Source organism: Anguilla rostrata, chromosome 1, assembly GCF_018555375.3.
Source record: "Anguilla rostrata isolate EN2019 chromosome 1, ASM1855537v3, whole genome shotgun sequence".
Taxonomy (NCBI): Eukaryota; Metazoa; Chordata; class Actinopteri; order Anguilliformes; family Anguillidae; genus Anguilla; species Anguilla rostrata.
Window position 1 is genome coordinate 72,877,191 of NC_057933.1, and position 144,179 is coordinate 73,021,369.

At 45.4% G+C, this 144,179-nt stretch overlaps 3 protein-coding genes and 1 long non-coding RNA gene across 7 annotated transcripts; 3 read left to right on the plus strand and 1 right to left on the minus strand.

Annotated features, from left to right (window-relative positions):
• Positions 1-8,306: 8,306 nt before the first annotated feature.
• Positions 8,307-28,385, minus strand: LOC135234349 (NXPE family member 3-like). The gene is made up of 8 exons (XM_064298859.1): positions 28,131-28,385; positions 20,397-20,461; positions 19,527-19,916; positions 15,974-16,395; positions 15,732-15,802; positions 15,280-15,483; positions 9,798-10,135; positions 8,307-8,893 (listed from the first exon to the last, which is right to left on the minus strand). The coding sequence occupies exons 1-8, from the start codon at positions 28,150-28,152 to the stop codon at positions 8,699-8,701; spliced, it is 1,707 nt and encodes a 568-aa protein (XP_064154929.1). The 5' UTR covers positions 28,153-28,385; the 3' UTR covers positions 8,307-8,698.
• A 1,227-nt stretch (positions 28,386-29,612) lies between these two features.
• Positions 29,613-41,699, plus strand: LOC135234384 (NXPE family member 3-like). The gene is made up of 8 exons (XM_064298948.1): positions 29,613-29,860; positions 34,276-34,340; positions 34,882-35,271; positions 35,797-36,218; positions 36,405-36,475; positions 36,692-36,895; positions 38,086-38,423; positions 41,000-41,699. The coding sequence occupies exons 1-8, from the start codon at positions 29,854-29,856 to the stop codon at positions 41,192-41,194; spliced, it is 1,692 nt and encodes a 563-aa protein (XP_064155018.1). The 5' UTR covers positions 29,613-29,853; the 3' UTR covers positions 41,195-41,699.
• A 1,092-nt stretch (positions 41,700-42,791) lies between these two features.
• On the plus strand, positions 42,792-89,086 carry megf8 (multiple EGF-like-domains 8). 4 transcript variants are annotated; one of them, XM_064298891.1, is made up of 44 exons: positions 42,792-43,579; positions 44,651-44,831; positions 45,354-45,517; positions 46,082-46,291; positions 46,739-46,919; positions 47,223-47,311; positions 47,496-47,709; positions 47,823-48,003; positions 48,183-48,328; positions 48,764-48,874; positions 49,537-49,688; positions 50,101-50,202; positions 50,293-50,440; positions 50,584-50,747; positions 51,099-51,302; positions 53,001-53,201; positions 53,299-53,544; positions 53,814-53,932; positions 54,032-54,163; positions 56,002-56,115; positions 56,272-56,355; positions 56,460-56,708; positions 57,103-57,287; positions 57,981-58,194; positions 58,674-58,914; positions 60,340-60,472; positions 67,712-67,962; positions 68,244-68,354; positions 68,680-68,798; positions 70,027-70,264; positions 70,375-70,546; positions 70,633-70,796; positions 71,395-71,530; positions 76,210-76,441; positions 77,168-77,294; positions 77,721-77,931; positions 80,185-80,399; positions 80,900-81,095; positions 81,421-81,589; positions 82,040-82,232; positions 83,269-83,439; positions 83,731-83,861; positions 84,173-84,305; positions 84,913-89,086. In XM_064298891.1, exons 2-44 carry the CDS (start codon positions 44,660-44,662, stop codon positions 86,401-86,403), a joined length of 8,616 nt encoding a protein of 2,871 aa, XP_064154961.1. In that variant the 5' UTR covers positions 42,792-43,579; positions 44,651-44,659; the 3' UTR covers positions 86,404-89,086. The 4 variants fall into 4 exon arrangements, with proteins under 4 accessions (XP_064154961.1, XP_064154951.1, XP_064154942.1 ...); XM_064298881.1 differs by having other exon boundaries at positions 42,792-43,575; positions 44,576-44,831; XM_064298872.1 differs by having other exon boundaries at positions 42,792-43,575.
• Positions 89,087-95,543: 6,457 nt separating this feature from the next.
• LOC135242015 (uncharacterized) lies at positions 95,544-111,588 on the plus strand. The gene is made up of 3 exons (XR_010326201.1): positions 95,544-95,806; positions 110,880-110,975; positions 111,422-111,588. It is a non-coding gene; the product is annotated as an uncharacterized LOC135242015 (long non-coding RNA).
• Positions 111,589-144,179: the final 32,591 nt, after the last annotated feature.

Here is a 144,179-nt window from a genome sequence, read left to right on the forward strand (position 1 = left end):
ACAGCCCTGGGCTCTGCCCGAGCCAGAGCCCTGTCTACTGCATCCTGTGTCCTGTGTACTCGCATACTGTGTTTTTTTGGGGGGGTTTTTTACTGCATAGTTAGTACATGATTTGCACTTTGTGGAAAATGCCCTCCAGGCTGTGGCCATTTTCCAACTGTACTGTCAAAGTGTCGTAAAATTGTTGCTTACGATGCCAATGTCTTAACAACAATGCCAACATTTTAGCAACAGCAGTTCCTCATTCTGTAAATATGGGGAGACAAAACAGGCTTGAGCGGTCCACACCTTCTGTGTTTTGTATATCCACAAACAGTAAAGTCAGCACCCTTATCACGGCAAGGGTCCAGCAAACAAAATCCATAGTAATTTTTAGTCCTGATAGAATGTTCATGGTTTACTAAGCAATTCTCTGGAGGAATTGTCATTGTTGACTGTTTCGCTGTTGCATTGTGTGCATAACTGTCTCTAGTTTCCATATACTATCTGGAACAAGATGAGCCCTCCTGCAGGGCTTTCTGACTAGTACTGGCCAAGCAGTCCCTCAGCGTAGCCAATGGGACCTGCTATGGGTAAGCAACTACTTGACATGGAGAGCATAATTTCTTCCTAGTACTCAGCCAGCCAATGGCAAGCTATTATAGTGACAAATGATAAGCTTTTTAGCCAGTGACATGACATTTATAATGGCGTATAGGTTTTTAGGCTTTCATAAAAGAACACGCATTGTTTCTCCTGTGTTCACAAACCGTAACCTTTTCAGTACACACACACAAGGTTACGTATTGGCAAAAACATAATAAAATTCTTGAGACTATACCTTAAAAGGTAAAAATAAATAAAGAGTAAGCCTGATTTTGAATAATAAATGTGGCTTGAGAAATCGCTCAGCGATTTGGTGGTTATCCCTCAGGGTTAACTTTTAGATCCCCTCGGTCCGCAATTGCGTCCCACCCTCCTCAACCGTGACAGAATGAGTCTGCCTAAACCGGACACAGCGGACCCTTCGGCGCTTGATTACCAACTAGCGGCGCATGGACAGGCAATCGCCGCACAGGGAGTCATGTTAGGCTCCCATGAGCAGATCCTTCATACCATTACTGAACAACAGAATTCTCATGCCAACATGTTAAAAGAAATACTGGCCCATTTACAGAAGCCAGCTCCACCCGTTGCGGTCCACCAAGCACCTCCAGCCCCGCCCCATGGGCAAATCACACACCGTGAACCCAAAATGCCGACACCTGGTCGGTATGGCAGGCATCCAGGAAAATGTAAAGGGTTTATCACCCAATGCAGCTTGGTGTTTGAATTGCAACCCTCCATGTTTTGCACCGAACGAGCCCGGGTAGCATACATAATATCACTTCTCTCAGATAGGGCTCTTTCATGGGCTACAGCTGTGTGGGAGAAGCAAACTCCTATCTGTTTGGACTCCACCCTTTTTGTGGCTGAAATGAGTAGAGTTACAACAGGGCTCAACCAGCGTAGCTGACTTCTCCATTCAATTCCGCACCTTAGCTGCTGAATCAGGTTGGAACAGGGAAGCCCTGACGGCAATTTTTATGCATGCCTTGTCAGAAAAAATTAAAGACGAATTAGCCACCCGCGACATTCCTGACACACTCGAGGAATTGATTTCATTAGCCATTCGGATTGATAACCGGATCCGTGAAAGCAACAGAGAGAGAGAGAGCACTCACTCCCGATCCATTTCGGGGCGGGGGTTTACCATCCCTCAGAGAACACCCGAATCATTTAGTATGTCCCTGGACCATGATGAACCCATGCAACTAGGGCGCACGCGGCTCTCTCAGGTAGAGAGAGACAGATGAATGAGCAGTGGGTCCTGTTTGTTTTGTGGGAAAGCGGGTCATTACATTCGGAGGTGTCCTGAAATAAAAAAGAAAGGAATTCAGGGAAAAAAGTAGACTCGTCAGAGCAGGGGGAAGCTCTGACGAGTCTGAATAATCCCCCCACGGCAGCCAATAACCGCACCTTTCTACCAGTGGAGTTATCATGGAGTAATATCAAATACAACCTCCCTGCGTTTTTAGATTCAGGGGCGGCTGGCTGTTTTATTGATGCGACCCTGGCCCAAAACCTTAGCATGCCTATATCTCCCCTCCCATATCCACTTAACATCACGGCATTGGATGGTCGACCGTTGGGTTTAGGGAGGGTTGAAAAAATCACAGGCCACATTAAAACTCGCATCGACACCCACTTTGAGAAGATGCAGTTCTTCATTATTGATTCACCTGAGTTACCACTCATCCTGGGACACCCATGGCTCTCTAAGCACAATCCTCATATTAATTGGAGTTCGGGGTCGGTGTTGAGTTGGGGTCCCAAGTGCGCGTCTCGTTGTGTTGAACCAGACTCGGTTCAACTCAGTCCGTTGTCCCTCAAGTTCCCTGTTACTATGAGCTCTTCCTCTCTCGAGTTCCCCAGTCCTATTTTGGAGGCCCCTCTTGTCTCTCCTGCTCCTGGAGGCTCCTTCCCTTCTGAACCCCACAGGATCTCGACTCCTGTGTCTTTCGAGTCCCCTGCCCCTTCTGGTACTATCTCTCTCGGGTCTACGGGTTCTCCCGCTCTCATCGGGGTCCCTGTGGAGTATACTGAACTTAGTGAAGTATTTAGTAAACAGAAGGCCTCCGTTCTACCTCCCCATAGGCCCTACGATTGCGCCATCAATCTTCTCCCGGGCACTACACCCCCTAGGGGCCGTTTGTTTTCTTTGTCGATACCTGAAACAGCCGCTATGAAGAGTTATATTGATGAGGCTCTAGCGGCTGGTTTCATTCGGCCCTCTACGTCCCCAGCGGGGGCTGGATTTTTCTTTGTGGGGAAGAAAGACGGGGGACTTAGACCCTGCATCGACTATAGAGGACTTAATAAAATCACGGTAAAAAAACGCTACCCCCTCCCCCTCATGGCCACGGCGTTTGAGAGCCTGCAGGGGGCGTCCATCTTTACCAAGTTGGACCTCAGAAATGCCTACAACTTGGTACGTATACGTGAGGGGGATGAGTGGAAGACGGCATTCAACACCCCTAGGGGGCACTATGAATATCTGGTCATGCCTTTCGGCCTTTTGAACTCTCCTTCGGTCTTTCAGGCGCTAGTAAATGACGCGCTCAGGGACATGCTGGAATTATTTGTTTACGTGTACCTGGATGACATCCTGATTTTTTCAAAAACCTATCAGGAGCATGTATCCCACGTCAAATTAGTACTGCACAGGTTGTTAGAACACAAACTCTATGTCAAGGCAGAGAAATGCGTGTTCCATGCCTCCACGGTCAGCTTTTTGGGGTACATCGTGTCACAGGGCAGTGTGCAGATGGACCCCAGCAAGGTCAAGGCAGTACTGGAGTGGCCTCGGCCTGACTCCATCAAACAGGTACAGCGGTTTCTGGGCTTCGCAAATTTTTACCGGCGCTTCATTAGGGGGTTCAGCTCTGTCGCTGCCCCACTCTCAGCCTTGACTAAGGATACCTCCCCCCGGTTCAGTTGGTCCCCGCAGGCTGAAAAGGCCTTCATGGAGCTGAAACGGAGGTTCACTACCGCGCTCATCCTCATTCACCCGGACCCCTCTCTGCCCTTCGTCATCGAGGTCGATGCTTCTGACGTAGGGGTTGGGGCGGTGTTATCCCAACGGTGTCCCCAGGACCAGAAACCTCACCCCTGCGCGTTCTTCTCACGGCGTCTCCTGCCCGCCGAGAGGAATTATGACGTTGGTAACAAGGAGCTCCTGGCGGTGAAGTTGGCCTTGGAAGAGTGGCGCCACTGGCTGGAGGGTGCTGAGTATCCACGCATTGTCTGGACGGACCACAAAAATCTGACTTACATCCAGGAGGCCAAACGTCTGAACCCTCGCCAAGCTCGGTGGGCCCTCTTTTTCAATAGGTTCAACTTCAACCTATCCTACCGTCCAGGTTAGAAGAATCTGAAGTCAGACACACTTTCCCGTCAGTTTGACCGTTCGGACAGGGACAGATCTCCGGAGCCCATTATACCAGTCACCCGCATCCTCGCCCCATTTACCTGGGGGGTCGAGGCAGTGGTTCGGGAGGCCCAGCAGCAGGAGCCTGACCCGGGAGGGGGGCCTCCAGGCCGTTGGTTCGTCCCTAATAGAGTGCGCTTGCAGGTTCTTCAGTGGGGTCACTCGTCCCGCCTTACAAACCATCCAGGGGTCCACCGCACTCTGGACTTTCTTAAGAGGAGGTTCTGGTGGCCCCGGATGGAGGGTGACGTGCGGGAGTTTGTGGCCGCTTGCACTGTTTGTGCCCGGAACAAGACATCGCAACGTCCCCCTGCTGGTCTCCTCCGGCCTCTGCCTATCCCTCATCGCCCCTGGTCACATGTAGCCCTGGACTTTATCACCGGGTTACCCCTGTCAGATGGTTCCACCGCCATCATGGTTATAGTGGATCGATTCTCAAAAGCGGCTCACTTCGTTCCCCTCCCTAAGCTTCCCTCGGCCCGAGAGACGGCCCAGCTTGTTGTCCAGCATGTCTTTCGCCTCCACGGTCTACCCCAAGACATCGTGTCTGACCGTGGTCCACAGTTCTCTTCTCGCTTCTGGAAGGCATTTTGCTCTCTAGTGGACTCTTCGGCCACTTTGTCGTCAGGGTTCCATCCTGAGACCAACGGTCAGACTGAGCGCACCAATCAGACGCTGGAGAGAACGCTTCGGTGTTTGGTCTCTTCAAACCCGACTACCTGGAGCAGTCAACTTATCTGGGCAGAGTACGCGTACAACACCCTGCTGAACGCTTCGACCGGTCTCTCTCCTTTTGAGTGCCAGTACGGATATCAGCCGCCATTGTTCCCAGAACAGGAGAAAGATACGGAGGTGCCCTCGGCCGCACGTTTCATCCAGCGGTGTCGCGCCACCTGGAGGCGGGTTCGGGCATCTCTTCAGCGTGCGACAGCGCGACAGAAGCTTTATGCTGATCGACGTCGATGTCCGGCTCCGTCCTATCGGGTCAGCCAGACGGTGTGGCTCTCCACGCGTGACCTCCCCTTGCGGGTTGAGTCCCGCAAATTAGCGCCGCGCTACATCGGTCCCTTCAAGATTATTCGGAGAATTAATCCGGTCACGGTCCGTCTCCTGCTTCCCCGGTCCATGAGGATTCACCCCACGTTCCATGTCTCGCGCCTCAAACCAGTCCTCTCCAGCACGCTGGCACCAGCTGAAAGGCCTCCGCCTCCCCCTAGGTTGGTCGGCGGTCAACCGGTCTACACTGTTCGGCGCATCCTGAACAGTTGTCGCGTGGGACGTGGGGTGCAGTACCTTGTGGACTGGGAGGGATACGGGCCGGAGGAACGCACCTGGGTCCCAGCTAGGGACATCTTGGACCCAGAGCTTATCCAGGAGTTCCGTCGGCGCCTCCCCGCGGGCTCAGCAGGAACGTCGGGTGCCGTCCCTTAGGGGAGGGGGTCCTGTGAGGTGGTGGCACCTCTCTCTCTGATTTCTGCGGGTTAATTGACCCTGACGAGGGGCAGGTGTGTGAGTACTATGGTGAGGTGATAGCACCTCACAGGTATTTGTCTGAGCTAATTGTCCCTGATGAGGGTCAGGTGTAGGAGGCCTATATGTAGCCCCTGATTTCTGGGGTTCAGCGCAGACTCATTGTTTGTCAGACTCTTAGTGTGTAGGGGTGTGAGAATCGGCAGAAGTTACCGTGTTGATCCTATCTGCCTGATTTGATCACCGTTTAGTTTCTTCTCGAGTTGGTTATCTCTCTGCGCTGTGGAGGACATTTTGCCCTCGTCTCTTTAGTTTTCTTTTTGTTTTCTACCCGCCAGGCTGTGAATATCCTTTTTCTTTTGTAAGTAACCCCACTCTGTTTTTCTAGTGGGGGTTTTCTTTTTGGGGCAGCTACGCTGCGGCGGTGTTTCATTTCTTTTAGTTTTTCTGAGCCCGCTGACAGAAGTTTCAGTGAGTGGAGAGAGCGATTACTTCGCTCTTTATTTACTTTTTCCCCTTCCCTTTCTATCGCTCAGCGATTTGGTGGTTATCCCTCAGGGTTAACTTTTAGATCCCCTCGGTCCGCAATTGCGTCCCACCCTCCTCAACCGCGACAATATATCCAGATGAAATACTTAATTCCATGTTTTTCGTTAATTCAGGCATATTCAAGCATACCATTAACACACTAGGCAGTAAATGAACATTTAGGTCCTTTAAATATGCAGCCTTCTTGATGGATCATATTCCATCAACAAACAAACACAGATGGCTTACTTTTATAGTGCATTTGTAAAACTGACCTATCAGTTTAGAGAATAGCTTTGAAATGGCTCATTGTCACCACTGACTGCATCAGAGTGTGAATTACACAGCTGGGGGACAATTTATGACACTCCCACAGTGTGGTTAGAACAGTCCGGTGGTATTTTTTGCATACTGCCCATACTAAAAAAGTATGCAGTTCTGTAGGCAGAAAACAGTACTCACAATGCTTAGTAGACAGTACATACTATGAGAACAGTAGTTAGGAGGCTGATTCGGACACAGCCCTGTCTACTGCATCCTGTGTCCTGTGTACTCGCATACTGTGTTTTTTGGGGGGGTTTTTTACTGCATAGTTAGTACATGATTTGCACTTTGTGGAAAATGCCCTCCAGGCTGTGGCCATTTTCCAACTGTACTGTCAAAGTGTCGTAAAATGTCCCGCCCTTGTTGTTTACGATGCCAATGTCTTAACAACAATGCCAACATTTTAGCAACAGCAGTTCCTCATTCTGTAAATATGGGGAGACAAAACAGGCTTGAGCAGTCCACACCTTCTGTGTTTTGTATATCCACAAACAGTAAAGTCAGCACCCTTATCACGGCAAGGGTCCAGCAAACAAAATCCATAGTAATTTTTAGTCCTGATAGAATGTTCATGGTTTACTAAGCAATTCTCTGGAGGAATTGTCATTGTTGACTGTTTCGCTGTTGCATTGTGTGCATAACTATCTCTAGTTTCCATATACTATCTGGAACAAGATGAGCCCTCCTGCAGGGCTTTCTGACTAGTACTGGCCAAGCAGTCCCTCAGCGTAGCCAATGGGACCTGCTACGGGTAAGCAACTACTTGACATGGAGAGCATAATTTCTTCCTAGTACTCAGCCAGCCAATGGCAAGCTATTATAGTGACAAATGATAAGCTTTTTAGCCAGTGACATGACATTTATAATGGCGTATAGGTTTTTAGGCTTTCATAAAAGAACACGCATTGTTTCTCCTGTGTTCACAAACCGTAACCTTTTCAGTACACACACACAAGGTTACGTATTGGCAAAAACATAATAAAATTCTTGAGACTATACCTTAAAAGGTAAAAATAAATAAAGAGTAAGCCTGATTTTGAATAATAAATGTGGCTTGAGAAATTGTAGGATCATGTGTTGGATCCTCCATCCCCCATGGGCTGTTTGACTAAAACTTCAATCAATGGACCTCAGCTAGATGGCTAATGTAGTTATTTTCTACTATCTTCCAGACCTTCTGCTGCTAGCAGTGGTAAGAGGAGAGTAAGTAGGGAATGGAGAGGGAGAGAGTTAGGGGGAGGGTGACAGGCTGGTGGAACGGGAGCTAATTTCAGCAACTCCATCCATGAGAATATTATATAAAATATATAGTATTTTAAAGACCCATAATATCATTTTGTTACTTTTAGAGTGTCCTGTGTCCTTTTAGAGTCTCCAAATGGCCTTTCTGGAAACTTGCCTAGGCATAGCTGAATGCTTATTTTTATAGGTAGTGTCATCAAATTTGAACCAGAATTTGTTCAGCATTGTGGCTGTGGCTGCATTGTGTGGAAACTTCCACTTCTGCCATGTTTGAACTTCTGTTACTGTGTTTCTGTAATATTCAGAGTAATTCTGACACGTGGAAATCAAACTCCCAAGAGGTACCCTTCATAAGAGACCAGGATTATGTCTGTGGCCAAAAGGGTTCAAGAGGGTTCAAAAGGGTTCAAGGGTTTTTTTTTTGGGGGGGGGGGGGGGCACATCATTTTCAAGTTTGTGTTAAAAAAGGGGGCACTACAGAAGGGAATAACATCCTGTAACATCCCATTTTGAAAATAATTATGCATACAAATTTTACACCTGAAAAGCTCTAAAACATCTGAAAAAAACCTCAAATGAAAACAAAGCTGATTTTCTGAAGTAGAATTTTTTTTTCTTGCTAGTGATCATCATAATGAACAATATATATATATATCCTCTCAGGCGGAGACTATTAAACCCTAAAAAATGAATGAATCTGAACCAATAACAAAATACTGTAAAAGTAAAAGTATTACAGATGCATGCAAAATCGAAAAAGTATATTTGCTGACTTCATCATTCCCTGCTGTTGGCCAAAGTTGTACAAATTGTTTTCTCCATTATCATAGATACATCCCAAGAATACACAGACTAATATCCCATCCCGAATAACAACCAACACCACAGCACATCTCATATATTTTTGATCCCTTTTTTTTCTTGCTTCAGTGTCCACTTGAAGTAATGCAACCATCTTAAACTGAAAGTTCAAGATGGTTGCATTCCAACAGGTTTTCTCGCCCCCTATAGACCAGTAATTATTTAATACAATAGCAACCTGAAGGTGAACCACTTGGTTAAAATAAACAAGAGCCTATGCTAACTGCTGGCCCTCACAACCAGGGCTCAAGGGGAAGTGGGCATTCAGACAGGGCAGATGAATGACATCAAAAGGTTGATCTCATTTTGAATAATAATTGCGTTGGGATGGATGTTTTCGGGACTGTAGTGGCAGGAGGTCATTTGCCAAACATCTATGAAGGCCACATTAATCCCCTGGAAGGTGGCCCTCAATATTGTGTCCAACTGTATGGAAAGCCAGTCACTGCCATACACAGTCTGTCAAAACAGGAGAAAGGTATTAATCAAATGCTGCACACAAATTCACTAATTATAGCACACATTTTTGAGCATAGTGTAGTGAATAGAAAATAGCCATACAGGTGAGAGACAGCAAAGCTACCACAGGTAGTGAACAAAAAATTGGAAATGCAAATTTAGTAAAAAAAGAAAAAAGGTTACTATTCAGTAACATAATCTACATTGCCTCAACATTGCATTTTAATGGCATATATGTGCCCCACACCATGACATAACCACCAGCATTGAGGGCTGAAACACTTTTGTGCTCACGTTTCTTGTTACTCACAGCTGATTGCTATAGTAAAGATAAAGGCATATGAATAGACCCTAAACTAATCATACAGAGGATACAGCAGTGGTGATTAGTGAGCTGAAAATAGACAGGGTGGAAAATTTCACTTGAAAATGATCAATGGTCTCAACCTGTTTTCTACCATTTTCCTTGATTAACAATACATTCATTAATTCACAAAATACTCAATACCGTCAGTCATAGTCATTCCCCAATGAGACTAATAAAGCTAGGAATATTATTATTTTTTTGCATCACAAAATTGTGCACAGTTTATCAACATTATTTAAAATTGTGGCTATATGATCTTCGCAAAAATACCAGAACAGGCTACTCATGGCAAAGATCGGCAATGGGCATTTTGTAAGTTTAAACAATCTTGAAGTGCAAGTGTTGTTAAACAGCATTTGTTGCAGGGTGCGCCTAAAGCTAGTAGTAGTTAACAAAATAATGTAGGTTTTCTGTTAGGCATATGCTTTTTTTAATGATTAAAACTTATTTGAACTAAATTTTATTTATTATTTTCCCTAACATGATATGAAGAAAGACACTGAATGGAAGTTTTCCACCCTGTCTCTAATTATATACCTTATAGCTGGTGTTGGCAGACTTGATGGCGACAATGGTGTCAGGTGCTCGCTTCAGCAGTGCGATAACAGCTTGGCGAATCCTTGCCACACGGCGGATGTAATATTTAAGCGGGAAACTAGTGAAGTGGGCCCAGATGGTGAAGACGATGACCTTGTGCGGACCGCCTGCAATACCGTCAATCTCATTGCTGATGTAGTGCAAGTCAGCTATTCGGGATATTTGGGAACGCAATGGTATGCCATGAGCCCTCCAGTGCAAGACTATGTTATTTTCTACATCCACTGCCACGAGAGGGCCTGCCTGTTCCGAAGAATGGAGGTTCATGTATCTCATGCCTGGGGAGAGGGGAAGATTCAAAGTGTATCAGAAAACCTTGTGGTAATAAGATCAAATTTCCATTCAGGGATAACACAGATGTATTCACTGAAGGTGCGCCAGAATAATTTCAGAAGTGCAGGGGCCAAATATTTTTACAGTGCCGTGAAAAGGTATTTGTCCCTTCCTGATTTTTCCTGTATGATTGCATATTTGTCACATTGAATGGTTTCATACCTTTAGACAAAATGTAATATAAGAGGATATATAAAGGTAATCTTAATAAACACAAACACATTGGAAGGTTATTATTTATTTTATGAAAAACACCTATATCACCCATGTGAAAAAGTAATTACCCCATAAAATTAATAATTGGTTGCACTACCTTTAGTAGCAATAACTGCAACCAAATGCTTACTGTAATTTGATGTCAGTCTTCGACATCACTGTGGAGGAATTTTACCCCACTCTTCTTTGCAGAGCTGCTTTAATTCAGACAAATTGGTAGGTGTTTGAGCATGAACTGGTCATTTCAGGTCCTGCCACAGCATTTGCATTGGGTTCAAGTCAGGACTTTGTCTGGGCTTCTCCAGAACTTTCATTTTGTTCCTTTTCGGCCATTCAGATGTTGACTTGCTTTTGTGCTTTGGATCATTGTCTTGCTTCATAACCCAATTACGCTTCAGCTTCAGCTCATGGACAGATGACTGGACATTCTCCTTAACAATTTTTTGGAACAGAGCAGAATTCTTGGTTCCTTTAATAATGGCAAGTCATCCAGCAAAGTATCCCCACAACATCACACCACCACCACCATGTTCGACTGGTATGATATTCTTACCGTGAAATGCTGTATTTGCTTCATGCCAGACATAATGGGACCCATTATCATCCAAAAAGTTTCTCATCTGTATTTCTCATATCATCGAAAGACTCATCTGTCCATAGAACAGTATCCCACAAGGCTTGGGGATCAACCAGGTGCTTTTTGCAAATGTGAGACGAGCATTAATGTTTCTCTTGGTTAGCAGTGGTTTCTGCCTTGCTACTCTCCCATGAATCACATTTTTTCCCAGTCTCTTTTTTATTGTGGAGCGATGAACACTGACCTTAGCTAAGGCTAGAGAGGCCTGCAGTTCTTTGGATGTTCTTCTGGGATATTTTGTGACTTCCTGGATGACTTGTCACTGCACCGTTGGAAAATGTTTGCCAAGCTGGCCACTCCAGGGAAGATTCACCATTGTTCCAAGTGTTCCACGTTTGGAGATAATGGTTCTTACTGTGATTTGTTGGAGTCCCAGAGGTGTAACCCCTTTCAGACTGATATATTTCAATGACCTTTATTCTTATTTCTTCTGGAATTTCCATTGATCATGGCATTGTGTGCTTATAGAAACTTGGTGGTGACTACTTCACTGTGATGGTAAGGTTCAATATAAGTGAGGTTTAAATTCATATAGTTTACGGATTAACTAATTTAACTAGGCTAAAATTGCTGCAGCTACCTTGCAAATGATACAATTTAGTTAGCTAGGCATTTCTGTCATCTACTGACATACAAACAATTATGTCTATCATGTACACAATGAAACCCGTTCAATTAAAAAATGATAAACACCTTAACTTGTGGTAAAATGACTGAATCCATGCCTGTGCGTTTCTTTGCGCTAGAACGTATCTGTGTGTGGATGTATGTGTATGAATGTTTTTCAACATTTCATCTTATGGTTCATACATTTATGCATTATTCTCAGTTGCTCATAAGAAACTCAGCATAAAAAATATATCTCAACAAAACCATGTTTTAAATCTACACAAATGCCAAGTTAATCATGCACACAAAGCACTGTCATTATGGAAAACGGTAGTCGTTTAAAACTTGCTAAGTCTAGGCCTGCCGTTAAACGTATTGACATCAAAATGAGGCCAAGTTACAAAAAAAGGTAACACTAAAAAATGTATCTCATAAAGGCTTTATACAGCATATATAATGCCTTCATGAACATGACATAATTGCATCATAGATCATACATAAACAAATGTCATGCTTCATAAAGGCCAACATAACACCTTATGTTGTGCAAAATGTAACATAACCAACACAATGTCATCTGGCTAATGGCTAAACGTAAAAGGTGACATAAAACATGCCTACTGTACATAGGGTGCAAGGCTAACTGTGACATAACTAATGATGTCACTTGAGGTCAAGAAACTATCCAAATCAACCCAAGGGAAGTTAGTCCTCTTGACTCTTGTTACAATGGCACTAAATCTCTCTTGTGTTAAAGTGTGGCAAAAATGATTTCCAAAGCAATACCTCAAAATTATGAATGCAAACTACAATAGGCACACACACTCACAAATACATGCACACTCACAAGCACACATACACACATGCATGCATACATACACACACACGTGCATGCATACACACATGCATGCACACACACGCAATGCATTTCTTTATGTATTAATCTATACCTATATATCTGTCCAAATATTTATTAATTAAGCTAAGTTTATTGTATGACTGTGTATAGTGCACAAAAAGTTAGACAGCTGGTCTTCATAAATCCCAATTTACAAATTACTCAGTATGTAAAATGATATAAGCTATGTAGCCTATATTTGTTGGTGAAACCAACTGAAGTCCCAGAGGGGTTTTGTATTTTAATTTTGTTTATTTTTCTATTTATATATTTATTTAAAGTAATAATCTCGAAGATTTTCATTAAAATAAATGTCTGTTTAAATAAATTGAGCCTATTATTATATTAATTATTATTATTATTATTATTATTATTATTATTAATAATAAAGAACTGGGTTCCCGGCATTCCCGGGAAAAAAATCACAAGCGGCGCATAGTTAGTGACGCGTTTTCCATCACCCATCAGTGGTTTGTCCGCCAGAGAGGGTAGGCGGAGCTAACGCAACAGGCTCGCTCTTCAACTCACTTGCGTGTGAGCGGCGTACTGTTTTTTCCGGTGTCTGCTAGCGTTACAATAACAGAGAAAGGGGGAGGGGGTGGTTATGGAACCCTAAAAAGTTTTTGTGTAACATGAGAGGTCATATTATTTGTTTATGTAGATTTCGTATTATATTTGTTAACAATGTAACGTTACTAAATTACATAGCTATTTGCACAGCTAACGCTAGTTACCAGACCATGTCAAGAAAGACAACATTACTTTAGACAACGTTGCGCACAGTATCCATCTCTCATATCAGGTAACGTTGCGTTAGCTAGCTAGCTAATAACACTAGCTAGCTAACGCAACGTTAAACGTTAAATAACACAATCGAATGTCAGCTAACAATTAGAATAAACGCTAGCTAACGCAACCGACCTCGCAAACCATCTCTCGAATGCAATGCTACCTTGTTGCAACGTTGCAGTGTAGCTAACTAAAGGCCAGTTCAGATCAATGATTCGCAAGGAGACTGGATGCAACTTGCAAAATTCCAAGACGTCTGATTATAAACGTTCTAAAACTGCACTTGGCGGTTAACCAAGGTGGGTCTTTTGAGACCCAAGGGCAGGCAACGGCTCTGCTACTAACCAGTTCACACCGCTGCAATTTTCTCTGCAACATTTTAAAACCGTTTCGTCTCGTCGCGAATCATTGATCTGAACTAGCCTTAACGTTACCGTTATTTACATTGCCATCAAGTTCATCAATATATTATAAAGATCGGAATAAAGCCGGGGTATAGGTGGAGCAGAGCCGGGTCTGATTTCTGTGTAAAGATGTCAAGCCGGAGAAAACGAAATAAAAGAATAGGGCAGTATGGATTAGCGTTGTCATTATTTTATTACGCTTCCTCAGCCTTGATGCCTTTTTTGATGAAATCTCATTTGTTCTTGTTTTATTCTTCTTGTTCTGATTGCTAATTTAACACCCAGCTCAGCTTTATTCTCGAACAGTTTAGCCAGCAAAACCAGAAACACCAGGTGTAACATTTTGCAAGGCAGTTGTTTCAAAAATATCACACAACAATCATTCACGAAAAAGACTTTATTGTGCACGAGATACATAATTGCACGAGCCACAGCGAATCCCGCGAATTCTTCTCTGCAGTGTAAATTAATGTTCATACCGGGCAAAAGGATAAAGAATGTTTGTGGAAATTGATCATCAGTAATTCTACCCCAGGTCTGCTACAGCATTTTAACCCGGCTCGGCAGTGTAAAGACAGTTTAAGTTAGCCTAATTTTAGACAACGAATGAGTATGTACATATCGTTACTTTTATAACAACCATTTTTTATTCAGTAAATAGTGTTATAGTTGGCGTGGCCCAGGTGCCAACTGACAGACGTCACACAGGCGACACTGGTTGGATCCAGAGGGTTGGATCCGGTTGGATCTATGGGAGGTGAGGTCCAAAAACACACCTGCAATTACCGCTTCTCGCCATTGGTACCGCCAAAGAGAATGAAACGGAAATCTCCGAGATTGTAACTTTAAATAATTCTTTATTCATATTATTATCACTCTTCTTGACTGTAGTTTGATTTGATCCGTATTTTATATTTATATATTTCTATTTCTCTTGATTTGTTGTTAACATAAAGACTAGCAGTTAAATCCAACATCATTTAATTGCTTAATAGCAATCGCAAATAAGTATAATTTAATTGCTACGATATGTTCGCCGTTACTAAGGGCAAGCTAAATAATATAGCCTTCTAGGCTGCATCCATTAGGGTTTGTTTAAAGAAATACCCCATATGCTAATTTATTTTTTACCAAATGAGAAGAATATGCTCTCATAGCACTGGTTAAAAAGTTGAGGTTGTCGATAAGGTTGTCATTAATGTCATTATAAACATCCAGGTGACATTATTTTTCACAAATCTGAACACTTCTTTTGCCGGACATATAGCATTTCCTTTTTCTGTTTGTCTCACTTCAGCTCAAACGAGAGATTTACTAGAGTGGTTCAGGTTACAGATAGCTTTTTGTACAATCATCCAGAGGATTTTCAATAAATCATTTTCAAATTGTTCATTTGCATGTCCTATCAATGTTTTAGAGAAATGGCTTACAGATGTGACTGTGTACTTATTTACAACTTCAAAATTTTAACTAAGCAGCAGTGTTAACCAACACACATTATTATCCTATAAAGAATAAGAGAGGAGGAAATCTTACTTGGCACAGAGCTTCCCAGAAAATGGTACCACTGTCTCATGGTGGAGTCTCCCATCATGAAAAGCTCTTTGTCTTTCAGACACTGGGTTATTTTGGGAGCATCAAAATGGCCTGCATTACAGACGAGGGAGGTCCACACATCCCTCATGTAGAACCCAGCTGGAACTGGTATTTGAAGCCCAGGTCTGCATTTTTCTGTTACACCTGAAACAAATACATGGAAGAGTACACCTCAAAGTATGAAATAACCAACACTATACCGAAATATGTTTACACAGCAATAGTTATGCTCAAATTAAGTTGATTGAAATGACTATTTTCAGTTATATTTTCAATTAGGCAATGACAACTATACACAAAATCTGCAGGGCTGAAACCAGAGTGCTCACATTCAAGATAGATTTACAGACAAAGCAATATCAGAAAATGAATCTATGAGAAAGCATACAGACCGACAGTTGTATTGGAGGGAAAGATTATAATTTTGCTGTTGTTTCCTTTGATCCACTTATTAGTATATTGCCTGTGAAAGGGAATATGCACATATAATTTATATTTGGGAATGACATTGAATTTTTAAGAGTGAAAATGCACAATTATTCAGAAATATTTACAATTAATCACCGAAATTGCACCTTCCTATTAAAATTATTTTGTATTGTACTCCCACCCTCAAACCCCCAATTTTTCTCACGTGTTCAGGAATTTTGCTTCTTCAGGCCGGAGGATGTTTCTGTAGCCTCCCATCTGATGGTAGACCAGGGCATCACAGGACAGAGATTTGGGCTTCTTGCACAGCCACACCTCCCCTGTTCCTGGGTCCGGATACTCACAGCAGCAGTTGCCCGTCTGCATGCGTTCCAGACCAGCCCCATCCCACTTTGGATTGCACTCCCTCGTTTCTTTAAAGTTTTTCCCATTGAGATCGGTCCCCATGAATACGCCTCCGAAATAGACGCGGTCTGAGTGATATTTCCGGCTGTGTTTCAGGACCTGCACAGCCTCGCTGGAGTGGATCAGACGTACAGCTACCCAAGCCTCCCCAGGCCATGGCAGTAGGAAGCAGATTGAGTAGGACCCGTTCTGAAGGTCTGTCACCTCCCCAAACACACTAGCCTGGACCAAAACCAAAAACAAAAAAGACAGCAGAACATGCAATGTAAAATGATATTGAGAAATATCTTTAACAGAAGCTCTCTAGATGTCATAATGCAACAAAAATGCAGAACATTCAGTGAAAGTGTTTGCTTGTCTCATGTATATGAAATGTTTTCACCGTAAATTATGCAGTAATGATTGTACAGATTGGAAATCATACTGAGAGAAACAGTGCTCACCATTTTCTTAACTAAATTGTACCTAGTGCTTTAATTACCTACAAGCTAGATAGTATCTATCTAACAATGTATCATGCCTGGTCTTGAAAACCCCCCAGAATTTCTACCTCTACTACATTACCTGGCAAGCTATTCTACACATTGACTGTTCTCTGCATGAAAAATGCTTCTTAATGTCTGTGTGGAATTGACCTTTTGCTCATTTCCATTTATACCCCCTCATTCTACTAACAGAACTCTACCCAAAGAATCTGTTGTTGTTCACTTTGTCAATCCCCCTTTTGAATTTAAAAGCCTCAATAAAATCACCCCTAAATCCAATTTTAACAAGCTTAAAGTTATTAAAGCATCTTAAGTCTTTCCTTCATACCAGGAATCAATTTGGTTGCCCTTCTTTAAACCTTTTCCAGAGCCTCTATATTTTTCCTGTAGTGCGGACCCCAGAACTTTTGGCCATATATCCCAGCATCCTGTTGCCCTTTTTCACTGCTACAGCACAGTGCCTAGAACCTGAATGACTTTGATCAACTATTACTCCAAAGTCTTTTTCAAATTGGGCACAGTCCAATTTTGTTCCTCCCATAAAGTAATCCTGCCTTATGTTTTTATTTTCCACATGGACACGTTTACATTTAGTTATACTGAATTTAATTTGTCAAGATTCTTCCCACTTTTGGATTTTGTTTAAATCTTCTTGGATTACATGAGTAGATTTCAAACTATTAGCTGGGCATCCCAGTTTTGTATCATTTGCAAATTTAAATAATGTACTTTCAATGTCCCTGTCATGGTCATTAATAAGAAATGAGGAGCAGTGGTCCCAGAACCGATCCTTGTGGGACTCCACTTCCCACAATGCCCTGTTCAGATAAGATCTTAGCCTATAACTCTGTGTTCTATGCTGTAGCAAGTTCTGAACCCACTCTGAAATACATCCTGTAATTCCTACTGTCTTCATTCTGCTAGCTAGTCTCTCATGTGTACCTTATCAAATGCTTTTTGGAAATCTAAGTATATAATATCATAAACCTTGTTATAGCCAAAACACTTGGTAGCTTCTTCAAAGAATACTAAAAGGTTTGTCAGGCATGACCTTGCTTTGCTGTCCTTTAGGATTAGGATGTTGTTATTTTAAAGAAACAATTCAATTTAGTCTCTAATGATAGATTCCAGTATTTTAAATGTGGTGCAAGTTAACCTAACAGGCCTTTAATTTCCTGGATCAGTACAGTCTCAGACCTGCCAACATTGGGAAAATATTTTGAGTACCGCAATGGTCAGTGTAATGCTTAGTTCACATGCTTTCGCACCACTTCACTTTGCACACGACAGTCTGCAAGAGACACACTCAGACACACACACACAAGCCTTTCTTCATAATTCTAGTTTTGACTGTAGAAGTGATCAGGCAAAATTGTATAATTTGACCTGATTCTAAAATATCACTTGCACTGCACTGGGCTATATTATGATATAATTGCAAGTCAAAAGTTCGAGTACAAGCTTGCTTAAACCTATTTTTTTCATGATTAATATTTCATTATATGATGTGTGTGCTTATACAAACTGATAACTATAAGTGAATTGCATTTAATTATTTAATAAAAATGGAAATAATTTATATTGTATATTGTAACATGTTTTCATTTTCAAGTATTTACAGAAACGTATGTTGTAATGTAAAAAAAACTTATGTTGCGATGTACAACACTCAGTTATGAATAAAACCAAGTTTCTGTTCATGATTTCCATTTTTATTTAATAATTAAATAATTGAATCAGCTTATATAGGCACATATCATATAGGCTAATGAAAAAAAGTATTCAATTGAAAAATTATCTAGGAATGTAGGCCTTCGTAACTAGAGGTTTAGCTAAATTTTTACATGAAGCTCCTCGGTGGCTAATCTCGAAATTATAAATGCAATGCGCAAAATGCATGTTGCGGACGTTTTGCGGGGCGGAGGTACGGCCATTGCTCCTGATATTTTGCTCCAACAGAGTGTGCTCGATTCAATGTTAGAACAGGGAGTCTCTGTGGCGTTTGAGTTACTGCAGCTAAATAATTCCATCAGTTATTCACACCGTAGCCGTCTGGTAACGAGGCTAACTCGTATGCGATCTACTACTACGGCTAACTATATACACAAATTTATCTCATTAGGATATACCTCTTGAAATGCATCATCACGTGGTTACCGAACATGTTTTAACGTTATATATGTTAACATTACGGTCACATTTTTGTGCTTGATTATTACTCTCTCACTTCTCATTTTACCTCAGCAATGCAGCGTTACGCCTCGGTGAATAATAAAGTACCGCTGTGTATCAGTGGATGTTGAGTGGGTCGGGGAGGGGTTACAGAACCACAAGCACAAGGTCGCATCTGGTCCAATCCGAGGGATGTACTTTAAATACCGAATAAATGTACGGTATTATTTTGTATTGATTGATTGTTTTCCGTAATCAAATTATATATATATATATATATATTTTTTTTTTTTTGTTGCGTAGTTTCAGTTGGCATTTCGTACATGCGTATTTTGACCAATAATTGCGTGGTTGGTACACAAAATGCGTGCAGGTTGGCAGGTCTGCAGTCCCCTTTCTTATATATTGGTATTACATTACCCTCCTTCCAGTTTTCTGGTATTTATTCAGTTTCTAAAGACCATCTAAAAATAGCTGCCAGTGGTTTAAAGATGATCTCACCTAACTCTTTGGCATGTTCCATCAGGGCCTGCTGCCTTATTTGTTTGTAGAGTGTCTAATTTATTCAGTGCGTCTTTATCCTCTATCTCAATATCTGCTAAGACATTCTGAGTACTAAATATGCCTTCTGGACCATTACTTTTTGCACCTTTGACTATACATGACAAGAACAAAGATTAATGAAATACAGAATACCTTCAGATTGGGTGAGTAAAGCTTGGCCTGGAAGAAGTCACCTCCATATGGCTTGGGGTTCTGGTGGAAATCTCTGGCCACCACTGTGACACACAATTCTTCCCCTACCTGGTAGCTCTTCTGCAGCCCAGGAATGTAAAAATATGAGCTGGATGGATCCGTGCTTGCGGACAGATCTTCAATTTGTTTGTCTGGACCAGGCCAGTGAAGCATGTCTAGGATCTTGTGCCACTCTTGTGGGGCGATACCAATATCAGCCATGGGCTTGGTCGTGAGAGGGGTGAGAAGGGTTGTGAGCAGGTCATCAGAATTCACATGGTTCTGATGTGAGGCAGGAGCCTGGACCAATATGTTGGACTGCCTGTCATTCTTCATATAAAACCATATGCCCTGTTATCATGATATAGGGATGGGTGAAAATGAAATTGTTATGTGGAAACAAGAAAATACAATGATAGACCAATTTTTAGAAACATTCTCTGGACCCATTAAAAGGGACTGGAATGTCTGAAATGAGAAGAATATGCTACGCTTGGGTCCAGGAATGTGTTCCTCTAAATATAAGGCCAGGATTAAATCACTAATCAAGTAAAATGAATGAAAACACACTGAGGCCAATGATTATTTAAAAGGCAAGTTTGCCACCCTGTCAATGTTCAGCTGACATGGGGATTTTGCCTGTATATTTAGCAGTGGTTCTCTGGACTTGACCTTGTTCGAGACCTTGTTTCTTGAAATCCTATTATTTATTTTGCAGTCAATTTTCTTAATTGCTTTTTTTGTTGTGTCTCACTGACTTGTGATCAATAATGGAATTATGGGAAATTACAGTTTTGTCCGTACATTAGTCGAAGTGCATCCAATACTTACCAGGAAAGACATAATCAGCATCAGAACTACAAACAAAAACTTCAGGTGTTCTGCATGTCTGTGGACTAAAATTACACACAGTTTAAATTGGATTATCATTCCATTGACCCCATTCCCTCATAATTATAGCTGGGTGTTTGTCACAGAACTCACAGGTGTCACAAATTCCGTGATTTTGCCTTTTTTTGGCAGTATAAGGTAGCACAGTGGTGCAGTGGGTAGCACTGTCGCCTCACAGCAAGAAGGTCCTGGGTTTGAATCCGGGCCTTTCTGTGTGGAGTTTCCATGTTCTCCCTGTGCCTGCATGTCATACTCCCACAGTCCAAAGACATGCAGGTAAGCTAATTGGGGACTCTAAATTGCCCATAGGTATGAGTGTATGTGCCCTGAGTGAATGGTGTGTGTGCCCTGCAATAGATTGGCATCCACGGTGTATTCCTGCCTCTCACCCAAGTTTGATATGAAAGTACAGCATACAAGATGGGGTCTGGGAGGCAAGATTCACGTGCTAGCCCGGATACCAAATCTTGTATGAGTGCCATGCTAAATGCTAGTAATATCCTAGTATGTGACAGAGCCTGGGAAATTCAATATAAAATTATGCAATTCGTCCACAGAACTCCTGTCATATGTAATAAAATTAACTCACAGTTCTCTGCAATGTGTCCTGCAAAGTGCAGGAACAAAAAGTGTACATTAGCACCTTTATTCTGGACATGTCCATTTATTGCCTCTTGCAGGGCCAAAATTAGAATGGAACTACAGCATATCCTGAATGTACTTCAGTGGACCCAGGGTACATTATTTTTGGGATGAGGGGGGACACAATTAGCCTGCCTCTAAAACAGGAAAACCTGGCAAAAAAACTACTTGGTGGCATAAATATATGTTGTTAAACTGGATCAAAAACTCCCTGCTCACATTAGATCTCTGGAACAGATAAGATTTTTTAAAATTCTCCCTCAAGAGAATATGGCCTCAGCTAAAGGAGGATAATTCTTTTCAAGCCCTTCCTCTTGAGGGAGGGGCAACATAGCTCAGGAGGTAAGACCGATTGTCTGGCAGTCGGAGGGTTGCCGGTTCAAACCCCGCCCTGGGCGTGTCGAAGTGTCCTTGAGCAAGACGCCTAACCTCTAACTGCTCTGGCGAATGAGAGGCATCAATTGTAAAGCGCTTTGGATAAAAGCGCTATATAAATGCAGTCCATTTAACATTCTTGAACGTGATAGTGTAGTGTTGTCCACCAGGGAGAGCTGTATATTTTCACATAGCCTAGTGAGATAGGCTTGGGCATGTACATCTGGGTACTGGCAACAATTTCTAGTGCCTAGGCAAGATGGAAAAAAAAAGATGAAAAATGGGATCATTTTTATTGCCAAACTGAAGAGGTACACTGTAAATACTGCAATGAGGTGTACAAGTACAACACTACTACAAGCTCGATGATGCACCACATGAGGAGCAAACAAAAATGTGATGAGCACAGAACTTAAATTCACTGAGCTGTGTTGATTACTACATTCCTTTTTTGTCAAAATTTAACCCTTGTTGTATGGGCATTGTAGTGCAGTCAGTCTTGTCCTGTATGCTGTCCATGCGTGTGATACTATTTCTGTTATAAAATAAATAAATAAAAATAATAAAAAAAACTTGACTCCCAAAAACTTTCATGAATGGCACATTTCCACTTCTTGTTTAAATGCCTTGTTTAAATGCCTGCCTGTCTCTCACTCTCTTACTAAAATAAAAGCAGGTGAAAACCACAATTCCCGCATCTCCTTGTCTGTCCATACCAGGGCTGGCATGGCGTCTGACATGATTTTCCCCTTTATTTTTTGTTCAGGGAATTTTTTTCTTTTGCAAAGAAATTTGTTCATATAAAGCTTGATAAATGAGGCCAAATATTTGCTTACCTTCTGGATTGCTACTGTTGCTACAGTTGTGCATGTTATTTAAAATAATTTCCCACTGCATAATATTTATTAATTAATGTAAAAAATTAATGTTTTTTTTCACTCTGCCGCTTTATTCAGTTTTCCGTGATTATCAAACCTTTGTCATGACTGCTCCATGACTTCATAGTCTATTTGCCAGCCTATAGAGCCCTATTGTGAACCCGGAAATGTTGAGTACCCCAAAGTTTTATGTTTAAAATGTGCAGTATGGGTCCCCAGCATTTAGAAACTGCCGGATGCTAACTTGCATATGTTGGGCAATTAGCATAATTAGCATAATTAGCATTAATTAGCATAATCATTACATTACATTATAGGCATTTAGCAGACGCTCTTATCACCTATATGGACAATATTTCAGCAACTGCTTGACCGATTTGAACAATATTGAAGTGGTTTTAGGGGTTATTGAGGATGCTGAATCCATTTCTGACTTTCAAAAAATTTTCTTTCAAAAAATTTTCAAAATTCAAAATGGCCATTTAAACCAGAAGTGGCCATATTTCAACTCCCGGTGGGCCGATTTTGATGAATTTTGAATCGATTTTTGAGGTTATTTATATACTTAATACATTGGACCTGCATTTCAAGCTGTTAAGTGATGTCTTATTATAATCACTATCAAAAGTTAGCAAAGTGAGTTATGCTAACATTAGCTAGCTAACAAGCTGACAATAGTTAACTAACTAGCTAGCTAATGAGCAAACATTAGCTAAACGTTAGCTAAGCTAGCTTGTTGCTAATGTGATATAGGAAAACCTAGTGAATTCTTCTCCAGATCCATAGTTAGCATTACTGTCTATCAAAAGTTGGCAAAGTGAATTATGCTAATATTAGCTAGCTAACAAGTTAACATTAGCTAACTAACTAGCTAGCTAATGAGCTAACATTAGCTAGCTATGCTAATCGCGATTAGCTTTTTGCCAGAAGAGGGGATGAAGCCGATTGAAGAAATCGAAGTCTTTGTCATCAACGCGCCACGTAAGACCCGGGATATAAGCCGTAACATGGCGAGGATCCATGATGAAAGCTGACACGTAAAGTAGTTCAAACTCAATCGAGCTTTATTGAGGAACATGCAATACGGAAATCAGACAGTTGTTCAGTTCGCTATACAATGCCGAACAGGGGAGAAGCCCCTCAAACTCCTCCTCAGTCTCGCCCACGGTGACACACAACAAACACAACCAAAGACAGCAAAACACAAGTCATACAACACAGACACATTTATAAGACAATAACTACGCTATTTACAACATTTACAAGGCAACAGTACTGCACAAACCCGATAAAGTGTCCCGTGCACGGTGCATGCTGGGAGCTGCTGGCCAATCCTGCCAGTACAGCCCCCAGATGCTACATTGCCCCCACCCGAGAGGCCTGTTGTCCCCGACGGCCCTTGAGTCCAGGACACAGTCCTCCAGGTGCCGCGGCAACCGCCGCCGCAGTCTTGGGAGTTCAGAAGAGCTGGTCCCGTGGGGTGAGTCAGGGGATGCCCGAGGCCCTCGGCCAAGGGAGTGGGCACCTCAGCCCCCATGGTCGCCGTCTCCGCCAATGGCCGGTAGGGGCCCAGCCGGTCGCGATGCAGCACTATGGCCTGGCCACAATCCTTCGTCCGCACCCGGTAGACCACATCAGACACTTTGTCCAGGACCTGGCACGGTCCCGCCCAGTGGCTGGAGAGCTTTGGCGACACTTCCTTCTTGCGGTGCGAGCTGTACACCTGACCAGACCTGGTCCCCTGGGGCGAAGTCCCGTCCCGACAGCGGGTGTCGTAGGCCCTCTTCTGCCGCACTCCGGAGTTGCCCTGGGCCCGGCGGGTGTAGTCGTGGACCACCTGTAGGCGATCCCTCAGTCTATGAAAGTAGTCCATTTCTTTTCCCCCGGCAATCTCGGGCGGGGCCCCGAACACCAAGTCCACCAGTGTCCCGATATCCCGCCCAAATATGAGGGCAGCAGGCGTGGACTGGCTGGACTCCTGGACAGCAGTCCAGTAGGACCACAGGACCAGGGGCAGGTGGCAGTCCCAGTCCCACTGGTGTTGGCTGGTGAGGATGGCGAGCTGGGTAGCCAGGGTGCGGTTGAACTGCTCCACCAGCCCATCGCTTTGAGGATGGAGCGGTGTCGTCCTGTGTCGTGTCTCGTCTTGTTCACCCCCAGCCGCTGGCAGACCTCACCGAAGACTTGGGACTCGAAGTTCCGCTCCTGATCACTGTGGAGCTCGGCAGGGACCCCAAAGCGGGCGAACATCTCCTCCACCAGCCTCTCCACTGTCGTGGTGGCGCTCTGATCCAGCACCGCATATGCCTCGAGCCACTTTGTGAAGTAGTCCATAGACACGAGGACATAGCATTTGCCGGAGTTGGTGACGGGGAAGGGCCAAAGGATGTCCACCCCTAATAGCTCCATCGGGGCCCCCACCAAGTACTGCTGCAGTAGTGCGTGGGAGTGCTGGGTTGGTCCCTTCTGGGTGGTGCAGGAGTCGCAGCAGTGCACGTGTAGCTCCACATCTCATTGACAGCCAGGCCAGTAGAACCACCCCCTGAGGTGGTGGAGGGTCTTGGCGTTCCTGTAGTGCCCCACCCCCAGCGAGCCATGGACGATCTGGAGAACCTGGGGACGGAGCATACGGGGCACCAATAGCTGCAGCAAGGTCGTTCCCCCGTCCGGGAGCCTGCCACCTCTGGTACGCAAACCCATCATGGAGCTTGAATTTGCCCCATTGAGAGTGGTAGGCCTTTATCTCGGGCCCCAGCGCTGACACCTCTGTCCACTCCTGTCCACTTGGGGTGCCGCCCCGTCTCCAGCCAGCCTCTCACCAGCGCCAAGGTCATGTCTGTCTCCTGCTGCTGCCTCAGTTGCTGTGTGGTCAACGGGAGCCACTCCTCCTAGTTGCTGGCGGTCTGGACGGCCGCCACCGTTAGTGTCATCTGGCCCCGTTCTTCTTGCCGCTGGCAGTAGCGGCACTCCAATGCCGCACAGGGGCGCCGGGAGAGAGCGTCTGCGTTGCCATGGTGTCGCCCCACCTGATACTGGATTTCAAAGTCATACCCTTGAAAGGCCTTCAGCCATCGAGCACTCAGGATGCTTAAAGTTCAGGAGCGAGGTAAGTGAGGCGTGGTCGGTGTGGATGAGGAAGTGGCTGCCATGCAAATACGGCCGGAAGTGCCGTAATGCCAGGACCACTGCCAGCAGCTTGCAGTGGGTGATGCAGTAGTTCTTTTCCGTCCGACTCAGAGCGTGACTGAAGTAGGCCACGGCACGCTCCCCATCTCCTCCCCGCTGGTAGAGGACAGCCCCGATCCCCACGTTGCTGGCGTCGCTGTCCACGATGCAGGACTGTTGGGCATCGGGGTAGGCCACGACTAGGGCTTCAGTGAGGGTCGCTTTGAGTCAGGTGAAGGCTGTAGCACAGGCATCGTTCCAGTCGAATGGTCGACCCTTGTCGGTCAGGCGGTGAAGTGGGCTGGCGATGGTGGTGAAGTCCCTGATGAAGCAGAGGTAGTATGACGCCAGGCCCAGGAAGCTTCGCAGCTCACTGATGTTAGCAGGGGTTGGCCAGTCTCGGACAGCAGCCGCCTTAGCTGGGTCAGCTTTCATCATGGATCCTCGCCACGTTACGGCTTATATCCCAGGTCTTACGTGGCGCGTTGATGACGAAGTCTTCGATTTCTTCAATCGGCTTCATCCCCTCTTCTGGCAAAAAGCTAATCACGATTAGCATAGCTAGCTAGCATTAGCTCATTAGCTAGCTAATTAGTTAGCCAATGTTAACTTGTTAGCTAGCTAATATTAGCATAACTCACTTTGCCAACTTTTGATAGTGATTATAATAAGACATCACTTAACAGCTTGAAATGCAGGTCCAATGTATTAAGCATATAAATAACCTCAAAAATCGACTCAAAAATTCATCAAAATTGGCCCACCGGGAGTTGAAATATGGCCACTTCTGGTTTAAATGGCCATTTTGAATTTTGAAAATCCTTTAATAACCCCTAAAACCACTTCGATATTGTTCAAATCGGTCAAGCAGTTGCTGAAATATTGTCCATATAGGTGATTATGCTAATTAATGCTAATTATGCTAATTTCCCAACATATGCAAGTTAGCATCCGGCAGTTTCTAAATGCTGGGGACCCATGCTGTACATTTCTAACATAAAACTTTGGGGTACTCAACATTTCCGGGTTCACATTGCTGGCAAGTAGACTATCAGCCAATATTTTCCATGAAAAACACCCAGCCGAATATGGAACATCTAGAGTGCCACAACGAATAAGAAATAAATGAAAGAATAAATAAATAAATGTGGAAATATAAAAATGAATAAATAATTTAAAAATAAATAAATAAAATAGGCAAATCTAAAAATAGTCTACATAAATAAATATGGAAATTAATATAAAATTATAAATTATGCGCAATTAAGTTATTATATTTTTTCTTAATTTATATTCTTTTCAAATATATTTATTCATTTATATCCATATATTTCTTAATTATCATATATAGTTTCACATTTATTTGTTTATTTCCCAATTTATTTCAGCTTTTCTTGATGAGCACCACCAGCACTAACTTGCTTTGGTCCACCCACTAAGTCCAACATTGCAGGCTTTCATTCTTTCTGAGCTACAGACAGCTTTTCTAAATATAAGCAAGTATGTTCATGCGTAACTCAGTTTCTCAAATATTGAATGAAACTGCAGACATTTTGTATACCCCCGCCAATGTTGTAGTCATGACATACAGAACTGCTCCATGTCACCGCTTCGGTAAATATCAGATTTGCTAATCTAAAGTAAATTGCTACCTAGCTAGCTTTTATTAGGTAGGCTACAAATAGGCTATAGCTCAATTATTTTTAGCTTACAGTATATTTTTGGATATTATTTACACCTACCGCTGGTGGTTGTAGAATGGCATTCAAACTGTCCACCATTTCTTTCAGCACTTGATGGTAAATTAAGCTATATGAAAGCTACAGGTATTAAGATTGCAGAGTACTCTCTCCCTGCCACACAATGTTACATCCATTTCTAGCCCACTACCTGCAAAAAGAATAATGTACAGCCTTATGACATATTTTTGCAGATATTGGTAAGCCATGAAAAACATAAATGCAATCAATTATACGTTTGTATCGCATGACATGGAACTGTGTTGCATTACCTTACTGTGTACTAACTGTTAAAGCATTTAAGACTGTTACATAGGTGTACCCCCCGCCATGTTAGTTTTTACCCCACCCACGGGGTTAAACATAACTTTTAACTCCCGGTCAGATTTCTAGTGAATAGTACGTCCCAGAAATTTCATTGTGGTGTGTAATCATAACCCAGGGATATAAGTTATTTGTATTGTATAAGTATTAATTTATCTCAAGTAATATTTTCAAAAGTGAGCCAAATACAATAACCATTAATTATTTCCCCACTCTCACATGTTTGTCTCTCGAGTGTACTTTACACTTTCTGTCAGTAGCCTACATGTTCCACTGTTTCTCGCTGATTGCAGTAATATGTTTTTTCATTTTAAACAATTATATACATACATACAGACATTGTTTAAACATTGCTCTTTGTTCTTAATTTTTTAACCTTGTTCTTATTATTCCTCAGAGTGAATTGCAGTTTTTAATAATAGCCAAGTGCCGGGCTGATAAACCTGACCATGATTTATAGGGACCATCTGTTAATACAAACTACAAAATAACTAACAGAATTCAAAAGAACCCATGCGTACACAAAATGAATAAAAACTTTGTGTACTTACTTCCCATTGCTTCAAGTTTCATTGGGCTTGATTTCCCTTTTTTCAACCTGTAAATTAAAAATTTTGGGGTTGCAGAAATAAACTAGCAAAGCAACATATTAATGCATTTCCTTAAGTGTCCCCATCAGTTTGGCTGTTAGGCTATATTATAAGCAGCAGCGGTGGTGATCTGAAAATTGATTGGTCAGAAAAAATGTCTTTGAACTGTTCATTGGTCTCAACCCATCGGCATGATGAGCAAACAATATGACAAATGAATTGGCAAAACAACTAGGCCTACACGCCCTGCTAATCTGCTTTCACATGATCAGTGGCCAGCTCAGCTTGGCCTCAAGCCTCTGGGTTGGATCCGGTTTACCTGCTCACCGCACCGCCTACACAAGCCACACATCCTTGGTTTCCTCATTGCAATGGGTTTTTCACAATTTTTTCCCCCGATTTTTCATATCTGCAATGCATGCAGAGATCGCTTGTGATGTGAGGAATGTTGGCCTAGCAACCCAGAAGACGGGAAACATGTGCGATAACAATTAGATTTTTATTTAGATCTTTGGCTGCGTTTCCCAGAGTCTCCTTAGAGCTACGCGCGTCGTAAGGTATACCTTAAGGTCTTCCTTTAGGTCTCGAGCTGTTTCCCAGCGTCTCATTAGCTAAGGTATACTTTATTATGAAATGTCTATGGTCCTGACAGAAATCAATATCAATCTCTCTCATCCGCGCTTCATAGTGGAGGTTACGATGGCATTGCTAGCTTGTTGGATAAACTAGTGTACTACCTTGCAAGATACTGTACTTCTATTCAGGATCTATGGCCACAGTGTCAAAGACACATAAATAAAAGTGCCATTGCTCAAACCATTTAAACATTGCTAGTAATGGCTTAAATTAATGAATTCAAATACAGCTTGTTAAGATTGCATGAACCCTTTGATTACTTTACTGTTCTCATCCTTGAGTAATGATAAGCATGTCTGGTTCTTCTGTAACCATTTATTTTGAACTTTTGTGAATAACCAATTTTTTGTTAGTGTTAGTTTCAGAGGCTCTCCAAAGTAATTTTACAGATTATTAATAATAATGCTAATGATAATTTGACTTTTTATAGTGAAAATTGTATTCTTGGCACAAACTCAAAGAAATAAAATATTGATTTAAAAAAAATATTGTCAGTCATTGATAACTTGCAATATTCACATTTATACTGCATATTGATAATTTTTACTTAGTATTATCTATGTAAATTGGATACAGACACGTTATAATTTTGGGGACTGGTGTTATTTAATTGAGAAAATTCTAAAAATGTATGAAAATAAATAAGGAAATAAATGACTAAATAATTGTGCAAAAAAATAAAAAGTATTAGTTCATTCAGTAAAACAGGATTTGCAATTTTGAGATGCGTAAAACACGTTTGAATTGTGTTTTTCATTTCCACTTGCGAAACACGTGTAACTCGCGAAGGCGTTTCTGCCTTTGGCTACATTCCACAAGCTACTCTAAATTCAACTGAGTGTGTTCATATCACCCAGTTAAAACCTTTAATTGGCGAGACACCTGAAAAATATTATTGGTTGTGCAGTTTCGTTCCAGTAACAAAGGAAAATAAGACAAGTGATTTGCTGGGAGTAGACCTTTTTTAAATTTTAATCTTATTTAATTTACTGCTGAAAAAGGAAATCAGTTTTGAGACTTGAAGCAAAGACGATTGAGACTTGAAGCAATGGGAAGTAAGTACACGCATTACGCATGGTTTCCTTTGAATTCCGTTTATGTTATTTTGAAGTTTGTGCAGACAGGTGGTCGCTAAAATTATGGTCAGGTTTATCAGCCTATCAATAGTCTATTAGTAAAAAGTAAAAAAAAAAAAAAAAAAATCTGCAATTCCCTCAGGAATAATAAGTCAAGTAATAAAAAATTAAGAACAAATAGCAATGTTTAAAATAATGTGTGCGTGTATCTATGTATGTATGCATGTATGTTAACATACATATTGTTATATGGGAAAACACAACATGGTGACACTAGGCTATGGAACACCGAGAGTGTCACAATGATAAAACAAATTAATTAAAGAATAAATAAATGTAGAAATATAAATTAAAAATAACAATCTAAAAATATATAAATAGCCCACATGTATGTAATTAATACAATATAAAAATATAAATGTATGTGGAATTGATTTACTAATTTATTTCCGTATATATTTCTATTTGCAAACATTTTTTTTTTTTTTGAATATATATTTAGGCTATTCATGTATATCCGTATGTTTTTTCTGCATTTGTCATATATCTTCACCTTTATTTATTCAGTTATTTCCGGATACATCTCCCTGTTTATTTCTGCTTTTATTGAAGAGCGTAGGTAAGCTGCTGATCAACTTGCTTTGGTCCTCCCATTATGACCGACATTCCAACATTCCATGTATTCAGAGCTACAGACAGCGTTTCTCAATGTGAGCAAGTATTGCAATGAAGACAGCTTCTCAAATATTGAAAGAAATAGTTTTGATGCCGGTGCCACTCTACCAGGCGCGCGGGAAGGTATTTTGAGTGAGGGTGCTGAGGCGCTGTCTCTATAATCCAGGCTACAGTATTTGACAGGGAAACAAATAAGCTCTATTTCTCTCTCCCTCCATTCTCTCAGTCTCTCACTCACTCGCGCTCGCTCGCTCACACACACAGTGGCACGCTATAACGGGCACTAGTTACTACTTATGAAGCACGCACACATACCCAGATAGCACATATACGTCTTCCCGATGTCGGCCCGATGTATAGAAGTTACGTCGACAAGATGTAGTATGGAGAGCGTTTGCTAATTGACGAGACGTCGCCGAGAGGTCGGCATTGCGCTCTACAGACTAGCCTCTGTTAACTACGACATTTTATTTATTTAGGTCGGATATTTCAGACAGCAAATATTTTACTATCCATGACCGATCTGAAATTTCACTTACCAAATGAACATGTAATAAACATCAAATTTGATGGGAATATAAGGAGGAGACAAAAATGAAAAACAATATGCTTGACCACCAAAAATGGGCTATAGTAGCTACCTGATTTTGTCTGTGGGTATAATGAAGAGACACGATTCAAGTTAATGACAAGTTTAATATCAGGCTGGATATGTTGAAGCCATCAAGCTCTTAAAATAACTCCAGCACAGAAAAGAGAGAACAAGGAACAGAGAAACAGAAATATATGAACATCGAGAGGGGGATTGCAGCGCTATCGTCAAAATTAGCAACAGTTTTAAACTGACAAAACGTCGTTAGATTTAAAGAACGGAATAGTTTCAAGGACATTTTAAGCTGTTAAACAAACTACATTGTTATAGCATTACGTGGGATAGTTTAATTATAATTACATTTTTATTAAAATTTCGTGACGTTGTCGCCTCAAATCGGTTGGTAATGGATCCCCTTATGCTAGCTAGCTAGCTAAAGTTGGCTAAGTAGTAATGAGCCGGCATCTGGGCTCTTCACCTGTGCTAATGTATATTAATGGCACACCCTGTCATGCCTTATTAGCTACTTTATTAAATGTCACAGAATTAACAAAATAGCTATTTTATGTCAATTTACTTCAAGTGCCAGTTTACCTGAAAAACAGTAACGTTACAACTCCTTTTGAATACGAAGAGAAAGTGACAGTTTGAAGAGTGAGCGTCTCTCCTTCTCGAGCTCTGGTTGTGGTCGCAAGCGAGCAACTGAGAGTGAGCGCCTCTCGAGCTCTGGTTGCGGTGGCGGCAAATTAATTCAAATGTGTTGGAATTTACAGTCAAGTGAGTTGTATTGGGAAAGGAGAGAGGTAAAGTTGTATTGGGAAAGTAGAGAGGTAAAGGGGAAAGCTACACATCAGAACTAGCGTTCTGACACGCGGTAATATAAACGGCTAGACGGTCAATCAAATGACACACACGCACGCACCTACATCGTTTGAGACATCAAAAAGTTCTAATAGGCCTATATATCGGTTACGCACACAAACACCTCTATTTCACAACACCAATAGCCTAAAACATGCCATTAACACAGGATTTTCAATACATTAAGAACAGTCTGCGCTGCGCACGTCAGCTGGTGCAATATCAGTAGCCTAATGTGAAATTGCCTTTCCTGCTAGATGTCATTTTTAAAGTCACTCAGCTCACAGCATTGCCAATTCCTTATGGAGGAATATTTAGGACAAAATTAAATAAATAAATACATCATGAAATAAATAAATGCATCATGAAATGTGAGCATAAATAAGTAAATACATCATGAAATAAATAAATACATAATGAAATGTGAGCAGAAATAATTAAATGTGGCACGAAATGTACGTATGTATTTAATTATTTCAATGACGCTACGTGCGACATGAAATAAGGCTTGAAATTAAAACCGCCACTTTTATTTATTTCAATCACACTACCCGTGCGACATGAAATAAGGCTTGTAGAGCATTAATGCATTAATGCTTGCGAAGCAAGCATTCTCACCGATTCTGAATGCAGGGCCTCGTGCTGGCTAAACTTTGTGGTTGCTTTACGCCAGTTACAAAAGCCTCCTACTATGAATGTCTTACTTGTCTTACTATCGTGATGTCTTAACCCCTTCTCGAATGGCAAATCCCTCCGTGAAGCGAATAAACTCCAGTGGTTACTCGAGGTATTGCAGTATAGTAACGCTTTTTCTGGTGCCTCTGGTGCCAAAAAGCAAATTTACCCATTGAAGCCCATTCAAATCTACGAATTCACCCTGGCCAAATTAAATGATTTTGGACGGAACTTTTTAGCTCTAAAATTTCTTCACACTGAACTAATTACTCTCCAGGCACCGATTTTTTTCTGAGTTCCACAGAAGAAGATATAAGATTTATTTCATTCCAATTTGGTCCGCATGGTTTTACGTCGCAGTGCGCGTAACTGCGAGCACACCCGCGCATGAACGAGAATGCCGCTGTGACCGACTCGTCTATGCAGAAAAGGGTTGATTTGGCAGTTGCCTGCACAGAACCGATATATCAGAATACGCACTATTAAACCATGACCTAGAATTACTTGGAGTCACCGCCTTTATTGTTTTGATGATATTGTTATTTTTATAAATTAATATTACTAATAATAATGTTACCTGCCATATGTGTCATGTGTTCATGGTGATGACTCGTGACAAATAAATGAATAATTAGTAATAAAGCTGGCATATGTGGCTCTTAAATTGATATTCTATTATGCTGATTTCACCATATTATAAAAAATATATATATAATGTTATTAGTTGTAGTATTTCTGACTTTAAATGATGATGGTGCTAATGACGAGTAATCACATTAAAAATAAATAGGCTAACATAAATAAAAAAAGAGCTATGTTTAATTTTCTCTTAAATTATGTTTCAAATGATGCTATGGTGCTGATTAAGGTGAACTGATGATGATGATAAACATGTAACTTACAAAGTTATATTGACTGTGTGAATATAGAATATAATACATAAGCCTAATTTATCAAGATTTAACCTCATTTTTGCATTTTGCCCTTTTGTTTATTAGTTCTTGGCTGCTGTGATAGACCGACCATCACGTCAGTGGCTGTTTTTTGTACAATACTGCTGTTTTTCAAGTTGCTTCGCTGTTCGCTTTTAATTGCTACTACTCACCGCTTTTCTAAGGATGCAAATGTTCATTTTTCAGTGGATTTGTCATCTCCTACCGAGAATTTCAGAATTTTAAAAAACATACAGACATAAAAAGCACGATTGATCAGTGATTGGGCTACATTCATCAGCATTAGGCAATGACATCTCTTGAATAATTTCCACCTTGTACTACTTTAATTATGACAGTACCAGAGTTCAAGATAGTAGGACGAACAACATTACAGTACAGCAAATAGAAAGGTAAACAATCCTGTAAACAATGAAAACAAGCCAATATTGCAGTAGATGACAAGCTCATAGTTTATTACTATACACATTGTTTATATTCATAGCCAAAAATATAAAGCACATTGCATGTTTCCATTTGAATAAAAAATAAAACATAATGTTGTGACACCTGCGAGTTCTGTGACAAACACCCAGCCATAATTATGAGGGGTGGGGTGGACAGAATGATAATCCCATTTAAACTGTGTGTAATTTTAGTCCACAGAGCAGCAGATCAGCTGAAGCTTTTGTTTTCAGTGCTGATGGTGATGATGTCTTTCCTGGTAAGTACTAGATTCACTCAGACTTCATTTGTTGATAAAACTGCATTTTAGTGCAATTCCATTTATGATCAAAAACTAGACAGACGTGAGCAAAGAAGGAAATTAAGAAAACTGACTGCAAATTCAATGAGTGAATTTCAAGAATCAACAACGGTCTAAAGTGCCACGACTAACTATCCAGACAAAATTCCCATAGCTATTGATAGGAAGAATCATTTAATTATCCAGTTTAACATTAAAACAGGAAACAAAGATGAATTCACATAAATTATAACATTTGAAAATTTTGGAGCTGAACATACACAGGGTGGAAAACTTTTAAACAATTATTGGTCTCAGTCTGTTTTCATTCATTTTCCTTGATTAACTATTATTTATTGAATCCTGGCCTTTTCTGGACCAAAGCTTTCCATGTTCTCCTCATTACAAACATTCATTTTCAATGGGTCCACAGAATATTTCTATAAATTGGTATGGCATTGTATTTTCTTGTTTCCACATAACAATTTCATTTTCACCCATCCTTGTATTGTGATAATAGGGCATACAGTTTTGGATGAAGAATGACAGGCAGTCCAACATATTGGTCCAGGCTCCTGCCTCACATCAGAACCATGTGAATTCTGATGACCTGCTCACGACCCTTCTCACCCCTCTCACGACCAAGCCCATGGCTGATATTGGTATTGCCCCACAAGAGTGGCACAAGGTCCTAGACATGCTTCACTGGCCTGGTCCAGACAAACAAATTGAAGATCTGTCCGCAAGCACGGATCCATCCAGCTCATATTTTTACATTCCTGGGCTGCAGAAGAGCTACCAGGTAGGGGAAGAACTGTGTGTCACAGTGGTGGCCAGGAATTTCCACCAGAACCCCAAACCATATGGAGGTGACTTCTTCCAGGCCAAGCTTTACTCCCCCAAACTGAAGGTATTCTGTATTTCATTAAAGGGGAATTGCACTTTATAACACTTCTGCTTCTCATGACTGATATTGTCCTTCTAATGAATGTGTCGCAATTAATTTTTCGATTAGTTATTTCATTTTAAATGTCTAACGTTAGAAAGAAAGACCTATTTTTTTTAGCGCAAGTCCACATAGTAGTATGGTTTCCGGTTTTTTCTTCTTCGTCAATTTCGTTTCGCGGCAAAATCGAGAAGAAGCGAACCAAAACATTCCGTTAACTTAGCGTTGAAATCGAACAAACTAACGTCCTTTTGTTTGATGCGATATCGGTGTAATAATGAGGTGCATTGTACCCGGTTGTTATAATGGCCCTGTTGCATAATTTACTATGAAAACATTTCATATACACAAGGCAAGCACTTTCACTGAATGTTCTGCATTTTTGTTGCGTTGTCTTCTAAGGAATTTCTTTTAAAGATATTTCTCTATATTTACATATATCTTGAATTTTCTGATGTTTTTTTTGTTGTGTGTGTGCGTGTGGTCCAGGCTAGCGTATTTGGGGAGGTGACAGACCACCAGAACGGGTCCTACTCAGTACGCTTCCTACTGCCATGGCCTGGGGAGGCTTGGGTAGCTGTACGTCTGTTCCACTCCAGCGAGGCTGTGCAGGTCCTGAAACACAGCCGGAAATATCACTCAGACCGCGTCTATTTCAGAGGCGTATTCATGGGGATCGATCTCAATGGGAAAAACTTTAGAGAAACGAGGGAGTGCAATCCAAAGTGGGATGGGGCTGGTCTGGAACGCATGCAGACGGGCAACTGCTGCTGTGAGTATCCGGACCCAGGAACAGGGGAGGTGTGGCTGTGCAAGAAGCCCAAATCTCTGTCTTGTGATGCTCTGGTCTACCATCAGATGGGAGGCTACAGGAACATCCTCCGACCTGAAGAAGCAAAATTCCTGGCCACGTGAGAAAAATTGGGGGTTTGAGGGTGGGGGTACAATATTAAATAGTTAAAACAAGAAGGTAGAATTTTGGTGAATACTTGTAAATACTGTAAATGTTTCTCTGTACAATTGTGAATTTTCACTCTTATATGTTCTATGCCATTTCCAGATATAAATTATATGTAGACTTCCCTTCCCTTCCACAGGAAATATACTAATCAGTGGATCAAAGGGAACGACAGCAGAATTATAATCCTTCCCTCCAATACAACTGTTGGTCTGTATGCTTTCTCATAGATTCATCTTTTGATATTTCTTTGTTTGCAAGTTTATCTTGCATGTGAGCGAGCCCCTAGGTTTTAGTCCTGCAGATGTGGTGCATAGTTGCATTGCCTAATTCAATTTATATTTGAAAATAGCCATTTCAATTGAATTGAACTATTGCTGTGCAAACATAGACTTTGAGGTGTACTCTTCCATGTATCTGTTTCAGGTGCAACAGAGAAATGCAGATCTGGGCTTCAAATACCAGTTCCAGCTGGGTTCTACATGAGGGATGTGTGGACCTCCCTCGTCTGTAATGCAGGCCATTTTGATGCTCCCAAAATAACACAGTGTCTGAAGGACAGAGAGCTTTTCATGATGGGAGACTCCACCATGAGACAGTGGTACCATTTTCTGGGAAACTCTGTGCCAAGTAAGATATCCTCCTCTCTTATTCTTTGTAGGATAATAATGTGTGTTGGTTAACACTGCTGCTTAGTTAACAAATGTATTTATACATGTTCAGTTTGTGGTCCCGACCAGATATATAATATAATGAGAAATTGATGGAAGAAATGTATCGGTGGTTTCTAATGAATTGAATGAATGCATGTTTGTGACTCCCCGATCTGACTTAGATTTTGAAGGAGTTTCCTCCTGTTGACAGCTGTTCCTGGGGAACCCCAGGTCCCACAGCTGCACTGTTTGCCAGCTAGGTAGCTAACCTCAACGTTGTGAGGGGCACTGAAACTGCTAGCAGCAAGCTGGTTTACTGTAGCTGAACTAATTTTTAATTATACTTAATGTCACTGGCTAGCTATTGTTCAGTATTTTTAATTTTTAATGTTTTAATTTCAAGTTAACAGCACAGATGTTTGCTAGCTCGTATACTGTTGTAAACATTCAAAGAATAGCTAGGTTGCTACTAGTTTAGCAGTATGCCAGTGTTGGCTAGCTAGCTATACTTCAGTTAGCAAAGAGCATGAAGGAGCACTATTTTCATTCATTCTAGGCTAAACTGAGCTGAAGTTAGCAAGCTGTAACCCTACATTAGTCAATTACATGACAACATGCCCAGGTATTTTAATTTTATGAACTTGCACGACCAGGTTGGGTTCTCTCTTCAGCCACTGCATGACTCTCATTACTAATACCGACATATGACAAACCGCTAAATTATCCAAGTGGATTTTTCCCATTTGTACTGTAGGCAAATACTATTTATATCATTAAATCAATGACGCAAAGTTGCTTGTGTACTACTGTGCTGGACCACAAGCGTGTCAGACCGTCTTTTGTGTTGGTTTCCTTCAATTATGTTTGTCTACTGAAAGTGAAGTCTACAAAAGACTTAAATGAACTCATTGTGCTGAACCTCCATAATGACTAAAATGAAGGAAGGAGCTGATTGTGCTAATCCTACTGAAACACTGAAATTAACAATATGAACTGAATGTGCTGAACCTACTGAAAGACTCAGATGAATGAAATGTACTGAAATATCCAAATTATATGAAAAAGTAAAAAAATATCCTACGGAAAGAGGAAGCACTTGCCAAATGTAGGGAAATGTGATGTTATTACCACAAAGTTGTCTGATACCCTCTCTTTCCCTGTCCACAGGCATGAGATATATGAATCTCCAATCTACTGAACAGGCAGGCCCTCTCTTGGCAGTGGATGTGACAAATAACATACTCTTGCACTGGAGGGCCCATGGCACACCATTGCGTTCTCGAACATCCCCAATGGCAAATTTGCACTACATCAGCAATGAGATTGACAGTATAGCAGGTGGTCCGCGCAAGGTCATCGTCTTCACCATCTGGGCGCACTTCACAACTTTCCCGCTGGAATTTTACACCCGCAGGGTGGCAAGGATTCGCCAAGCTGTTATTGCACTGCTGAAGCGCGCGCCTGACACGATTGTCGTCATCAAGTCTGCCAACACCGGCTCCACGGTATTGAGCAATAATAATTGGAGTCTGTTGGCTCTACTGTAGCCCAGTGGTGGTTGGTGAGCTGGAAAGAGGTGGCGTGGAAAGCTTCCCTTTTTGTAATTGGTCTCAACCCGTTTTCGTTCATTTATTTTTATTAGCAAGTGTGCCGATGATCTGAATAATCAATTGGAAATTTAAATATAAGACGCTGCGTTGTGAGTCTTAACAAGCAGCCATGCCGACCATCGGTTACATACATTTTTCTTCAGCTTGTGGTTGAACACTAATGGGATAATAATCTACGAATATAACATGATGTGGTTTCACTTAGGTTCAAGGTTTGAAGGCTTCAATCATTGATCAAAGAAAGGCATTACAGCAATCTTCTCGACCGAGCGGCGTATAAAACTAAACTAAACAGACTAAATGAGGAGAACTGCCTATATCTGACAGTATTGAGATTTTGTGAATAAATTGTTGTATTGTTAATCAAGGAAAATTATAGAAAACAGGCTGAGATCATTGATCTGTTTCAAGTGAAATTTTCCACCCTGTCTATTTTCAGCTCACCAACCACCACTGCTGTATCTTCACTATGATTTGTTTAGGGTCTATCTATATGCCTTTATCATTACTATAGCCAATCAGTTGTGAGTAACTACAGGTAGTGATATTATGAAACGTCATGACCCCCTCAGTATAAAGATCCAAAACTAATTGAGCATTCATATGGCATTCTGGAAAAATACTTGAGTTTGCGTCATGGGAGTTGCAGGTCTTGTAGACTCTGTGTTTGTAAACCCCAGCCACACCTCCGTTGAGGACACACGAGTGCTGCCAGCAAAATGTCAAGGGAAGAGGTGGTCAGAAATATTGAAACTAACATTTTTAGCAACATCAGTGATTCCATATAGATAGTAACAATAATTAGGTAGTGCTATAAAAAATCTTTAGACTGAGAGCACCCTTAGTGCGTGTGAATATTGTACGGTAGCTAGTCCGTAGTGTTCGGTGCAGGCAGTTTGTGTCTTTCCTCGTTTAGCTATTCTAAGCCCTGTTTCATGAAGCAGGATGACTGAGATAGCTGGATAAACTGCACTGAATAAAACTCGAAACTCTCCAAAATCTGGAATATGGACTGAAAAAGAGCTGTTCTGGGATTTACTCCACATAGTTATCCAGCTAACTCAGTAATCCTGCTTCCTGAAATACCACCCTGGACATTTAGTAAACACGGAATCTCGTGTGGAATAAGTAACATTAGCAGGACATAGGTCCACCATAGCTAGCTAATATACTTGTAAAGTGAATGACTTTTTAATGAAGTTATCTGTAGCCTTTTCAAAGTTGTTAGCAACTTTGTTGGCTTTGTTAATGATGTTGGCTACACGTAATGTTAGCTAGATCGTATGCACGCTGCATCAAAATCATTTCCCCTGAGTGAAATAAATGCAGATGAATTACCGAGCTAGCTAAGTTGCAACGATAAACAGTAATGGCAGTTCCCATAGCGGGGAAGATATCTTGGTGGAAGAACAGAATTTGGTACAAAAGCTACCCAACCTCGAGCACCTAGCAATGTAAGGTAACTAGCTAAAAGTAACGTTACTTACAGGTCCAACAGAAAACATAACATAATAACGAGAACAGGCAATTCAGCCCAACAATGCTTGCCATTTTCCTGACTAAATTAGTGTTCTGATTACCTACAGACTAGATAATATAACACTGTATCAAGCCTAGTATTGATACGGTGTTAGTAAACAGGCCAGCTCTGTGTCGCTTTTCATCCCCGTGGCGAACTTCAGCTTGACGCCACCGAAGAAAAGTGATTCCAGGGCTGTCTCTAATTTTTTATTTATTAGTCCTGTCGCTTGTCTTTTTTCTTTGTTGTATCTGGGCTTCTTTGCATTTGCCATTGCAGCAGCTGGCTAGCAATAAAAACACTTTGTTGGAATCTGATCCCAAACCACAGGCTCTGTAGCCATACTCACCCGTCCCCACAGAGAAAACAGCGCCATGCCCAGAAACATCCCAAACACATTTTAGAATAACAAATAAAGGTTAAAAAGTGCAAGAATTTGGCTAAAGCATGGAAAGATTGAGATTGCCAGTTCATCATAGATATGCTTTAGCATAGTTATTTAATAATATTTTCAAATAAAAAATCCTGCGTAGTACGCCTTTAAGTTTCAAAATTCCACATGCTGGCACACTATTCTGTGTCATTCTGTCCAAATGTGTTTGCCAAACAGAAAGTAACTCTACCATGCTTCAACCACCACACCAAAATAGGAGAAAAGTAATGTGCTCTCCTCAATATGGATTCTCAGAATGAAAATTGTACCTTACCAGCGGAACAAAGACATAAGAATGCCCTGTGCCCTACGACAGAGTTAGTCCTTTTGAAGGTTCCTTGGTAAGGTACATTTTTCACTAAATTTGCATTTCCATTATTTTTTCTCTACCTATGTTAACTCTGTTGTACCTCACCTGTAGGGTAATTTTCTGTTAATTTATGCTGCGCTTAAAATGTGTGCTGTATTCAGTGAAGTTGTGAGTAGCACTTGATTAATACCTCTCTCCTCTTTTGGCAGAATGTATTTGGCAGTGACTGGCTTGCCTTACAGTTGGACAGAATATTGAGGGCCACCTTCCAAGGGATTAATGTGGCCATCATAGACGTCTGGCAAATGACCTCCTGCCACTACAGTAAAGAAAATATACATCCCAACCCAACTGTCATTCGGAATGAGATTGATTTATTGCTGTCATTCATCTGTCCTGTCTGAATGCCCACTTCTGTTAGACTATAACAATTTAATGTAGAGCAAACTGTACCAACAGAACTGGACTTAGTTCCTCTGCGCTTGTTTCTTGTTAGAATTTGGTTTGCTGTGGATCTTTCTGTTTGAATTCTGTCCTGCCCCACAATCTGTAATTCTCCCCATTTGTTGAGAATGTTCAAGACGTATGTTTAGGAAAAGTCACAAAGGGGGAGCCCTATGGACTTTATGGTGACAGGTTTATCGATTTCCTGAAAGTGAAAACGGTCAAATTGACCGCTATGATGTTTCTACAGTTAACTACTTTTTAACTGGGCTACTGTAGTTATCTTGCAAACACTGTGTTTTTAAATTAATGATAGCTAAGCCTATAGATCATCTACGGACATTCAAACAATTAAAAGGTTTATTGTGTAAACAATAACCCGTTAAAAACAGCACAATCCATTAAAAAATATCAAACTTTCATTTATTTGTAATTCATGATAAAGGAAAATTTACTGAATCCAAACCTATGTGTCTGATTAATTGATTGATTTTTATTTTTTTATGTCTCCCATCATAAAAGTGCCCATCCCGCATAGGCTTATAAGACGCCATTATTTTCAGAAAAGCAAATCAAAGATATACACAATCCAAAAGGCACTCACTAAATTATAAATAGTACTAAATTGTAATAGTAACAACAACAATACAGGAAACAAAGTTATCTCATGAAAAAGATATGTCTCAATATGTCTTAGCTTATGCAGCCGGTTTCATTGAACTTGTTTAATGGCTGGAATGATCTCCTGGTTTTAACCTATATGTTCCACCGTAAATGCTTTGTTCTAAGGATGGAACATAATACAACACATGCTCCTGATCTTTTTCCTGAGGAAACTGGTTGCCAGTAAGTTTCTGTGAAAATTGAGTAACTTACTGGCAGCTGGTTTACTATGTTAAACCAGTGTAACATTTACAGTGTTAAATTATTGTTATTACTTTAATGTGAAATACAGTAACCATTACTTTACTACAAACACTGTATAACACTGGAATTGCAATTGCAAAACACAAAACTTTACTGTGAAATCAATGTAATGACCAAGGACCTAACAATGTTCAAACTCCGGGGTGAGAGGTGGCTGCATTAGCCACTGCACTAAAGACAAATTCACCTGTAGCAGAGCAGTTTAGGCAGCAGATCACTACCTCTACAGTTAACTGCTGGATTTTTACTACGATTACTGTAAATTACTGTACATCAACACTTCCAAGTAGCCCACTGTAATAAGTTTTGCAAAATGACATGAGGACAATGTAGTGATCTGTGAATAAAGTTATGTGCATTGTTATATCTGAAACATTGCAAAATGAGGTATTTATCTAATTGACACCAGGCCATTTCATTTCAAATAAGATTATCTTGCATGAAATAAATGAAAAGCTCAGTTAATGTGGCAATAACCGATTTATGGATTAAAAACAACAACAAAACGGCAATAAGGTTTTGGTATATGGTGTGGGAGGCGGGGCTTAATACTTTTGCCAATCAAAGTCAAAATATTCATTAATGAAGGATGCCACGTGGGGATTCCGTTGGACTGCTGCTTTCTTCTGGACTTTCTGTCTGGTCGTTATCACACGCAGTTCATGAGCAAATGTGTTCGTACCACAGAACTGTTGGATCGCACACGTTTCGTGATTGAGACCCAATGAGTCCTCTTGGGGACAATGGCCTGATCTGATCCCCACTCCAGCACAGTAGGTGGCACCTTACTTACACAATAGCTGCCATGAATCCCACCGAAGAAGAATACGATATACATAGTTGGATTTCTTACTGCTGTACTGGTGGGCTTAGATAGGAGGCAATGTCGTTTTTGCCGTGTTCTGAGGTTTGCCTGTTCACGCCTCCGCTTTGTGTTGGTAACCAGCAACAAGGGTAACACAACAAGGACCGTAAATTTGGACATAGCTAGCTCTGTAATGTTGATGGATAGTCATACCCTCAAATGGAAGAACAGCTGGTCTGGAAACATTAAAGATTAGAAAACATACTAAGATTACAATATAGTCGTGATACCAGTTGACATGCACACGCCATGCCATGTATTCGACCCGAGTTTCAAATTAATATCATGCAATTATCAATTTAATTGACTTTATATGGAACTATCTAGGTGGCAGCTAACGCTAGCCAGCTAGCTAATTCGTCAACAAGATCGTGCAGGCCGCGGAAACTCCTCGAGCTGGAGTACAAATTAACGGTTCAGTATATCGCGGATACAGGCTCTGGGGTCCACTGAAGCTTTGTAAAACGGTCTGGATTGTTCATGTCTGGAAAGCGGGATTGATATGCCACTGCTTGGTTAAAGACGTGGGCTATGAAGACACGGAAAATAGTGAGTATCACAGCATAATTAAATATTAGCTATTTGATGTATCTGGTCTGTATGCTAGCGTTAAGTATAGACCTATGTAAACGTTTGACTACCTATTTATTTTCAATGACTAGCTATGTTGTCCGACCTAAGGTTTTCAGAGGATAACGTTAGGGTCAGACGTGATTTACTTCTTGTTAAATTTGTGGTTAATTTAATCGAAGGGAGCATGGGTTACGTGGGTGGCAACGGTTATCTTGTACTTTTAAATGTAGTCTAACGGGAACAGCCAGCTAAGCTAACGGTTACTCGACCAGGATTTGCAATTCAACAATCCTATTCAGCAGCATCAACTTTACGTTATCCAACGTTAGGTCGCTTGCTAAGTCTACATTGATTCTAAATTCTACAGCGATGTCAACATTTTTTTGCTGACGATTACCAGTCTCCTATTATTTAATAACCTGCGAAAGACTCGTAAAAATATTGGATCAGTTGGCCGGCTGGCTACCTACCGAGGTTTGATAACGTTCACTGCTCAGATGTAGCTGAATAAATGGCCTTGGCTTTATGCTTTAAAAAAAAAAAAAAAACTTATTGTTGAAGAACCATGCGTATAGCCAACTAATCATATCCGAAATTGTCTATGTAGCTAATCACATTGAATAATTATAGGATTAATAACATTAGCTTAGTAACATGAGATGTGTATTTTACGTGTATCTGTAAGATTTACTAACTGTCTTAACGTCAGTGTTTATCTAATGTATCTGAATTCACTATCTACATTTATAAGATTGTCCAGCTAACTGCATCGATATATTTCGGGAAATTGACATCATCATTGTCTCGTGATTATTGCTTTTTAAATATCTGAATGAAAAACTATAACCAACGACCACCACTAATTTTCGTTGCATTGTTTCACATGATAATCAAAGTGAAAATAGTTCTCCTTCGTCTCATCTGGAATGTATTTGGTTCATAATTTGTTGAAATTTGTCGTATTTTCAATTCTCAGAAAGGTTCCAAGCTCGTGAGACGGAGACAGAGTGTGTGACTCCTTCACATCTCTCTCTCCCTCCTTCTCTGGCAGAGGAAAGAGATGGCGGCCTTCCTACCTGCCCTACTGATGCCACTGTTGTTAGCCTGGGTGCCTCAGAGCTGGGCAGGGGACTGTAAAGGCCACAGGCAGGTCCTGAGGGGGCCCCCTGGACATGTCACCGACGGAATGGGCAACTACTCTGTGAATGGGAATTGCGAGTGGCTTATCAAGGGTGAGACATTTCAGAACGCGGGACGAGGTTTTGTTCGAAGGTGAAAGGTTGGGTGGACTGTAGTCTCCAGTAGGCCATCACAGAGGTATACCAATGTTGCATTCTAATCTATGTCTACGTAAGATGGTTATAGCTGTAGATTTAGTACGAGAAGCCAAGAACAGAAAGGTGCTGAACTGGACAATGTTGGAGGATATGTCTAGCTGAAGTGCTTTTTCTCAGCCTAGTGACTTGCCAGTGTCCAGAATCAAATTTTTACCTTTCGTTGTGGGGCAATAAGGTGACTCATAATTGACCATAACATCACCCAGGAATGGATGGATGCAGCTGGGTGACCTCAGAGTGGCTATAAGTGGCTGCAGGCTATGTGTTTTTTAGGGCACCTGAAAAAGTTAGTTGGCACCCTGCCAAAAAGAGGGTGTTTGGGAGGGACAGGATTCTAGATATGATGGTGTTTCAAATAAAGGTTAGCCTCTTTTAGTGTTTTAACCTAATATCATTATCTCTTCCTTTCTTTCTCAGCCCCAAGCAGTAGTTACAGTATTGTCCTAAACTTCACCTTCATGGAGACAGAGTGCACATATGATTACCTGTTTGTGTATGATGGAGACTCCTACGACAGCCCCTTGCTGGCCAGTCTGACTGGTACCACACTGCCACAGCCCATAGAGGCCAAGTCTGGCAAGGTAAATGCCAACACTGCAAACATTCACAGTCTGTAAGACTCAACAGAAGCCAGGCCAGGGAAGATAATTACAAAATACTGCGCGCCCAAAAAAAATTCACTGAACTGTCTGATTGCATCTCACCTTTCAGGCGTCGGTACTGGCGTGGGCCTGTGTTGGTGCCAAAAATATCAAATTGAGAGACTGACCAACAGGATGTACTGGCTAGTGTTTTAGTGGGTTGGGGTCTAGTGGGGGTCTTGAATCTTTAAACGGCAAATGACCATTAAGTGATTAGTACTCTTTTATTTTAATATAATCAGTGCCAACGTCTGCCAAGATAACTCACCCTTGTAAAGTTTTCACTAGGCACCGGTACTATGTATAGTGCAGTCTTGACCTAGAAGATGTAGTTTGTGGTGCGGTTTGTCAGTAGGTAAATTACAGACCCCTACAAATAGAATTTTGTGCTAGCATTCCCTTTCTCATCTTCAGCAGTATAGAGTAGTAGAAAATGAAGTTTAGTGAATCTAGCATAAGGCCCTGCTCCCTGCCTCCCAAACGTAATCCCTGTCTCATCCCAAGATGCTGCTGCACCTCTTCAGCGATGCCAACTACAACCTTCTGGGCTTCAATGCCACCTACTCCTTCTCGGTGTGCCCCGGGGCCTGTGGGGGTCACGGCCGGTGCGACCATGCCTTGGCCCGCTGCCTGTGTCACCCAGGCTGGGGCGGCCGTGGCTGCGCCACCCCCCTGTGCTCCCAGGCTTGCGTCCTGCATGGCGTCTGTGACACGGTGAGAAATCCGGTGCTCGTGTGGCTCGGGCGGCGATAGAAGCCGTTCAGAGACTCGAGGGTTTGGCCTTTGCGCGCCATGTTCCCAGAGTGCCTCGTTTTTTTTGCGGTTGAATTCAGCCCCCGCTTGGATGTTCGATTAACCGAGTAGCTATAGTTGTCATTCATTTAGTTTCCCTTGTGGTTCAGTTTTGGCATAATGCCCACGGACACGTGGTCGGTTTACTCCAAAAGTCGAAAAGGGCTGGCTGTGCATGCTTATTTTACCATGTCAATCATCGGGCCCTTTTTAAAATTTTTAGTTTTTTTTTTTCGAAAAGGAAACAAATCAAACTGGAGAATAATGATATTGGAAGCAGTGTAATTTCAGCAGAATCCAATAAGGCCTGTTCAGCTAGTTTACTGTGAAGCGTCATTCACCCTGCTGATGCTGTTGCTGTGTCTTCAGACTGGGGAACGTTGTCTCTGCACCTCTGGCTTTGTGGGGCAGAGCTGCCAGCTGGGTCTCCGTGACGACAGTGGGGCGGGGCAGTGGTGGGAGGTGAGTGGGGGCGATGACCAGATGGCCCCTCGTACCGCTGCCGCAGGAGTGTACGTGCCGTCCACTGGCGCCATGTACATCTTTGGAGGTGAGGCTGGTTTCCTCATATGATCTCACCAGGCTAGTTTGTTTGGACATGTGTTCACTGTTGTGACAGGGTGTAATGCTCCAATGACTCCAGCTGATTTTGTGCATGTGTGTGAGCATGCTCGACTGACCGAGTTGATGTTACTTCTGGTAAAGGACCATTTAATGGGGTAGTACCTTCATCCTAGATCTTTGTCTTCATTGTTCTGACACGTTTTTCCTGGAAAAACCAGGATGCTCTGACTGAGTGTAAATCACAGATCTTTACCAATAATCTACTGGTGCACACGTTTTTGTGCCTCAGGATTTGATCTGAATAAAGCTCTCGGGGACCTGGTGAAATACAACTTCACAAACAACAAGTGGGAGAGAAGGTCGCATGCATACTGTCCAGTGAGTACTCTCAGTGCTTTTTTTGGGCATCACATCCACCTGTACCCCCCGGCGGTTTCTTTACATTACCATGCTGCTGCCTGGGCTTGAATGAGACCACCCCCCTCTGTTCTCTCTCTCTCTCTCTCCCTCTCTCCCTCTCCCCCTCCCCTTCCCCCTCCCCCCCGACCCCACCCTCCCTCAGGCGGCTCGTCACTCTCACACAGCTGTGGAATGGCAGGGGAACATGGTCATCTTTGGGGGAGAGCTCACCAACGGTTCCCTGGCCAGCGACGTCTGGATGTATCGCCCCCTGGAGGACGACTGGCAGCAGCTCGGCCAGTGGGACTCGCCGGGAGCTCCAAAACTGGCCAATCACGCAGCGGCCGTTGTGGATAACTACGTATATGTCTTTGGGGGTGTGTGGCACGTTTGGCATTCAGGCTTTCCAGAAAATATTGTATAAAAATTCTTAAATATTAAATGGGTGAAGAGAGTGATCAGCCCCTGTCCCCGTGCCTGTCTCCTGCAGGACGGACAGAAGAGGACATGTTCTCCTCGTCGCTGAGTCGCTTCAACTTGAGCGGTCGCGTGTGGGAGACGGTCCGGCCCTCGGGGGGGAAGCCGCCCGCTACGGCGGGACACTCCATGGTCTTTCACGCCCCGTCCCGAATGCTGCTGGTCTACGGGGGGCACCGCCCCACCACCGCCAGGTGAGGCTTGGAGGGGCTGTTTTCTGTAAGAAGCGACGTGCAGATGTAGTGGATTTGATGTGCTCTCCTTTTTCATGGAGAAACGCTCCTGGGTGAGCGGTGGTGGTGTTGCAGTGTGCAGGACCGGCCTTCTGTGCCCGTCACAGCAGACCCTTTGGTGACCGGCTGCCTCTTCCCAGGTTCAGCGTGCGCGTGAACGCCACCGACGCGTTCCACGTGGACCGCCGCTTCTGGACCTCCTTCCGGTCCCGGTTCCCAACCAGCGGGCCCAGAGAACGGGCCTTCCACTCGGCCACCATCATCGGGAACTACATGGTGGTGTACGGTGAGTATGGCCTGGGGGTGCTTGTGGCGTGTGTCACAGTCCTGGCCGTGTGTCTAATGGTCCTGAGGGTGTGTCTAATGGTGTCCTGGGGGTGTATCTAATGGTCCTGGGGGTGTGTCTAATGGTCCTGGGGGTGTGTCTCTCTGTCCTGGGGGCGTGTCTCATAGTCCTGGGGGCATGTCTTGCAGTTCTAGGGGTGTGCCTCACAACCCTGGAAGTATGTGTCATGGAAGTGTGAGGGCGTGTATATGTGTATAGTGGGTGGAGCTGTGCTGAGATGTTGTTAGTAGGAACTGCAGATAACATGGCCGGGCTGAGCTGTATTGCGTTTCTGCTCACACTAAAGTAGCCCGTCTGCCTTTTTGTTCTTCTTTTCCCTTCTCTTCTTCGTTGTCCTTTCACCTCCCTACACATCTCTCCACATCTCGCTGACAGGTGGGAATGTTCACATCCACTACCAGGAGGAGAAGTGTTACGATGAAGAGATCTTCTTCTATCACCTGGGCTGTCACCAGTGGGTCTCTGCAGGGGAGAGTCTTTTACACAGTGAGTTACAGCACCGGGCCCCTGTACATCAGAACAGGAGAATAAACCCTTTGACCAGTACTTTTTTAAAATTACTTTTTAAAATGTTATTTCAGAATTCAAAAGCCAGCGTCCTAGAACTCCATCGTGTTTGATTACCAGTAGTGATTGTTACATCTAGCATTACAACAGTTCAGAACATTCTAATCACATATTTGTGATAATGCACCTTCATGGGTTCAACAGTGCCGCCTTTACACAAACCTTAATATGCCATTACTGGTTGTGAGTCCACTTGTGGGCAGGACTGATGATTAATGGTTAACAATAAGAAAATGCTTATTGGAGCGGTTTGCTGCAGTGCCGGTGCTGCCTGAATGCCACTGAATGGGCTGAACTTTGTGATGCTGTTGATCAGTGGTTCCCAGCCCTGGTCCTGGAAATCCACCGTCCTTTAGGTTTTCTCTCCAACCCCGCTCCAAAGCACACCTCATTCGACGGCTAGAAGTCTCGCTGAGCTGCTAGATAGTAGAATCAGGTCTTCCTAATTAGGGGTGAATAAAGAAAAGCTCCCGGACTGTAGATCTCCAAGAACCGGGCTGAGAATGACTGCTGTAGATCACGGCCGATGTGGTCAGTGCTGTGTGGTCAGTGCTGTGCAGCTGCCTTTTCCTCCATTTTAGGAGGCGAAACCGTGAGAGGACGCTATTCCCACGTTGCCGCTGCGATGGAGGGGCGCGTGCTGCTTGTTGCCGGGGGTTACAGTGGCGTTGCCCGTGGAGACCTGGTTGCTTACAAGGTCCCGCTGTTTGTCAGCAGCGACCCTGGAGACAGGGTGAGTGAGTAATTGGGCTGAGGGGTGGAGGAGGGGAGGGAAGAGAAAGGAATAGGAAGTAATGGTGAGACGTGTGGTGTGGTGTATAGGGTAGCCCTGTACATGTGTGTCGTACTGTGTTACAGGATGCGGGATGCAGGGTAATGTGTGTAACAGTAGCACTGTGTTACAGGATGCAGGGTAATGTGTGTAACAGTAGCACTGTGTCACAGGATGCAGGGTAATGTGTGTAACAGTAGCACTGTGTCACAGGATGCAGGGTAATGTGTGTAACAGTAGCACTGTGTTACAGGATGCAGGGTAATGTGTGTAACAGTAGCACTGTGTTACAGGATGCAGGGTAATGTGTGTAACAGTAGCACTGTGTTACAGGATGCAGGGTAATGTGTGTAACAGTAGCACTGTGTTACAGGATGCAGTGTGTGCAGAGGCTCCAGATGAGAGCTGGTGTCTGAAGAACCCGGAGTGCAGCTGGTGTGAGGGGCGGTGCCGGGAATACCAGCCGGCCAATCCCGTAAGACATCCTGCCCCGCGGTTAGCCTAGCGCTCGTCGCGCACAAGGCGCTCGTCTGTGCTCTGACCGCAGTTCCCGCTCTCTCCGCAGTGCGGCAGCACCGGGTGTCTGGGCCTGGCCAGGTTCCTGTCGGACTGCCAGTCCTGTCTGGTGTTCAGCGGGGTGCCCCGCTCGCTCCCCCGAGCCCCCGGAGATTTCGGCTGGTGCGTGCAGAACGAGTCCTGCCTGCCCGTGTCAGGTGAGAGCGAGCGAGCGGGCGGGTTGTTGAGGTGTTGCTGTTTTGTGTGAAGGTGTGTGGGGATGGAAAGCGGAGAGGCCCGTATGTGGCCTGCACTCACTCCTCCTCCCCCCCCCTTCTCTCTCTCCGCTTTGGGCCCTCAGAGCAGAGTGCCTGCCGTGTGGACCAGATCTCAGGGGCGTACGGCTGGTGGGGGGAGCGCACCCGATTCCTCACCTCCCTCCACTCCTGTCGCACTGAGAACTATGTCCCGGGACTGCACCTGCTCACCTACCAGTACCCCCGCAACGTGTCCCAGCCCGACAAGGTACGAGCCCCCCTCACACGTTCACTGCACCCCTTTCTACTCTCAGTCCACTCTGCTCTCTCTCTCTCTGTCTAAGATAACACGAGTACAAACTCACCCGCTTCTCTACTGACTGGGTCTGCTTGCCTCTTCTCTCCCTTTCCCTTTCTCTTTGTCTTTCTCTGTCTCTCTCTCACTCTCTCCGTCTCTCTCATCCTCTTTCTTAAAATCTCTCTCTCCTTTTCTCTCACTCTCTCTCTGGCTCCCTCTTCCCTCTCTCTCAATTTCTTTTTTCTCTTTCTCCCCCCCCCCCCCCTTTCTCTCTCTCTCCCCCTCTCCCCCTTTTGCGCTCTCTCTTTTTCTCTCCCACAGGTCTCCATCTTGCGTAGCACCTCCATCACGCTGAGTCCCTCCACAGAGACCAACGTCACGCTGCAGTTCCGGGGGTTCATCCACCCCCTGTGGGGCGGGCCTCCCCCCGCGCCCCCTCCCCAGGAGACCGTCTCCATGTGGGCCCGGATACAGAGGCTGCACTTCATCGCCCGCATGGCAACGGCGCCCAACTCTCTGCAGCTGGTGAGGGCGCGGTGTGAGGGGAAAAAACCCTCCCTGTTAAAACACTTATTGCGTGCGTGCATGCGTGCGTGCGTGCGTGTGTGCGTGCGTGTGTTTGTGTATCTGTCTGCAGCTAATCTCGCATACTACTGGGCCGATCAGCCTAATACTTGTTGTGCATGCTGACAGCAGGCCAAGGACCAGAATATTTTGAAAATCGGTCAAAGACAAGTATTTTATTTGAATTAATTTACATCATTGTCCATTGAAATACATTGATCGCTAACTCCTCACTCCTCAACAACTGCTTCCGTTTGGAATGAAAGACCAGCGATGTAAAATGTCACTTTCACCCTTAAAATGCCAACAAAATAATCCGCCAACTAACGGGGTACGTTAATGTTTGAATCTGTGGTAATTATTTTGTTGCCATTTTCACATTGAAATTGATATTTTACATCGCTGGTCTTTTGGAATTGTTACCGTCCAGATAGTTCCTGTCCAGATTTGAAAGTGCCAGACTATAACATCTGCATTCACAGTTCAGTTGGGGAGAAGTATGTGAACCCATAGGTGGAGTTTCTAGTAACTGGTAGAACCTCTTTTAACTCCAATTACCTCCAGGCTTTGGCAATGGTTAGGAGGAATTTTAGGAATTCTAGCAGAAGAGATTTCTTCAGGTCATTTACTGTTAACCTGAGGCTGTTTTTGACCTGATTTGGCATTGCATGCTGCGCTCTTTCCATGATCTTTGCTGGGTGCCTAGGGAGAGTAGCAACAGTACAGAACATCCTCTGTTTGTAGACAGCTTGTCTTATTGTGGATTGATGAACACCCAGGCCTTTATAAATGCCAGTATCTGTCCGCAGCTAATCTCGCATACTACTGGGCCGATCAGCTTAATACTTGTTGTGCATGCTGACAGCAGGCCAAGGACCAGAATATTTTGAAAATCGATCAAGTATTTTATTTGAATTCATTTACATCATTGTCCATTGAAATACATTGATCGCTAACTCCTCACTCCTCAACAACTGCTTCCGTTTGGAATGAAAGACCAGCGATGTAAAATGTCACTTTCACCCTTAAAATGCCAACAAAATAATCCGCCAACTAACGGGGTACGTTAATGTTTGAATCTGTGGTAATTATTTTGTTGCCATTTTCACATTGAAATTGATATTTTACATCGCTGGTCTTTTGGAATTGTTACCGTCCAGATAGTTCCTGTCCAGATTTGAAAGTGCCAGACTATAACGTCATCACAGTTCAGTTGGGGAGAAGTATGTGAACCCATAGGTGGAGTTTCTAGTAACTGGTAGAACCTCTTTTAACTCCAATTACCTCCAGGCTTTGGCAATGGTTAGGAGGAATTTTAGGAATTCTAGCAGAAGAGATTTCTTCAGGTCATTTACTGTTAACCTGAGGCTGTTTTTGACCTGATTTGGCATTGCATGCTGCGCTCTTTCCATGATCTTTGCTGGGTGCCTAGGGAGAGTAGCAACAGTACAGAACATCCTCTGTTTGTAGACAGCTTGTCTTATTGTGGATTGATGAACACCCAGGCCTTTATAAATGCCTTCGTAGCCTTTTCCAGCTTTATGAATCCCTACAATTCTTCTTCTGTGGTCCACTGTTTTTTTTTTTTTTTTAAACAGTTTTTTTGTGGAATGGGCCAGTCAGTGTTCACTTGCTCACCCTGGCCCTCTTTGTGTTCAGTCGGTGGTGGGACACTGGGGGGCCCAGCAGGAGAAGACCAGCCGTCTGCTGGCCCGGCCGGGCGGGGGCAGGCTCTTCCAGAACCTGACCCGGGGGAACCGCTACCTGGTGCAGGCGGAGGGCTACCTCAACAACTCCGAATCGGGGCACACCTGCGAGATGGCCCTCACCTGGAACAGGACGTCCATACCTGGGGGAAGCGTAGGTGTCCCGCCCCGACCGTGTGCCGAATTTCCTCCTCCGGGCCGGCCCTGACTGTTCTGTCCCTGCCCCCCTCCCCCACCCCCACCTTCTGCAGGAGATCTCCTTCCTGTTCCTGGAGCCCTACCGATCGGGGTCGTGCTCAGAGTACCGCTCCTGCCTGGCCTGCCTGTCGGACCAGTCCTGCGGCTGGTGCCCGCCCCAGAACCGCTGCCTGGCCCGCGGGAACCCCGCGCTGGAGCCCTGCCTGGAGGCCCACGGCACGGAGGAGCGCCACCTGCTGCTGGCCCCCCAGCACTGCACCCTGTGTGAGGACTACAGGGACTGTGCTGCCTGCGCTCAGGTACCGGCATGCGTCACGTTGGACCATCTCACCGCCCGTCCAACAAGGAAGTAAACATGGACAGACAGAGCCACACCCACCTGAGGTTGCCGTAGTAACCGGGGAGGCAGGTGTCCCATGTGAATGGTATTACATTGTGACTACATGGCAGCACCATTTTGAGTACATTTTGTGTTAGCTGGGTTAGCCGTCATTGCACTGGGTTTCTGCTTTATCAGCCGGTTATAGATTGCTGACAGTGTCTATCTGATGTGCTCTTGCCGCCGCAGGACCCGTATTGTCAGTGGCAGATTAGCTCCAGCAAGAAGGGGGATTACCAGTGCAGTCGTCGCGGGAGACCGGGGGTGTCCATCCGCAGCCCTGAGGGCTGTCCCAAAGTCTGCAACCAGTGAGTCGCCATTTTGGCTCCTGCCCTCCCTCATGCTGACGGACCGGCCCGGTTTCCCGTCCGTCACTGCGTCTGCTCTCTCTCTCTCTCTGTGCGCAGGAGGACGACGTGCTCGGAGTGTCTGTCCAACTCCAGCCAGTGCGCGTGGTGCGAGTCCGCCCAGGCCTGCTTCTACTTCGCCGCCTACCTCACCAAGTACCCTTACGGGGAGTGCCGGGACTGGTACGACAGGTAAACCCTCCGCTGACCCCTGGCCTTCTTCACGGCAGACACCTGGAGACACCAGGGCTTGTGACGTCAGCCAGGCTTTGTTTTGCTACACGTTTCTCTCCTTCCTTCAGACCTGCCAACCTGCACGCATTTTGTGCACCAACCACGCAATTCTTGGTCAAAAAAAAAGTACGCAGCGGTACTTTATTATCCACCTAGGCGTAACGCTGCATTGCTGAGGTAAAATGGGAAGTGGGGCACAAAATGTGACTGTAATGTTAACATATAAAACGTTAAAACATGTTCGGTAACTTTTTACGAGATGATGCATTTCAAGGGGTATATCCTAATGAGATATATTTGTGTCTATAGTTAGCCGTAGTAGTAGCTCGCATACGATTTAGCCTCGTTACGAGACGTGATTAACTGATGGAGTAATTTAGCTGCAGTAACTCAAATGCTACGGAGACTGTGTTCAAACTTTGAATCGCACACGCTCTGTTTGAGCAAAGTGACCATTGCAAAGGTGTTTGACTATAGACTGCTAACGTAGCAAATAATTCCTATTATTGCAGCCAGTCACCCGACCAGCCTTGCAGTTGGAAAATAATCATAATGTCAGATGATGAGGATACTAACAAGGAGAGAGAGCATTGTACATATTTATTGATTTACTTCTGTTGCTGTCAATGCTGTTATTGTTATATATTGTTACATTTATCATTATGATTTTAATATTATAATTATTTTACATATTATATATGTATGCTTTGGCAATAATTATATTTGTATTCCATGCCAATAAAGCAACTTAAATTGAAAAATTGAAATTGGGAGCAGCAGACCTACTAAAAAGAAGCGAGTCCATGCCCCCCTGAAGTTCCTCGCAAAATATCAGGAGCAATGGCCGTGCCTCCGCCCCTCAAAACTTCCGCACCATGCATTTTGCACGTTGTGCAATTATGATTTTGACATTAGCCACCAAGGAGCTTCAGGTAATAATTTAGCTAAACCTCTAGTTACAAAAGCCTACATTCCTAGATAATTTTTCAATTGAATACTTTTTTTTTTCATTAGGCCTATATGATGTGTGCCTATATAAGCTGATTCAATTATTTCATTATTAAATAAAAATGGAAATCGTGAACAGAAACTTGGTTTTATTCATAATTGACTGTTTTACATCGCAACATAAGTTTCTGTAAATACTTGAAAATGAAAACATGTTACAATATACAAAATAAATTATTCCATTTTTATTAAATATTTGAATGCAATTCACTTATGGTTATCAGGTTGTATTAACACACACATCATATAATGAAATATTAATCATGAAAAAATTGTTTTAAGCAGGTGTACTCAAACTTTTGACTTGCAAGTATATCATAATATAGCCCAGTGCAGTGCAAGTGATATATTAGAATCAGGTCAAATGATACAATTTTGCCTGATCACTTCAACAGTCAAAACTAGAATTATGAAGAAAGGCTTGTGTGTGCGTGTGTGCGTGCAAAGTGAAGTGGTGCGAAAGCATGTGAACTAAGCGTTACACTGACTGTTGTGGTACTCAAAATATTTTCCTAAGGTTGGCAGGTCTGTTCCTTTGTCACCCTCTCTCTCTCTTTCTCTCTCTCCTGCTCTCTCTCTCCCTCCCTCTCCCTCCCTCTCTCACTCTCTTTCTCCCTCCCTCCCCCCTCTTCATCTCTCCCTCTCTCCCTCCCTCCCTCTTTCTCTCTCCCCCTCACCCTCTCTCTCTCTCTCTCTCTATCTCTCTCTCTCCCCCCCTCTCTCTCTCTCTCTCTCTCTCTCTCTCTCTCTCTTCCCTCTTTCCCTCTTTCCCTCTCTCTCTCTCTCAGTGTTCACTCGGTGCCGCAGTGTAAGCAGTGTTCAGCGCTGTCCTCGTGCTCAGACTGCCTGCAGACCTTCCAGTGCGGCTGGTGCGGGGACTACAGCAACCCCACCATCGGCAGGTGCGCCCTGAGGCCTGCTCTCGCTGCCCCTCGCGCACACTGATGCAGTATGGTCCTCTCCGAAGATAGTCTGCCATCACCTAACGTCCTGTTACGCGTACTCTCTCCCCTCTTCTCCCCTCCTCTCCTGCGCCTCTCTTCCCCACCCGCTCCCAGGTGTCAGCGAGGGGACTGGGCGGGGCTCAGAGACTCCGCCTTCCCTAACTGCAGCATGGCCGTGGCAGAAGCGCGCGCCTCCAGGTTGGTCTGCCCGTGTCACATGACCTAATGCAGTGTCTGTGGAGCGGACGTTGGGCGCAGGGCGGAGCGGCTGACCCGGCTCAAGCCTGTCCTTCCCTCCCCAGCCCCGAGCCGCAGACCCTGTCCCCGCCACGGGTGACGGAGATGGACATGGAGGTGGAGCACGTGGAGGGCGTGGTGGAGGGAGAGAAGGAGGCGGTGTGGTCCTACCCCTCCTGCCCGGACGTGGAGGAGTGCGTGCTGGGCCTCCACAGCTGCCACCCTTTCGCCTCCTGCGTGAACACGCCCACGTCGTACGAGTGCCACTGCGAGCGCGGCTACACCGGCGACGGCGTGCTGCACTGCAACCAGACGTGAGTTCACAGGCCCCGCCCCCGCCTCCTGTCGCCCCCCCGTGAGCACGTATGGATGGGGGCAGGTACATGCAGTCTAAACGCAGTCTAAAGGGCTGTACGCACTGCCGCGCCGTGTGCTGGGTTTTTTCCTGGCCTGAGAAGGCTCTTTGCTGCTCTTCATTAGGCTAGCGATGACGGTCACGCCTACATTGATCCCACATTGTTTGCATTGAACTACTACCTGTTTTTCCACTTTTTTTTTTGCTTTGGCACCTGCCAAAATTCACCTGTGCAGGAGAAACCCTGGTGTGTGAAGTCCTTCAGGCTGCCATTTTGTCTGTAGACCTTACGTTGTTTGTGAATCACGCCCCTGGCCTTGTTTCTATTTTAAATGAAAAGGTTTTTCTCGCAGGTGTTATAACGAGTGCCGCGAGGGCCAGTGCAGCGGCAGCCCCCGGTTCGAGTGCGAGTGCGCGCTGGGCTGGACCTCGGACCCCTCCACCATGGTGCTGAGCGGGGTGGAGTGCGACGTGGACTGCGGCTGCAACTTCCACAGCACCTGCGTCACGGCCCCGGGGCTGTGCGACCGCTGCCAAGGTGTGAGGGCCGATCCGGTTCCACCGCACTTCCTCCTTCCAAGCACAGTGATCAGGAACTGGTTTTCATGGTGACTCTGCACTTCGTGAATTAATTAGAGCAGTTGATTACACAGTTAACTCAGCTCACCCTGGTGTCTTGGGTCTCAATTAGGTGCTGAATTTAAGGTGAAAACAAAAAACCAGTAGACCCTGTAGCTCTCCAGGACCAGGGTTGGAGACCACTGCGCTACCCCTCAGATAGCGCCGGAGAGGCGGTTCACACCTGTACACATTTCCCAGAATGCCCTCTGAGAGAGACAGGCCCCCATACACCCAGAGAGTACCCAGGGGGCCCGAAACCAGAGTGTGCCCCACACACAAACACACACACACATACAAACTCTCTCTCTCTCTCTCTCTTCGCTCTTTCTCATCGCTCTCTTTATTTCTCTCTGTCTCTTACTCTCTCACTCGCTCTTTCTCGCTCTCTATTTCTCTCTTTATTTCTGTCTGTTCTTTCAATCACATCAATTTTTTTCTGTTGCCCAGTGTGTAATTAGGGACTTGTGATTGACACATGTATTTGAAAAGAGCAGCTTCGTGTTGTTGAGCCATTTTTGTTCCTGTTTTGTACTCTTTCACTGTCTTTCTGTGAATGAGTTTGGACAGCGGTCTTCGTTACCCCCACCCCTTGTTCCCCCCCCCCCCCCAGACTGGACGACGGGGCCGCACTGCGAGCAGTGTCGGCCGGGTAGTTTCGGCACGGCGGTGGCGGGGGGCGGGGGCTGCCTGCCCTGCCAGTGCAACGGGCACGGCGACCCCCTGAAGGGGTACTGCCACAACCAGACCGGCCTCTGCTACTGCACACACCACACACAGGGCCCGCACTGCGACACCTGCCTCCCCGGGTACTACGGCGACCCCAGGTGGGTGTGGCTTTGTTTGTTCATTTTTACTTCTTGGTAGGAGGGGTGGTGAGATGGTCCAACGTGACCCAGGAGTAGCTGGCTAAAATGGCGTTGTTTAACACTGCTCTGATTGGGATATTTTGGAGTATCGTTATCTAATGAAGATCACAAACTTGAGTTATGAATTGGTTACTTTCCTAAACTTGTTTTATAAAACCATGGTTTGTAGCGAGGGTTCTCAAGCCAGGCCGGGTTCCACACAGACTCAGGGTGTTTTGACGAAAAACAAAAGAAATCTGCTATTTTTATTCTTTGCAGATGAGTATATGAAAGCTTAAAGTGTGATGTGTGTAATTTTCTGCTCTGTAAGGCTGTGCTCCTGAAAGTCAAACGTTCCCCCGATGACCCTCCCGCTCTCTGCTGCACCCTATTGGCTGAGCTCCTGAAAGTTAAACGTTCTCCCCGCTCACTGCTGCGCCCTGTCCTGCCTTCCTCAGGAACAACGGCACCTGCTTCCGGCAGTGCCAGGGGCGCTCTGTCCTCCTGTCCTCGCCCGGGTCCGCGCCCCTGCCCCTCTCCTCTTCGCTGGGGTGGCGGGGGGGCGCGGGGGGGCAGGGCGGCCTGTCCCACTGCCTGTGGGTCCTGTCCGTGTCCGAAGAGCTGCAGACCTGTTCCCCCGAGCAGCTGTGCCCACCCGTGGCTCTGACCCTGCACCCGGACTCCTACACCGAGTGCACTGTGAGTACTGCCGCTTCTCACTCCGCCCCCTTCGCCATGTCAGCGGGACCCGCCCCTGCCCCCGTCGCCATGTCAGCGGGACACGCCCCTGCCCCCGTCGCCATGTCAGCGGGACCCGCCCCTGCCCCCGTCGCCATGTCAGCGGGACACGCCCCCGCCCCCGTCGCCATGTCAGCGGGACACGCCCTTGCCCCCGTCGCCATCAAACCCTACATGCCAGCCAGATCCCTCCGTTCTGCTAACTCAGGACGCCTAGCACCTCCCCCTCTTCGCACCTGCACTTCCAGAACACGCCTCCTGTCTGTTCTGGCCCCACGATGGTGGAATGACCTCCCTGTGGAGGTCAGAACAGCTGAGACTGTGACCCATTTCAAACGACGACTGAAGACACACCTCTTCAGGCTGCACCTCTCCCCATCCCTCCCTTCCCCCCTGTAAATGACTAAACTTAGGGTTGTAACTAGGCAGCTGTTTCATAGGTGACTTAGGCACATCAACTGTCTTAACGACTACTTGTATTTTTATTTATTTATATTTTTCCATAGATTGCGTTGTTGCCGTTCTCGTTGTTAGTGTTAATCAGTTTAACCATCAGGGCCCAAGTTGAACTATGCGGTTGTTCCCTGTACTTGGACCGGTACTTCTCTCTAGGGGTTTCGTCATACTTGTTCCTGGTTATGGTTATACACTTTGTTGTACGTCGCTCTGGATAAGAGCGTCTGCCAAATGCCTGTCATGTAATGTAATGTAATGTCAGCAGTACCCGCCCCCGCCCTCGTTGCCATGTCTGTTTGTTCCCTGGAAGCATTTCATCTGGCCTCTGAAGTTCGGATTTACTACCACGTATAATTAAAGAAAAACAGATGACAAAAAAGGCTATGCACCACGTGGCTGCGCTCACCGATAATTACCGATAATTGTCATTGCGCCTCATCGCCCAGCCCTAGCATTCTTCCGAGGAACCTGGCGCTCAAGTTCTGCTTGTTTTTGATTTCGGAATAAACTCCATTTCAGAGCCTGGTAGCATACCCAGGGTCTCTTTGTTTTAGCTGACAACTGTAAACAGGCTTAACCTGTATCACAAAGATGGTTACTTCAAAAGGTTAATGCAAAAATGAGCCTGTAGCAGTAAAGCATGGCCTGGTTAGCCATGCAGCATTCCCCCGATTTAAACACAATCAGGTTCATGATACGGAAAACCCGGGGTTAAAGCTTCAGTTCAGGTCACTAACCCCATAATCTCATCTTGTAGATGACTGTCTCGCCCAAGGTTGTAGTTGCTTAGTTAAGTGCAGGGTAGCATCAGGAACAGGCTCTCCAGGAACCAGCCTTGAGAGAGCACTGTCTCCCACTGTGCATGGTGCTTGGTAGCTATGGCCTCTTTTCCTGTCCATTTCCGGTTACGTTTATACCCCTCTATCGCAGAGCTCCTACGTCTACGTGTTCGACGGCCTGCCTCGTTTCCTTGGCAACGGCGTCGTGCACTCAGACCACAACCTGATTGGCGCGTTCTGTGGGACCACTCGGACCCAGCCAGTTACCGTGGAAGCCACATCAGGTACCTTCATCGCCACGATTTTAATGTACTTTGTACTTAAAGTGCTTAAAAGTGCAAAAACATGTTCCCTTTTTATTTACATTTTCTGATGTACCAATCCTCTTCTGATAACCTGTTCTAGCTAGCAACAGTGACCGTGGGAGGGTGTGGGAATTTTTTGTTATGTTTTATCTTCTGCCTGCTTTTTATTTATTTCTTAGAGGATGTGTCAGTACAGATGAACATAAAAGAAAGCGGAAAATACTAGTCAACCTACTAGAGATATTTGAAAAATTTGGCACGATTATCTATTTTGTTGATACACTCATTGACATTAATACTAGTTTTTATTTTATTTTTATACAGCATATATAAAATAATATGAGAATAATAAGGAATAATGAACAGACAAATATACAACACCAGGGGTTACAAAGTTTGACATAAACAAATATAAAATGAGAATTATGCAGTAAAATTATATAAAAAAATAAAAGGTGTACATATATTAAAATTATATTAGTGTGTTAAATTTGGAGCACAATTTTAAAGTTTTCACAGCTTTACTATTGCATGAGGTAGACAATGTTCTAATGTAGGACTCTGCTTCCTTTTTAAAGGTACAAAAATAGGGCTTAATTTTTAACACCTTACATTTATGGATATAAAACTTGGCCAGCAATATGATGAGATTACACAGAAAAAATGCATTTTCTAATTCTTTCCTATAATTTGTGAAACCAAATAATACATCCTTCAAGCAAAGTACAAAAGCATCATAGATATAGTCCAATATAAAACGACAGATGCCTTGCCACTGACTCCGAGTGTGTTCACAAGTCCAAAATAAATGTAAGACAGTCTCTGGGTGCATGTTACAAAAAGTACAAGCTACATCAATATCCTTCTTGAATCTTACTAAAAATGACTTGACAGGATAACAGCGATGAATGATCCTAAAAGAAATTTCTTTAACTTTGTTAACCAGTAGATATCTGTTAGGAAGAGACCATATTTTTTTCCCCAACATAAGTTCTGAACAAGCTTATTCCAGAATGCAATTACATAACGGGCAGAGATACAATCAGTTTGGAATAAGGTGCTGATTTTTTTGTTTTTTTTACAGGAAGCTGGTAGAAAACATAATTTTCCTATAGGTGTGTTCAGTGTTTCCTGTGGAATTGATGGTGTGGTGGTGGGTGTCTGAAAGGGGGGGGGGGGAGTGTAGCAAAGGCAAAAAAGTTTAAGACTGTGAAAACATAACCTCTTGAGACTTCTTAAAGGTTTTTTTTTTTTAAATATCTAAATCTATCTTATAGCTCTGACAAGCTCTTGATACAAGGAATAACAGTTTGCAAGAGCTAAAAGGTAGTTTTAGATGTACTTTAAAACCATAAAAGTTTTGTTAACCTTTGTATTGTTTGTAAATATTGAAGCAAAATAGGCCTGTATTTTGAGTTATGTTGGCGTGAGAACAATTAAAAGAGCACATTGTCCATCTAGAAGTTCTATCTTCAAGAATAGAGCACTATTTGATACTCAAGAAAAGTTACATATTGCACTTTAAAAGGGGCACTTCTGCTAAATTAACTCAATTACCAGGACAAAATAGTACTTAGAATGTTTTATCTGTTTATTTAACAATATAATTTGAGCTGGTTCCACATTCAAAGCCCTCTCTCTCTGTTTCTCTCACACTCAATGACAGAGTTTACATGCATTGTCCATGCAAAACAAAAGGAAAGTGAGAAAAATGGCTTTAAAGATTCTGTTCTGTTACATTCTAATCCTACTGAGAATCATAATACAAATTTTCCTAACTAACTTAGATGCTTGATTAATGTCTTTTTTATTAGCTAGTTTTATCTGTATTCATTTCTGGACACTGCAGCAGCTTGTGAGACTGCTCCTCTCGTTATAATCATAATCGTCATTAGAATGCAGCCCTCTTTGTCAGCTGTAGCAACTGTAGCCTAACTCTCAGTTTTGCTAGCTCACTACATTCACAAAACCTTAAAATAAACACTTTCCCTGTCGTTTTCATGGGAAAAATCACCATGTTGTAGTATGGAAATGGAAGTAGTTGAATCACTCAAACATTTTAAATGCCCTAATATATATATATATATATATATATAATATAATTTTTTTTTTTTTTTTTTTAATTTGCGCTGTTTTGGCGATTTGCCAACAATTTGCGGCCGTGACATCTGACGGGCTTCTCCGGGTCACCATTTTAATCTGATGTGTTGTACCATTATAACAGTAGCTCTCATCATAATGGTAGGCACGTAGCCTACGTAGCTCAACTGGAACCGGTTCCGCTTCAGCTCAAACAAACACTGTTTATTTTTCAGATAACGTTACATATTTATCATATTTATTTTTTACTTGTCCGATCAGACAACTGCAAGAGGTATTCCACTTGCCCGAACAGAGTTAGGATCCGCCAGTTGTACCGAATGATAGTTAACGCCAGTGCTTCAGATGGGCAGTAGCTGTCGGGACTTGTATATGAGTACCGACTCTTCTTTTGATTACCAACATTAATTTATTTTAAACAGTATGTATGTTGAGGAGTAGGTACCGGCACTTATTTGTTCCAATTAAAACACTGGTTAACACTATGGTATTTTTGTAATATTTGAAGCGTCGCTACCTAGCTTTTCCTTGTCTTGGCTGAAGAAAAGAAGTGACGCTTTGACAGACCGTGCGACATTCCCGCGCTGCAAGTCTTCCGACCGCCTCAGAAAGGAGCAAGCACGGAGCGCGCGGCCTAGGCTCTTTTTGAAAACTCTTTGTGGACGCGACAGTATGGATTTGAAAGCGCATTTAGGCAGAAATATTTAGAAAGTTTAACATTTTTAATTTATGAATTTAACATATAGGCTATATACAGTATATATATATATATATATATATATATATATATATTTTTTTTTTTTATTTAATTTGCGCTGTTTTGGCGATTTGCCAACAATTTGCGGCCGTGACATCTGACGGGCTTCTCCGGGTCACCATTTTAATCTGATGTGTTGTACCATTATAACAGTAGCTCTCATCATAATGGTAGGCACGTAGCCTACGTAGCTCAACTGGAACCGGTTCCGCTTCAGCTCAAACAAACACTGTTTATTTTTCAGATAACGTTACATATTTATTTTTTACTTGTCCGATCAGACAACTGCATGAGGTATTCCACTTGCCCGAACAGAGTTAGGATCCGCCAGTTGTACCGAATGATAGTTAACGCCAGTGCTTCAGATGGGCAGTAGCTGTCGGGACTTGTATATGAGTACCGACTCTTCTTTTGATTACCAACATTAATTTATTTTAAACAGTATGTATGTTGAGGAGTAGGTACCGGCACTTATTTGTTCCAATTAAAACACTGGTTAACACTATGGTATTTTTGTAATATTTGAAGCGTCGCTACCTAGCTTTTCCTTGTCTTGGCTGAAGAAAAGAAGTGACGCTTTGACAGACCGTGCGACATTCCCGCGCTGCAAGTCTTCCGACCGCCTCAGAAAGGAGCAAGCACGGAGCGCGCGGCCTAGGCTCTTTTTGAAAACTCTTTGTGGACGCGACAGTATGGATTTGAAAGCGCATTTAGGCAGAAATATTTAGAAAGTTTAACATTTTTAATTTATGAATTTAACATATAGGCTATATACAGTATATATATATATATATTTTTTTTTTTAATTTTAATTTTTTTTTTATTATGGTGTGGCGGCAACGTTGGGTGTGTCAACTGGATCAAGCGAAGGTGTCACGTCCGAAGGTAGAAAGGCATAACCCTTATACAGCATGACAACACCAGATGGAATGGCATCAAAAACAATAGCAAATTGTTTAGGGCTTACAGGGATCTTATAATGACAGAGAAATTCTTGGTAACCAAAAAGCTTTCCTTATTAAATGGTAAATGGACTGCATTTATATAGCGCTTTTATCCAAAGCGCTTTACAATTGATGCCTCTCATGTGCCAGAGCAGTTAGGGGTTAGGTGTCTTGCTCAAGGACACTTCGACACGCCCAGGGCGGGGTTTTGAACCGGCAACCCTCCGACTGCCAGACAATCGGTCTTACCTCCTGAGCTATGTCGCCCCATTAAAAAGTTGACTCACCAGTACAATACCATTCCTGAACCAATTGTCAAAAAATAAAGATTTCTTTTTGTAACACACATCCCTGTTGTTCCATATAAAATATCTGTTTGGAGAAAAATTGTGCTTATAAATAAGAGACCAGGCCAAAAGTGTTTGCTTATGGAAATTTGAGAGAGAGACAGGAATTCGGTCAATATTATAATTACAAAGTAGAACAAACTTCAGACCACCCAAATTAGAAAACATACGATGAGAAATAAAATTCCGAACAGAAGTAGGGTCTTTTAAATAGTGTCTAATCCAATTAACCTTGAATGTGTTGTTTAGTATACTAAAATCAAGAAAATTGAGGCCACCATTATTATAGTTATTCATTAGGATAGACTTTTTAATATAATGAGTTTTGTTCTTCCAAATAAAGTTATAAAGCAACTGGTCAATCTCTTTGCTAATCTTTTTTATCAACATCTGAGGAAATAGCAGCGTAGGTAAGCCGGGATAAACCTTCTGCCTTAGAGAGTAACGTTCTACCCTTTAAAGATAAGTCTCTTTGAAGCCACTGATTCATTTTTCCTGGTTCTCTCTACAATCGGGATAAAGTTCAAATCACATCTATCTTTCTGGTTGTTTGTTATGACTATTCCCAGGTAGGTGACTCTCTCCTTAATTGGAATATTACAGATGGAGGGCAACTCTTGATTGCCGTCAATTCACACTTGAAGTGAAGACCCGAGGCATTAGAAAACACCCGAATTATGTCAAGAGCAAGAGGAATTTGAGAGGAGTCCTTTAAGAAAAGGGTAGTGTCATCAGCCAGTTGGCTGATAATAATTTCCCTATCTATAATTGACATACCTTTCAGGCCACTAGCTTTGATATGATTAGTTAATAACTGGGTGGATAGCAAAAATAAATAAGGACTGATAGGGCAGCCCTGACGTATGCCACGTTTTAACTCAAGTCTGCAGGATGTGCCATTTTTTAATTTAACTGAGCTATTTTCATTAGTGTATAATGTTTTAATTGTTCTGCAAAAAAAGTTGCCAAAACCAAATTTGTTAAGTCTTTTAAAGATAAATTCATGTTCAATTGAATCGAAGGCTTTGTAGAAGTCCAGGAAAAGGATGAAACTTTCATTATTGACTAACTCTGGGTAATCTAATATATCAAGTACAAGCCGAATATTGTTGGAAATATGCCTATTCCTCATAAATCCAGACTGTGTTTCATCTATGATACCATCCAAAACAGTTTTTATGCGCTTAGCAAAGATGATAGCTAAAATTTTGTAGTCATTATTTAGGAGGCTAATCGGGCGCAAATTATCAATAAGTAATAAATCTTTCTTAGGTTTAGGAATAAGGGTTATTAGGCCCTGTGTTAAAGTGGGAGAACACCTGTGGCAATACTTTCATAAAATACTTCTAATAAAAAGGGAGCCAGTTCTTCGGAGAAGGATTTATAGAACTCTGACATGAGTCCATCCACTCCAGGAGATTTATTGTTCTTTAAATTATTAATTGAGTCTACTATTTCCTTAAGAGAGATTGGACGATCACAGAATTCTTGGTCAGCAGTGTTGATTGGGTTAATATCAACTAAAGGATCCAAAAATGAAACTGTATTATCATCGCAATATTGAGAGCTGTATAGGTTTTTATAAAAGTTGGAACAGAAGTTTGCAATCTGGTTTGCATCATCACATACTATGTTCTCTATTCTAAGTTGATGAATGGTATTATTTTTGGACTGGGATTTTTCTAACCTAAAGAAATACGCCGAGTTCTGTTCACCTTCTTCCATCTATCGCCTCCTGGACCTTACAAAAGCTCCTTTAGCTTTAGATTGATAGAGCTTATCTAGTTTGTTTTGATATTCAAACAGTGTTTCTTTTTCTTCAGAGGACAACTTATCAGGATATTTAGAGGATGAGGCAGTTATCGTGGAAATCACCTTTTCTTCCTCACATCGTTTATCCTTAGCAAGATTACTACAATATTTCCTAACAAATTTGCCAACTTCAAATTTTAGAAGTTCCCATTTACTGCCATATACTTTTTCAGCCTGAGCCTCGTTCCAGAAGACTTGTATTAGTTCTTTAACCCTGAGTTTAACTGCTTCATGACACAAAACGGAACTATTAAGTTTCCAGTATGAATTCTGTGGACAATTAGAAGTAGAAGGAAGTAAAGAAATGTGAATTTGGATGGCCTTGTGATCAGTTAATGGGGTGGAAAGAATATTAACATTTGCACAATCTTTAAGAATGTTCGGAATTAACCAAAAATCTAATCTAGATTGCCTAGATCTTGATTTATTGCACCAGGTAAAAGTTCTGTCATAAGGATATTTGTCTCTCCAAGCATCTATTAAATCAAATCTTTGCATTAGCATTTTTAAATTTGCATTGGCACTAGTTTGGGGTCCTGGTGGCCACCTGTCGATTGTGTTGTCCAATGTAATATTAAAATCACCACCTATAAGTAGATAAGCATTAGGAAATCTGGCCAGCCAATAGAGAATTCTTTTTTCCAAGGATAATACTCCATTTCTTCCCTCAGACTTGTGATTTGAACAGTGTTATTCTGGACCAAAGTCTTCAGCTCGTCTGATCTGGCGTTGATCAACTCTGACAGAGTAGCGACAATATCAGTGTTAGCCATTTCAGTTTTCCCTTTCTTGACAGGAGGTTTCTCTGGAGTGACGGGCAGAGAAGGAAAGTCTTCTTCATTCATCACAGAAAATCTTGGGGTATCGTCACAGGTGGAATAGTCGTGGCAGTTATCAATTAGTGCATTAGAAGCACCGGCGACAAACTCCATCTCCATTTTCTTCGCCGCATTTCTTCTTTTCCCACTGGAACTCGACATAACTTTCTAAAGTTTCTTTAAAAGTTTAGAAAAACAACTAATTAACGGAGACAACTCAATACTGTATTTGAAATATATTGTGGGCCATACAAAAGCCGCTCCTACATGTAAATGTCTCGAAATCAAGACTGTTCACAGCGCCATCTTGGATCGCCGACATTAATACTAGTGTCCAATGTTCTGCTGCAGTTGTGATGTCACAAACCCACGTGACAGAAGCTCCTCCCTGTTCGGCCATGTCTGTCTCCATTAACCCCTTCCTGTCTGTTCCTCTGCAGGGGTGATATCGGTGTACTTCGAGGCCAACGTCTCCTCTGGAATGCCCCAGGGCTTCAATGCCTCTTTCTGGGTGCGTCGCTGCCAGGAGGGGGCAGAAGAGGACGAGGATGGGGCGTCCCCCTGCCAGGGCAGGGCACAGTGCCAGGGGGGGCTCTGCCAGTGTCCCCAGGGCTTCGGAGGGCCAAACTGCGACAGAGTGCTGTGTCCGGGGGAGTGTGGGGCCCCACAGGGCCGAGGCACGTGTGACATGGTGAGGGGGCACAGAGTGTGTGTGTGTGTGTGTGTGTGTGTGCGCATGTGCGTGCGTGCGTGCAGGCGGATGTTAGCAGTGCTGTGTATTGATAGTGGTTGTGTGTGTTACAGGCTTTGAGTGTGTGGTGTGTGTGTGTTTGTGTGTATTGACAGTGACAGTGGGTTTCACGCTGTGTGTGTGTGTGTGTATTGACAGTACTGTGCACTGACAGTGTGTGTGTGTGTGTGTGTATTGACAATACTGTGCGCTGACTGTGTGTGTGTGTGTGTGTGTTTCAGGCTCTTGGTGTGTGTGGGTGCTCGGATGGCTGGGCTGGCTCAGACTGCTCGTCTGCTGTGGACTCCAGCAGCCTGGTGTGGGAAACTCTGCTGGACACCCAGCTCACCATGGTAAGAACTCACAGAACCAAAACAGCACACACACACACGCACACACACACACACACCGAGCTCACCATGATAAGAACACACAGAACCCAAACAGCGCACACACACCTAGCGCACCACAGAATGCAAACAGCGCGCACACACCCAGCTCACCATGGTGAGAACACACAGAACCAAAACAGCACACACACACCCGCTCATCATAGTAAGAAAACCCGAAAACAAACACAAGTGACACCCACACCACCGCTAACTGTAATAAGAACGAAAGAGACTGGACTCAGGTGTCGGTCGGTGTACATGTTCTCCCTCCCTGCTCTCTCCTCAGAACCAGGCTCACAGGTTCCTCCACAGGATGGGGCACTCTCTGGTTTCGGGCCCCCTGGATACTCTCTGGATGTATGGGGGCCTGTCTCTCTCCGAGGGCATTCTGGGAAATGTGTACAGGTGTGAACCGCTTCTCCAGCACTATCAGAAGGATGTAGGGCCTTCGTTACCCTGTGCAGAGCTCTTCCTCGCTCTGAAATAACTTCCTGATTACAATTTGCATAAGCGAGTCGGCTAAGAAAGACACTCTAGTAATGTACTTAATAAAACGGGTTGTTTCGGACCTGGATGCTGAGACTGCATTCTGAAGTGATTGTAAACCAGATACTGTAACAGGTATTCAAATAGCCTGTCTGCAAACAGCGTCTCTCCACGTACAAACCATTACTTGTATATAATATTACAACATAAATAAATATTATGCCTTCAATTAATTGTTTCTGTATGTTGTAGCCATTTTATAAAAGCAATACGGCACTTGAGGCTGTGCTGTATTGTGAATTCACCAACAGGGCTTTGACGGCACTTCTCTTGGCGTTGTGCCTAACAACAGCCCGGCAGCGGTGACCGTATCCATTACATTACATTACATTCATTTGGCAGACGCTTTTATCCAAAGCGACGTACAAGAAGTGCATTTTCATGATCGTAGACAACTGCTGAACACGGGTTCAGTAAGGTACAATTACTTATTTTGTACAGCTATTTCTAGCTGAGAACAATGAACACTATCCTGGTCTAACATCTGCAAAGCCAAACTAGGCAGAAGATTAAGCTAGAGTATTAGGACAAATACAATTTACCAAGAAGTGCAGGGATGGGGCAACATGTAACAAGTGACAAGGAAAAGGGTTTTTTTTTTTTTTTTTTTTTTTTTTTTAATATATATATATATACACAGCATGGTGGTGGTTATTCTAGGTATAGTCTGAAGAGATGAGTCTTCAGGCCACGGCGGAAGATGGATAGTGAGGGGGAGGTTCGGAGAGGGACGGGGAGTTCGTTCCACCACTGGGGAGCTAGGGTGGAGAAGCTCTGTGATCCCTTTGGGCGGGTGGGAGGGGTTACAAGACGCCCTGCTGCTGCAGAGCGGAGTGGTCGAGCAGGCACATAGAATTGTGTCATGTCCTGCAAGTAGATGGGGGCTGTCCTGTTGGCGGCAGTGTAGGCAAGGGTCAGGGCTTTGAATCGGATCCTGGCAGCGACCGGTAGCCAGTACCCTCCGCGATACGGCGCGGCCCCTCGTGCCGCAGCGCTGAAGGGCGCAGCGGTGATTGTGGGTACGGTACGAGGCCGTGAGCCCAAGCCCGGAGGCGTGATCGCGGTTTTGGCTTGTCCCCGGCGTCAGGTACTCCGTGTCGGAGAAACGCTGGACTCAGATGCTGACCAGCTCGGTGGATGAAGGCTCCGCCCCCAGCCCCCGCTACCATCACGCCTCCGCGCTCCTGGCCAATCACGACCCACATTCGGGATCCCAGGGAGCCTCCCACAACATCATGCTGGTGGTGGGCGGGGTCACCCAGAAGGGCGTCGCCATGGACACCTGGAGCCTCAATCTGAGCAGCCTGGTGTGGAAAGAGTACAACGTAAGAGAGGGCCTGTGGCCTAAATGGAAGCAGTTTGTGCATCTTATGAATTCCTCTGTCTGCAGTTATCAGAAGGGAAAAAACTTAACTTTTTAACATCCTTTCCATAGAGCTCAGTGCTGCCCCCGGTGGCGGGACACACCCTCACCGTGCGCCGTGGCGCCTCTGTGCTCCTGATCGGAGGCTACTCGCCAGAGAACGGCTTCAACCACCACCTTCTGGAGTTCAGCCTGGAGACCGGCAACTGGACCGTGGCCCCACACACTGGGACGCCCCCTACAGGTGAGCGGCGCGCACCGCACCTGCACGCCAGGCCGCGGCGTTGCCGTGCGACAGGGGTGATTGACGGGGTCTCCCGTGTACCGCAGGCCTGTACGGGCACTCGGCGGTGTACCACGAGCAGACGGACGCGGTGTACGTGTTCGGAGGCTACCGTTTCCACGTGGAGACCGTGGAGCCATCGGGGGAGCTCTACGGTCTGTACTACCCCAACCTGACCTGGTCCCTGCTGGTCCCCTCCCAGGGCAATAAGGTACAGCCTCAGAGACGCAGGCTACACTGCTAATGAGCGCCTATGGCATTAACCCTCTCAATAACAGTTAGCGAGACACACACAGGCACAGGCTATATTGCTAATGACCCATATGGCATTAACCCTCTCAATAACAGGAAGCTACAGATACACAAGCTACACTGCTAATGAGCACCTATGGCATTAGCCCTCTCAATAACAGTTAGCGACACACACACATACAGATGCAGGCTACACTGCTAAAGAGCGCTGATGGCATTAGCCGTCTCAATAACAGGAAGGTACAGGGACACAAGCTACACTGCTAATGGCCCTGATGGCATTAACCCTCTCAATAACAGTTAGCTACACACACAGACGCAGGCTACACTGCTAATGGCCCTTATGGCATTAACCCTCTCAATAACAGTTAGCTACACACACAGACGCAGGCTACACTGCTAATGGCCCTTATGGCATTAGCCCTCAATAACAGGACATACCTCTGTTTCTTTACCCTCCCCTCTCCCTGCACTTCTCTCTCTTTCTCTACCCCTCCATCCCTTCCTCTCTCTCTCTCCCTTCATCCCTGTCTTTCTTTCTCTCCCCCACCCCCCAGCCACTGTCTCGTTTCTTCCATGCGGCTGCCTTGCTGAGGGACACCATGGTGATCGTGGGGGGCAGGACTGGGGAGGAGGACTACAGCAACACGGTGTCTCTGTATCAGATCAACTGCAACACCTGGATACAGCCAGGTGAGCGTTTCTCCTGCAGCGCCTGATAGAGCAGCGGGCCGACATCGTTCTTTAACCCTTTGGCACGTTACGGTCACACCGGTGTTACAGAGCTGGAGTGGTCTCTGAACCGTACGGTCACACCGGTGTTAGTGCTGGAGTGGTCTCTAAAGCGTACGGTCACACCGGTGTTACAGCGCTGGAGTGGTCTCTGAACCGTACGGTCACACCGGTGTTACAGCGCTGGAGTGGTCTCTGAACCGTACGGTCACACCGGTGTTAGTGCTGGAGTGGTCTCTGAACCGTACGGTCACACCGGTGTTACAGTGCTGGAGTGGTCTCTGAACCGTACGGTCACACCGGTGTTACAGAGCTGGAGTGGTCTCTAAAGCGTACGGTCACACCGGTGTTACAGTGCTGGAGTGGTCTCTGAACCGTACGGTCACACCGGTGTTACAGTGCTGGAGTGGTCCCTAAAGCATACGGTCACACCGGTGTTACAGTGCTGGAGTGGTCTCTAAAGCGTACGGTCACACCGGTGTTACCGTGCTGGAGTGGTCTCTGAACCGTACGGTCACACCGGTGTTACAGTGCTGGAGTGGTCTCTGAACCGTACGGTCACACCAGTGTTACAGCGCTGGAGTGGTCTCTGAACCGTACGGTCACACCGGTGTTACAGCGCTGGAGTGGTCTCTAAAGCGTACGGTCACACCGGTGTTAGTGCTGGAGTGGTCTCTGAACCATACGGTCACACCGGTGTTACAGTGCTGGAGTGGTCTCTAAGCGTACGGTCACACCGGTGTTACAGCGCTGGAGTGGTCTCTGAACCATACGGTCACACCGGTGTTAGTGCTGGAGTGGTCTCTAAAGCGTACGGTCACACCGGTGTTAGTGCTGGAGTGGTCTCTGAACCATACGGTCACACCGGTGTTACAGTGCTGGAGTGGTCTCTGAACCGTACGGTCACACCGGTGTTACAGTGCTGGAGTGGTCTCTAAAGCGTACGGTCACACCGGTGTTACAGCGCTGGAGTGGTCTCTGAACCGTACGGTCACACCGGTGTTAGTGCTGGAGTGGTCTCTAAAGCGTACGGTCACACCGGTGTTACAGCGCTGGACTGGTCTCTGAACCATACGGTCACACCGGTGTTACAGTGCTGGAGTGGTCTGTGAACCGTACGGTCACACCGGTGTTAGTGCTGGAGTGGTCTCTAAAGCGTACGGTCACACCGGTGTTAGTGCTGGAGTGGTCTCTAAAGCGTACGGTCACACCGGTGTTACAGTGCTGGAGTGGTCTCTAAAGCGTACGGTCACACCGGTGTTACAGCGCTGGAGTGGTCTCTGAACCGTACGGTCACACCGGTGTTACAGCGCTGGAGTGGTCTCTGAACCATACGGTCACACCGGTGTTACCGTGCTGGACTGGTCTCTAAAGCGTACGGTCACACCGGTGTTACAGCGCTGGAGTGGTCTCTGAACCGTACGGTCACACCGGTGTTACAGCGCTGGAGTGGTCTCTAAGCGTACGGTCACACCGGTGTGATTAGAACACAAGATCACAACATCTTTTTAGGATTTATGAAACAATGAGCATTTGATTTGCACCATATAAACTCTTTACAACGCTGTGTTTTGTCCCAAATGGGAGCTTTTATTTGTTTATGCTGACGTTCACACTTGCTCAGAAGTAGCAACTGTTTAACATTGGAAAAATTGTAAGTATTTGAAAACATAATAATATGTTAATGGACTGCATTTATATAGCGCTTTTATCCAAAGCGCTTTACAATTGATGCCTCTCATTCGCCAAAGCAGTTAGGGGTTAGGTGTCTTGCTCAAGGACACTTCGACATGCCCAGGGCGGGGTTTGAACCGGCAACCCTCCGACTGCCAGACAATCGGTCTTACCTCCTGAGCTATGTCGCCCCATGTTATATAAATAATATTGCAATTAAAGACATTTTCAACGCATGAATCATTAGCCGACATAGATTTTTTTATTGACGCATCTATCTAACAAGTCAGACGGTGCCTTTGTGCCTGACACGACCTGAGAGTCATCTAGTGCTGTTGCATTCGTTGTACATTTATATATTGAGCTGCATTGTTGGATATGCAGTGCAGTTAACATTGAAGATATAGTTAGGTTTAAAAAAAATAAAAACAGCAACTGCTAAAACGTAAGCGCGAGGCTGTGTGGTCCGGTGGTGTAGCGTGAGGGTGGCCGGTATCCGCGGATACGGTATCCGCTTGGCAATTCCCCCATCAGCGGGCGGGGTCATTATCATTGTTAAGGGTAACCACAACTGTACAAAGGCTTGTGTGGTGTCATTACATGACTGCTGGCGCACATGCAGAAAAAACTCAAATATGTTTGAACTTGTGTGTGAAGTGGTTGTGTGCCGCTCCGGGGCTCAAACTGCAGCTGCTTCTCTCGTCATGGGCCTTGGCCTGCGTACCTGGTGACATAAGGTGTGGTGTGTGCAGGGGCTTAAGGGAGTGTCAGCTAGTTTTTGTTGTTTCCCTTCTCGCAGTTTAAGGCCCAGGTGTGTGAACTAGCTGCAGGTTTAAAGGGTCACTTCAGAGCACTGCCCCGGTAACTGGCCCCCCGTCCTCGTTTCCATGGCCCCTCCCTCCCTGATGGAGCGCTCCTCTTGCGTTCCCCTCGCGGTCTGTTACAGTTACTGAAGCATATGGTGACACCGGTGTGATTAGAACACAAGATCACAACATCTTTTTAGGATTTATGCAATAATGGGCATTTTGATTTGCACCATATAAACTCTTTACAACGCAGTTTTTTGTCCCAAATGGGAGCTTTTATTTGTTTATGCTGACGTTCACACTTGCTCAGAAGTAGCAACTGTTTAATGTCGGAAAAAATGTACTAGGTAGGCTATACAGTTAGCTAACATTAGACCGCTAACCCAGCTGACAAAATGAGCTAACTACAGGCTGGCAGAAGGCATAACATCTGATAGCAATTTAATAACAATTACAGTTTACAACGTATCACATCACGGGTAAACTAACCAGTGATCAAAATAATTGACTAAATAATCTGCACAAGTGGAAAACAATCTGCCAGTAATATTGCATGGCGCTGCCAACTTGTTTGTCTGCATTAATCCAAAGATGATAAGTTACGTGAAGATGCTCCACATGCTCCCAATATAACCCCCATTTCAGTTCCCCATCAAGTCTTCTGGGAAGATTATTCAAAGCAAGTGAGTAATCTTAGTTACGTTATCATCTTTGGTTGGACCAGATGACGTTTTATTGCTGCGCCCTTGTCCTTTACAATCATCATAGGTGTCCATTCCAATTGCTAGAACCGGAGTACATCATGTGTAACAAGTATTTGAAAACATAATAATATGTTAATGGACTGCATTTATATAGCGCTTTTTTCCAAAGCGCTTTACAATTGATGCCTCTCATTCGCCAAAGCAGTTAGGGGTTAGGTGTCTTGGTCAAGGACACTTCGACATGCCCAGGGCGGGGTTTGAACCGGCAACCCTCCGACTGCCAGACAATCGGTCTTACCTCCTGAGCTATGTCGCCCCATGTTATATAAATAATATTGCAATTAAAGACATTTTCAACGCATGAATCATTAGCCGACATAGATTTTTTTATTGACGCATCTATCTAACAAGTCAGACGGTGCCTTTGTGCCTGACACGACCTGAGAGCCATCTAGTGCTGTTGCATTCGTTGTACATTTATATATTGAGCTGCATTGTTGGATATGCAGTGCAGTTAACATTGAAGATATAGTTAGGTTTAAAAAAAATAAAAACAGCAACTGCTAAAACGTAAGCGCGAGGCTGTGTGGTCCGGTGGTGTAGCGTGAGGGTGGCCGGTATCCGCGGATACGGTATCCGCTTGGCAATTCCCCCATCAGCGGGCGGGGTCATTATCATTATTAAGGGTAACCACAACTGTACAAAGGCTTGTGTGGTGTCATTACATGACTGCTGGCGCACATGCAGGAAAAACTCAAATATGGTTGAACTTGCGTGTGAAGTGGTTGTGTACCGCTCCGGGGCTCAAACTGCAGCTGCTTCTCTCGTCATGGGCCTTGGCCTGCGTACCTGGTGACATAAGGTGTGGTGTGTGTGGGGGCTTAAGGGAGTGTCAGCTAGTTTTTGTTGTTTCCCTTCTCGCAGTTTAAGGCCCAGGTGTGTGAACTAGCTGCAGGTTTAAAGGGTCACTTCAGAGCACTGCCCCGGTAACTGGCCCCCCCTCCTCGTTTCCATGGCCCCTCCCTCCCTGATGGAGCGCTCCTCTTGCGTTCCCCTCGCGGTCTGTTACAGTTACTGAAGCATATGGTGACACCGGTGTGATTAGAACACAAGATCACAACATCTTTTTAGGATTTATGCAATAATGGGCATTTTGATTTGCACCATATAAACTCTTTACAACGCAGTTTTTTGTCCCAAATGGGAGCTTTTATTTGTTTATGCTGACGTTCACACTTGCTCAGAAGTAGCAACTGTTTAATGTCGGAAAAAATGTACTAGGTAGGCTATACAGTTAGCTAACACTGTAACCTCCTCGTTTCCATGGCCCCTCCCTCCCTGATGGAGCGCTCCTCTTGCGTTCCCCTTGCGGTCTGAGGCCCTGTGGCACACACACCCGCACACGCACCCGCACACGCGGTGACCTCCTCTCCGTTTGCCCCTCCTCCCCTAGCCTCTGCAGTGGGGGAGCCTGTCAACAGATCGGTGTCCCTGGCCATGGCGGGCTGGGGGGGGCGCCTCTTCCTGACGGGCGGCTTTAACGGGGTGACGCTGGGGCGCCTGCTCACCCTGCGCCTGCCCCCCGACCCCTGCGCGCTGCTGCCCACCCCCGAGGCCTGCAACGGCACCACAGGCAGCTGCGTCTGGTGCCGGGGCGCCTGCGCCTCCTCGGACACGGCTGAGAGGTGAGGGCCCGCACCACAGATCCCCTACCGCAACCAGATGGGCTGCTCCCTTTTCACCTTCCCCCGCTTCCAGGGACCTCTTTATTTTCCCACTGAAACAAAAACAAAAAAATAGTACCAATAGTTCTGTTACAAAAACACAATGATGTCCCACAGCCCCCCCCCCCCCCCCACTTCTAGGTGGTTCTGTGTTCTTTAATAGATGAGACTAATCTATAGTCCCGTTACCTGTTTTAATAAAGCATTGTTTTGTTTCCTGTTTTAATTAGAAAGTAAAGTCTCATTGCCTGTTTTAATGCTAAAGCATAGTCTCATTGGGTGATTTAATGCTTAAAGTATAGTCTCCTTGGGTATTTTAATGCTGAAGTATAGTCTTGTTGGGGATTTTAATACTAAAGTATAGTCTCCTTGAGTGTTTTAATGCTAAAGTACAGTCTCCTTCGGTGTTTTAATGATAAAGCATAGTCTCATTGGGAGTTTTAATAATAAAGCATAGTCTCATTGGGTTTTTTAATAATAAAGCATAGTCTCATTGGGTGTTTTAATAATAAAGCATAGTCTCATTGCCTGTTTTAATGCTGAAGCATAGTCTCATTGGGTGTTTTAATGCTAAAGCATAGTCTCATTGGGTGTCTTAATGCTAAAGTGAAGTCTCATTGGGTGTTTTAATGCTAAAGCATCGTCTCATTGGCTGTGTGTGCTGTGCAATGTCTCGCTCTGTCTCAGGCTGGGCTGTGCTACCAGCCAGTCGCCCTGCTCGCCCACGCCCCGCCTTTCGGACCAGTGCCGCAGACTCAAGACCTGCAGCGAATGCCTTGCCAGGCACCCCAAGACCCTGTCCAACCCCGCCCAGGTACCAGAGCTCTCTGATCTCACATCAAGATAATAACCTCACAATCACACCCTCACCTGGTATGTTAGAGATAATGCCCTCACAATCACGCCCTCACCTTTTATGTTACACAGAATGCCCTCACAATCATACCCTCACCTGGTATGTTAGAGATAATGTTGTCACAATCGCGTCCTGACCTTTTATGTTACACAGAACGCCCTCCCGCACTGAATTAAGGCATGTTTTGGGACTAGCGTCTTTGTTTTCCCAGCATTCCGAGTGCTGGTTTAGGACCACGTGCTCCTGAAAATGTATGTACTAACTGAGAAAAGGAATTTAGGGGCACATCTGCTAATTGAGATGCATCATGCATGAGTGTGCTCCTAAATTCTCCAGCTTGGGTTAGCGCGGAGCCCCGTGTGACTCTCTCTCCCTGCTCTGCAGCCAGGGCTGCTGTGTAAATGGTGCACTAACTGCCCGGAGGGAGCCTGCATCAACAGCTCCGTCAGCTGCACGTCGGAGCACGACTGCCGCATCAACCAGCGCGAGATCTTCCTCTCCAGCAACTGCACCGAGACCAGCTGCGAGGCGTCCGACTGCCCCAAGTGCACCGCCTCGGGCAAGTGCATGTGGACGCGCCAGTTCAAACGCACCGGTGAGCGCCCCCCGCTCGAGGTTCACAGCGCCCCCCGCTCGAGGTTCACAGCGCCCCCCGCTCGAGGTTCACAGCGCCCCCCGCTCGAGGTTCACAGCGCCCCCCGCTCGAGGTTCACAGCGCCCCCCGCTCGAGGTTCACAGCGCCCCCCGCTCGAGGTTCACAGCGCCCCCCGCTCGAGGTTCACAGCGCTCTCTCGAGGTTCACAGCGCCCCCGCTCGAGGTTCACAGCGCTCGCTGGAGGTTCACAGCGCCCCCGCTCGAGGTTCACAGCGCTCTCTCGAGGTTCACACCCCCGCTCGAGGTTCACAGCGCTCGCTCGAGGTTCACAGCGCCCCCCGCTCGAGGTTCACAGCGCCCCCCGCTCGAGGTTCACAGCGCCCCCCGCTCGAGGTTCACAGCGACCCCCGCTCGAGGTTCACAGCGCTCTCTCGAGGTTCACACCCTCGCTCGAGGTTCACACCCTCGCTCGAGGTTCACACACTTTTTCTGGACCGAAGCTGCTTGGGGCCTGTCGGCACCCATGCCCGTCTGGTGCCACCCAAGAGAAAGCACGCTAACAGGTGCCAGAGAAAACCTGCTTTTTAGCCCATCCCTGGGAAGAACAAAGCTCCACTTCGTTATTTCTAGGGCTGGGCAACCCTGTACCTGGACATCTGCCATCCTGTAGGCTTTGTGTTTCAACCCTAATTTGGGCCCAGCAGCAAACCTGAATTAAGACCAAGTGCAAATTGCTGGCAAGGGTGTGTGATGTTTACTTTTATGTTTAAATGTCAGCAATGTAGGGCAGAACAATGCTGTGTACACAGACTACTCTCAGGAGCATCCGTAGTATTCCAGAAATTTGTAAATGGTGTGTGCTTGCGTGTGTAATGGTGCGCTCTTGCGTGTGTAACTGGTGCGCTCTTGCGTGTGTAATGGTGCGCTCTTGCGTGTGTAATGGTGCGCTCTTGCGTGTGTAATGGTGCGCTCTTGCGTGTGTAATGGTGCGCGCTTGCGTGTGTAATGGTCGCTCTTGCGTGTGTAATGGTGCGCTCTTGCGTGTGTAATGGTGCGCTTGCGTGTGTAATGGTGTGCTCTTGCGTGTGTAATGGTGTGCTCTTGCGTGTGTAATGGTGCGCTCTTGCGTGTGTAATGGTGCGCTCTTGCGTGTGTAATGGTGCGCTCTTGCGTGTGTAATGGTGTGCGCTTGCGTGTGTAATGGTGTGCTCTTGCGTGTGTAATGGTGTGCGCTTGCGTGTGTAATGGTGTGCTCTTGCGTGTGTAATGGTGTGTGCTTGCGTGTGTAATGGTGTGCTCTTGCGTGTGTAATGGTGCGCTCTTGCGTGTGTAATGGTGTGCTCTTGCGTGTGTAATGGTGTGCTTGCGTGTGTAATGGTGTGCTCTTGCGTGTGTAATGGTGTGTGCTTGCGTGTGTAACTGGTGTGCGCTTGCGTGTGTAATGGTGTGCTCTTGCGTGTGTAATGGTGTGCTCTTGCGTGTGTAATGGTGTGCGCTTGCGTGTGTAATGGTGTGCTCTTGCGTGTGTAAATGGTGCGCGCTTGCGTGTGTAATGGTGTGCTCTTGTGTGTGTAATGGTGCGCGCTTGCGTGTGTAATGGTGTGCTTGCGTGTGTAATGGTGTGTGCTTGCGTGTGTAATGGTGTGCTATTGCGTGTGTAATGGTGTGCTCTTGCGTGTGTAATGGTGTGTGCGCTTGCGTGTGTAATGGTGTGCGGTTGCGTGTGTAATGGTGTGCTCTTGCGTGTGTAATGGTGTGCTTGCGTGTGTAATGGTGTGCTCTTGCGTGTGTAATGGTGTGTGCGCTTGCGTGTGTAATGGTGTGCGGTTGCGTGTGTAATGGTGTGTTCTTGTGTGTGTAATGGTGTGCTTGCGTGTGTAATGGTGTGCTCTTGCGTGTGTAATGGTGTGCTCTTGCGTGTGTAATGGTGTGCTCTTGCGTGTGTAATGGTGTGCTCTTGCGTGTGTAATGGTGTGCTCTTGCGTGTGTAATGGTGTGCTCTTGCGTGTGTAATGGTGTGCTCTTGCGTGTGTAATGGTGCGCTCTTGCGTGTGTAATGGTGTGCTCTTGCGTGTGTAATGGTGTGCTCTTGCGTGTGTAATGGTGTGCTCTTGCGTGTGTAATGGTGTGCTCTTGCGTGTGTAATGGTGTGCTCTTGCGTGTGTAATGGTGTGCTCTTGCGTGTGTAATGGTGTGCTCTTGCGTGTGTAATGGTGTGCTCTTGCGTCTGTAACTGGTGTGCTGTGCCCTCAGGCGAGACCCGACGCATCCTCAGCGTCAACCCCACCTACGACTGGACGTGCTTCAGCTACGCCCTGCTCAACGTGTCCCCCATGCAGGTGGAGTCGTCCCCCCCGCTGCCCTGCCCCCCTCCCTGCCACCACCTCAGCACCTGCAGCCTGTGCCTGGGCTCCCGTGGCTCCGACGGGGGCTGGCAGCACTGTGTGTGGAGCGTGGCTCTGCAGCAGGTGTGTGTGTGCGTGCTGGTGTGTGAGTGTGTGTGTATGCGTGTGCGTGCACGTGTGTGTGTCTGTGTGCGCGCGCGTATGTGTATGCGTGTGTGCATGTGCGTTCACGTGTGTGTGTGTGCGCATATGTGTATGCGTGTGCGTGCACGTGTGTGTGTGCGCATGTGTGTATGTGTATGCGTGTGCATGCACGTGTGTGTGTGTGTGTGTGTGCGTGCGCGTGCGTGCGTAAATGTATGTATTTGTACGAGAGAGGGTCACACGTGTGAGTGTTTGAGAGTGTTAAAGAGTGTCCCATTTTTTCCTCCAATTTTCCACCAGTTGAACAGTACTGCCATCTATCTAACTCCAACACCCTCGCTCTCTCTCCCTCTTTCTCTCTCCCCCCCCTCCCTCTACCTCCCCCCTCCCCCCTCTCCCTCTCCCTCTCTACCCCCCTCCCTCTCTCTCTACCTCCCCCCTCCTCCCTCTCTCTCTACCTCCCCCCCTCCCCCTCTCAGTGTGTGAGCCCTTCCTTCGTGCCTCTGCGCTGTGAGGCGGGGCAGTGCGGGAGGCTGCTCTCGGGGGGGGACTCCTGCTCCCCGCAGTGCTCCCAGCTGACGCAGTGCTCCCAGTGCATCGCCCGGCCGCAGTGCGGGTGGTGCGCCGCGCGGGGGGGCAACGGCGCCGGCCGCTGCCTGCAGGGAGGCCTGGACGGTGAGGCGCTTCGGGGGCGGGGCTTCCATAACGGGCTGAAGGCGCGGGGGGGTCCAATCGTAGCTGGGCTGAGGTTTCAGCCCGGCACAGCAACGCCCGATTCGACTAGTCTAACTCGTCACGGTCCTGAAGCTGGGCTAGAACTAAAGCCTGCACCCACACTGGCCCTTTTCGGATAAGATTGGACACCCCTGACTCATAGCACAGACCTTGTGTGCTAACCAGATGGTCAGCTCATTGCATTGTTTTTGTTGTGTCAGCCATAAAATGCGGTGTCTGGGCTCATGGATGTTTTTGTGAACGTGCCTGTCCCCCCCCCTCTCAGGCGTGAGCGAGGGAGTGTGCCCTCTTTGGAACAGCAGCTGGTCTTTCCTGCACTGCCCAGAGGAGGACGAGTGTGCCAACGGGCACCACAACTGCAACAGCACCCAGGACTGCCACGACCAGGCCCAGGGGTACCACTGCACCTGCAGACAGGGCTATGTGCTCAGCAGGTAAAACTAACCCCCTCCCCCCCCCTTCCCCCAGGGGTACCACTGCACCTGCAGACAGGGCTACGTGCTCAGCAGGTAAACCCCCCCCTTCCCGGGGTACCACTGATCCATTTGCTTTCTTCTTAGCTGCCAGTCTGTAAAGTGCTCCGATCATCGGTTAATCATTGCGTCATGCACGCCTCTTTCCCATTTTAGGTGTGTTTTTTGTGTTTTCGCGGCGTTCAAGCTGAACGCTAACGCTAACGCTGCCTCTCGGTGGTCTTTCCGCCGCTCAGTGGGGCGTAACCGCGGTGACTTCCGCTTACTGTGACGTCATGTGCACGCCCTCCGTTGGGAGCTCTGGCGGTTGCAGTGTGAGCTGGGTTTGGTGCGTGCGGCGCGCAGTAATGCTGGGTGTGCTAACGCGGCCGGGCCTTCTCTCCCCCCCCCCCCCCACCCTTGTCCCGCCAGCGCGTCGGGCCAGTGCGAGCCGGTGTGCCCGCAGGGCTGTGTGAACGGGACGTGCGTGTCCCCGGGGGCGTGCCAGTGCCACTTCGGCTTCGTGGGGGAGAACTGCTCCTCCCAGTGCCGATGCAACAAGCACAGCAACTGCGCCGGGGTGTCCAAGCCCGACGTCTGCCTGGAGTGCCACAACAACACCATGGTGAGGAGGGACGTTACCACACACTCTGCTCCCCGTTCGCTACGCTACACGCTTCCCCGTTCCACACACTCTGCTCCCCGTTCGCTGTGCTACACGCTTTCCCATTCCACACACTCTGCTCCCCGTTCGCTGTGCTACACGCTTCCCCATTCCACACACTCTGCTCCCCGTTCGCTACGCTACACGCTTCCCCATTCCACGCACTCTGCTCCCCGTTCGCTTGCTACACGCTTCCCCATTCCACACACTCTGCTCCCCGTTCGCTACGCTACACGCTTCCCCATTCCACACACTCTGCTCCCCGTTCGCTGTGCTACACGCTTCCCCATTCCACACTCTGCTCCCCGTTCGCTACGCTACACACTTCCCCATTCCACACACTCTGCTCCCCGTTCACTACTACACGCTTCCCCATTCCACACACTCTGCTCCCCGTTCGCTGTGCTACACGCTTCCCCATTCCACACACTCTGCTCCCCGTTCACTATGCTACACGCTTCCCCATTCCACACACTCTGCTCCCCGTTCGCTGTGCTACACGCTTCCCCATTCCACACACTCTGCTCCCCGTTCGCTACGCTACACGCTTCCCCATTCCACACACTCTGCTCCCCATTTGCTACGCTACACGCTTCCCCATTCCACACACTCTGCTCCCCATTCGCTACGCTACACGCTTCCCCATTCCACACACTCTGCTCCCCATTCGCTACGCTACACGCTTCCCCATTCCACACACTCTGCTCCCCATTTGCTACGCTACACGCTTCCCCATTCCACACACTCTGCTCCCCGTTCGCTACGCTACACGCTACAGGGTTCACCTTTCACTACGGTACACACTACAGGGTTCACATTCACTGCGCTACACGCTACAGGGCTCACAATACACTCGCCATTTTTTAGATTTGACGCACTTCATGGACCTGGATAGTAACTCACTCACATTGAGCTGAGAGTCTGCACAGGGCACCGCTCACACCTCTCTCTCTCTCTCTCTCTCTCTCTCTATCCCCCTCCCTCCCTCCCTCCACAGGGCCTGCACTGTGAGAAGTGTAAGCCCCTGTTCGTGGGCTCGGCGGTGGGCGGGGGCACGTGCCGCCCCTGCCGGGAGTTCTGCCTGGGCAACAGCGTGGTGTGCCTGTCTGGGGACGAGTACGAGAGGCACAAGGAGCACCCCAACGACTACCCCCTGGACCCTGACAAAGTGAGCGGTGCCCCCACCAACTGCAGGTTGTTGTACCTGTAGACATTTATATGGGCATTTAGCAGTCTCTTATCCGGAGCGACTGAAACGGCTCGATATTTTACTGAAGCGGTCTGAGGGTTGTACAGAACACTGTTCGTGGGCATGTGCACACTGCGCGCGCGTGCATGTGCATTTTCTGGTTCCTTTGTGGTTCGTGCGGCTGTGCTCTCAGGAAACGGCGCTTCTTTCTGCAGCGCCTGCAGCAGCGGGCCTGTGTGGATGTCTGTGAGCATCCTCCCTCTCTTTCAGATGGTGCAGTGGGTGAGCGAGGGCCCCACGGAGGACAACGCGGTGTGCGTGAGCTGCCAGAACAACAGCGTGGGAGACAAGTGCGACAGCTGCCTGAGCGGCTACTTCCTCCTGCAGGGGAAGTGCGAGAAGTGAGCCAGCTGACGGGGGAGGGCGGGGTTTGGAGGGGGAATTCTGGGAGTGTGTGTGTGTATGTGCGTGTATGTGAGCGTGTGTGTGTGTGTGTGTGTGTGTGTGTGTGTGTGTGTGTGTGAGCGTGTGTGTGTGTGTGTGTGTGAGCGTGAGCGTGTGCTTTAGCGTGTGTTTGTGTGTATTTGGAGGGTGGTTCTTAGGGGGGTTGGCTTGACACGCAGTGTAACTTTTGGGGTTGGGTCAGAATTTGGGAGGAAGGTGGAAGCGCTTCATGTGAAACTTGACCGCAACGCCTCCCTCCCGCCCCTAGGTGTCAGTGTAACGGGCACGCGGACACTTGCGACGTGCGCGACGGCACGGGCTGCCCTTGCCAGAACAACACGGAGACCTCGTCCTGCCTGATCGGGCCCCAGAACGACCGGAAGGACTGTTACAGGCAACAGGTGTGCACCCGCACTCCCCAAATCCCTGCCTCTCCAGCAAGGCACCCCTCCTCACCCGAGTCACTTCAGGCATACAATGTACCATTCTGGCTGTGTCTGTTGTGCTGTACTTCCCTTTCAGTGCCTTTATAACGATAACATGTAAATCAGGGCTGCTCAGCCTGCTATCCTGCAGGTCTTCATTTCAACCATAATTTGGCATACCTTATCTACTAGTCAGATCTCTAGCTGTTGAATGAGATGCATTTTTTTTAAGGGTAGAACTGAAAAGCTACAGGATGTTAGGAACAGGGTTGGACTGCCTTGGGCGTAAAATGTCAATTCGTGCATATCAGTAATCACAATAGGATACGAGTATATTAACTGGGTTTCGTGTTTTAATTTAAACAGCTAGATGCTATTTTTGCAACCAAACCGTTGTTTAAAGTGCTACCACTGCTACAAAAAAGTCTTTTCAACTCAGCGTGTAGTACGGTTTAGTGGTCCGGGCTTGTAGCCAGAAGGTTGCGGGTTCAAATCCCAAGCGGGACCAGTGCTGTTGCACCGCTGCGAAACCTACTGCACACACTGTTAAACCCTTTAGCGCTCTCGCCCTCTGTTCTCCCAGTGCGCCAAGTGCAAGGACGCCTTCAACGGCACGCCGATCAACGGGCGGCAGTGCTACCGGCAGTTCAACGTGGACACGGAGTGCTGCTTCGACCCCACGTCCCAGACCAACTGCTTCCACGAGCCCAACATCCGCAACCTGCCGCGGGGGCGCACCGTCTTCTTCGCCGCGCAGCCCAAGTTCACCAACGTGGACATCCGCGTCACCATCGACGTCACCTTCGGCGAGGTGGCGGTGTACGTGTCCAGCTCGCACGAAACCTTCACCGTGGAGGTGGACCGCGGCACGGGGGTGCACACCGTCCGCATCGAGGAGGACGGGGCCCGCGGGGGCGGCGACCGGGAGGCGGCGGCGGCGGCCGCCCCGCCCTCGCCCATGAAGGCGTCGGCCAACTCGTCGGGCCCCCCGCCGCCCCTCCTGTCCCTGCTGCAGCTCCAGGGCCGGCCGCAGGGCGCCGAGCGGGAGGTGCGGGAGGAGCGGGCCGAGGGCCTCATCACCTACATCACCGTGTGGAAGCCGCAGACCGTGCTGCTGGTGCGCGGCGTCCGCGACCGCGTGGTCATCACCTTCCCCCACGAGGTGCACTCCCTCAAGTCCAGCCGCTTCTACATCGCCCTGCTGGGCGTGGGCACCGACGCCGACGAGGGCCAGTCGCAGGGCCTGCTCTTCCTGCGCCAGGACCAGGCGCACATCGACCTCTTCGTCTTCTTCTCCGTCTTCTTCTCCTGCTTCTTCCTCTTCCTGTCGGTCTGCGTCCTGCTCTGGAAGGTGAAGCAGTTCCTGGACTTCCGGCGCGAGCAGCGCCGCCACATCCAGGAGATGACCAAGATGGCGTCCCGGCCGTTCGCCAAGCTGACCGTGTACCTGGAGCCCGAGGAGCCCCAGCTGATCTACCTGCACTCCACGGGGGGCGGCGTCGGGGGCAGTGCCGTCTCCCTGTCCCACGCCCGGCCGGGCAAGCTGGGGGGCGTCATGGTGGGCCCCCGGGGGAGGCTGGGGGCCTCGTCCTACAAGCACGACCCCGGCTCGGGCCCCACCGCCCACCACCACCACCACCTGTCCCTGGGCGGGGGCAACGGCGGGCAGCACCTGCCCATACACTACCTGAACACCCACTACACCCCCACCTCCGTCAGCGCCCCCGCCTCGCACCACCACCACCACCCGCCCTCGCACAGCGGCTACCAGCACTTCTGCCGCTCCGACCCCTTCCTGTCCCAGCTCATGGGCTTCTCCTACTCCTCCTTCAAGGTGGGGCCCATCACCCTGGAGCCCACCGACGACGGCATGGCGGGCGTGGCCACCGTGCTCATCCAGCTGCCGGGCGGGATCCTGGCGCCCAACCGCGCCTGCCTGGGCTCGGCGCTGGTCACCCTGCGGCAGAACCTGCAGGAGTACTGCGGCCACGGGGGCGGGGGGGGCCACCCGGGGGCCGGCGGGGGCCGCAAGGGGCTCCTGGGCCACCAGCACCTCACCACCATGGCCATGTGAGGGGGCCTGAGGGCGGGAGGGCTGTGGGCAGGCCTGTACATACACTGTGTAAATAAGTGTCTCTCTTACTCGTCCGTCTGTTGCCATTTAATGCCGCACACGCGCCCTGGCCGCCAATCCGCAGTAGGCTTTCCGCTCGGCAACACTGCATCCTGCCTGCGGCCAATGGAGAGACAGAGCCGCCGCTTGACAACCTGTCAGAAAGCTTTGTCTCGGTCGGTTAGGATTAGGATGGAACAATGAGAGTACAGTCGGTGAAGTTCGAGGAGCCAGCGACTCGCTTCGTGTGTACATGTGACAATCACGTTCACCACAGAAACCACGAGGCGCAACTTGAATGCGCAACTAATGTGATTGTTCTTCAAGAAAGCAAGAAAAGGGAAGTTCCATTTAAATGTTTGACAGGTGCTTTAGAAATTGCGAACACTCACTCAATGGTAGAATTTAGATTCAATATGGCTCATAAACAGCTGTCGCAAACAAAAAAATGCCCGTGTGTTCATTTTGAGCCATTAGCGATATAGAATCTGGACTATTCTGCGGACGTTGTGTGGGTTTACTCTCTCTCATTATTAATACTTATGACCCAGCACCCGAAGAATTTTTTCTTTTGCCGTTTTGATTTTGAATTAAGCACATCTAAACCCCCTTTCATACACGGCTTAAATTTTCACCTTTGATAGTGATAGTAAATAGTAAAAGAGTAACAGTTGCAAATTTTATTACAATGCTTTTATGCAACGGGAATAGATTTAACTGTGTAGCTTTTTGTGTAAAGCATTTAAAAGCATCAGCCTTCTCTCGCCCCTTACACATTGTTCCTTTCTGGCAATGTGGAATTTGCCTCTGCTTGTAATGGCCTTTTGAAATATCCAAGCCTTTTTTGTTGTTTGTTATTAAACTAAGCTGTTTGTACGGTCAAATGTGTTACGTTTTCTCGGCCAGTTGTACAGAACCTCTTCATAAATGTGTATCATCACTTAACTGTAACTACAATGCTTGTTTTACTGTGGTCGTGGTAATATGCTGTACTGTAGAATGCATTCGTATGCTGAGCTGAACTCGTCCTCGCCTCAAAGCGAGTTTATTCTCCCGCTCATGGATGGAGGTGGTATGTGGCCGTGTAGCCTGCGTCTGTCACCAGAAAACAAAGCTTTTATTGCGAATGAAGGAACTGTCCAGGCCTGTTTTAGCGTCCACACTCTTCTCGGTTGACGATATGAAAGAGGATTTTTCATAGTTTTATTTGTTCCAAGAATGAAGGATATTCCAGATAATAGTTATCTTTTTTAACGCGAGTTGTTCGTTTTCCTGAAATCCGACAGACGACATCTGTATTTTATTGTTTTCCTGTGCTCTTTGGGTGACTGTGTCAGCCTGTGTGAGCTTGTGTACTTTAGCGCTTTTGCAGGGATTATAATGGGCCTCCCCCCCCCTCCGTGTTAACAGGAAGGGCTGTGTGTGTCAGATTAATGAAAGCGAGAGGTTTGATTTATTTAAAATGGAGAACATTGAGCACTACTACACTGAATCCTCCTGGTGAGAGAGCGCTTTAGAAAAATTGGATAAATTATGTGAAAACCAAATTAAACCCTACGAGTCCTCGTCTCTGCGAGGACATTATCAGTATTTTCTGTTTTAAGTTTTTTTTTTTCCTGTTTTGTTGGGTTTTTTGCGTGTTATTGTAAATTTACTGTACAGCATGGAATATATATTTTGTATGACGATAGTGCTGAAGGAGACTGTTACAGTCAGGAACATATCTAAGCTCGGAGTAGAACCACCTCACCTGTTTAACATCTCTTCCTAAGTTTACCTGCACAGGTTAACTTGCCACTCCAGTGAATTCCATTAGCATGCTAAATTTGACCTGTTACATATCAAACTCTACTTAATTGGGGCTTATGATCATTTTCACTCAAAAAAAAAAAAAAACTGGATATTAATAATTGAAGTGAATTACAAAAAAAAATAGTTTCAACTTGGTGGCAACGGACATTGTTTTCGGTGGAGGAGGTCGTGTGGTAATTTTGTCATTTGAAATGGCCCCCTTAGGTGAGATGTTTGCGGTGAGCGATTCCGATCGTGGAAATAGAACTTAACAGAGCTGTTATGCTGAGCGAAGCGGTCCGTCATATTCAACCGAGTAGGTCACATCATTTCCAGTGCATTTCGAACCTTTTGTTGAAATGCCGATATGATTTCGCAAGCCTGATGCTGTTCTAAACGTTCAATGCTTATTTCCAGTGTCTTTTGGATTTTTATATATTTTTTTTTGCAAGGTGAGCTTGGATCGTTGTAGTGATTCTGCGTCTGTGGGTCACGCTCCAGTGCAGTAAGTGTCTCAGACATTTCCTCTGCCGCCAGTGGCTTTGCCCTTACTCTCGTGTCTTTGTGTTTTGTGCTTTATTTTAAAATTTCTGTTCCAAACTGAAACGTGCGCAAGGCGAAAACACTTTTTACATTCTATTTTTATTCTTTTTTTTTTGTTTGTTTGTTTTTTTAAATAAAAAGAAGTGATCTCTGTTGTACGTGAGATAGTTGTTGTACACCCTGTCCTGGTTCGGAGTTTGCCGCAATGTGAAAAACATGAGAAAGATAATGAATTGTTTGTGCTACTACATTTGAACTACATTCTGTATGTTTGTGTGTTTTTTCCTCTATTAAAAGATACTAAATTGGCCTTGTTGGTAAAGCATGGTGAATGATTTCTCTTCCGAGAAGCGCAAGAATCCAGGTCTCATGGTCTAATCTGACAATGGTAGATTTAACTATAAAGACTTTGTAAATGTATCATTTTAAGATATTTACCAATGAACAGGCTGATTTTAACAGCCCTGGTGCAGTTGTCCTGGTGATTCGTCGCTAGAAGCTTTGTGGCGGCCAAATATGGTGTTGATTTAGTAAACTGAGGGTCGTAGGTCCACGCCCTTTTATGTTTAAATGTTTAAGTGGATATCAGTGTGACTGTCATTGAGGCTGTGCTCACTCCATAGCTTCTGTTGAACAGCAGCCTGGTAGGGCTGGTCAATGTACCGTAAATATAATTATTGAATATTTGTGTAACGATCATCCCTACCGTGTGTGGGGTCTTGCCTTTATTTAGTCATTTTTCCTTTAACCATATCTGATGCAGTAGTAAATTAACTTACAGTAAGAGGCCACGTGAACTGCCAGAGGGAATAAACATCACTGATGTCTATTGGGAGTTGATGTGGCAGCCAATCAGCAGCAAGGCCTTGCAGCTTCCATGTGATCATGAGGTGTTTTTGTCAATCAAGTGATGGACAGAAACCTCTCCTTACAGCTCACATCAAGTTTAAAGTCTTTGTACCAGCCTGCAGGGCAGTGAAAGGAGCAGCTCAACTGTACCTCCAGTCAGTTGTTAAACCCTGCACCCAGGCCAGACCTCTTCGTTCCACAACCTCAGATCTACGGCTTCTTCCGGTCGTGATACCAGTCTATACTGGCCCCTACTGCAGTGAATGATCTTCCCTACGTGCTCATTGGCCAACTCGGTTCCTCTCCCATCCCTACCTCATAGCACTCTCACTTTTTGTACTAATTCAGGTTTTAAGGTATTGTTGTGGTTTTAGGGTTTTATAGTTTTATGGTTTGCATAGCGTTGCTAGCATACTTAACTGGTTTTAGCGATGTTACATCTTTATCTTTTAGGGTTCCCATGCATCCTGGAAAACCTGGAATGTTTTGTTTTCCATGGAAAATGAGATTTTCCAGAAAACTATAAGCTCCCCTGAAAAACATTTCTAGTGCAATGTTAAGAGCTGCAACCACAATATCAACAACACACCCTCCCCGGTCCACGAATGCAATCCATATTACAGGTGTTGGTCACATGACATGTCCTGGGAAGCAATGTCAGGAAAACAGTAGGAGCCCTGATTCTTTACTTGCTGATCTGAGAAAGTTGCTAGCCTGTCTGTCACTGTTTCTCATATTAATCAGGTAAATGCACTTCTGTTTCTCCTATACTGTAAGCCACTCTGGATAAGAGCATCTGCAGTGAATGTAATGTAATTACAACACTTTCAGTGAGACGGTTCTATTTTATGACATTTAGCCATTATACATATGATGATAACATTATGCAGTATATATATGCTTGTTACAATTACCTTACTGTTCTCATGACAACTTTGTGTCATAAACAAGTGAAACTAATAGTCCATAATGTTCTTGTGAATTACTTGAAAGACAATCACGCTGTACAGCTATGGCATGTCATCGTGATGCATAGCCTAATGAGCAACACGTAGCTGTTTGTAGGCTACATGGGATTTTTTAAATTGTGCATCGGCCATGATGACTAACAGTTCAGGAATTTAACGCCTGGCGGTTATTTTTTGGATGGATGTTTCCGCAAAGGTTAAATATTCCAGTAACAAGTTTGTCCTGTACTGTATGTTATATTTGACAGTTCAATAAAAATATCTGTGGGCTATAGTCCTTATGTGAACTTCATGTAGGCTTCATGCATCAGAGGTGTTAGGAAGACTTGGCACACTCAGTGAGGGTTTATCCAAGGCCTGAGGTGCGTTCAAGTTCAGCAAACAAGTTCAGTTCAGAGGCGAACAGTTCAATTTGAACGGCTTTTTAAGAACATTCCAAATTGTTTGCATTGAACATAAACAGACATGGCGACGAGAGCTAAGTACTCACAGCTGCTTCTGTGATCATCGATAATAAAAAACAATAGCTAGCTAGCAAGCAATAACATTGGCCAGCGTTAGTAATAACATAATTGAAAAAACTGATCACACTTAACGGCATCTTCAATTGAAATATCCATCTGGGAACATTTCCCTCAGTCCAGCGTCCATTTTTATTCGCCGCAAACTGCCTTTTCAGACCGTTCGCTTATGTTTGCAAACGTTCGCGGTGAACACAAAGCTAATGGAAAAAAAGTTTGCAATAGTTTGCAAACGTTTGCCTTGTTCGCTGAACTTGAACGCACCTCTTGATTTTGCAACATATCTTCTGGCCAAACACCTGGTCAGAATCTCACCTGTGCTGCTCCTACCCCTCCTTCCAAGGGTCGTCTCGTACCCTTTTCATTGAAAATGAGAGAGCTTGCACCTCCCTAGCCAGCATTCCAATAGGACAAGATGTACTGTGGTCGGTGATTAATATATGCAGCGTGTCTGAAAGTATAGCCTATAGATGTGATGTGTTACGTATTTGGAATGGGTGTGTGATCATGTAAATTAGCCAGCGATGACAGGTTGGGAGGGGTACAGTATGTACAGTATGTCTATATGTCGTATATGTCTACAGATGTTACATTACATTACAGGCATTTAGCAGACGCTCTTATCCAGAGCGACTTACACAACTTTTACATAGCATTTTACATACTGAAGCAATTTCGGTTAAGTACCTTGCTCAAGGGTACAACGGCAGTGTCCTACCCGGGAATCGAACCTGCGACCTTTCGGTTACAAGTCTAGTTCCCTACCCACTGTGCTACACTCCGTCCTTATGTCGTGAATGCATGTATAAAGTCAGTGCTGGCCGCAGCCCAACCCAGCATAATAAACAGTATATATATACATAGGGCATATGACTTTTCCTTACACACACACAATGAATGATTCACATACATGAAGACTGAATGCAGCAGATTACTTTTCCAGATTTTTCTCGTTTTTTTTAATGTAAAAAATGCACAGGGGATAGGCTCCAGCCCCCCCCCCCCCCCCCCCGTGACCCTGCCCAGAGATAAGTGGACATAGATACTGGATGGATGGATTTTGTTAAATAAGTGAAGGAGCAAGGACAGTGAGCAGACTTCCTTTTTGACTATTCGTTCTTTGTTGATCTGCACCTCATTGACCAGGTGTACACCGTCTTTTAAAAAACACATTTCTATCTCTTCCTTTCTGTTTCTCTCTCTTTTTTGTTTTATTCCACACCTTTGTCTTGCCTACCATTTTAAGTATGTTCCCTTCTGTCCCGCTCTGTCTTTATTTATTCCCCATCTTTTTCTCCCCAGCTCCCAGAGTCCTGTGCGGCCCTCGCTGTGCTGTATTCACATGGCGACGGCACCACTGTGACACATCCGGTTTCCGAAGGCAGTGAGTGTCTCTGCAATGATTTTACACTGAAGTCCTGAACTAGCAGCAGGACGAGGATTACATCCACCCCGCTCCTCACCCGTGTCTTCTGAACAAACAGCCTCAACAGAACAACAGAGACACGGCATGAGAACAAACATTCACATCAGCCCCGCCTTGACAAGCTGATTTAAAATGATGTCTTTTTATTAATTAGTTAGAGCCACAAGGGGGCGCTGCTTCCCAAGGCCTGAAGAGCAGCAGGACGGCTATTAAAGTGGCACGGCCGCCAACCTCCAGCAGCTTCTGCAATAAAAGCCCCCCCAAAAGCTTCTACTGCGCATGCAGTCTGAAAGCAGTGGCACAGGCTAGCCCCCGTCTGCGCAGACTGCCACCCGAGCTACGCAGACTGGGGGGGAGGAGCTCCAGAGTGGACACAGGCACTCACTCAGGGGTCAAGCCCTTCAAGTGTCTGGACTGTGAGAAGTAATTCAGGGGGATTAACCACTTGACTCTCCCCCCGAGCTCACACACTCTGGGGAAAAGCCCTACCCCCGCCAAGAGTGCAGGAGGAGATTTGGCCACAAGGGGAAGTGAAAACCCACCAATGGATGCATTCTGGGAGAAACCACACCACTGTTCTGACGGGTAAGGCCTGTGTGATTATTTCACGGCAGAAGGCCCATCAGAGGGTGCACGGGAGGAAAGGCCACCAGTGCGGCAAGGAAGTGGAAATTTGCAGACTCAGGAGTGCCGAAGAAAAATCTGTGCACGGACTCTCACTGACAACGCCGCAGTTTGGGGACTTTGAGCGGGTCAACAAGAAAGCCCTCTACCTTGTGGCGGTCAAAGTTCACCACCAGGCTGCCTTGTGAGGGGTGAGACCATTGGGGTGGCCGGGGGATTTGGGGCCTGACTCTTCACTCAGGGGATGCTGGCGCTCCCTGTACAAGCCTCCTTTAGAAAAGCGTACTGCTGATCTACAGTGGAGGATCATTCACAGGGCCATCGCAACGAACAGACACGTGGCACACCTTGATCCAACTGCGGGGGAGGGGTGTTTGTTCTGTGGAGAGCTGGGGGTAGTAAGGGGGATGGTGTATAGGACTGCAAACCCAGTTCTCATGGCAGATATACATAGGGGGGCCAAGGTACAGGGTGGCAGAAAAAGGGAGAGTGTGTTTACTCAATTTTATTTTTGGGGCAGGCCAAGCTGGCTACATGGCACAGCAGGAAGAATAGGAGGTTGGGGACTGGGTGTTTTGAGGCAGGAGATATTTTAAGAGGGCTGGTGGCAGTGAGGCTGAAGGTGGAATTTGCCTATTACTCTCTTGTCCAAAACACACCCAAGTTTGTGTCATTGTGGGGGATTGATGGGGCCTTGTGTCATCTTGATGGGGAGGGGAGGCTGGACCTTCACAATTACTGAATGTAGAGTTGGGTCTTACTTGCTTCTCTTTGCAGGGGTCTTGTGTTTGTTTCTATCCTCTTTTGCTCTCTCTCCCTCTCCCTCTCTCTCTCACTCTTTTTTCCTTCCTTGTAATGTGTGGGGGTTGATGGTTTTTGTGCCTTGTGTTTTTTTGTTGTAATGTCATAATAAAGGTGTGTTGAACTCTCTCTCTCTCGCGCACACACACACTCACACTCTCTGCAGCAGGCAGTCCAATTGTGATCTGAATCTTAAGGCCCTCCAGTGGACCGCACCGGAGAGAAACCACACAACAGGGGCTTCAGTCAGTTGGGGGACCTGACCAATGACAACTGCACCCATGGGGAAGGGGGTGTGGGTGGGTTGGGTTCTAGGAAGAGCTTCAGGATAACTCCGCACCTGAAGGTCCTCACAAGACAGAGGCCCTCTTCCTTACCCAGCCCCATCACCCCTGACAGGGACGAACAGAAATCAATCGAAGAGAGTGGTGCAATTAGTCAAAGAGAAGGAGAAATTAAACAGATTGATTAAACAGAGAGGAATTTCAAGGGGCTTTTTTTTTTTTTAGCAACAGTTCTTTTTTTAGCAACAGTCTAAAAATATTACATTATTTTTTACTGTATGAATTTAAAATATCACAAAGGACAGCCTGTTTGTAACGCTATGCACAGTTTATATTGTTACTATTGAGTAGATTAAAATGATAAGTGCTTGCACATTGATTCCTGTACTTCTGTGAAACCGTAGCCTAATTTTATCTACCTTATACTGGACCTATTGGAATTTCAAGGTTACTGTATGCAGGAATAGCTGCATACTACTGAACAAATGGCGGCCTACATAATGTCTTGTCTGTAATTAATAAAAAATTATTTTATATAATGATAAAATCACGCATAAACAGTATCTTTTAAATTCACCTTATCTTATTTGACATCCACCATCTTCAAATCTACACAGTAAAATGCCCAGTGTTAATTCAACTTAACACATACCATTTGGTCCCACTCAGGAATGTGGGACCTAATATTATCCGTTTGGAGTTTAATTAACAGTGGACATTTTATTGTGAATACAACATTTCAGGATTGAAATAGCCTATATATTTAATTTATGACGGGAGGCTGGCGTCCACGAATGGTTCTCGCCTTGTTCTGCCTTTGTACGTAAATTAATCTCCGGTTTTAGGTTGTTCGGTTCATTGGCACCAATGAGCTTTTGTTAACCTTCTCCGTATGTCCACATCCTCAGACGGAAGGCTTCACATAGCAGAACTATGCTTTTAATAATAGCCCAATATTATTTTAAATGTAACTTATACGCCTATCCATTGTGGTTTTTGTTTTATGTTGCAATCGTGTAATCATTTGAAATGAAATACTAATGCGTAAAGCCAATGGTAATCAAGGAAACAATATAAGCGAATTTAAAACATCTATGAAATTATCAAAGGTGTATTGAATGGTGAAGTTCAGCATTTAACGTATGTTACATGCTATATAAAAGTATCTGTATGAGGCTACATTTTACAATGCGTTAAGTTGTCACGAGAGGGAACACCACCGATGGCAACTGACCTTTCATTTTGTTTGTCATATTCATTTAGATAGTCTACGTAGGCTATTCATCATTTTCGCCCAAATCAGCCCCACTCCTCTGGAGTGCCATCTAATTTTGGTCCTGATCTCTGTCACATTAAAGCGCATCTTACCATTAAATTATATCGCAAACGTTACTCGCATATAAACTGCGGGTTAAGGATGGGCGAGATCTGGACGCCCGACAACACTCGCCGACCATTTATCGGCAATACTAGGCCTTGTCGTCATTTTTATGAGCGCGATTACGAGGACGAAGTCCTAACCGCTATTCCACGCTGATAACGAAGACGTATTTAGGGGTAAGTAATATTGAGCGTACCTTTGTTTAAAGCTGGAATCAATATTTCTTAAATCGTGCCCATTTTTCATTTAGGACTAGGCTAGCCTACTGTGTCTATTTGGGGGAGGGGTTGAAGATAAATGGGTAGATTCTTTAATCCTTCTTGTTGATATAATAATTGTTAAACCAGCCTACTACAGTTCTTAAAGATCGGGTGTTAGAGAGGTAGTCACACAAAAACGTAATAGATTTTAAAAATTGAGATAGATTATCCAGTGGTTGAGACATTTTAGAGTGGTCCGTTGAGTGTCAAGCAGACAGGCAAAGTGACCAGTTAGACCAGGGATGACCAATCTTATACGAAAAGGGCTGTTGGGGATGCAGTTTTTTGTTTTTGTTTTTGTTTTAGCCCAGCACTAAAACACCTATTTCTACGTATCAAGGTCTTGATTGAAATCCATGATTACTTAATGAAGAATCAGGTGTTGTAGTGCTGGGCTTTAACAATAACCTGCACCCACACCTGACCATTTCGGATATGATCGGACGCCCCTGAGTTAACGGGTCGAGAGACTCACAGAGTACAGGGTAGCTGCAGCACATACAACTAAATAAATAGGCTAGGCGTATGGATGCTTGTACAAATATGAAATAGTTCCAGTGTTAACCAAATTATAGTTTAAGTAAAATGATAAGACTCAGAAGTCTTACTTAGAGCAGCTATTATAAAGTTAACTTAATACATACTCTGGCTTTCATTTTCTTTAGTTCCAACGTCCACCACTAGGGGGAACTAGATAGCTGTCCATCAGTGTTTCTGGCACCATCGAGAGTTTCCCGTCTACAAAGTTAACTTCCAAAGTTTGTGGATACTACTCTCCGTTATCTCCGTCGCCTGCTTCAATCATGCTCACACTTCACAACGTCGTATAGAAGTACTAAAAATCCAATAGCAAATTAATGGTTCCAAAAGAACATGTTTAACCAATCTGCACCTGTCTTCTCCACCTTCTGTCGGTTGCCTGCTTCTTGTCCCCAGTATTTCTGTTCGTGACACTGCAGCATATTATTTCCGAATGTCTGTCTCATAACTGTTACGTATTCATCTACGCCTTTGATTCTCTGCATATTCGAAACCGTAATCACAAATCACTTTCTTTGCCCTTATTTTACTCATCTCAAGAGATCACTGACATTGTCTAATGGGAGATCATAAATTGGTGTAGCAGAGATGACAGCAGGGGCAGCGACAATGGTATTTTTAAAAAATAGCAACGCACTAGGCTACCGTCGCTGCATTCAGACAATCTGCGGCACGATCTCTGAGCATGTCCTTCGACAGACAGTTCTAGTCTTCCTTGTGAGTGTTTTAGGTTGTCTGCCAATTGAATTACTCCATACAGGATTCTATAAAAGTCGAGCTGGTTTCGCGATGTAATTTGAGCCATCCAATTTTCGGTTTATTTACTGTCTAGAGTTTTGTCAATTTGTCTGAGGGGACATATCGTTCAGGTTGCGCTCTGTGTCACCGGTGTCGTCGCGGTGTGCTGGTTTTAGGGCAGGCTGGCCCTGGGGGTCAGTCTGTAGTAAAAAGATGCTGGCTCCTCTGGGCTTTGAGCTGGCCGCGCCGTGTCCCACTGGACCAAGACGAGCCCAGTTCCACTTCTCTCATCCGCAAGGGGTTGCACGGGTCAAAATATCCAGTTTGACTTGCGGGAATTATACTGGTTTGTCGGTGTAAATAAAACTGCTCTGGTTGGACGTTACCAAATGTCTTTCAAAGGTTGTCACTGAAAAACATGGAATTATTTTAAAAATAAAATTTTTAAAAAAGCACAGGTTTTCCACAAGGGCAAAGAAAGATTTTGAAATACAGAAAGCACTAGAAGAGTGTAAACTACAGTACAAGAAAGGATCAGCATTGTTAGCAGGTATTTAGCACAGTCAGCTACTGTTACCTTCATTTCCTTTTGATGCTGTACGACAATTTCTAACGTGACCTCTGCTGTTACCGCGGCTGCTAATGCATTGGAACTAACGCTGCTACATTTGTAATATCTGCTGCCGCTATATCTTTGACCACTGTCTCCCCCTCCCTCTATCCCAGTCTAACCTTTTGCTCTCTGTCTGTTTAGCAGAGGGATAGAGATGTGGAGGGTGAGAGAGACTGACAGTACGCGCTCCCTTGCTCAGTAAATATGAACTGCACTGAACAGACAGGCTCATTCATCACAGACGAAAAAAGAGGGAGGGAGGGAGAGAGGAGGGGAAAAGGGAGGTGAAAAAAATGGAGAGTCAAGGATCGTGGGAGAAAGGAAGGGGCTGGGAGAGGGGTAAATGGAGTGAGAGGGAAGTCAGGAAAGTGGATGGGAGAGGGAGGAGACACGTTGAGGGAGGGGAAAAAAGAACAGGATAACAGAAAAAATACTGGTTAGAAAGGAAGAAGAAGGGGAAGTAAGAAAGAGTAGGATAGCAGAAATAGATACAGTTTTGGAAGGGGCTTCCTTCAACCAGCATGCCATGCCAAAACCCTCTTCTGCACGCCCTGAAAAATTCCCTCTGTACTGTTGACATTCCATCCCTTAATGCTAGTCGCATCAGCTGGGTCCTAGCCTAGCATAGGAGAGACAGACTTGTTGCCCATGACTCTTTTGGAGCTGACATCACATCTGCTTTGAGGGATTTATTCATAAAGATTGTCACTAACTGAAATTTTCAGTTATATTTTGCATGATGGTCAGTTGTCTGTGGTTCACAATGTCAGCGCAGGTTTCCCCTCAAAGGTCTGTGTTTTGTCCCCTTGTTGCTGTACACAAATTACTTGCCTGACGGCATGTCACAACAGCTGAGTTAGCCACTGACTTTACATATTCTGGGTCTCTCTCAGAACAAATGGACATAGCTCAGTACCAAAGTGTGCAATATGTCACGTAACAGTTTGTATTAAGAGGTCTTATTATTGAGTGTCAGATTGATAAGTTAGCTGTGCGTGAAGAAGCCAGTCACCTTCAGCTGAAGAGCACTGATTGTACTTCCTCCTTATAAGCCCGTTGTTTCAGTGTGTTCTGCCATTTTACATTTTCCAACACTGCGTTTCTCTGCAAAGGTTGCTGTCCTGCTGTTTATATATATATATATACATATTTGACACAGCCTGGTGATGGCCTGTATACTCCACTAGTATTTCCAAGTACTGAAGATTAAACACTGTGGGGGGAAAAAAACTAAATGTTTTCATATGGATAGGGCAATCAGATTGTAAGAAGTCGGTTTGTGTTGACAGATCGACGCAGTGCTACTGCTTCTGGCTTTTGTAATAGCTCTTCTTTTGTAATTACGTTTATTACATAATTTAATAGTGTGCTCAATTACCCTTTTCATTTTATCACACTTTTTGAATGTCCAATAAATGTGTGGTTAATACATAGATAACAAAAAAACTTGCATTAAAATAAAACTTGTTTAAAATCTGGATACCTCCATAAGGCAATGATTACAAGAAATATTTTTTCTTCAGACATTGTGTAAAAAAGCAAATAAGTGCCCTAACGCAGGGGTACTTTCAGTCGAAGACTTTCTATGCCTACATAGTCAAAATTTTCCCCAAATTGTATAAAGGACATCATGCCGGCTTACTTAATCATCACACATTACATCCACTTGTGCAGATGGCCACAGGTCAATCGTAAAAGGACACTCAAGCTGTGCATAATGACACAATGAATGAATTCAGATTGTCATAAATTGGCCATTGGGTCGAAAGATCTAAGATCATATATAATAGAGAAAAAAAAACCCAATAATCACATGGATATGAGTAATTTTCCTTTAATTTTCCTTTAATTTCCTTTAATCACAAGTAATTTTCCTTTAATTTTAATTTGGAATGCTCTGTAATATTGGTGAACCTGTCTCTGCCCAGCAACATCCTCTGCCTGTTCTGAGGAGTGCGGACGTCTTCCACCAGGGGCGGCACTACTATCTTTGGGCCTCATGATCACAATGGGGCCCACCGCCACTGAATGAAGTTGTACTCGATCCTACTGTAGTACCCTCCTCCCCCCCCCCCCACTTATGACAGCATTGGCAGTCACCGCTTCCTTTTTCTACTGTCCTCCAGCTGCGCTGCGCTGCGCAGCTGTGACATCACCTGCGCGCAATTCATGCTAACAGGCGATCGATCGCCCAGAGGAGTCGCCCCCTCCCCCCGCGAGATGGGGAAAAGCCTGGCGACAGTTGCCCTCCTTCCCTGGGCTGCATCACAGCCAGCCCAGCCACCCAGCACCCGCCAGACCGCCCTCTGTGCCGGACGCCGGCTGTGACGGCCCCATGCTCTGTCTGCCAGTGCGTCGGTGTGCGTCTCCCACGTCATTGTCAGGGATGTTGAGCCAGGCCGTGACACCAGCGCTTTGTAAAATCAACTCTGCTTTGGCCCGCCATCAGCAAAACAATCCCCCCCCTTGAATTTTAGATTCTTTTAACTCTTGGTCCTTGTCTGATCTGCCTTACCTCAACAGTAGTGCGGGCCACTGTAGTGCAGATTTGTAAAGCGCAGGCGGGCGTAGTGTTGATTTGTGAAACGCCGGCGGACCAACAGCTGTTCTGCGGGCGGACAGCTAGCGTGTGCTGTGTGTGTGCGCTGGCTGGGAATTATGTGTTCCTCCTATGGGGCTGCTGTTCACAGTCAGTACCGGTACCGTGAGGATCCAGCTCTGGGCCACAGAGTGCCTCACTGCACCGAGAGCCAGAACTTCGGTGGGACGAGCCACCGGACGGCCGTCGTGCACCGGGGCGCTCAAGGAACTTTCCAGAAACTTTACTGAATTCCTTACGCACGTGATTCTCTTTGGAGCGAAATCGCGGCTACTGCGAAGATGCTAAAGAAATTACACTCGCATTTCCTACAGTACATGAGGGAGTCATTTAATCAGATGTAGCGATAGATTTTTTCATTTCAGCTAATCGTCCGCCAAGAGAGAATGGCAAATGCCTCGCATCTAGTCATATCACAGCCAAAAGAATAAAATAACTATGTGTTGCCCTGTCTCTGTTTATTACGTGTGATTGGCAGTAATTTGTGCGTGGCATATTTCCTTTGGAGATTTTTAAACATTCAGTCCAACTTGTACAATATATGATTGCGATCTGATACACTCCCTCCCAGTTTGAACAAGGTTTACATACCCCCCTGCTGCCGCCCCCACCAAATTTGATATTGACACAGGCCTCGCGTTCAGACAACATCTCTGACATCAACAAAAGGGCCTTTCTGTGACTTTAACCACATGTATCAGGTTTTAGCGATGCCGACCTCCTGAGGCTTTCTCCATCTGCACAAGCCCACCTTGCACGATACCCAGCCGCGGGATCCTGCAGCCAAAACTGTGATGGTCTCATCATGACCACATCTAGCAACAAATTGCCAACTCTGTAAGCTAAGACCCGACATCGTCCCTGGAAACTCTTTTCATTTGATGCTCCGTGGCCTCTCTGTGTCTCCTCTGAAGATATCGCCACACACAAAGTACTCAGAGAATCTTTCATTATGTGTCCTTCTCAAACACTGTTTTTTTTTTCCTGGAACTTCACGTTTGGCAGCCTCAGCAGACCTCTGTACAGCCTATGATTGTAAGGGCAGAACAGTGTGTTCATAAGGGAAGAACAGTGTGTTCATAAGGGCAGAACAGTGTGTTCCTAAGAGCAGAACAGCTTGTTCCTACGGGCAGACAGTGTGTTCATAAGGACAAAACAGCGTGTTCATAAGGGTGGAACAGTGTGTTCATAAGGGCGGAACAGTGTGTTCATAAGGGCAGAACAGTGTGTTCATAAGGGAAGAACAGTGTGTTCATAAGGGCAGAACAGTGTGTTCATAAGGGAAAAAACAGCATGTTCCTAAGAGCAAAACAGTGTGTTCATAAGGGCGGAACAGTGTGTTCATAAGGGTGGAACAGCATGCTCATAAGGGAAGAACAGTGTGTTCATAAGGGAAGAACAGTGTGCTCATAAGGGAAAAAACAGTGTGTTCCTAAGAGCAAAACAGCTTGTTCCTAAGGGCAGACAGTGTGTTCATAAGGGCAAAACAGCATGTTCATAAGGACAGAACTGTGTGTTCATAAGGGAAGAACAGCATGTTCATAAGGGCAGACAGAGTGTTCATAAGGGCAAAACAGAAACATACTCTCTACCATAGCATTCATCAGCATTTTCCTTACTTTTATGATTAGTGTATCTCTTCTGACACTGGAAAAAGTTTTGATTACACACTCCAACAGAGGCATAATACACAGAAAAGAGACTTAATTTGGCTTGCCATTAAATAGATGTATTGGAGTTTCAGCCCTTGGCCTTTCCAAAGGGAAGCAAACTCGCACCCCTACATAAATTAGGAGCAGATAAATTATCAGAGAGCGAGGGAGAGGATAAAAGATGTGGCATAATTAAAGCCAGTGGGTGCTTAGAAAATGACAGTCTTAACTTCTTTCTCCTGGCCAGTCCTGTCTTCGGTGTCATGGTCCTGTGTTCCTGTCTGTGTTTCCCTTGTTGGGCCGCCAGATGGCGGCACTTCTGTTTTGTGTCCTGCTCCCCTCCTGTTAATTGTATGATTGTTTCAATTGTCTCGTTATCCCATCATGGTTCCCACCTGTGTCTTGTTATCCCCTCCTTCTGGTTTGATTGTTTTTTGAGTTCACCTGTGTCTTGTTACCCCTTGTCTATTTAAGTTCTCTGTTCCCTTGACTCGGGTGCTGGTTCCTTGCGTGTGTTCTGCCTTGTGTTTGTTACCTGACATACATGTACCTGCCTGCTTGTGTTTGTTTCCCGACTGTATGTACCTGCTTGTTCCCTTGTGCTCTGCCTTCCCGTGTTCTGCCCCGCCTGTGTTTTTGAGTTCTTGTTGTTTTCTGTTTCATTAGATTATTTTTTGAGTTTGTGTTTCACCTGCCTGTATTTTGTTCCTGACTTGTGTTTTTGTCCTTCCCTTGTGCTCTGCCTTCCCGTGTTCTGCCCTGTCTGTGTTTTTGAGTTCCTGTTTTCTGTTTCATTAGATTATTTTTTGAGTTTGTGTTTTAGCCCATTGTGGCCTTGTCTGTTCCTTGTTTGTTCACCTTGTGTTAGTAAAGTCTTTGTTAATTTTCCCTTTTGAGTTTGTGTTTTTTTTCCCTCTGCGTTTGGGTCCCCCCTACCCGGACCGTCACAGAAGGAACCAGCCAGTGTGGGACCCAGCAGAGGTGTTTTTTTTTTTTTTTTTTTTTTTTTTTTTTTTTTGTTTGTTTGTGTTTGTTTATCATGCCACCGGGGTGGTGGAGTGACCCGGAGGACTCGCCACCCAGCGACTGGGAGTCCCTCGCCCTTGAGCTTCCCAGTGCCCGGGGTGGGCGGTCACGGAGGCGCCGTGGTCGGGCTGCCTCCCGGTCGGCCAGACCTCCAGCTGCCCAGCCAGCGGTTCCCGGCCCTGCGTCATTCCAAGGGACTCGACTGGCGATCTTTCCAGGGCCCGGCCCGCGGGGGTCCCGCCGGTCCCGTCCAGCTGCCCAGCCTGGTTCCCTACGGCTGTGGTCTGTGCTCCTGTCCCCTGCCCAGCCCAGTCGGCAGGCCCCTCGGCCTGCTCCACCCCAAGTCCAGGAAGGGCCTTCACGGCCTGCTCTGCTCCAAGTCCCGGAGCGGCCTTCACGGCCTGCTCTGCCTCAAGTCCCGGAGCGGCCCTCACGGCCTGCTCTGCCTCAAGTCCCGGAGCGGCCCTCACGGCCTGCTCTGCCTCAAGTCCCGGAGCGGCCTTCACGGCCTGCTCTGCCTCAAGCCCCGGAGCGGCCTTCACGGCCTGCTCTGCCTCAAGCCCCGGAGCGGCCTTCACGGCCTGCTCTGCCTCAAGTCCCGGAGCGGCCTTCACGGCCTGCTCTGCCTCAAGTCCCGGAGCGGCCTTCACGGCCTGCTCTGCCTCAAGTCCCGGAGCGGCCTTCACGGCCTGCTCTGCCTCAAGTCCCGGAGCGGCCTTCACGGCCTGCTCTGCCTCAAGTCCCGGAGCGGCCTTCACGGCCTGCTCTGCCTCAAGTCCCGGAGCGGCCTTCACGGCCTGCTCTGCCTCAAGTCCCGGAGCGGCCCCCAGAGCCACCTGGAGCCCCGGAGAGGCTCCCAGATCCGCCTCGAGCCCCGGAGAGGCACCCAGAGCCGCCTCGAGCTCCGGAGAGGCCCCCAGAGCCGCCTCGAGCTCCGGAGAGGCCCCCAGAGCCGCCTCGAGCCCCGGAGAGGCCCCCAGAGCCGCCTCCAGCCCCGGAGAGGCCCCCAGAGCCGCCTCCAGCCCCGGAGGTCCCGCCTGCTCTGACCCTTCCGCGGAGGCCGCCTGCTACACCCAAGTTTCGGGCTTTACTTGTGCCTCGAGCCCCGGGGGGGCCTCCGGAGCCGCCTCAAGCCCCAGGGGGGCCTTCGCAGCTGCCTCGAGTCCCGGGGGGGCCTCCGGAGCCGTCCAGAGCTCCGGAGAGGCTTCCGGAGCCGTCCAGAGCTCCGGAGAGGCTTCCAGAGCCGTCCAGAGCCCCGGAGAGGACAACGGTCCCTTCGGTTGTCCCGCAGGGGCCGCCGCAGACTGCTCTGGCCGCCCCACAGGCTAAGCCACCTGCCTTGCCCCCTAGCGTTCGTGCTCCCCCTGGCGTTCATGCTCCCCCTGGCGTTTGTGCTCCCCCTGGCGTTTGTGCTCCCCCTGGCGTTTGTGCTCCCCCTGGCGTTTGTGCTCCCCCTGGCGTTTGTGCTCCCCCTGGCGTTTGTGCTCCCCCTGGCGTTCGTTCTCCCCCTAGCGTTCGTGCTCCCCCTAGTGTTCTCGCGCCCCCAGTGTCCGTTCTTCCCTAGTGTTCTTGCTCTCCCTAGTGTCCACACCTTGCCCCCTGGCGTTCGTGCTCCCCCTGGCGTTCGTGCTCCCCCTAGTGTTCTCGCGCCCCCCAGTGTCCGTTCTTTCCCTAGTGTTCTCGCTCCCCCTAGTGTCCACACCTTGCCCCCTGGCATTCGTGCTCCCCCTGGGTTCGTGCTCCCCCTGGCGTTCGTGCTCCCCCTGGCGTTCGTGCTTCCCCTAGTGTTCTCACGCCCCCCAGTGTCCGTTTTCCCTCTAGTGTTCCCCCGTCCTCCAGGGTTCGTCCTTCCCCTGGTGTTGTCGCTCCCCCGAGTGGTCGTCACTCCCCGGTGTCCGTGCTCCCCCCAGTGGTCGTCCCTCCCCCGGTCTCGTCGCTCCCCCCAGTGGTCGTCCCTCCCCGGTCTCGTCGCTCCCCTGGTGTCCATTCTCCCTTTGGTGTCTGTCCTCCCAACCGTGTGTCCGTGTGTTCCCCGGCCCCCCTGTCTAATTGTCTGCCCGCCTGTTTGTCTGTTAGTCTACCCGTATGTGTGTCAGCCAGTTTGTTGGCCTGTTTGTCTGCCCCCAGGCCGTCAGCCCATCGGCCAACGTGTTTGCCCGCCTGTCTGCCTGTCTGTCTGTGTGCCAGTCCGCGTGTGTTTTGTCTTGTTTGCCTGTGTGTCAGTCCTTATGTCAGTTGTTGGGTTCCCCCCTCGCCTTCCCTGTCTGCCTGTCCCTTTGTGTGTCCATCGGTGTCGCCGTGTGCCTCCCGCCTGCTTGTCCCTGTGTCTGTCTTTTTAGGTCTCCCTATTGTGCCAGTATCTGGCAGTCTGTTTCCCCCTCAGTCTTGTCCAACCCAGTCCAGTGTTGTCGTGCCCCGTCTCGTTGCTGTCCTGTGTCCACCTCGCCCCAGTCCAGTCCTGTATGTCTGCCTTGCCCCTGTCCAAGTCCCCCCTGGTTTCCTGAGTTCCCCCTGGTTTCCTGAGTCCCCCTGTCGCCCGAGTGCGGGCCCTGAGTTTCCCCGAGTCGCCCGATGTGCGGGCCCTGAGTTTCCCCCGAGTCGCCCGAGGTGCGGGCCCTGAGTTTCCCCCGAGTCGCCCGATGTGCGGGCCCTGAGTTTCCCCCGAGTCGCCCGATGTGCGGGCCCTGAGTTTCCCCGAGTCGCCCGATGTGCGGGCCCTGAGTTTCCCCGAGTCGCCCGATGTGCGGGCCCTGAGTTTCCCCCGAGTCGCCCGATGTGCGGGCCCTGAGTTTCCCCCGTGTCGCCCGAGTGCGGGCCAGCCCTGAATTTCCCCGTGTCGCCCGAGGTGCGGGCCCTGAGTCTCCCCCGTGTCGCCCGATTGCGGGGCCCTGAGTCTCCCCCGTGTCGCCCGATGTGCGGGCCCTGAGTCTCCCCCGTGTCGCCCGATGTGCGGGCCCTGAGTCTCCCCCGTGTCGCCCGATGTGCGGGCCCTGAGTTTCCCCCGTGTCGCCCGATGTGCGGGCCCTGAGTTTCCCCCGTGTCGCCCGGGTTCTGCCCAGCCCTGAGTCTCCCCGTGTTGCCCGGGTCCTGCCCAGTCCCGAGTCCTGCTCCCCCGTCTGAGTCCAGTCCCGAGTCCTGCGTCCCGTTCTAGTCCTGAGTCCCGTCCTGTTCCTGTCCAGTCCTGCTTCTGCCCTGAGTCCTGTGTCCAGTCCTGTTCCTGTCCAGTCCTGTTCCTGTCGAGTCCTGTTTCCAGCCCCGAGTCCCTCTCCAGCCCCGAGTCCCTCTCCAGCCCCGAGTCCCTCTCCAGCCCCGAGTCCCTCTCCAGCCCCGAGATCCCTTCCTGTCCACTCCAGCCCCGAGTCTTGTCTTGTTCCGTTCCTGTCCAGTCCAGCCCCGAGTCTTGTCTTGTTCCGTTCCTGTCCAGTCCAGCCCCGAGTCTTGTCTTGTTCCGTTCCTGTCCAGTCCAGCCCCGAGTCTTGTCTTGTTCCGTTCCTGTCCTGTTCCTGCCCCAGTTCTGTGTCCAGTCCCTGTTCCTGTCTGAGTCCTGTTCCCTCGTCAGAGTCCGGTCCAGAGTCTTGTTCCTGTGTTCTGTCCCTGTTCTTGTCTTGTCCAGTCCTGAATCCGGTCTCCAGCCCCACCCTCTGTTGACTCCCTCCCCGGGTCGGCCTCCTGGGACGTCAGGAGCCGTCCCTTGGGGGGGGGGTACTGTCATGGTCCTGTGTTCCTGTCTGTGTTTCCCTTGTTGGGCCGCCAGATGGCGGCACTTCTGTTTTGTGTCCTGCTCCCTCCTGTTAATTGTATGATTGTTTCAATTGTCTCGTTATCCCATCATGGTTCCCACCTGTGTCTTGTTATCCCCTCCTTCTGGTTTGATTGTTTTTGAGTTCACCTGTGTCTTGTTACCCCTTGTCTATTTAAGTTCTCTGTTCCCTTGACTCGGGTGCTGGTTCCTTGCGTGTGTTCTGCCTTGTGTTTGTTACCTGACATACATGTACCTGCCTGCTTGTGTTTGTTTCCCGACTGTATGTACCTGCTTGTTCCCTTGTGCTCTGCCTTCCCGTGTTCTGCCCCGCCTGTGTTTTTGAGTTCTTGTTGTTTTCTGTTTCATTAGATTATTTTTTGAGTTTGTGTTTCACCTGCCTGTATTTTGTTCCTGACTTGTGTTTTTGTCCTTCCCTTGTGCTCTGCCTTCCCGTGTTCTGCCCTGTCTGTGTTTTTGAGTTCCTGTTTTCTGTTTCATTAGATTATTTTTTGAGTTTGTGTTTTAGCCCATTGTGGCCTTGTCTGTTCCTTGTTTGTTCACCTTGTGTTAGTAAAGTCTTTGTTAATTTTCCCTTTTGAGTTTGTGTTTTTTTTCCCTCTGCGTTTGGGTCCCCCCTACCCGGACCGTCACATTCGGTCCTGTTGTGTGTGGGATGTTAATTATTTTTTATCTTACAGATTATTTCCCCATAAGGCTTATTTCTCCTTTTTTTTTGTTCAAGCTCTCCCTTTTTTTCCCTTGACCCTCCATCTCCTCCATTTACCTCCTTACTCTCTCTATCCACAGCCCACTATTCTCCCTCCATGCCTTCCTTTTCCCCCTCAAAGACAGGGGAGAGGGAGGATGACGTGTGACAGATGCCATATTTCGACTTTCTGTCACAGAGATTAATATTGACACAGTGTGTTTCTTTCCAGGGGGTTGGTGACTGTGTGTGTTGTGTACTTATTTCATTATTTGGAGTTCAGGCAGTTTTTCTCAAGAATCAGACAATAACAAATGTATAGACTGAAATAAAGACAGACAAAGCAGATTGTGCTCTGCTCACATTTTGGGCTATGGGCTACAGTCTATCGCTCTTTACCTTACTCACTATCTCTCCATATGTGTTTCACTTTTTGTTCCTTTTTTTTTGCACTGAAGAATGCTTTGAGTCAGAGTAGGCCGACACTGACAAATTTTGTTCCACCAGGTACCGCACTTAAGAAATAAGTAAGAAATTATTATCTAATAATGAGTCTACTGCAAGTTCTATAGATTGCAAAACAATGAAAACAATTTATTTATTTACATACTTATTTATTTTCTGATTGCTTTCATTATCCAATTTGAAGTCTGGAGGGTCTGCTGGTCTGGGGCAAAAAACATTTGATACTGTGAAAGACTATCTGCTCAAAAAATCACAGAATGAGAACAGAGGAAATTATTTACTGTGGCAAAAGTAAAATACATCAAGTTACATTGACAAAAATGAAAGATACTTAAGCAAGAAATGGACAAATGAAAGAAATAAAGAAAGTTACAAAGTAAACAAATAAAAATAAAGCGAGAAAGAGATAGGCCTAGGCGCGGGAGACATACACCCGGCGGGGGAAACAGTTGTCGCTGGAGACTTTTATTGACTTTTTTCCCTCTTCAATCGCACGTGACCGGAGCGCGCGCGGGGGCTAACAGATAAATTCACAGAGAGAGGGACTGAGGTAGAGAGAGAAATGAGAAAATAAATTACTCTGGAAAGATATGACGATAGGCTACACGCGGCTTTAAATCTAAAAGGGAATTCGCGACACACTCGACCAATTTGTCACTGCGCTTTTTACCTTTTTTCATTTCTTTTTGGTACTTTTTCCCTATTATTTTTCCCTTCCTCAATACCCCGGTGCCCCTAATTTACCCCTCTTTTCTCGAGCATTCATCTGCTCTTAACACCTTCCCCGTTTTTCCATGTTGTCTTTTTATTCTTACCAGCATGTTGTATTTGTTCGTCCAGGTTTCCTTATGGCTAGTGAATTTCTTTAATTTTAGCTGACATAACAGTTCCCGTGATTATAAATTTGCATCCTCGAAATCCTCGATTTCCCAATATCCGTGTACGCAATAGATCTAAAGTTTAGTGGCTATCAGTCAGTCCTATCTATATATCTATCTATGCAACGTGTCCATTTATCAATTGTTACTAAATATATCAACCCGTTTCTTCTTTCAGTACAATAGCCTACATTCAGTAACTACATGCGCGAATCGCATGTCCTACTCACACACACACACATACAATGAGAAAGGGGAAAGAAATCGTAAAAGAAAGAGGGGTACCCATAGAGAATGGTGGGGCTGAAAAGGGAAAGAAAAGAAAAGGGAACAGAAAGAAAACGCAGTCTTAAAGTATACCCCCCTCTTTTATTTAATTTAGACGCCAGGCGAAAATCGATCCTGCCATTCGATACGCAATCCGAATCAAGGCGAATTAAGCGGGCGGAAATTAACTCTGAAAATATTTTTGATGGAGTGGCTTGTAGTCTCTCGGCCAAATGGACTGCAAAGTGGAACAAATGACAGGGGCCTAGTGGTGGAGACAGCGCCGCTCCATCTTCCATTAGGCCGTAATGGGATAGGTCCAGCCCCCTAGCTCGACTCGGCTGCATTAATCAAAACAGCCGCTATATGAAGATTTATGGTTCTCCCCGCGTCGCCGCTTCACTCCAGCGCCACTGAAGCCGGAGCCAGTTCTCGGTGTGCGTGTGTGTTTGAGGGAGGGGGAGTGTGTGCTCTCCCCTCTCCCTTTTAGTTTTCTTCTCTTCGTTTTCCCCTTCCTTGCGCATACGCAAACGGAGTGGCGTGTCCAGCTTTTCTCGCACGTGCGGCATCCTGCGGCCTGTCTAATAATATCTGCTTACTATTTATTTATTTATTTATTTATTTATTTATTTATTTATTTATTCCCCTACTGTCCCTTACTGAGCAAGCATCATATGATATATATATATATATATATATATATATATATGTTACAATTTTTTTAAACTTACAACTAACTTAAGCAACTTATGATTTTTTTTTGGTGGAAATGGTGTAGTCAAAGTAGGGAGGGGTATGACAAGTCCCGTTACTTGCCCTGCCCCCATCCTTTCCTTCACTTGTAATTTACTGACTTCTGCCCACATCATCACCTACACACTCCGCCACAGACACTCGTAAAGGTGCCATTACTTCAAGGAAACTTTGAGTGCACTTCTGCTGACTTGCCCAGGGGCTAGATTTATTATACAGTAGTGCCACTGAAAATGCGTCCTTAATTCCCTTGTAATTCATACATGTAAATATGATTTTTTTTTTTTAATGTGGAACAGCTAGGGATGAACGGTTTTATTTTGTTGAGGCAGTGGTAGACTCTCAAACAAACTGCATGCAACACTTTCATAATTCATAGACATGAGGAGCCGGAGAAGTCAAAGATAAGCTCAGGTGAGCTCAGGTCAGATAATATAATAGGCTCAGTGGAATCTGAACAGGTGCAAGTGTGTAATGAATGGAAGACCAAGAGCTGAGGGCCACTAACAGACATTACTGGTCTTTCTCAACCCGGCATACTGTGTGTTTCTCTTTGGCTCTCAACATACAGGACCCAAATGGTACCGTTTCTGTTCCTTTTTTTGTTTTTTTTTTCTTCAGTCTTTCTCACCTGAGTGAAATTTTTTTCCCTCCCATATAACCCCCATTTATTTTTGACACCCCACCTACAGCTTTCGTATACTGAACTTTCTTTATTCTTTGCGCATCCTCACCGCCACTACGCACCCCACCCCCCCACCCCCCTTTTTTTCCCCACTCATATAATGAAACCGACACGGTGACATCTCTATATACATCCAGCTATCTCTGTTTTCCTTTCGCCCTCCCTCTTTCCCCTTTCTTTTCTTTTCCTGCGCGCAGAGGGGAAGCTGACTGCCAGTTTCAGTCTGCCAGAGGGTTTATTTAAATTAGAAACGCTTCAGTCTCCTCATACCCCCTTCTCTCTCCCTTTCTCCCCCCCCCCACCCTCTCAACACCCCTCTCTCCAGGCTCTGGTGACTCCCCCTTCCGACTGCAGCCCCCCAGAGCCCAGTCAAAAGCTGTGCAACTTTTGAAGATAAGAGGGGGAACAGAGAGACTGACAGGTAAAGAGGAAATGAACACGGAAAACAGTGTCGTGTGTGTGTGTGTGCGCGCATGCATGTGTTTATGTGTGTGTGTGTGTATGTGGGGGGGAGGTTCATCCTCCTAATTTTTTCCTTAGTATTTCTATCTGCGACTGCTTTTTTTAAACACCTCCCACTAACTCTTGAAGCCGTCCTAGAGTCATTGACTCCATAATGTTTAAGTAGCCTCTGCCTACAGTGTATAGTCAAGCTGCGAATGACTGCGTAAATACAGGGAGTGATAAACTGTTGTGCAAACTTCCATTCTTTCTCTTCCCCCACCGTCGCTCTGTCCTCCGTGTATAAGATGCATGGTGGAGGTCAGTCATCCTCTCTAATCAACTCTGTTAATAATGACCCTCCTTCTTGCTCCACCCTCCCCCGCCCCCGCTTCTTTTCCTATTAACGTGCAATTATTTTTGCAGGCTGAGCCGTAGTCACAGCGAGGGGAAACGAGGTGTGGAGAGCATCTAATCACTGATTGACGTCGAACGCATTCATATATCATATCGCAGTTAGTATCATTGTTATCAGCACTTGGAGAATCGTAGCGATTAACAGAAGCATTATTGTTATAATAAATGAATTTTGTCTGTTGACCTACTGATTATTTGGTGTTTTTACGTATTTACACTAAGTATTGTGAATGTAATTTAGATAAAGCTCTGTGTGTGTGTGTACAGCAGCACCGGATTTCCGTTGTAGTTAGGTCTTGGTTCTTCGACATATGCAATTGCCATAATTAGTCAACAGTGTCAGCGTTGCTACTGTTGTCTTTTTAATATGACAGCAAGGTCGTATGGTCATCCCTGCAACTGATCGCGTTAAACAAGTAGGGTCTTACCGCCCACGAGGGGTCTACTGTGGCAGCAAATAGCGCTTTGCTATGGCTAATCAATGCAAAGTGCATGGTACTGGAGCTACCTGGAAATGAAGCGACCGGGCAACCCCCCGAGAGCAGAACCGTGACATATTTACGCAGTGAATTGAATATTTGGAATGCGTCGCAGAAACGGGGAATAGGCTATTGCCCTGTGTTGGCCAAGGGTGTTCTGAGCCAGCAGCCCGTCGTCCTGTTCCTAGTTCCAGCGTATGTTCTCTTTAATGTTTTTTTAACGAGTAGATGCAATGTAATTAACCCCGCGCACTTTTAGGTTTACTGTAGGTATTGGTCAATCATCATAGGCTACCTGAATCACTGTGCTCCGACGTCGTAGTTCCAAAACCAGGTCGGATTTGTGGCCCTGTTGTTGTCATGCGTCATCGAAATTCTGCACCGGATGCACTTCCATTTACTCAAGCAAACTGGAAAATAATTTGAAGTGTTTTAGAAACACGAATATGTCTACCATTTAAGGTACTAAATCCAAGCATAAAAACGAAAACAAACAAAAGCAGGAGGCCCAAAATTCAAATATGCCGTCATAGGCCTACGCCTGGAGTAGATTAGCTGTGTGCTTCAATTGTGAAATCTCAGTTGCTGGAAATGATTGCATCTGGTTTTGTGAACGTTTAAAAGTAGACTATTTGTTTTCTTTAAACTGGAAGAACAACATATGTTTAATGTATCATTAGCGTTTTCTAAATTAAAAAGCTGTAGACTAGTAAAAACATGAAATAATTAAATATTATCCATAAAGAATTATTCGTTGTCTCAAGCTGCCTCATTTTGATGGATGTCTGTTTATGATTCGTTCCGCCAAGAAATTCCTACAACATTTCTTTCCCGATAATATATCAATTTATCAGCCTAGATTTTTTTATGTAAATGTAATACCCCCCCCCCCCCCAAAATAAAGCGTCTTACTCCTAAACGATCTAGAACTAATTAAGCAAGTGTTAATTAAAATCCGAGAGAGAATAAACGTGCAGAATTGTTATGGAAACGTTGAAGTTAATCAAGCTTTGAGATTATTGATAACATCCTAAGAACAGTGATCGATCGGGAAGACATTAAGTGGCGAAATAAAGCAGTGTGTTTGTGTGTGTGTGCGCGGGCGCGCGCGTGCGTGCGTGTATGCTATCTTGTCATTACGTTTTATCCCTTGCCATATTGTTGTAGCGCTTCAGGTAAAGCTGCATACTGCTGTGTCCAAATTTCAGAACATGCTTTTTGTATTAATAAATATAGGCGATTGTATGTTTCATACTTTCTTTACTTCCTTTGTGTGAGTGGCTTTTGGGTAGGTGGCCTACACAGAATTATGATGCAGCCTACTTTCCAAATATTTCATTTTTATAGAGTCACCAATTATTTATTTTACCCAGTCCCGTGAATACGGCTGTTATGTCAGATCCTAAGTATATAAATCCATATTAACGGTAGTAAAGGCACAACGTGTAATTGGAGCGCTTACATCACTGTTTTGCGTGCTCATTGATATCTGTCTATGTTAATGTTTCCTTCCTATCCATATGTTTTTTCGTACGACCCTGCGTGTTTGTACCTGTTTACATCTGTTCTCCCTGTGTGTCTGTTTACTTCTGTGTCAATGCCTACGTGTCGTGTACTTACTAGCCGCTTTGTCATTCAGCGAGCGATAGAAGCAATTCACCCATAAAGTGGCGCTTTCGCCCATAAATAATATTCAAGTCGGTCTATTGTTAAGTGAAAAGTTGACTGGTGTTTGATTTTTTTCTTATTTTTTTTTTTCTTCTTCTTTTCCGCGGCGACCTCGGGTTAGGACTCATACATCACGGGATGACAGCTATAGAAAGGCCCTAAATTAGCAACTAAATCGAATATTGATCAGCTATGTGCGGCCCTGCGCGTCGCGGCTCTTTGCCGTTTTTTTCACGAGAGAGAGAGAGAGAGAGAGAAAGAGAGAGAGAGAGCATGTGGTCCGACCGTGTGATGTGTGTGTGTGTGTGTGTCCTTCTGTGTATTCATTTTGGTACCTGGGCCTAGAACCTTGTTACAAACCATTTTTACATGAATTCTCTTTATTTTATTCAGATTGTGTTTAGTACTGTGGTAGCCAATTTTTTATGGGCCACAAATAGTTCTTATACTATTTAAAAGCATGGACACTGATATCAATAACTGTGATGTTAATAGCCTAAGTGATTAAACTAATATACTCAAAAAAAATAATTTAAAAAATTATAGTACATAATATAAAATCATATGAAGGCAGAAGAAAAGAAAATAAATACAGATATACGTTCCATGCATATCTCCTGTGATGATGAAGTGGTGTTAAATTAGCATGCCACTACTAATGATGCTAATAACACAAACAGTTTCTCATCACTCTTATTTCTGACTATGAACAGTTGACCCTTAATACTGGCCATCCCTTCATCTGTACATCCATCCATCTATCCATCCATCCACTCACCCAACCATTCTATCATCCATCTGTTCCATGCTTTGCTCCCTTTCATTCTGGTTTTCATTCTCACTTCTCCTCCCATCATAGCTCGACTTGTACCTCAGTTCTACAAATGTGCCCCTGGGTGTTCGGTGCTTCTACGGTTGTTGTTCGTGAATAGTCTTCTGAATGGCAGAATGTTCGTGCTGACGTTCTCCTGCCTGCTTCGGTGTCACGCGCGAGGTCACTCTTCTGTTCCCGTCTTAGCGGGACGCCGTTTGAAGAAACGATCAAGGGCTGTCTTGCAGGAAGCGCTGGTGTCCGGGGCAGCGTGAACCGAAACGCGAGCGTTGGCGGTCAAGGTCATGTCAGGTCAGGCAGATTAGCCCGTTCACACTCGTGAACAAAAGAGTCAGTTTGTGCGGGTTACTTGCTCCAGATCAAAGTATCGAGTTTGGATATCATAACAAGACAGGCAAGCACTGCAGTGCGGTACACTGTAATAATGTCTGGGTGGCTCTGCTTAAAATAAAGAGTAACATGGCTGCCTTAACATCTTGAGTGAGGCAAGCAACGGATCTTCAGTTCTTCATACTTCATATAGTTCATACAGAATTTAAATATATATATATATATATATATATATATATATATATATATATATATATTTACAGTGTATGGCCAGAGAATAAAAATAAATGAAGCCATAATCACTCCTTACTCCTTTTTCTCTTTAACTGCTGGACCCTCTCTGCCCTTTTTTATTGAGCAGTTATCATTTCCACTTTCAAACCATTCCTTCACCTAATGCCTTTTGTTTTAAATAATTTTAATATGGCATTAAGTACACGTTACAAAGAATGAATAATATCGAGACAACTCCATACTCCATACACATTTAGGGTTATTGTTGTCATGATGGGCAATGTAGGTTCTTGGTCTGTTCTTGTACACTGTAGAAAATGTAAGGCTACTCCAAATACAAAGTTGTAAGTAAGTAATTACAATGCACTTTTTAAGTTGGCTCAGCTCAGGATCATTGGATTACAAATTCTTAGCTCTGGTGACAAGCTTTTATGTTGGCATAGCAACCAAAAATAAGTTGTGTCAACTCATATTTTGCTGTTCAACTAAAAAAACTAATAGGTTCAGTGAAATAGTTGTAGTTTTGTTAACCACATTGTATTACTCCATTGTAACACAAAATCTAAATTAATGCAATACCAAAGTTATTTATGGTTGCTGCGCCAACATAAAAGGCTTGTCACTGGGGCTTAGAATTTGTAATTCAAAGAACCTTCATTGAGTCAACTTAAAAAGTGTATTCTAATCAGTTACTCACAGTTTTGTGGCTGGAGGACCCTTACATTTTTCACCATGATATTCGGTTCCTAGGACCAGGATCAGTTTGTATTTCTTTACTTTAGTTCCAACGACGTTACATTGCAATGCAGTAGGAGCTGAAGTAACAGCGTCAGTCAGGTTTCAGAACCATGGACACCGACACAATGCACGATGAGAAAACCATTTAAACATTACTCCCCTTTGTTTTATAGTTTATTCTAGTGCCTATTCTAGTAGTGTTTTATATTTCTGCAATTGAGCTGGAATATTGCTGCCAATACGTTTTATTTTATAATTTGAATGAACTGAAGACAATTATTAGTCCATTATTTATTAAATGATTTAATTTCAGTTAGCATTATCTAATGATGAAATACTCCGAAAGCAACAATGGGCACACATAACAACGTCGACACATTCATTCCACGACTGCTTGCTACGCTTACTATTACAACAACTTCTGTTGTTTTAACTTGGCCTGCGTGGCTACTTGGCAACTTCAGCTAAATGATATGGTAATGGTAAGGAAACAGTGCGTTGGTATCACAAGATTCAGGTGGAACGTAGAGCATGATCATCACATCTGTCCCAAAATAGAAATGGGTAGATGCACAGATTTAATTAATTAATGATAGACACTGAAGTGTCTGGAGAGGGCTTTGTGTACCGGGGCTCGTCTTGGCTAACAGTTTTGAGAACGGCGCTCGAGGACAATCCGGGAACCATCTGTTTCCGGCAGAAATATGCGCGTAGGGCAGGAAGCTGAATTCACAAATTTTCGAGGGAAAGGTGGTTGTCAGTTACGTTAGTTACTGTGAAAGTGCCCCAGTTTATTTATTTTCTCTCGCGCCGTTTCTTTCCTGTAGACCGAACAGACGGTTAGAAAAGACATGCTATTTTACTTTTGGACGCCATTCCCCTCTCCCGCTGTGACTCGTGAACATACACACAACACCCCCTTCTCATTTCAGTCCTTTTTTGTAGCCCATCCTACTACTGTATTTCGCCCTTTTGTTCGAAAATATTATATCACGTAGATGCCTAATTTAAATTACAGGATAAATACTGGCTTGTATTAGAAGTTGCACAGACAGCAAATTAAAGGCCATGGCAAAAGTTGAGAAGCTCCCAATAAGAAACGTAGGGCCTACGTTTTCCGGTAGGTTTATTATGTCTTAGCTGTATTTAATTCAATTGTGGGATAATGAACGTTTTCATCTTTTAATTTTCTCCGGCCTGTCTTATAATATAAGCGAAAATGTAAATTAGAAATACCAGGAGTAAATACTTCATACTGTCAGGTTTTTAATTTGATGTCGTTATATCACAATTTATCACTTTGATCATCGTGTTATGGTTATTGTCACAAAGATATGGGGACATGCTTGAAAATAGATTTTTTTTTTAAGGATCAAAAATGAAAAAAGACTGAGAAACATAGATTATTGGGGGGGGGGGGGGTATACAACAAGAACTTATTTTGCTAGATGCTTCGGCAAAAAGATACAAGATACTATAGTACTCTATCTTACCACTATATTACCCACATTATTACCCAAATGCCCAAAAGAGAGAGCAGAGAGTGGGAACGGGTAAAAAAGAATAAAGGATGTTGAAGGAGTGAGAAAACCGAGAAAGACAGGAGACAAAATATAGGAGAGGCGGAGAAGGGGAGGTCGTCAGCAATTAACACCGTCTCGTTCTCCTAATTAAAGAGGCATTCAGACTACGAACGAGTGGGGGCATTGGGGGGGGGTGGGGGGGTGGGGGTGGTAAGAGATCCAAGGTGAGCAGGCAGGAATGCGAACCATCTTTTTTTTTTTTTTTTTTACCGAGGAAGTGAGAAGAAGCTGCAGGTGAATGTGAGAAAAGGAACGGTGGAAGAGTGGAGGTGAGGAAGGTTGAGTTGCAGACACAGCAGGTGGGGGTGACACCGTTGGCTTCCTGAAGACTTGGCTTTAGACCAGGGATGTGAAATTAAGGATATAAGACGGGGCTATGAGAATCGCAGTGCTGTGTGGAATTGTTGCATTAAAAGTCTGCTGACTGAACGTAAGCAGCATCTTCTAAAACCACAATAGTTTTTTGAGGCTTCATTAACAAAAATGCAATCCTGTTGCGGCTCTTGTAATGAGTGGCTGAGTCCTGTAGTACGGTATGACATTCACCGTTAGCCGCACAGCTACCTCTTTTCACCGCAATTCCCCTGTGGACTGCCGGGCCCTTTACATAACATTACATGGGTTATCAAAGTTAAAATAAGTCTCATGCATATAGCCATAGTGTTTTTTGCATAAAATTCGAGATGCCCCCCCCCCCCCCCCCCCCCCGATTGTGCTCTCCTTCACTGTCCTATCGCCTACACCCCATGCAAGGATTCGTGCTGCAGTGTGGGCCTTTCTCCTGCGCCCTCACCCACGGCCCAGTGAGTATTTTTCCCCTTACGGGCCACCGTACTATAGCAGAGTGAGTGTCAGTTGAATGAGGCACAATCATGCTGGCCACAACCAGCACCCTGTGGATACCAGGTATGTTGTTGGGCGGAACTGCAAAGGCAACCTTGGATGACTTAACAACACTCTACCCATGAAATGTCAAGGGTCTATAGGTCATAATAGAGACATTTTGCGGGAGAGTGAAATATTGCAAATTAAACATTTTTCACTTTATTTTCAAACCAAAATGATGCCATTACACAGTGTAAGGATTGCAGAAAGGATATGGCATGCAGGGGAGGCCGCACATCTGATGATGCATTTGCGTAGTCGTGGAATCAATCCAAGGCTGGTCCAGAGTACTGTTCTGTAGTTCTTAGACGGATGGCTGGTCGAGTTTCTGAAGCAAGTGCTGGGTCTTCACAATCCTAAAACCCTCCAAGTATTTCACCCACACCACAAAGCCTCCCCCCCCCCCTCCCCCGATAATGCTGAAGAGGGCTTCTCAGACCCTAGTAGTTACAATATGGAATAATGCATATTGCATGCATGCATATATGTTTTCCCTTAAACAAGAGCAGGCAGTATTGTTTCACTTCATTCAGTCAGGGGCAAAGCTGAGTGGTTTGTTGGAATCACAGTATATACAAAACAGTACCATTAAAAAAAATATTGCATTACATTATGCTACAATATCCTAAACCAATATAAAATTGTTTTGTTTCCCAATCTGATATCTCTGCACATGCAAGTACAAGATATCAGATATAACATATTTAACACTAAACTTTTTTTTTTCTGTTTTTATTAATGTCCTTGACAGAAATGAAGTAGTACTGTCTTGTACAGTATACTTAAAACACAAGTTGTGTTATATTTTAAATATACATCAAACCAAAACCATTCCTGTCTGAAGTATAACAAAAGGAAATGTACCAAATAACACAACCTAAACCAAGTAGCCTTTTCATGTGGCATTCAAAAATCCTATTTTATAGAGAATTCACCTAAATCTTTAAAGCGCACACAATACTCCAACTTATTTTAATAGTAATCATAAACTAAACTAAATATTCTGTGTCACAGTATACCTCAAACAAACAGCAAATAACATGTTAACAATAACAACAAAGTTAACTGTTGTAGCAAAACCAAAATTTTATCTTTGTCAAATTATTATATGAAAGGGTATTTATGAATCACACATATATAATTTTGTCTAACAATATAACTGTCACATGTGCTAATCATGTCTATATCTAACTGTGCACCTAACATACACACTGTGGGATAAGCATGCCTAATGGTACACAGTATCTGAAGCACAAACAGCTCAAATGAAAATATAAGCCCTGGTGGGCATAAATTCATTCATTCTTTTTTTGTACGCACGGAATACAAAGTTTTCACAAAAGAAAGAAAATGCGAGGAGGAAACCGTACGGCTCAAATGCAGCTGGAACTCATGATACCAATATACTGAAATGATGGAGATAAAGAAATGGATGAAGTGACTGGGAAAGGGAGTGAGAAAGAGGAGGAAGAGATGAATGAGGGATAATTGCATTAGAAAGAAGAGAGGGGCAGAAGGAAGGAAATGATTAGAGAAGAAGAGACTGATATCCGATAGAGGGAGAGGGGGTGGGGGGGGGGGGGGGGGAGGCGGTTTGCTTACTATGAGCGTTCAATACGCACTGACACTCTCCCTCTGTGTCAATACGGACTGGCCATTTGTCTCTGTGCGTTTCGGTTTTGTCCCGCTGTCCCCGAATGCAGGGCACTCGTTTTGTCTGCTGGTCTCTCCCTCCGTCTCTTCCCCTGCGCGTCTGTGCCATTCTCCCTCATCCCCTGTGTCTTGCCGTCCGGCCCGATACACACGGACTCTGCCGCCCGGCCCTGGTGTTTCTCTGTTGCCCAGATTCCTGCAGAAGTGGACCCTTTGCTGGGTTAATTGTGTAATGCAAAATAAGCCACAAAAAATTTGCAACCGCACCGTAGCACCCAGTGCGTAATAACCGGAGACACTATGACACTCTGCCCTGTGGTAAACACACACTCACGCACACACATGCGCACATCTCACACATAACATACACACAACGTACACACACACATATACATACACACACGCACACCTCACACACAACATACACACAATGTACACACACACACACACACAACGTACACACACACACATATACATACACACACACGCACACCTCACACACAACATACACACACACACAACATACGCACACATACACACACACACACAACATACACACACACACACACAACATACACACAATGTACACACACACGCACACCTCACACCCCACACACGCACACATACACACACACACACAACATCTACACACATACACAAACACACATGCACACAACACACGCACACACACACACACACCATGCACACGCACACACACACCAGACACATGCACACATACACAAACAGGGCAGGGCACATGAAAGAGAGGAGGGTTTATCTGGTTACAAATTTTTAAATGTGTGTGTACATACACGCACACAGACACAGACACACACACACACACACACACAAGTACACACACAAAGCACACAAAGCAATGTCATTCATAAAATCGTGTTATACACATTGATAATGATAATGAGCAGTGTTATCGGTGCAGTTTATTTTATTTTGTCATCTCCCCCCTTTTCTCCCTGACTGCACGCACCTGCCGCCCCTGTTGGCCCTCAGTGACCTCTTCCCTCGGTCTCCCGGCATTAGCAGCCTCAGCTTCTGTCATTGGAGCTCCCCGTCAATACTTACCTGGTTTGGGCACCCTCGGAACTGCGGTCATGGCAACGCAGACATGGCAGACAGGGACAGTGGGGCGTTTTAGGCCCGGTATGGAGGGGGGGGGGGCTGGGGGCTGGGGGGGGGGCGAGCAGAAGGGAGAAAGCGAGAGAGGAGTCAGCGCACTGTCTGCGGGAGGGTAGCTGTGTGTGACCGCTCGCCTCTTCTGCTTGGATTTAAATGGCACTCTTGTCAAAATCGGAAATCGGAGCATCGATTTAGTCCCGACCTGCCAAGATCATCAGAGTTATGAAGTCACAGAGAGGACACACTTTACCAACCCGATCATTTCAGAAAATGTACAGAAAACATAGCTCTAAATACATTTCATATTAGAAATTTTTTTATCTGACAGCATTTAAGGGGCCTGGTATTTTTTATTTTTTTAAATTTAAAGATAAAATGATGCTGTGTGCCTTGTTTTTTCCTGCTCATATCCCACACATTTCATACTATTTTTACAATTGAATTCCTTCCCCGTCCTGTGCCCTCTCTCTTTCTCTCTCTTGCGCTCCCTCTTTCTCTCTCTCTCTTCCCTCTTTTTTCCCCATTTCCTCCAATCTCTGTTCCTTCATGTCATTTGAATTCCCTGTCCACTGGTCTGTGTGTGTGTGTGTCTATGTGTATGTGGTGTGTATGTGTGTACGTGTGTGTGTGTATGTGTGTAGTGTGCGCGTGTACGTGTGCATGTGTGTGTGTGTATGTATGTGCATGCGTGTGCATGTGAGTGTGCGTGTGTGTGTACCTGTGTGTGTGTGTGCACGTGCGCATACATGTGCATTCTAAAGGCTGTGTATTTTTGCGTGTGCACACATTAACAGGTTAAACATCCCTAAATGGACAGACAGTCCTCGTCCTCCCGGTGGGTTCCCGCGCGCCCGCCCGCGCTGGTGCTGAGCAGCGCCGCCTTTTAGCGCCATCGGCGTGCGAATTCCGCGCGCTGCGTCGGTCGCGTACGCGCGCTGCCACGTTTTCCCGCGCGCTCGGTTCCCCGCGTCTGCCCCGGCCTGTCAGTTTCCACGCTGATGTGGGGTATTGGCGTGTGTGCGTGCGTCTGCGTAAGAGCGCATCAGCATGTGTGATAGGGTGTTTGCGCTGCGCCGCGGCGTGCGTGCGTGCGTGCGTGGCGTGCGTGCGTGCATGTATCAGCAGGCCTCTGCCGGGGTCCACTGAAATGGCCGCCCCCGTGACTGGGCGTCAGACAGTTTCTGTGTCTCAGTATGAAAGTAGACAGTGCGTGTGTGTGTGTGTGTGTGTGTGTGTGTGTGTGCGCGCGCGCTCGCGCTGGGGGGAATGGGGGGAGAGGGAAGGACGGCGCGAGAGCGGACAGGGAGGGAGGGGGGCCGGCCGGGAGCCCCCCTCTTGTCGACAGTTTGACTGATGACATGCATTAAACAGTTAATCTGTCTGATTGAATGTTTGCTTCCTCCAAATTGAAACATTAAACAACAAGGCGAGAGAGAGAGGAGGGGAGAGGCAGAAAAGGGAGAGAGGGATATGGCTTCATCTATTGCCCAAATCATGCAAAGCATTGGACTGGAATATATAATAGTGTCCTGTATGTGAGCGCAGGGGGAAGAGAGAGGAAGAGCGAGATTGGAAGGGACAGAAAGGGGAGTGAGAGAGAGATGGAAGGGAGGGGGGTGGGGGGGGGGGAGGCCGAATGGTACGAATGTGAAGACAGAGGCCCGGGGAGAGTGAGGGAATGAAAGGGTGAGAGAGAGATAGAGGGAACAAAATGATGAAAAAAAGGCATGCTAGAGGAGCAGAGAGCTCCAGCGAGACAAGGAGGAAAGTGAGAAACAGAAAGAGGGGTGGATTTAGCAAAAAGGAAGGGATGTGGGGTGAGAGAGAAAGTTTGGGAACAATGGAGGTTTCGTAAGACTGACCGGGAAAGACGGCCAAAGAAATAATTTACATTCAGTACAAATGTAAGCAGAGTTTGGTGTCAGTAATATCAAAATAGTTCACGTGAAATTTGGTTCTTGCCCAAATTACACTATATTCTATATACATTACCAAACTATTTCACCAGCTCATTCAGCAAAGTAATGCAGTTGTATTTTATGTGCTTTTATTTTTGTGCTATTATGTGATGTGACATGGTTAGCACCATTAGCAGCCATATAAGCTGTGCAGGCTGGAAGAACTCATGGTAAAATGAAATACCGCTCCCTTAAATTGAAAATGCTATCAGTCCGTTCAACATGGTTAATCAAGTACATGTTAAATGGCTTTTTTGGTTTTCTTAAGGGCACGAAATGTTAAATTTGGCCCTGGTTCAACTGTGGAGCATTTACACAATGTAGGTATTAAATCCTGTCACATTTGGCCTGGAACCACACAAGCAATGTACATTTATTTTCTGATTTATAAACAGTATGCTTGCTTGCACTGGCTGTTTGTTTTCCCTAATGAAGAAGCTGGTGGTTGACTTCATTCCCTTAAAAATAGTTGGGAAAAGCTCACAGTGTCATCATTCTGCTGAGCACAAGAGAGATCCACACAAGACATACAAACACAGCTGGAAAATCTCGGGTCGCACTGGGAGCTGACAATGTAAAACAGACAGATTTAAAAAGGGACACATGTAGCAATGGGGTCTACTTTTTAAACTTTTGGTTGTGGACATTACGTCATGTCCACAATATTTTGTCGAAACTTTGAAATTGCATTATTACAAATAGTCTTAGATTGTATGAGGACCAGCAGGCAAGCTATGATGTACTCTGCTCCTGATAAATGTAGCTACACAGGTCTGGACTTGGTAAATACTTGGATGGGAAACCCCCAGAGAAAACTGATGTTGACTGACCAGAAGGGGGCGGTCTTTCCTCTGAACCCATGATGTGGATGCTGTGCTGTAGTAGATGGCATCTTTGGTCAAAATCTTAAACAAAGCTCTTGATTCATTGTCATCTTAAAGATCGCATGGCCTTTTTCAAAGAATGGGGGGTTCTTCAGTGTCCTGTAAAAACGTCCAAACTGGCTTTCTCAGCCGGCCCACCAGAACACCCCCCACTTTAATTGGTGAAATGATTTCCGGCCCTCTCCACCTAAACCCATTGGTGGTGAGTGTTCTGGCAAAGAAATGGCTGTCGTGCATCACCCAGGGGGGTGCTACACAGTGGATGTTGAAATATTCATTTCCCCAATGGTTTAAAAAAAAAAAAATTTATTCACTTTTTTTTTTACCAAGTAAATCTCTTAAGATCAAGGATCTCTTTTTCAAGAGAGACCTGGCCAAAATGGCGTGGGTTAGACACATACATAACCTTGGGGAGGTGGCAAGATGGAAACAGGCACAGATTTATAATGCGAGGAGACCAGAATGGTAGACACAGGACTAATACACATGAGGAAGGACATGCTAGCCTAATTCATGAAAATGGACATATGTTGGTACAATACACATGCTGATGAGGTGATGCTAAAACACAACAAAGATACTATACTCTTAGGTAAGTTTCCCAAGGCACTTAAGAAAACTCCCCTTGAGCGGGTTACTGTATCTCGAAGTTGAGTTCAAATGCAGGACAAAGTATTTAAACTCTTTTTTTAAAAATGTGACGATGTGAGGCAGCAACGTTAAAGCCGATGATGGGAACACTTTATTTTGTGTGGCGAGTCACAGAGTGTCCCAGTAAGTCAGGCCCTGTTGCCATTAGCAGCTCGTTAGCGCCAGAGCGGCTTCCACAAGGAAGAAGCCTCCGCATTAGATTACACAGACTGGGATGTCCGTCACAGATCCAAATACCACAGAGGAAGAAATTTAAGCAAGGGCAAGAAATCTCAATTAAACAAGATTCAGTGGCACAGGGCTGTGAGCTCCATAATGTTCGGGACAAACAGATGTACACATTTTTTCTTGATTTGGCTCTGTACTCCACAATTTTAGATTTGCAATCAAACAGTTCACGTGTGGTTATAAAAGTGCAGATTCTCAGCTCTTATTAAAAGGTGTTCACAGACATTTTGAAATCTAAACTTTTTAGATTTCAGTTCGATAAAGTTATTTATTCTGTCAATTTGTTTGCCAAGGAATATGTCACAAAGGCCTGGTTGGTGGATTTCATCTTCAACATTATTCCTTAAAACAAAATTACATTAGGTCTAGCATGGCAGGAATGGTCTCCATGAAGATCGAAAGGAGGAATAAAATTAAGTATTTGTCAGTAGGTGGTTGTGTGGTTCATCAATGCAGATAAAATGCTAAGAATTTTGACTTTCCGTTTGTGAGGAATTGTGATCACTGGGGAGCTTTAGCTTAAAGCTGTTTCAGTGTTGCCCTGAACTCTATCCCAGTTTCACAGTACACCTACAGTACCTGTAGTTTCTCTGCTGCTATTGCACACATTTACCATAATCAAAATTCTTGCTAAAGTACAGACAAGTCTCTTTAACAATGTTTTGTTCCACAGCCCTGTTGTTTGATCTGTTAAGGAATCTACTCCCCTACGAGTTGTCAGTCTGTTTTATTTTGAAAGAGCGCTGAAATATCAAATTTGCCTTCACACAACTTCATCCAACCGACATCGGATTTTCCAGAACACCTTGCTGTTATCACAGAGGGAATGATTCAGTCCACCCCAAGCAGGTACCTCGGTTAGTAGAAACTCTACTGTGAAAACAGTTCAGCATTGCTTTACTTTCATTGCTTACATAAATCTTTCAATACTTTCCTGTCTGGAAAAAAAAGTAGAGAAAAAAAAAACAAAACCAGTAAGAATGGATAGCGGCTAACTTTGATTTGACATTGATTTCTTTGTGTGTTGTTCTGACTAAAAGCTGTGGATTACCCCCTCTGTGGTTTACCAGACGTCCACATCCAGGATAACATACAATGCTGGCCATTTCAACTACATCACATTTGATGGGGCTGAATCACAGCTGAAAAGAACTACAGCGTATTAAATGTTATTACAACAGTCCTGCGAGAGCCATGTTGAGGATGCTAATTAGCACTTGGGTTGTTTCGGACACAAGAGAAGATAAAAGCCGTTTAGCAAAGCACAAACTAGCTGTTTTTTTTAAAAGTGGAATTACGTCTGAATTGTTTCTCAACAGGCATGCCCTATTGAGGCCTTAATCTAAAATGATTTTCTCATCGTATTTTGTTTGATCTTGAAGGATCCCGGAATCATTTCTGCTTCAGTTCAAGACGTTAATAACTGTGTGAAAACAGTTTCAAGTGTCTCTGTGAAATCTGTTTAACTAATATAGCCACAGTAAAGGAATCATTAATAGGTTCACACTCATTTTAATGGGGATGGGATTCCTCATACTTTATGCCTTTATTCATTATTTAAACAATAATTGCAATAAATGTTAATTACATTTAATTGAAGTGTTGAAATTGACTGCATGTCTCGTGAATGCAACACGGACTGAAGATCGCTGAGATTTTATGATGGCATGTTTAGTGTTTAGTGTTTGGGATTCTTAAATTAATATTAATTTGTTGAAATAATACATTAATTGTAATTTGAACCAACAATACTGGAGTCTCTGTTATCAGTCACTCAATCACCCCCCCCAACCCCCCCCCCCCCCCCCCAACCCCCATTATGCCCCATTTATTATGAAACATGTGAGGACTTGTACTTCATCCAGTGATACAGTACACAGTTCTCAGTACATTATCCTGTTACAAAGTTCAGCAGCCAAATTTGGCCACTTTTGTTTAAAGATGCGGTATGTAAGTTTGGAGAAACAAGCAAGAGAGAGCTGGATTTTTTGCCTGACATCTGAGTACTAGAGACAGAGGACATAGGAGAGGAGTGCAGTGCATCATGTCTCATTCGTGGGTATAAAAAAAAAAATTGCATCATCATATTGAATGTGAACAATGCACGTAGCTATCGTTTTTATTTACAGCTATGGGCTATAGCAAGCATGCTATTATTGGCAAAAATTGTTGAGTTTGATTGCTGACTAGGTAGCAGTAGAGTTAGTGTTAGCTGGCTGTGGTAACAAAGCTAAAAAAAAAAAAAAGTTCGCCATTTTGCATAGTCAAACTTTATTTTGAATTAAATTTTATTTTTACTACAGAATATTTCACCCATGAAATTTGTCAAAGAAGCAGCTACAAGTAACTGACTTACGTAGCTAGTAGCTTCCTAGCTAATTGACTATTTATTTCTGTTTGCTTCAGATATATCTAAACCTTTTCCCCCCCCTTAGCTAGCTAGCTTTAGCACGACCTTGGCAGTATCTCTGTTCTGCTCTTATCTATGTAGCCCTACACTGCCTGCTCTGGCAGAGCTATGAACGCACAACAGGATTGACAGGCAGGTCGTGAAGCCTCCTTGCAGAAAACTGTCCTGATTGGTTGTTAAGATTCAGGCATAGTGAAATTTATTGTGGCCAATTTCAGAGCCTGGGGCAGCTAGAAAGATCAGATTTTTTTTCTTCAGGCATTTCATTCATTGATATCTGATAGGGTGTAAATGAAATTTAACCAAGTATGAGCACAAGTGTTCTAAATCAAACTTGCATACCATACCGCACCTTTAAGTGACAGTAAAAGAAATGACGAAACATCCAGCAGCTTACCATATCAGATGACAGCCTCCTTTTCAAAAGCAGTTATCCTTTCTAAATAAAGTACTCACCATAAGTCCACAACATCATCAAATGCATATTCCCTGATTTCTTTTTATAGTGCATTTCAATAACCATGTGTTGCAATATAGTGCATTTCACAAATAATGTGTTATGCTATAGTGCATCTTACAAAGCATGTGTCACAGTGCGTTCACAGCATACTCTGGCCGAAAACCCGCATGAAAGCAAGCCAAGAGGGATGAATAAAGTCCCTTGGTGGACAAATAGGAAAAAAGCCTTATAAAAAACCAGACTCAAAAGAGAGAGCCTATCATCTTCTGGCTGGCTTAGGATAAGGGTACACAGTGATCGACAGGGTCAAATTCTAATAATAAAATTATAACAACATCTGATGCTCAACAAATGGCATGGCCTTGTCTCCATGATCCTGAAGCAAGCGCATGACATGTCTATATATAGGGTCATATATCATGTTCGAGCTTCACCTCACAAAGAGTTAGCTGGTCAAAACATTATCTTTGTCACACTGCCAGTAAATTTAGATTGGGAGTGTTAAACTGTGTGTGGGACGTTATTCATTTTTTTTGTTTTCTAACACATGATTTATGATATAAAGTCCTTTTCTAGCCTGAGAAGTACACCAATCGAGAACCTGTAAAATAAGCCAACATTTTCACCTCAGTGGAGTGACTAATATTCAAGCTACAAATTGGTGCTGAAACAAAGGTAAATTATTTTAAGGATGCTGTCCATGGTGCTGAAAGAAATAATACAAACAGAGTATTCTGTTGCGCTGTGCAGTCTCTCTGTTCCATTATTTGTATCGGTCATTCCTACATGTAAGAGTCCCTGGTTCTCCTTAACATAAATGATTTCTGAACACCCATGTTTACCAGGATGAAATTATGGTAAGGAAGAACATGAAGACCTCCAAGAGATGAATTGTCCTCTCATTTGTCTTTCCTTCTCTCTGTTCTTTGAATCCTGCCATTACAACTCTTTAAAATGTATTTCCTTCTGTCTCAAGTGTACTTTTTTCACTTTCTCTGTAATTTTCTTTCCAGTTCTGCTTTTCCCTTCTTTGTAGTAGACAGATAATTGCACAAACTTACACAGATAGATGATGGATGGGTAAATGGATGAACAGATAGACACTTACACATCAATGGACACAAAAATATAGAGGCCGATCGAAACATAAATAGATAGATTGCAAGATGGATAAATTGATAGATCTCTTTCGAGAAGGTCAAAATTCTGTGCTGAAGCATGAGACCTCTTTGAAAAGAACAGAAATGGGTTGGCGCGCACAAAGAGCTCAAACAACCAAAGAATCATTCTCAATGTTTAAGGCAAAAAAAGTGCTGTTCTTTGGTTGCACGGGGAGACCACAAAGTGCGGCCAACTCGTGGTCACCCGAACACTTTTGAGAACTCTGCTGATGCTTGTTTGGAAGGGAGATTGAGCAAGGAGGTTGTGAAACTGCAGGGGGGGAGGAGGGAAGGGGGGGGGGGAGGAGGGAAGGGGGGGGGGGGTGTTCACTCCCTCTTTGTTTTGGGGCACAAAGCACTAAGTCCCCATACAGAGATGACCACGGAGATGTGATCGCTCCTCCTGTCAGGCACCTGCAGATGTCTGAGAGACGGAGAGGCGCGCGAGCCCTCTAAAAGCCGGGAACATTAGTGCCCTGTGGCATGGACGTTCGATTCCTGACATCATCCCCTCAATTGATGAGCGCGTTCTGTGGCACTCCATTCTCCTGTCTGCGCGGAGACACAATGGCATACCCCGAACCTCCCCGAATGAATTATTCCTCAATCACATGACGTCCGTGCGCGCCAACCCGTTTTAACTCCGCTAATGAAGGCCTGATGGATAGAGGGAGGAACGGCCAGCCAAACAAGCAGAATAAATAGCTTCACACGTAAATGGAGAGATAAACGCAGATGCGCAGAGGCAGCTATGTAGATGGGGAGAAGACGAGCGCACGCAGAGACAGAGACGGATAGAGAGACGCGCGTACAAATAAATAGAGTGAGTTTGATTGCTAGCGCAGGGAGAAGCCATTACCGCGAATGCGTGCAGTAATCATAATTAATCACTTACTTATTAACCGTTAATTAAGGTTTGCAAATACATCCTCAGCAGGCAGGCGGGGTTGGGTTGTGGCGGTGGGGGCGGGGCGGGCAATATTAATTTATTCTTATTTATTAATTTCCTTAATTAAAACAACAAGCTTTAGAGATACCAGTTTTTTTTCTTTCGAAATAAATGAAGGCTTGTAGAGCAATATCAAGTCAAGCATGGCACGGTATCAATACTAAATCATCTGAAGTGCGAGAGGAGCACAGTTACTGTTCATACTGCTCTACCGCGGTTTCCCATTAACACCAGGATTTGGTGGTAATGGCTGGCACGAGGGAGAGAGAAGGAGGGGGAACAACTGTTTATATGGAATTATCATTTCATGTTTAGTCTTGCCAGTAAAGCATATGATGTCAGAGCCCAGAGAGGGATGCTTCAAACACAACTCGATTCAAACAATGTTATTTTCCCTCGGCCTTTCTGTTCACTCTCCTTAACTGAATGGTATAAATTGCACGTTCACTTATAAGAAGCGTGTGCCGCCACAGTAGCCATAAGAACAACGTAAGCCCTTCGCCAAAAGGGACATCAGACAGAGAGTGTCCGCACACCATAACAGCCTTTGTTATTTTCATTTTTTATCAGCACAGGATTCGGTTTTGCCTTTTAACTATACTTCTGGATTGCATTTCCAAAGATCCACGAGCAAGGGAACTCCCGTGTGGTCTGGCTATTGAGGTCAATCTTCTGATGAGGCCTAAAACACTTATTCTGTTGTCTTGTTTTTAGTATTTTTCCCATTCACGTTATGTTTAAAAATCACATGGCCGCATGTTTAGTGTACTTCTCCTGTCCTTCTGTCTAAATTCCTAAAAAGAAAAAGAAAGCTAATTCCAGCGGTTCACTACAGCTAAGCTCTCTCTGTCAGCCCCCAACCCCCCTTCTCTTTTAATCACTTCCCTCTTTCCCCCTATTTCTTTTTTTTCCCTTTCTATTTCCTCCCCTCTCTAAAATCGGCCCACCCTGGCGTCCCGGGCGAAGGCAGGGCGCAGTAATAGCGTTAATGCGTAGTAATATGGGGCAGATATTATAATCTTTGCGCTGTCACATTGCGTTAGCCTGCGGAGACTGACGTGTCAATGCCTCAGCACATAGGTGACACGGGAGGCCAGGAAGCGCGCGCCGGTAATCGTCAAACAGACACGTTTGTTTTTGGTTAAGTGTCGAGGAAGAATTCCGCCTGAGCCCGTGTTCAGATTCGTGATCCCTCTACGGTTGGTTTTTTTCCGCCCCCCCCCCCCCCATTTCCTTTTTGGCGCGCGTGTAATTGAGTGTTAATAAAAGTATGTTCAGAGCGCGTGCAGACTCTCTGTGTGCGCCTGTGTCTAATTGGGTGTTATCGACACCGTGAGTATTTGTGTATTCGGGTGTGTTGACGTTAGGTTGTAACTGCTTTGTAATGGCACTTGCGTGGAGAAGTTGGAGTAATTCCTCCTTCAAAATGAAATGCACAAATTTTGGTTTTGCACTGTGTGGGCATTCAAAAACATAAGCACATTCATGTACTGGTGCGTGCATGTCTGTGTCTGTGCTCTTATCAGTATTTATTTGCTTGAATATATCTGGATGGATGTGTGTTTGTGTGTGAGTGTGTGTGTGCATATGTGTCATATTGTTTTTTTTATATACCTGGACGTGTGTGTGTGTCTGTATTGGTGTAAATATTTTTGCACATGTATTGATTTGTGTATATGTGTGCATCCATATTGTTGCATGTTTGTTTGCATATATCTGGATGTTTGCGTGTGCTTTGGTGTGTGTGTGTGTGTGCACATCCATATTGGTGTATTTGTTTCCATATACCTGGATGTGTATGTGGATGCGTGTGTGTGTATGTGTGTGTATTGGTGTATTTCTTTGCATATACCTGGATGTTTGCGTGTCTGTGTGACTGCGTATTGGTGTATTTGTTTGCATATACCTGGATGTTTGTGTGTGTGTGTGCATGTGCGTATTGGTGTATTTGTTTGCATATACCTGGATGTTTGCCTGTGTGTGTTTGTATTGGTGTATTTGTTTGCATATACCTGGATGTTTGCGTGTGTGTGTGTGCATGTGTGTGTGGGTGCATGTGCGTGTGTGTGTATTGGTGTATTTGTTTGCATATACCTGGATGTTTGTCTGTGTGTGTTTGTATTGGTGTATTTGTTTGCATATGCCTGGATGTCTGCGTGTGTGTGTGTGTGTGTGCATGCGTGTGTGTGTTCGTGTGTGTGTGTGTGCGTGTGTATCAGTATGTGTACAGCACTGCCGTGCGGGCCGGTGTGTTGTGGGCCCTGTTTAATTGATGCGGGCTCCCCATCGATCCCTCCCGCCTGGGCTAATGAAGGCCTGATTGGTTTGTGAGGGCTGGCTGGTTCTGCTCAGCTGCCCCTGCCTGCTGCCCCAGCCGCGCGCCCTAATCCAGAGCGCAGCGCATTAACACACACGCACTCAATTCGCCATCACTCTCCCCCTCTCTCTCTCCCCCCCCCCCCACCTCCCACCTCGCCCGCGCCCGACCCCCCCCCCCCCACCTCCCCACCTCGCCCCGCGCCGACCCCCCCCCCCCCCCCCGGCTCATCTGCGCTCACTGCCCTGCGCTCCGCCGACCCGCGCCGCTTCCCCTTCTTCACGCGCTCCGCGCCACTTCATCCTTGTCCTCACTCTTTCCTCCATTGTTTTTCCGCACTCCCGCGCTCCTCTCCTCCGTCTGCTGCGGTTCTGTTGGGTCGCCTCGTTCTGACCAAGCGTCCCGCTGTCTTCCTCCTGTTCTCCCAGGGATCACTTGTCACAATGCTAGTTTTGTTATTTTTTGCCCCCCCCACAGTTTGATTTTCAAATGAACCCTTTAAGGTGTAAGATCATAATCATAGGATTAGAATGTTCTTAACTTAACATTCTAACGCTGATGTAACAATCACTACTGGCAATTGAAAGCAGTAGAATTCTAGAACACAGACTTAGAATTCTGAAAAGACATTCCAAAAAACCTACTCTTCAAAGGGTTAAATATAGTTTTCCCAAGTGTATTTCACAGTTGTTATTTCTCATTTTGTTTTCTCTCTCTTGATCTTCCCAGTATTTGGTTGACAAAAAAATACACTCACAAAACATTGCGTGTTCTGTTCACACTGTACACTCTTAACTCACATATTGTCCAATATCGCTCAATCTTTGATAAACAAGGTGGGCTCCCACACTCTGAACTCACCACCAGTCTGCTGTTCAGCCTTCAGTGTTTCTTTTTTCTATCACTCACTTTTTTCACACTCGATATTCAGGCACACAATCCTCTCCACTCCAAACATGAAGGTTTTATACAGGTGAGTACACGCCATGTTTACCTTTACTAGAATGACATTTTTCCTCATAGAAGTTTTATATACCAAACATATTTCCCCTTTTTAAAATTTAATAACAGCAGTGTGATTTGAACCTGCAACCCTTTTACAAATCAAGTTCCTTTTCGCCTGGAACACAGCAGACGTGAACGGCGTCCTACTCTGCTGTGAACCACGCAAGGCCCGTAGTGCAACTCGGAGTCTAAACACACACACAACCCAAAGCAAGAAAATGAACAGCCCGTCAAATTGGGCCATGGGGAACTTAGCACCATGGACAGCGACCGCTCACACTAGAGGGCACTATGCAGATACTGTAGTTTTGACGCGCAATGCGGGCGGATGAAGAAACGTTGAGCCAATAAACAGGGAGCGCGTTGTATCCGAATATTCTTACGCGGCCGAATTAATGATAAATATCAATAACGCAATTCCGCCAGGCCGGGACACGGGCTGGTCTCTTCTTCATGGTTAACTCCCTGTCACCACGGACCAGCTTTTTTAAATTACAATGTACTGAACTTGTGCCCGAAGACATCTTTCCCAATTCATACAAATATTCGATATCATTGTCGCACTGGACACTGTAAGTACTAATCAAAATCATGTCGCCATTACATAGGCTGCCAATGCTCCCCTGCCCTGTGCGGATGCTCAGCTGTCAGTCAGTTGATGTGACCAAGCTGCAGCCCCTCATTTCAGGTTTACCGCTTCTGGACTTGTGGGGAAAAGAGCGCCCCCTTCCAGTGACAAAAGAGCAACCTTTCATCCTCTAATAAAATCGTATAGAACACTGGCATTTTCAACGCTCATGACAGTAGCAGTGTCCAAATTCAGGTTTAGATATGCTAATGAGCGTGGTCTGTGCGTTCGGAGTCCCGCAAGGGTCAGTCTGGGACCGGTGTAACAAACCATGATATACTGACCCATAGAGCCAACGGCACTCATCGGTGCTGACCCCTAAGTGATTGAATCCGTCAGGTCTTAATTTTCATCTTGAATATGGAAAGCTTTCAGCACGGTCTCCCGCACGCTTACGGTGCCGCGTTTGGGACGGGCCGCTGTCGTCAGGCAGGCGCGGTAATCCCGCGCTCCTTTTAAAAGGGTCGCCGCTGTTATTTTGTTGTCATGATCTCATAGCCGCGTTTCGCTGCGACTGGCCTCGTAAACTCCCCCATTCCCGCTCAGCCCGGGCTGGCCTAATGTCGTTTCTGGGGCTCGTATTCCGCTGAACCTCTCTCCGTCTTCATCTCGCTCTCTGTCGTTCGGTTTATGTGCTTTCCTCTCTTCTCCTCCACCCGGATCCTTCTCTCTATACGTCTTATTGGCCCTGCAACTGCCTCTGCTTCCATCGCTCAGCCTGTCGCCGGCGTAGCGTCTTCATTTTAGTGTTTCTGTCTCCCGGCCTAGACCCCTTCATCTGTCCTTTTCATTGTCTCTTTCTCTCTCTTCCTCTCTCCTTCTCTCTCTCTCTTCTCACACACACACACACACACACATATATATAGTATATACACATATAGTACATATATATATATATATACACACACACACACACACACAGTAAAATGCTGAATGTTAATTCAACTCTTACAGAGTACATATGACTCCAGTAGGGACCATATGTACTCTGTAAGAGTTGATTTGTAACAGAACAATTTACTATATACAGACGGGTGACACATTAAAGGAAAAACCAACATAAAGTGTTTAGTAAGTTGTTGTGTCTCCACGAGTCACCAGAACAGCTTCAATGCACCTTGGCATAGATTCTACCAGTCTCTGGAACTCTATTGGAGGGATGGAACAACCTTCTTCCAAAAGATATTCCCTAATTTGTTTTTTTTTACGGTTGTGGAGAGCGCTGTCTAACACGTCGGTCCACAATCTCCCGTTTGTGTTCAATTGAGTTCAATTGATCTGGTGACTGCCAATGCCATAGCATATGATTCACGTTCACAACTCAATCCAAGAGCGAGGTCAAAATGGGCCTGACTGAGGATTTTCATACATGCCACAGAGCATGATAGGATGTTAATTGCTTAATTGTATCATGCAGTACACCTGTACGGCATCATCTGTATTCTTTCTTCACTCATTTATTCAGGTTTTTCTTTTAGTTTGCCAGCCGTCTGTGTGTTTACTCAGGTACAGTATTCTTCGCCTGCCTTGTTATTTTCTGTCTCGGTGATGTTTGCCCATCTTACTCTATTTCTCTGTGTGACTGTGAGTGTCTCAGTCTGCCTCCCGGTACCCACACATTAGTCTGCGAGTCAGCCATCACTGGACAGGACTGTGCCAGGGCCGGTAAGTGTACTGCACGCACAGATCAAAGTATAATTTTGGGAATTGGTTGATAGGTACGTGTGTCAGATGGGCACACGGGGGGATGAATCACATGAACAGCTAACGCCTGTTTATCCAGGCCAGGGCGTCTCTGCGTGTCTCCGTGCCGAAGTGTCAGTCAATGTGGCACTCAGTCTTTCTGCATATCAGTCAGCCAGAGCAGTCAGCCAATCAATCTGTCTTGAGTGTCACTCAGTCTGTAGCTAGCGTGATCCAATCCCTGTCGGGTAACATGCTACGTTGCGCTAACCTGCAGAAGTCCGTGGCGGGTATGGCAAGCCCTCCATGCCAAAAAAGCCCAGGTCCCTGGCGCTGGAAATCATTACTTCTGCCAGTCATCAGTCAGTCAGTCTTCGTGTCAGACTGCCAGTCCGCCTGTCCGTCAATCCATCTGCAGTTCAGTCAGTCGGTCTGCACGTCAGTGGTCCAGCACCCTACACACGCGTGCGCGCGCACACACACACACACAGACACAGACACAGGCACATACACGCGCACACAGGTAAGTGGCGTGTGTTTACAGCTTGTTCATTTCCACTCTGCAACTCTCAGCACCGAAAAGAGCGAGAGAGGGAGAGAGCGATCGGAAGAGAGAGGGAGGGTGGCGGGCAGTGTTTTTGTCCAGGAGAGAAATAGCCCTCTAGGTTGTAATTGGAGGCAGAGAAGGAGAGAAAGAGGAGGGAGGGAGAGACAGCAGAAATTGCTTGGCCGGGGTCTGTGTGGGATGATAGTGTTTTTGACAGGTAAATAAGGCTGTGATTGTCGACAGTTACACTGCACCTCTCTGACCCCCACACACATCGGCCTCTTCCATCTATATTTCACTCTGACACACAGCCTGACTCCCTCTCTCCGCCTCGCCCCGCATGTACACACACTTCGCAGGGTCACGCCGTCTCTGACTTTCACACACTGGTCCCCTGGCTGCTGCTCGCTCGCCGGGAAACATGAACACACACTCTTACGGAGCGCACATTCATACACAATGTCTCACACACTCCTGATTCCGACTTTCGCACTCCGGTCGCAGACGGTCGCAAACACACACTCATATACGCCAGCGTATAAATTTGCCCATGGTCTCGTACACACATGCACACACACAAACACACGCACTCCATACAGTCATACTCTTTGATGTTCACAGTTTCAAACCATAAACTCCATAGGGTCACACATTCACATCCTCTTTGACAACACTTGCCCGTGTTTCTGGCTAACTCAAAAAAACACACTACGTTATGTACACAAAAGTACAAAACATACACACACACACACACACACACACACTATCTGGCTCACTCATGAACACACACACACTCTTACATACACAACAATACACATCCCATGGATGCTGCCTCACACACAAACACAAACATATGGTCATACTGTCTTTGATATACACAGTAACGTAATCTCTGGAACATTCATGAATACACAGTCTAATGCACAAAATAGTGGACATCCACGCACACCTATCTCCCACAATCACTAATTCTCTCTTTTTTTCTTTTGCTCTCTGATACAAATATTGTCTACACATATCAGCTCTTACATACTGTAATGTAAATGGAAGCCATTCAGACCTTTCCCATACACACTTACCATCAAACATTCACTTACACAAACACTCTCACAGACCCACACACACTCCCACCTACACACTCACCATCAAACCATCAAACATTCACTCTTACACAAACACTCTCACAAACCCACACACACTCCCACCTACACACTCACCATCAAACATTCACTCTTACACAAACACTCTCACAGACCCACACACACTCCCACCTACACACTAACCATCAAACATTCACTCTTACACAAACACTCTCACAGACCCACACACACTCCCACCTACACACCTACCATCAAACCATCAAACATTCACTCTTACACAAACACTCTCACAGACCCACACACACTCCCACCTACACACTCACCATCAAACATTCATCCTTATACAAACACTCTCACCGACCCACACACATACACACCTACACACTCACCATCAAACATTCAAACATTTACTCTTACACAAACACTCTCACAGACCCACACACACTCCCACCTACACACTCACCATCAAACATTCATCCTTATACAAACACTCTCACCGACCCACACACATACACACCTACACACTCACCATCAAACAATCAAACATATACTCTTACACAAACACTCTCACAGACCCACACACACTCCCACCTACACACTCACCATCAAACCATCAAACATTCACTCTTACACAAACACTCTCACAGACCCACACACACTCCCACCTACACACTCACCATCAAACATTCATCCTTATACAAACACTCTCACCGACCCACACACATACACACCTACACACTCACCATCAAACCATCAAACATTTACTCTTACACAAACACTCTCACAGATCCACACACACCTACACACTTACCAACAAACATTCACTCTTACACAAACGCTCTCACCAACCCACACACACTCCCACCTACACACTCACCGTCAAACATTCACCCTATACAAACACTCCCACCGACCCACACACATACACACCTACACACTTACCAACAAACATTTACACTTACACAAACACTCCCACACACCCACACATTTACACGTACCTGAAAACATTTACTCTTACACAAATACTCCCACAGACCCACACACATACACATTTACTGTCAAACATTTACTCTTACACAAACACTATCACAGACCCACACACATAGATAGATAATCTGGCTATTTAGATACACTGTTATTCTCGCTAATCCGACTACTGCTATCTCTCCTTCCTCCCCGTTTTCCCCTTCCTTCCATCTTCCCATCCTCTTTTATCAAGTCAACAACCATCCCTCCCCTCCCTCCCACACACACCTACACACTTACCAACAAACATTTACACTTACACAAACACTCCCACACACACCTACACACTCACCATCATACATTCACTCTTACACAAATACTATTACAGATCCACACACACCCACACCTACACATTCACACTTACCTGCAAACATTCACTCTTACACAAGTACTCTCACAGACCCACACACACCCTTACCTACACACTCGCCATCAAACATTCACTCTTAAACAAAAACTCTTACAGACCCACACTCATACACACAGGAATAGACATGATTTTAAGATGTATCTGGACGATTTATATTTCTCACTTTTTAAATTTCTTGCAAAAAAAAAAATTATTTAGATTTTCAGCTGTACTAAAATCTTTTGATCTATACTCTGATTTTAGGTAGATAGATAGATAGATAGATAGATAGATAGATAGATAGATAGATAGATAGATAGATAGATAGATAGATAGATAGATAGATGTGGATATACAGACGTATAGATATGTAGGAAGATAGTTGGCCACACTGTTATTCTCGCTAATCCGACTACTGCTATCTCTCCTTCCTCCCCGTTTTCCCCTTCCTTCCATCTTCCCATCCTCTTTTATCAAGTCAACAACCGTCTCCCCCCTCCCTCCCTGCCTGCCCTTGCCTCCCTCCCTCCCTCTCTCTCCCTCTCTCACTTCAATCTCAAGTGTTTTCAATTTTATTCTAGAGTGGAATTAACTACCCCCGATGTCAAATTGCCGACGAAATCGATAATAATATCTTTACAAAAGAGGATATTCCAGTCTCTCGCGTCGGCTTTTGAAAAATGGAAAATTTAGCCGAGATTGATTCATTAGTTGACACGTTATAGGACGGTATAAGTATTGATCGTGGCCTGTCATGTCCCATCTCGGCTAATCGAAGCTGAGGCGCTCTGTCGATGGGCGCATTTTTCATAATTCCAACGCCGGAGAGAGAGAGAGAGACCAGCGGACGGAGGCGACTGCGAGGCACAGAGAGAAGGAGAGAGTGTATGAGGGGGGTGAAAGAAAGATAGAGAGGGAGAGAGATGACTGGGGGGAAATATGTAGGGGGAAAGAGTGTGGGAGAGAAATAGACATGGAAAAAAGACATGGAGTTAAAGAAAGAGAAAATGGTGGAGAAAACGGAAGAAAGGAAGTGTAATGTCTTGGTGTAATGGGAAATACGTTTTAGAGATGGGTCTGTGGGAAGGTGTTTTAATAGTAGTATAGTTACTTACCCGACAATAATAAAAGCATTAACAAATTACATATAAACTCGAAGACGGTTATATAGACCAATGAGTGAAAGAAACGCGGAAAGATACGAGATAGCTAAAGAGTAGCAATGGGGAAGAATGGGTTTTAATAGCGGGTGAAGATGCGAAGAGGTGTGAAAATGGCGAGAGATCGGATGAGGAGGTTGAGTGGTTGGGCTGGGGCTGAGAGGGGAAGGGGGGGTCAGATCTGAGGAAAATAAATAGAAATCGAATGCTTCGGGCGCGAGAAGAAAGAAGTTCTGAGGCGGAAAAAAGTAAAGAGTGAAAACATATAACGAGGAAGATGGAGAAACTTTTTGATAGCTGCAGTGTTCATTTGAAAAGTTAGCTTTTCGGAGTTATAAAAGCTTCTGCACTTCAGCATACGTCATACAAGGAAAGTAAACCATAGTAACTCCTTTGGATGATATACGGAGGCTATTAATCCTAAATGTGTCTTCTCCTTTTAAACCTAAGGTCCACATGACACCAACGTTCCATGTAGTTGACCTTGCATAAAGTAAGCTTTAAAGAGATCTGGCAGTGTCAGTGGTGCTGTCTCTTGTGTTTTGCGATGAAGCTACTATATTCTCAGTTTGAGCCTCGGTGACCGTCTTGTAACCAGCCTTTTGTTTCTTTCACAATGCACCAATCGGCCATATTTAAATAACGATGTCCACATATATCATGGCCTACACCAGAAGACGGCCAGCATAGTTTACTTATGACCCAGGCGTTTGTCTTTTTTGTGTCCATAAATCTATCATCTTGGCCAGGTTGCGTCTGACGGTGTATTTTCAGTATATACGTCGCCTTTATCTGAGAACCTCAGAGTCGGTTCAATTATGACCATGTTTAAGATACAAAAAAAAAAAAAGTAAATTGTTTGATTTCATTCCCACTATATAATGTCGCCCAAGCAACACGATTAAACTAGTGAGCCTAATGGACACGAGTACACACATATGGAGAGGCAGTTGTTGTTAAACAGCCGGGGGGAATGGGAAACAGACAGGGCCTTTTGTCGGTGTTTTGGGGGAAAATAGTGTGGATTACTGGGGAACGAACGATTGAAGGAAGGGATAGAGCGCAGAGGGTGGTGAAGGAGTGATGGAGAAGGGTTATGGTGAAAGAGAGGAGAATGGACTGGCTACAAAAGCCCAAAGAGGGGAGTATATGTGTTTGAGAGATGGAGAAATAGAGGGAGGGAGGGCGAGGGGGTCTCGGTACTTGGCAGTCTCTGAGTATCTCAGGTTCTCTCCGGCCGGGAAAGCGGTCGATATTTAATTGTTATTGCTAGCATGGAACGCACGGAAGCGGTGCCTGTACGAAAATTTCTCATTTATTTGGTATTCTTGTTTTCTCCCTCTCTCACTCTGCCTTCTCTCCTTTTTGTAACGGAACACTGGGGGTGTGGGGTAGAAACGAGGAGGGGTGCATTAAACGCATTTTGGGGTACAAGGAGCGTGTGGGGGGAGGGTGTGGTATCGAAAGAGTGAAAAAGCACACAGTTTTCACCAACCAAGTTTAGTTTTTGTCCCCAGATATATTGTTTTACCCCCCCTCACCCCACCCCCAACCCACACCATGTACTCCATTTCCCCCTCCCCTACCCCACCCCGCCCCCATTCCTCCTTCACCCCTCTCTCTATCTACCCCCACCTGTCCAAAATGAAAAATCCGTCATTTTCATCAAACGTCCAACCAAATATTATCTACACTCCATTCCGAGAGATCGAATCTTATTTAGGGCGACGGGATTCGCCATCTGTTTTCAAATTTCATTCCTCCATGAACTTTATTTTCCCCGACTTTGGGCAAAATTATAACCCGATCGATCCGCTATCTGGCCGCCCTGTACATATATTTTCCGCGGCGGTCTCCCTATTGCTCACAGTCGCTGGTCAATTGACTGACATACGAACATAGAAACTGTGCAGAGTGCATTGTAGGATAGTGGCGCGGAATAGATTTCAACTTAACCATAGACAGGTTGATGTAGGGATACACCTTCATGCGCCTCTCTTCTCTCCATCTCCTATTTCTCACACTCGTCGCGTCTGGTTCCTCGCTGTCATGCTGCCTCTCTCGCCAGCGTTTGTCTCCCCCTCTCTCTCGCTCCTTTTTTCTTCGTCATGTCTTCCTCTCGATTTGAGCTCATCTTTTGTGTTCCATTTTTCCTTTACCGCGAACGGACTTGGAAGTGACTAAAGAGGAGGTAGACTGGGCGACTGTTACCGTTGTTTTTGTTCCTTTATTTATTTAGACTCTTTTAACGGCGGAGTTTTTTTTAAAAGCACTTTCTCTCTCTCTCTTTCGCTCTTTTCTTTTTCTTTTTCTCTTCCATTTATTTCCCGTGCTTTATCTTCACTTTTACTTTAAAGTAACATATTATTATTATTATTATTATTATTATTATTATTATTATTATTATTATTTGATAATGAGAAGAGGAAAATACATCAACCTTAAAACCCCTTCTGATTGTTCCATTTGATTTAATAAGTTTGCTCTCAGTCGCATCAGTACCAACGGAACCCGGAAACTCAAGTGGGACGTAAAGCCAGGCGGATGAAAGAGAGTAGAACTCGGTAAGAAGATCTCCATTCATACTTTTCTGACAGACTGGGAGAGAGCGAGCGTGTGTCGGGGATCGAGGGACTGAAAGTGACGTGCTTAGCCGAGAGAGAATTCAAGAGACGGAGAGGCAGATAATGTCGTTTGACAAAAAAAGAACATGTGGCATCCATCATAGATTGATTGGTAGATTGATATGTACTTGGCAGCGCACTGTTCAACACGAGTTGCATCTTTACAAATAGGTAGATCGGGGGATGTAGAACGAATAAGGGACTGCGGTGCTTGACGAAATAAAACGCACGTAGCATTTGTAATGTCCCGAAATCGCTGGAGGGAACGTAAGGAAATGATGTTAGCGGTAAGTGAAATCTGAAAGGGGAGGGGGTGTAAAGAGAGAGAGAAAGGGAGATGGCGGCACACGGAAGTCCACACGTGTTGAGACTGTAGTGTAGCCTTTTACCTTCACGGCCATCTTTCACGCTTGGAATAGACATGTCGGTAGTTTTGATGCCTATCTCACTGATCTTAACAGTTTCCAATTGACTTCGCCCATTGAGTGAACCCATCAAAACTTCACTGGATGAAGGGAAGAGTGAACAGGACCAAAGAGCACGTGTGTGTGTGTGTGTGTGTGTGTGCTTACTCTGGTCACTTTGATGCAAAGCCAGCACAGAATCCAATGTCTGCCAAATCTGCATGATTTCTGTTTTCTCTGAATGAGCGTGTTCTGTGTATGCTATATGCTAATAGTTTGAAATGGAGGGGGTTAGGACAGTTAGGGCTTACAAGCAATAGCATGGAATACAATGGATCACTGACACTGGAGTGTGGATTTGCTAGACAGGCACTTGGCTGATAGGATAAGACTACAACAGAGAAAAATTGAGCACTTGTAGAATGTGGCACACACACACGCACACACACACACACGCACACACACACATTCGTCTGAACAACAGATGTGGGATTTTGTTTGACGAAATCATGTGAGGAGGAAAGTCAGACTCTGCTGAAGTTCATGTAAGTTCGCTGTATGTGGGTGTGTGTTGTAAAAACATAAATCCCAGGGATTCAGAATTCTTGCCTTTATTGACAAGTTTGACCAAAACACTTTAACTTATTGCTATATATATACTTTGTCTGAGAATGTTGTCTGTATGTGTGTGTGTGTGTTTATGTATGTATGTATGTATGTATGTGTGTAGTACATATATATATATATATATATATACATACATACATACATAAACACACACACACGCACACACATACAGACAACATTCTCAGACAAAGTATATATATAGCAATAAGTTAAAGTGTTTTGGTCAAACTTGTCAATAAAGACATATATACATATATACAAAAATACACACACACACACACACACACACACAACAATCTCAGAGAGTTTGCCATTTCATTGGTGCATGCAGTACAGTTCATAGTCGTGTACAGAGGAATCATTTCAGAGAGCGGGACTCACGGCATGACGTGGAGGTGGGGTTTTACCTAAGTACTCAGAGGCTTACTTACTGCGCAGGCCATCGCGATATTTATAGAGGGCGTAACAGATTCATTACCATTGATGCATTTTTCCATAAAGAATAAAGCGTTCATAAAAGCCGAACCCCAATAAGTCACGGGGGCTGACAGTGATGCAGGCTATGACTTAATCATTCCTCATTCCTTTTATGGCCAGTGCAGACATTTATGGCCTTTAGGGGGATGTTGGGGAACAAGGTTATATTCATTTGGGCACCACATTTCATCGAGGTTCGCGATTGAAATCCCATTGCACAACGGTCTCATCCACTTCAGGGTTTTACTCGTGAAGAACTGGAGAGCCAATCGAGGCACGGTTGCCCCCACGTGACCTCACTGTATGCACTGTACGTGCGGCTGGAAGGGGTTTTGATTGATATTATTTAGCTCGGCCCTTTTCCAATATCCGTCTTTCCCTGAAAACCACATTTCTGGGGGCTGTTGCTGTCTTTCCTGCCACACGCGCATGCGCCTCCCTTTTCCGTTTTCCCCTCTCCTGTGTGTGGGCCCTCCTGCCCAGACCGTCCCTTGAGTTTCTCACTTGCACCTGCGACACTTATTCTTGTCCACTCTGCGGCCTGTTTTTACAGAACCTTTGCACCTCTCTGTCTGCTCTTA

What these genes read in the sequence shown, in the direction of transcription:
- LOC135234349 (XM_064298859.1), bottom strand. Translation starts at nt 28,152, where the DNA reads ATGAAACTTGAAGCAATGGGAA. An exon ending in TGCTGATTATGTCTTTCCTG is followed by an intron (nt 19,917 to 20,396) that starts GTAAGTATTGGA and finishes TCATGATAACAG; the next exon opens with GGCATATGGTTTTATATGAA. An exon ending in TTTACTCACCCAATCTGAAG is followed by an intron (nt 16,396 to 19,526) that starts GTATTCTGTATT and finishes GTTTTGGTCCAG; the next exon opens with GCTAGTGTGTTTGGGGAGGT.
- LOC135234384 (XM_064298948.1), top strand. An exon ending in TCCCTCCAATACAACTGTTG is followed by an intron (nt 36,476 to 36,691) that starts GTCTGTATGCTT and finishes TATCTGTTTCAG; the next exon opens with GTGCAACAGAGAAATGCAGA. An exon ending in CTGCCAACACCGGCTCCACG is followed by an intron (nt 38,424 to 40,999) that starts GTATTGAGCAAT and finishes CTCTTTTGGCAG; the next exon opens with AATGTATTTGGCAGTGACTG.
- megf8 (XM_064298872.1), top strand. An exon ending in GGAGCGTGGCTCTGCAGCAG is followed by an intron (nt 80,400 to 80,899) that starts GTGTGTGTGTGC and finishes TCCCCCTCTCAG; the next exon opens with TGTGTGAGCCCTTCCTTCGT. An exon ending in ACCCCCTGGACCCTGACAAA is followed by an intron (nt 83,440 to 83,730) that starts GTGAGCGGTGCC and finishes CCTCTCTTTCAG; the next exon opens with ATGGTGCAGTGGGTGAGCGA.